At 41.2% G+C, this 141,670-nt stretch overlaps 11 protein-coding genes and 5 long non-coding RNA genes across 28 annotated transcripts in view; 12 read left to right on the plus strand and 4 right to left on the minus strand.

Annotated features, from left to right (window-relative positions):
- The first annotated feature begins 235 nt into the window (after positions 1–235).
- hoxa11b (homeobox A11b) lies at positions 236–3,544 on the plus strand. 2 transcript variants are annotated; one of them, XM_088600307.1, is made up of 3 exons: positions 239–484; positions 604–1,105; positions 2,052–3,544. In XM_088600307.1, the coding sequence occupies exons 2-3, from the start codon at positions 622–624 to the stop codon at positions 2,282–2,284; spliced, it is 717 nt and encodes a 238-aa protein (XP_088456433.1). In that variant the 5' UTR covers positions 239–484; positions 604–621; the 3' UTR covers positions 2,285–3,544. The 2 variants fall into 2 exon arrangements, with proteins under 2 accessions (XP_088456432.1, XP_088456433.1); XM_088600306.1 differs by having other exon boundaries at positions 236–1,105.
- Positions 3,545–7,905: 4,361 nt separating this feature from the next.
- hoxa10b (homeobox A10b) lies at positions 7,906–10,698 on the plus strand. Of its 2 annotated transcripts, none has more exons than XM_088600308.1 (2): positions 7,906–8,782; positions 9,687–10,698. In XM_088600308.1, exons 1-2 carry the CDS (start codon positions 8,011–8,013, stop codon positions 9,959–9,961), a joined length of 1,047 nt encoding a protein of 348 aa, XP_088456434.1. In that variant the 5' UTR covers positions 7,906–8,010; the 3' UTR covers positions 9,962–10,698. The 2 variants fall into 2 exon arrangements, with proteins under 2 accessions (XP_088456434.1, XP_088456435.1); XM_088600309.1 differs by having other exon boundaries at positions 9,690–10,698.
- A 195-nt stretch (positions 10,699–10,893) lies between these two features.
- On the plus strand, positions 10,894–17,516 carry hoxa9b (homeobox A9b). Its single transcript, XM_088600310.1, has 2 exons — positions 10,894–15,869; positions 16,469–17,516. The coding sequence occupies exons 1-2, from the start codon at positions 15,323–15,325 to the stop codon at positions 16,705–16,707; spliced, it is 786 nt and encodes a 261-aa protein (XP_088456436.1). The 5' UTR covers positions 10,894–15,322; the 3' UTR covers positions 16,708–17,516.
- Positions 17,517–21,742: 4,226 nt separating this feature from the next.
- On the plus strand, positions 21,743–24,641 carry LOC148650781 (homeobox protein Hox-A7-like). The gene is made up of 2 exons (XM_088600324.1): positions 21,743–22,270; positions 23,369–24,641. Exons 1-2 carry the CDS (start codon positions 21,889–21,891, stop codon positions 23,644–23,646), a joined length of 660 nt encoding a protein of 219 aa, XP_088456450.1. The 5' UTR covers positions 21,743–21,888; the 3' UTR covers positions 23,647–24,641.
- An 876-nt stretch (positions 24,642–25,517) lies between these two features.
- hoxa3a (homeobox A3a) lies at positions 25,518–62,032 on the plus strand. 7 transcript variants are annotated; one of them, XM_088600312.1, is made up of 5 exons: positions 25,518–25,852; positions 34,517–34,617; positions 53,466–53,543; positions 57,747–58,361; positions 60,443–62,032. In XM_088600312.1, exons 4-5 carry the CDS (start codon positions 57,863–57,865, stop codon positions 61,225–61,227), a joined length of 1,284 nt encoding a protein of 427 aa, XP_088456438.1. In that variant the 5' UTR covers positions 25,518–25,852; positions 34,517–34,617; positions 53,466–53,543; positions 57,747–57,862; the 3' UTR covers positions 61,228–62,032. The 7 variants fall into 7 exon arrangements, with proteins under 7 accessions (XP_088456438.1, XP_088456441.1, XP_088456440.1 ...); XM_088600315.1 differs by lacking the exon at positions 53,466–53,543; XM_088600314.1 differs by lacking the exons at positions 25,518–25,852; positions 34,517–34,617 and adding an exon at positions 50,202–51,154.
- On the minus strand, positions 26,701–28,321 carry LOC148650783 (uncharacterized). Its single transcript, XR_015925547.1, has 2 exons — positions 28,193–28,321; positions 26,701–27,448 (listed from the first exon to the last, which is right to left on the minus strand). It is a non-coding gene; the product is annotated as an uncharacterized LOC148650783 (long non-coding RNA).
- LOC148650784 (homeobox protein Hox-A6-like) lies at positions 28,698–29,926 on the plus strand. The gene is made up of 2 exons (XM_088600323.1): positions 28,698–29,139; positions 29,550–29,926. The coding sequence occupies exons 1-2, from the start codon at positions 28,707–28,709 to the stop codon at positions 29,816–29,818; spliced, it is 702 nt and encodes a 233-aa protein (XP_088456449.1). The 5' UTR covers positions 28,698–28,706; the 3' UTR covers positions 29,819–29,926.
- hoxa5a (homeobox A5a) lies at positions 29,853–33,780 on the plus strand. Its single transcript, XM_088600321.1, has 2 exons — positions 29,853–32,045; positions 32,778–33,780. Exons 1-2 carry the CDS (start codon positions 31,481–31,483, stop codon positions 33,026–33,028), a joined length of 816 nt encoding a protein of 271 aa, XP_088456447.1. The 5' UTR covers positions 29,853–31,480; the 3' UTR covers positions 33,029–33,780.
- hoxa4a (homeobox A4a) lies at positions 42,104–44,003 on the plus strand. Its single transcript, XM_088600322.1, has 2 exons — positions 42,104–42,776; positions 43,087–44,003. The coding sequence occupies exons 1-2, from the start codon at positions 42,371–42,373 to the stop codon at positions 43,413–43,415; spliced, it is 735 nt and encodes a 244-aa protein (XP_088456448.1). The 5' UTR covers positions 42,104–42,370; the 3' UTR covers positions 43,416–44,003.
- On the minus strand, positions 47,704–53,945 carry LOC148650787 (uncharacterized). The gene is made up of 2 exons (XR_015925545.1): positions 53,810–53,945; positions 47,704–50,207 (listed from the first exon to the last, which is right to left on the minus strand). It is a non-coding gene; the product is annotated as an uncharacterized LOC148650787 (long non-coding RNA).
- LOC148650788 (uncharacterized) lies at positions 62,029–63,945 on the minus strand. Its single transcript, XR_015925544.1, has 2 exons — positions 63,813–63,945; positions 62,029–63,671 (listed from the first exon to the last, which is right to left on the minus strand). It is a non-coding gene; the product is annotated as an uncharacterized LOC148650788 (long non-coding RNA).
- Positions 63,946–64,987: 1,042 nt separating this feature from the next.
- hoxa2b (homeobox A2b) lies at positions 64,988–67,910 on the plus strand. The gene is made up of 2 exons (XM_088600319.1): positions 64,988–66,275; positions 66,810–67,910. Exons 1-2 carry the CDS (start codon positions 65,912–65,914, stop codon positions 67,541–67,543), a joined length of 1,098 nt encoding a protein of 365 aa, XP_088456445.1. The 5' UTR covers positions 64,988–65,911; the 3' UTR covers positions 67,544–67,910.
- A 64-nt stretch (positions 67,911–67,974) lies between these two features.
- LOC148650790 (uncharacterized) lies at positions 67,975–77,879 on the minus strand. Its single transcript, XR_015925546.1, has 5 exons — positions 77,768–77,879; positions 77,573–77,657; positions 75,940–76,006; positions 71,431–71,456; positions 67,975–71,131 (listed from the first exon to the last, which is right to left on the minus strand). It is a non-coding gene; the product is annotated as an uncharacterized LOC148650790 (long non-coding RNA).
- Positions 71,620–74,271, plus strand: hoxa1a (homeobox A1a). The gene is made up of 2 exons (XM_088600320.1): positions 71,620–72,463; positions 72,798–74,271. Exons 1-2 carry the CDS (start codon positions 71,857–71,859, stop codon positions 73,154–73,156), a joined length of 966 nt encoding a protein of 321 aa, XP_088456446.1. The 5' UTR covers positions 71,620–71,856; the 3' UTR covers positions 73,157–74,271.
- On the plus strand, positions 77,072–93,016 carry LOC148650792 (uncharacterized). 4 transcript variants are annotated; one of them, XR_015925541.1, is made up of 5 exons: positions 77,072–77,659; positions 80,436–80,722; positions 88,682–91,368; positions 91,926–92,245; positions 92,559–93,016. It is a non-coding gene; the product is annotated as an uncharacterized LOC148650792 (long non-coding RNA). The 4 variants fall into 4 exon arrangements; XR_015925540.1 differs by having other exon boundaries at positions 77,073–77,659; positions 91,919–92,245; XR_015925542.1 differs by having other exon boundaries at positions 77,146–77,659; positions 91,264–91,368; positions 91,919–92,245.
- Positions 93,017–113,649: 20,633 nt separating this feature from the next.
- The window catches only part of skap2 (src kinase associated phosphoprotein 2), a 66,597-nt gene continuing 38,576 nt past the window's right edge, over positions 113,650–141,670 (plus strand). For both annotated transcript variants that reach the window (XM_088600328.1, XM_088600327.1), the window contains exons 1-4: positions 113,650–113,810; positions 114,611–114,716; positions 115,659–115,684; positions 119,510–119,602. In XM_088600328.1, the coding sequence (XP_088456454.1) occupies positions 113,771–113,810; positions 114,611–114,716; positions 115,659–115,684; positions 119,510–119,602 (265 nt within the window). In that variant the 5' untranslated portion in view covers positions 113,650–113,770. The remainder of the gene's footprint in view (positions 113,811–114,610; positions 114,717–115,658; positions 115,685–119,509; positions 119,603–141,670) is intronic.

Genomic DNA, 141,670 nt, shown 5'->3' on the forward strand with positions numbered 1-141,670 from the left:
CGCTATTTTTGTGTTGGCTACACGACGGAGCCATTTGCAGCTGTAGCTGGACTGCAAGACAAAAGGACGTGTCTGATTACACGGAAACGTTGAGTCTTTTAAACAGAAATCCCTTCATAAAACACCTATCGATGCGAAAGCTCGGGATCATTAAAACTACAGCCTTAGCCACAGCCCGAACAAAGAAGGAAACACTCCTGTTCAGCGCAGAAGAAGGAAATACCTCTAACACACACTCACGTGCACGCGCGTGTACTCACACACACACGCACACGCACACATGCAGGCACGCTCACACACGAGAAAAAAAAATCTGTCAATTTCTGCCTGCGATCACATGACCTGCACCTCCCTGTAATGGATGGAGATGGATCTCCACGTCAGCTTACGTCTCCAAATTTTTACTCCGCGGATCTGCTTCAAAGAGGCAGGAGCAGCAGCGAAGGAGAACCATGTTGAGAACGGCTATTGAGGAGAGCCCAAGGTAGAGTAATGATGGATTTTGATGAGCGGGTTTCTGTTGGTTCTAACATGTATTTACCCAGTTGCACGTACTACGTCTCGGGTGCTGATTTCTCCAGCCTCCCTTCTTTTTTACCCCAGACCCCGTCTTCTCGCCCCATGACGTACTCCTATTCCTCTAACCTGCCCCAGGTTCAGCCTGTGAGAGAAGTAACCTTCAGGGACTATGCCATTGATGCCTCCAGTAAGTGGCATCACAGAAGCAATCTCTCCCATTGCTATTCAGCTGAGGAGATCATGCACAGGGACTGCCTACCTGCCCCTACAACCATGGGGGAAATGTTCGCGAAAAACAGCTCCACTGTCTACCATTCAAGCTCCAACTCCGCGTCCAATTTCTACAGCGGTGTGGGAAGAAACGGTGTCTTGCCCCAAGCTTTTGATCAGTTTTTCGAGACGGCGTACGGAAACGCGGAACACCAGCCATCCGACTATCCTGGAGATAAAAATACCAGCAAATTACCTACTACTGCAATGCCCGGGTCTGACACATACGGGGAGACAGAGGCGAAAGAGCGGAGAGAAGAGAGCAGCAGCCCCGAGTCCTCTTCCGGCAACAATGAGGAAAAATCTAACAACACCAGTACGTATAAAGACAGCGCCCCAGTTATGAGAGAAACTTTGCAATCTAGCGCGCTGCTGTTAAAAATTTTATATGCTGTTTTATAAGCATATAAGGTTTATGGAGGGCCTGTAGATTTCCCCAACAAAACTTTGTTATAAACTGCATGATCACGTGCTTGGGATTGAAATTGGCCGTGAAATACCTCGGGCCAATTGCTGGATTTAGAAAAGTAGCCTATTGATTTCAGAACGTTTTGAAATATATTGTCTTAATAGTATAAGTGGCGCTTCTGGTAGGTGAGATTATTATTATCGTTATTATTATTTGGTCTCCTTTGTTGTTTCATGAGGTATTCGTAATCTGCATGTTTACACAGAATATGTAGAAGAGATTCATGCGGTTTTAATGTATCGTACAAGGGATTGTTAAAACACACGAAGGGCCGACTGAATGCCGATATCGTGCAGTGGTATATTTCTAAAGTGTTCTTCAGATTGCGAAATAATTGTGTTTTATACCTATAGATTTGAACAGAACGTTACTTTCTTTGTGTATTTATTTGTTTTAATGTACACCACCGCTTTATATGAGGAAAACTGGCTGTCAAATTTGCTATTAATAATAATAATAATAATAATAATAATAATAATAATAATAATAATAATAATAATAATAATACCGTGCATTTTACTTTTGAAATAGTTTGCATATTTGTGAATTTTTAATCATTCGGGATCGCGGTTCCTTGTTGCTTAAATAAGGAATTACAAACTTTTACGTGGTACTGTGAGACAGACAAAAATATTTCTGAAAATAAAATCTCATCTAAGAATTTTGCAATGTTATCAATTTAGGTTCAGCCGCCCTTCTTTTTTAGATGCTAAACTGCATTTTTAAAACGCACGTTTCGTGTCCCAGCTCTTCCAGCTAACTTAATGCTTGCTTTCTTTTCGCTTTTTTACAGGTGGTCAGCGCACTCGTAAAAAGAGATGTCCCTACACGAAGTACCAAATCAGAGAATTAGAAAGAGAATTCTTCTTCAGTGTTTATATTAACAAAGAAAAGCGTCTCCAGCTCTCAAGAATGCTCAACCTCACCGACCGCCAAGTAAAAATTTGGTTTCAGAATAGAAGAATGAAGGAAAAGAAATTGAACAGAGATCGATTACAGTACTATACCACCAATCCGCTGCTTTAAGACTGCGAGTTCCACTGACACACCTTCTCTCCTTCTGTTGTGATAAGACCGAGATGAAACGGTTAATTTCAAGTTCGAGGCTACAGATTCCTGTCTCCAAACTACGAAAAGACCATTTAAAAGTGGACTTTCTGACTTCATTTGTACATTTGGTGTAACAAATAACTGGAGCGCATTTCCCTTCTATTCTTTATGCCCTCGTTTACTTTACGACACTCCTGAATACAGAACCGATTTATTTCTGTATATTAAAATACATCTTTGACAGTCTTCGGCTACAAAGCTTATATTTGAGACCGCCAGTGGGCGTTTGTAAATCAGAGACCCGAGTCTGCATTACTTTTCCTTGTTGTTTTATCGGATAAGCTATGATAAATCGATGGCGGACAGAGACCCAACGTACATTTTAATACTGACACCATATTTCTGGCAACGGACCTTAGTGTAAACCACAAAAAGCAGTGGATATACTATTAATGTTTGATCACACAGATACATTATACTGTTCACCACTCTATTTTAAAATGTTTAATCTGTATATTTTTAACTTCCAATATTAAGTGACGTTTGTAGCACCAAAAGGGCGCTTTGATATACCATTGATTCCCGTAAATGCCCATGTGAGCTCTCCGTTTCCTGACTATTGTGGTGGGCCTACTTTATGCGGCTTTGATACCATACGAATTACAAATATACCCGCAGCAGAAAATCTAAATGTAAATATTAAAAACCTATTTTATCGCAAGTTTAAGTTTCGCGTTTGTGCAATGTACTGTACACAGAGACATAAATTTATCCAGTTAAATGTTTACTTTCAGAGCACGAAACAGGTATGTTACAAGCAGAAATGTCTTAACGTAGTAATGATTATGTTGCTTGAACAGAGTATGATATTTGCGTGTTTTCCTTTATCATAAACCGAAGAATACACATATGTGCGCCTGAGATTAGATTCAGTCTTTTTGTGCCAAAGGAAAACCGTTCCGTTACTATATACATGGAGATCGTTGCACAATCAGTGTAAATTCAAAATGTTTGTACATGTGCCTGCAGACACAGCAGTTAGATTTTAAATTCTGGATTGTAATGCTTCAGTCAGAATGTTCTGTCTGAAAGTATTTCTTTTTGTCTGAAGTATTCAGTTCTTTGAGATTTCCATTGCAATTTCTTTGTAAATACAGAACATTCTGTGTCATCACAATCTATTCTCTGCGCTTATTCACCCAGCGCAAGCAGTAACAATAAAAATGAATTGCGTAACATCCCTATTCTTATTTAACCCTTCCTTGATTTGTCCTAGATTTAAGCCCCAGATAAAAATAATATGCTTTGGCAAAACAAAATGTACTTCAATGATTAGGGAAAAACGATTAAATACATCATTGCGAGCGACTTGCTACCAGCAAAACAGGATTTGAGGTAATATCTGAGATCACAAAATGTTTACCCGCCCTCGGAAAAGCCATGTATATCGAACTAATTATCAAATATTTTGGACATTTACTGTTTCTTAATAATCTCTATTACACGGTAATTGAATAAGTATTGAAAGAAAGGGTCTCACAAAGAGAGGAGAGCATGGAGGCCTTTCATTTCATGACACGTTAACCATCTGGAGTGAACTGATGAAATATCACCAAAAGATAATAATGTTATGTGTATGAAGTCCCATAATTGTACAGTGTGGCAACTTACTGGTGACTCTGTAATTGAGAGAAACGTAAAATTTGTTAAACCTCTGTTTACAAAAATCTCAAATTCATTTCGTCTGATTCTGTTTGCCTTAAAGGAGGATTTGTCAGATTCATCAGACGGCGGATTTTGTTTTGCCCATTTGGGTACCATTACACGTGATCACTGTAAAACTCGTTAAAGATCACACGAATCCGCAATTTAATGTCTAATTTCATTGGCTTTGAACTTCTGTATCACTATGGACATCACCTTGGGGCAGAAGGCAACATGCAGAGTCCGACCCCCGCCCCCCTGACAGTGACGTAGGTGTCATTCTCTCAATTCTGTCTTAATGTGTGCTCGTGTATTAATAAAGATCCCCATATTTGCGGTTTAGAAACAGTGTTTTGAGTGTATTGCTAAAATAGGGATGGTGTACAACTCTAGCTGAGAAGAGCCTTTAATAAAGACGACCTGGAGTTTGTGGTTCACGCTGCCCGAGAAGGTCCGGCCTCCGAACACATCTTTCAAGGACCTGTGGAATCCGATCTCATTACAGCACATCCTCCCTGTTGCTGTAGCAACCCGGCCATAAACCCTGTCTGAGTCTGGAGCATTTGTAGAATTGGAGTGCAGTGCAATAAAATGTCTGAGACCAAGGTTATTAACTGTTACTAAGGAGTTAAAAACAAGGAATGGAACAGTAGAAACGCCATGCACTCGGCTCATTCGGCCTTCATTCGTGAATGCGCTTTCGGCGCCCTGCAGTGACAGGAATATTCAATGATTTTTACCTACGGACGTTTGGCCACACGGTGGCACCCTTTAGATCAATGTCACGGCCGTGGATTTGAAATGATGGCAGGATCCCCTACCCGTGTGCAAACTACCGGCGCCCGCAGTGCCTTACGATTGTAACGAAAACTCGCATTCAGGTAAAATGTTTCGAAAATCTAAAAAAGATACCTTCATTATAGAATTTTAGAAAGATGCATCTTAATATTGGAGTAGTGCTATTTACTTAAGAGGCATGGCTTCGTGTTCGGACTTCATCTTTTTTGTTCACCTCGTCTCGTATTCTCACAAAATAATCTGTCTATCCATCTGTCATCCGGAAGTAAATTAGGCTACTAAGAGGATTTTTCCTTCTGATTTATAACTGTTTCATAATAGTTTTCATCCGTCCGCTTTAAGTACGTTTCAGCCGGTGAGGAGCTGAAGCTCGCTTCAAAATCTCTCTATTAAACTGAAGAAGTGTTCTGTTTAGGAATATATTTTATTAAAATTAACCGTAGATGGGAGAAAAGCATAATTATATACGGCAAATTGGGAAAGAGACACATTGCGGAAAGAAGCATTCATTTTAAATAAAATGCTGAGAATAAATAAGTTGTTAAATATGACGGCTGAAGGTACTCAAGAATTCACTGCTTGAGTTGATCAATTTCCACCAAACACCCTTAGTGAAAATCAGCGAGTGTTATATAATCCTTTATAATTCAGTAAAGGCAGTTTAAATGGGATTTTGTATGATATACCATCTTCAATTAATAAGTGAATCTAAGTTACTGCTAATTATATTCAGAAAAAAAACTTTCGTAACAAAGTAGAACATTATAATGCAAAATATAAATGCATAAATATAGTAAAGTTTCCTCAAAACTGTGCATAGATAACAAATGTCTTGATTAAAGAAATGTAGGATACTTCACTAATTTTCAGCCGTTTTACTTTTACAAAAATGCGCAGTGCACCAATCTCTTAACATTATTGTTAAACGGGAATTTGCTGTAAGGTTTATTGTTTGTAATCAAAAGAGGAAAAATACGTAAAACCATGTGTTATTTTACAGACTTGTTAGTGTCTATTTCAGTTATAAAACCCACCTGACTGAGCTTGAGCGCGTGGGATTTTTTCTCCATTGTCTCTTGTGCAAAATTAAAGCTTCCGCTCCGTGCAATAAAACGCTACATTATAATACATAACGATGCTTTTGACCACGAAATGTGATACTCTTAGCAAAAGATGTCGATGTTTTAGCGAACCTATTAAAAAGAAATGGTTCATGTTATTAGTATTACATACCTGTATGTGTAATACTAATAAAAGTTATATAAAATGTGTGTGGCGCTTGTGATGTATTCGTATAAGACTCGTAAATACACTGTCGTTTACTTACATCTTCTTGACCAACATAAAACAATTATTTTTAATGCATACAGTTCTTTTTTGTGCATGCAAGTTTTTTTTTTTACAGAAAAAAGACACGTTTCTTAAACGTTAGCTAATTCACATCCAACACACTTGAATTTGAATATTACTTTCAGTTATATATTTATATATGCGTGTTCGTATATTCGTTGAAGGCAATGACAGTCCAGATTGGGGAATTACTGGCGATGGTGTTTCCAAAAGCGGCCCAGGAGCGCGAGGAATGCAAGCCGTTGTTCAGGCTGGATGCATTAAGTTCACGATCTAGGCTAAAAACAACCGGGGAGAAGGCGCCCCGTTCCGAGCGCTTTGTTTACTCGCTCCATGTAAGGCAAAATACCACACAATAACAACAGGCAACCCAGCGGTACATTAACACGATTCCAGACGGGTCAACCGCCCAGAATCAAATCAATTCAAAAGCATTATATATTATATTATATTCGAGCCAGCAGTTCAATAATTGTCATGCGAGTTTTAATTTTGTTTTGATGACGGCGGAGCATCATCGAGCACGAAATTCAGTCTGCATTTTGCCATAGGTGAAGTTTTTTTTTAAAAAATCGTATTTTTTACGCGGTGAAAAAAAAATCTAATTTGATTCCACAGATCAATACATTGGCAAAACTAGCCCCTTTCATAATCTTTAAGTTCGACCCTGTTGCAATTATCCCCCACATGGCATGAATTCCGCCGGCAATGACAGCAGTCTGACAGAGGTTCTGGCGAAGGTTTGTTCATAAACACATAAACACTCCGGGCCGTAATCCGCCGGGTGACACGCGCCTCCTTCTAAATCAGATCAGGAAAGCGCGGAGGCTTGTGAATTATTCTGACCAGTACCAAGAGACAGAAACATGTCGTATTAACACACATAAGTAAATTCCTTGGTAAAACACACTTCATTTATTTTTGGCATTCTTTACTGGGCTGCAAAGATTACAGATGGATAATCGCAAAGATAACTTCTGAAGTCTCCAAAACGGAACATACTTTAAAGGCAGGTAAAACACACGAATACATAAAATACAATTCCGTTCTATATGCACACGGTGATACAATCTTTTGATAATTGTTTTATCATAATAATACAAACATACACCTTTGCTTACTAATTTTTTTCGGCTTTCATCACCGATCGCTAGGTTTTTTATTTTTATTGCGTTTCAGTTGATTTTCGTGTCTGTCAATCACATTGCATGTGAAATGGTATTTTTAGTAATAATATAATAAATACAATTATGGCGACAATGTGGTGATCAGTTATATTGAGTGCCTTATTTTTGCGTAGGCCCCTGTGAAACTTTTTGCAAGAGATTTATACCACACATAGAATAAATAAACGAGCAATACCATCTCCACTAACCTGTATGTCCCGTTTTTTAAAATTGATTACGAATACGTCTGTATTTTTTGTATAGCCTGTAAATGTGTGTTTTAAAATGTTGTTTTTGCGGTTCACTTTAGTGCATTAGGAAAAGACATTCACAAACGTGCGCACGCGTCTCCAAGGTCTTGAATCCGCGTAGGTTTTCATTCATTTTAGTCCATGAAAGTTTACGCACGTGTGTAACCCTGTATGTCTTTAAAAGGAAACAACTCTTCCGTGTCTTATAAAGCTCGATATTTCGCGTGCAGTTTTGTGATTTCAAATCAGGCTGATGGGATATTAACTTTCTGAATTTTCTATTCTTACTGAAGGCATAGATACATATGACCTCTTGCCACAGCGGAGCTCCTAATGGGAGGAGTCGCCAGTGAATCCTAGCTTCTATTGGTCGTCTGCTTGTACCGTGCAGTGGGGGTATCTGTAATCATATTCAGCATGTTTTGCACAAGAAATGTCAGCCAGAAAGGGCTATCTTCTCCCTTCGCCAAATTATACCACAACAATGTCATGCTCAGACAGCCCGGCTGGAAACTCGTTTTTAGTAGATTCCTTGATTAGTGCCAGCCGAGCCGAAGGCGGAGGAGCCTACTATCAGGGTAGTGGCGTGTACTTGCCACCGGCGTCCGAGTTGCCTTACGGACTACCGAACTGTGGGTTTTTTCCAGGACTGAGCAAGCGGAACGAGGGGAATTCTCCGAATATGGTCCCCACGTCCAGCCCGTACATGCCGGCGATGGAGCTGTGGATGGATCCTCCGCGGTCGTGCCGTTTGGATCCGCCTGCGAGTCAGCAGGTAGCGCCTTGCTCCTTCTCCCCGAACATTAAAGAGGAGAGCGCGTATTGCCTTTACGAGTCAGAGAAGTGTCCAAAAGGATCAGCTGCAGAAGACCTCTCCTATTCGAGGTTGACACCTGGCTCCTGCGCTGTCAGTGACAGCGGCACGGTTCCTGTACCTGGTTACTTCCGCCTGTCTCAGACTTATACGACTTCCAAGGTCTATCAGGGTGTCCAGCCCAGCTCCGCTCAGTTTGTTGTGCAGCCGCCGGTGCGCTTCGACACGCCGCCGTCTTCTTCCGCCTCGGTGGAACCGGCTCGGAGAGGCGTTGGCGAAGCTTCCTCCGGTCCCCAAAGGCAAGAGGACACCCGAGTCTGCTCGTCGGCGGAAGAATCGTCCCCAGACCCCACAGAAAATGGCCAAACAAGTCCTGGCAAAGCCGCAAAAGGTAGGTGACCCGCCATCCCGGCAGCGCATTCAGCTACAGGTATGGGGAAAAGCGAGACTGAAGTGACCTTGTGAACTTTTTTATATTTGGGCGTGAACACCCTGTAAAAATGACCGTCGTCTTCAAAGTCTATAGCTGGATTCCATCGTTCTGAGTAAATGTAAATCAATTCAGTAAATATGTAGCTGGAATTGTTGACAATAATTTTAGTAAACCGCAAAACTGAAATGTGTTTTTATTGTTTTAATGCCCAAAGAACACGAAAGACGTTCAATAAATAAGTCTATAAAAGGTATAAAATCTTTTTATGATTCCGAACAATTTTGAACAGCGCAATCAATCCCTTTTTGCTTTAAACCATTTGCACAAATCAATCATTTTTTTTTCATTTCACAAAGCCTTCGTTTTCAATTTACAACAAGAAACAAAGCAGACAGTTCAGAGCGACACGTTTACATTGACGTCTGTATGAAACGCAAAGATCGATTTATATACATGGAGGGTTATACAGCATATGATGACATAATGCGCAGGGCAAAAGAGAGTATTTAAAAATGTCAGACTTCATTAGTCAGACAGACGTGTTGTTCCCTCTTATTTGGTCGAACGCATAACGTCTTATTTTTCAGGATAATTATTAATTTTGCTCAAAAACACGTCACACTTGGACTTGGAAACTGGAACGATTTTATTCATATGCCTACATAAATATATTTAATAAATACGTATGCATTTACATTATAAAACCGTAGTCAAGGCGGTTGTTATTTTTATTATGTCAATAATAATAATGTTTTTGTTATATAACAAAAGACTGAATGTAAATTGACTGTTAATAGATGGAACAAATTAAAAAAAATTGACAGGCCTACACGTACTAATATTCCTCTTCTTTTTTCATAAGGAGACTCGAAAAACGAAAACACGGCGAACTGGCTGACAGCGAAGAGCGGAAGGAAGAAGCGCTGCCCCTACACCAAGCACCAGACCCTGGAGCTGGAGAAGGAGTTCCTCTTCAACATGTACCTGACTCGAGAGCGGCGCCTAGAGATCAGCCGCAGTGTCCACCTGACGGACAGACAAGTCAAAATCTGGTTTCAAAACCGTCGAATGAAACTGAAGAAAATGAGCAGAGAAAACAGAATTCGCGAGCTCACAGCGAATTTTAGCTTTTCGTGATACACATGTGTCCATCCGATCTTCGGCTCCACGCATCTTCTTCGCTTCGATGAGGGGTCCATCCGGTTTCCATCTGCGTATTGGACCGCACGCTCTTTCGGTACATCTCGAGAAAAGACCTAAATAGACAACACCAGTTTTTATAGTTCGTTTACGTGTTTGCTTTATTTCAACGATCTTGGTGAAGAAAATAATATATAATAGAGGAAAGGAAGACAACGCGCTCACGAGTCAACGTGTGGATGTGAACTGAAACTTTTACGCCTAAAACTTTAAAATAATTAATTGGATTGACATCCTATCGCTGTGTACTGTATTGGTAGACTGAACTATGAGCTCCACTGAAGTAAAATGTGGCGCATGGACAGAATGCAATATACAAGTAAGCTATACGTTTGCCTGCACAAGAGCTGAGGGAGCACATACCATACTCATGGACTCGGTGGACTATTTACCTCTCTTTCAAGCGAAAATCTCGCTGTAGAAATGTATGTACATTTTGTTTTTGTGAGTGCTAGGTGGTTCGTACGGCCTCTAACCGTGTTCAAGCACTGCGCCGCGAGAAGGAAGCAGGAGGGAGATTCCTGGCAGGACTTTGCCAGACCTTTTCCAGCATTACTTTTCCTGGAGCGGGCGGGTGGGGGTGAAGTAATTATTATATTCGGTCTAAACTGTGAAAAAATAAAGTTTATTGTTGGTGTGGTGTAAATAAAGAAAACGATGGTGTTCTATTGAAAGCGTAAGTGTTCTGCTGGCGATATTAATAAATTATCGGCGCCTAGTACTGTTTCAAGTGTAAATATAATATATAATATACATACACAGTGTATACGTCCCTATTGCTCCTGCCATGCGGTTTTCTTCTTTTTGAATTTATTTGTTGAATGCTTCAGTTTTTCGGAGTTTGTTGCGTTACCTGCTTTGTAAGGTTAATTGTGAGGTTCAGCACAAGCAGCTTTGGCGTTTCGCCTCGCAATTAGTGTTGGGATCTATTTAAATATTACCTAGACGGTCGTAATTTGTCTGGGCCATAGAGCGGTAGTGCTGTAAGGTTTGTCGGCTTTGTTGAGTTTTATGACTTGCTAGTATATCTGGATTGTTGCTGTCTTGGACGAGTGGTTTCAGTTGAGCGAAAGCTGCGTAGACAGAGAGGAAGCAAATTTCCTTGCTTGAGTGTAGAAAACTGGCTTTCTTTTAAGCCACATGTTGCCGTGGCTTTTCCGAGAGCTGGAAGGGGAGCCGGTGATATCAGAGGCTGGGGCAGTTCAAGGTGAGCGCGGAGACCTCTTACTTACTCCTTCTTTACCGAAACCGTTCCGAGTTTCCCGTCGGGCTCGCCACTGCCATGGCCGTGAATGGCAATGAGACGAGATACAGATGTCTGCAGTTTTTGCTTATTAATTCACCTCTTATGTTTGAAAGGCAGTGAGAGGAAGGATTGTTCCTGGTCTAAGCTCATTTCATCTTTATCTGAGGCCCTAATTTGTTTTTATGTCACAAAAATGCCTCTGTGTTTTGACATGTGTTCCTTCCTTTGCTGTGGACATACTACGGACTACAAATAACAGAAATTTATTTAAAAGAGATTTGTATATCTGTGAAGCTCACGTGGAATATTAATATACTGTTTTCGCTAACCCAATGGAAGGCAAGCGCGCCGTGATGTTTCTGTATTAACGGCGCTAAGTGGACTGTCGAGTGGTTTAGGTAGTTTCATGTTGTTGGGCTCCAATTCGTGTTCCTGCAACACGAAGCTGCCTTAATCGCCCCAGTTAAAGTCGTCGCAGATCCGAGGGGAAACTGGGACTGCGGTAAAAATCCTAGATGTAATTTTAATTCCAAGAAGAGTGGCTGTTTTGTTTGTAATTTCGTGTGTTCGTTTGGAAACGATCAAGGTCACGTGTAATCTAAATTCATTACTCCTGAATTTGCTTAGGCTGTGTTTTCCTTCTTACCCTGGTTTCTTTCTTTTCGTTTCATTTTTAGTATTATTGCTGTTTTCTGGGAAGCTGGCTCTATTTCTTTATGCATTTTTAAATCTAATTCATACTGAAAGCCATTTTTCTTCAGTTTTAAAGACCGAAGGTGCGACGTGCATGTGAATCACAAAGTATATCACTTTTTGTGGGGGCTAAAGTGATCTTCAAGGCATGTTCAACAAGAGACAAAAAAGAAGCGTGCACTTCTTGGAAACGGGGCTACTTTTTAAACCCGCTGTAATCGATGCAGACTCACAAGGCCTCGGTTACGATCACAGGGACGGAGTCAGACTCCGAGCTGCCTCAGACACCAGAATGTACAACAGCGACCTCGCTGGACCGCCTGCAAAGCGCCGTGGGGTCTGGCTCTGCAGTCCAAGCCTACAGCTAACAGGCCCTCTGTTGCCGACGTTCAGATCAGGAGAGCTTCTTATCTTCGGGAAAATCACTAAAAAGTATTTAGCTGACGTTCAATGTAACTTGTCGACCACATTAAAAACGACATCTCCCTTTTGTACCGAAATCACAGTTTTGTATTTTCTTCCATCTGTGTTATGTTGAGGCTGCACGGATCCGCACTGCTCCTGTGTTCGTCGCTTTTCTTCTAATGTGTTGCTTTGGCAGTTTCGTGTGTGACATTGGGTTGCCTTGATCTTCCTTCAGATTGTAGATACTGCAGAAACACAGAGAATGAAGAAACTCGCAGCAGAAGAAACTAGTCTGACAGGCTATTTCCCGCCCCGCTTTAATTAAATGGCACCTCACAGATACTATTAACGTTTTATTAATATATTTACATGATCGTGTTTTTACGAAACTTTAATATTATCTGATCTCCATATCGCGTGCGTTGCTCTGCTTATTTTGGGTTATTTTTCCTTTGGCTTTATGATACGGCCATAAACAGAGCAGTAAAGTGTGCACTGCTGAGCAGCGTGTTCTTGCTGCTGGTAGGACAGACAAAGGGAACGATTCCTTCTGATTCCGTTTCTCTTCGGACCCACTTTTATTTTCGTTGCCTTTCTAGACTTTATTTTGTCTGTACAGTTGTGATCTACTGTCGTTTCTTATTGTAATTTTATTAATCCTTTTGTGGGTTTGCAACGGCAAATTGGACAGTTATGTCGCATTGTATTTTAACTTCCCGGTTACATATATTGTGTTTTTTTTTTTTTACCTGAAATATTTACCCTAGGTGGTTAATGTAATATTAATTCAAACTCTCAAACGTCCACGGCTACTGTGAATATTACTGATCAACAGGAACGTCTGAACGTACCCTGTAAATATTCATTTTGGCCAATGAAAAGAAATGCTGCCTTCCTCTTTTTGTTTTTTCATTTTAATTGAAAGTAATTACATAGTCTAGTGTCAAAACCGAGAGCAGGAAACGGGGATTATACGCGAAATACGTCCCCTTATTTGTCGATTGCAGTCAGCAGGCAATGTCCCTTGATAAGCACTAAACACGCGTACAGCTATTATTATTATTATTAATATACATGTAAAATGTTAGATTATTTTTATATAGTCTGAATAAAACATGCCATGTTTCTGCTTCATGAATGTTTTTTTTATATTTTCATAGTAGTACACATATGAAAAATATTGTTTCAGTAACCAGGAATTGGAATATTGAATAATATTTCGATTTAAGTAGGTTTTCCTTCTGTTCTTCCAGTGCACATTGTGTATTTTCCTTTTAAAGACGCCAGACCAGATTAGTCAGAGGGGCCGAATGACCTTTTTGCAATCGTTTGCAATTTTCTTTTATTGGAGAGTTGGTAGCTCTGCTCAGGCTGAAAACATACTTTGAAAAAACTTGAGCTCTTTTCCTTTTGTGAGTTTCGAGATTTTAGTTAATTAGTTCGCGTCAGGACAACAGAGTGAACAGCCGGCGAATTTATGCGGGACTCTGCTGTGCAGCTTTTCAAACCGGTGTTTTTAATTTTATTAAAATAATGGGATATCAAAAAGGTGACTTCCTTAGCTGATAATTCCGCGCTTAAAGGACAAGACGACCATTCGACTCGTTCACCGCAGCCTAAGCATTCATTCTCGAATGCAAACGGGCTTGATTTCAGCAGATTCAGAACATGACGAACTGTAAAACTACTGTTAATAACTTAAAAGGTGGCTCGTTCTAAGATTGAGCAGCAATGAGAAGAAAGAATAATGCGACTGAGATCTTAGGATTTCAAATATGTTGTGCTTTATTAGAACATTTTATTTCGTATTTACTTTTTCATTTCTATTACATGCTGGGCTGGTGTACCTTATAATGTAACTCTTCCAAAAGGAAATCGGCGGACTGTAAGTATAACCGATATTTGTTCGATACTGAGTGACCGACACGATAAAAAACTAAAAAGATTAAAATGTTTAAAAACAAACCTTATATTCTCACACATCCTTGTTTTCCTGACGAAATATACGTGAACTCCTTTCTATGTCCACACGAGTATATCTGCGAGCATAGACGCATATGCGCACATTTAATTATGTTTATAATTCAGTACTGGTAAGGTCAAGACTGAGGCAGCCTCATCTGAAGTCAGGCCTTGGAACACTACCTCGGTTTATGAAAGTGCCTCTTATAGCTTAAATTTTAAAACAGTCATTTCAATTAAATGTTCTCATACGGACAGATGTCATTACTGTTTCCATATCACCTAAGCATGTAAAATGAAACGTTTAAACCAAAAATGTGTTATTTCTGCGGGTGAAGCACTTCCGACTTACTTGAACTCAAGGGTCCAGATGTGAGCCTGACTTTTAGCTGGGCTCCGTCGTTCAGCAGTTACATTTTCGCGTAGAAAAATACACACGGAGAAGGGATTTAAATGCAGCTATGAAAAAAAAATGTTTTTAACGGCGACACGCTTTCAGCAGTAGTTTGTGTGGTATGGTATCATTCATTCTACAATTTAATGTGAAGGTTAACGATTATAAGTTATGCAGCAAAAAAGAAAAATCCTATGATGGATTGATTAATGTTGACATGAAATAGTCCCTTACAAGCCCCTCTGCAAATCAGAGATTTTAATTTCTTTTGGCTAAGATTAGAATCAACTTTACTGTGTATATGAAATAATATCCCATTGCATAAAAACATATGGCTTTCTATAAAAAATTATGACTGGAAAACAGTGACCCTTTAACAGGCAGCGGACTGATTTATTCTTTATTGTTCTGCCGTACAGTCACGTGGGCTTGCTGCCCAATGGAATGGCAGGAATCGTTCAACTTATTAGCTGACTGTAGTTCTTTGTGAGGCCAAGTTGCTACTTCAATTCTACAGTTTCTTATATTGTGAAGATATAACAGTCTATGTGTATGTGTGAGTGGGTGTGTAGGGTTGGATGCGTGTGTGTTTATTGCAATGTCGGCTTCAGGGACACTTAGTAATTATTATGTGGACTCGCTCATTTTTCACGAGAGTGAGGATCTTTTCCAGCCCAGGCACCCCTCTGGTTCAGGGGTTCAGCCAGCGAGGCAGCCGGCTTTGAGTGAGCACAGCGACCTAGCCCCGTGCAATTTCCAGCCGAAGCCCTCTGTGTTCGGCGCATCCTGGAGCCCCGTTCATGCTCAGCAGCCAAGCAACTTGCCCTCCGTTTACCACCCGTATGTGCATCACCAAGGTCCGCCGGGGGAGTCCGATGGAGGCTACTTGCGGTCTTGGCTGTTGGAGCCCCTGTCTGGATCTCTGCCTTTTCCCGGATTACCGTCAAACAGGCAGTACGGGATCAAACACGAGCCGCTGAGCCGGAGAGGTGACTGCACAGCGTTTGATAATCACGCTGCGGTCCTGTCCGAGTTCTCAAGCGGGTCTCCTCCTGCGGAGAAAGAGGAACATCCCACCGAAACGGCCTTTTCTGACACCAACGGCGAGGGCGCGTCGGCCGAGGAGAAAGCTGCAGCTGATACAAGTGAGTGCTGTCTGTTTGAATACATATATGCCACGGTGAAGGCAGAACAACACGAGTTCTCCCGAGGTATGAAGGGTTTATTTGCATGGAACCGCTGGGGTATGTGGATGGGCACATTTGAATCAATAATAGACAAATAATCTGTCTAGCATTATGTCATATTTGAATAAATGTAAAACTAACGGTAGATACAGTATAATATCACCCCACTTGTTCTAGATTAATGAACGTGGTGTTTTATTTATTTGTAGAGTTGACCATAAACTCTGGTAAACCATAAACTGACCATTTTTTCCCCCGTTTGCTTCTTTTACGTCGTAGGGTTCAATTAAATTAATAAATAGTTAATTGATTTGACGATTTGTTCAATAGCTAATCTAGGAAGAAAAACTGCCTTTTGCCAACTTTTTTTTTGGGGGGGGGGGGCGGAGAGGGGTGTGTGTAGTGGGCAATGACCTATGAATGGAGACAGAGAGACATTGAAAGACTAGACAATATATTTCATGTGATAGTGGACTCGGTTTGATTAATCAATTTAATTAGTGACCACCTGCGTATATTATCTGTTTTGTTTTACATTTCTAACCTTCTTTTTTCAGATAATCCCGCATCAAACTGGCTACATGCAAGGTCGACAAGAAAAAAGCGCTGCCCGTACACCAAGCACCAGACATTAGAGCTGGAGAAGGAGTTTCTCTTTAACATGTACCTCACCAGAGACCGCAGATACGAAGTGGCAAGACTCCTGAACCTAACTGAAAGACAAGTAAAGATCTGGTTTCAAAACAGGAGAATGAAGATGAAGAAAATCAATAAAGAACGACCCAAAGACGATTGATATTAAAGAACGCTGCAAAAAGAGTATATCATTAAAACATTTTGCTGTTTTTATTTTAAAGATGCATGCCCCAAATCATGCATCTTTTATTATTATTATCTCGATATACTCTTTTTTTATATTGAACTACCTTGCGCTGCACAGTTCCGCGGTTTGTACTCTTACTAAATTATTTTCTCTGCTGCAGACACGTTTGCTGCCATACTTGAAATCGTGACTTCTGTGTTGTAAGTGTTTGTAACTGGAAATTGTCGTTTTTGCTGTTTTGATTATAGATTCTCGATTTATCTCAGGTTGCAAATCGGAGCGTCGTTTAAGCTGTTGTTATTTTGAATATTAGAACTCATAGATGTACGTTAGCGAACAAAACACCAGTAGAGTTGTTATAATTAGTGAAATGTTAATAATGTTTTAGTTTTTTTATTGGGCGCATGTGTTTAAGTGGACTCTAATTCAAAATATATTTAATTACATTACAAATAGTGATATGCTCTGTGTCAAAATAAAAAGGAGAATGTCGTAGATATTATATAACAATATGAAATGTTTTTACTACCTATATGTCACGAAACTACCTATATTCGTGAAAAATAGTCTTCAAGATTTAACTTAATGTTATCGCATAGCGCTTTAAAAGATTTAACAAGTATTAGAATAAAAACTGGAATATACACAATTAAGGGGCAGTTATTTGTAAGAAATCACTGTATAGGCAACATTGTGGAATTATTACCTCATGACCCGATGACCAAACGTCTCTGTTTTCAAATGTAGTTCGTATTTTAATAATAAAAATGCATCTCAAAATGCTTTCGCGTATGTGCAAGTCTCATTTCTTAATTCGGGTATCTCTGCTGTGCATTTTCAACACACAGTTTTGAAGCAATTGCTTTCTTTCCCACTTTTAATTTGAGAAAATAAAAACTGGAGGAAATATTTTCAAAACTATAAATATGTTTTAACTGGCAATCCGACTTTCTTACTGGCTGTTCGAATTTTTGTTCAATAGTTTTATAACTACAAGATGCAAATACAAACACTTCATTCGTAATTATTCTTATTACTTTATTACACCAAAGATGGTCCGTGAGGCCAGTGGCGTTTAACCGCTTCAAGCGCATATCACAAATATTGCCAATTTAAACAGATTTCTTGTGGTACAATAGAAGGAATGTTTGGAATCGAACATATTCAGTAAAATTGGTAGTTATCTGTTCGTAATTTTTGTAATGTGTTCCAACATTGCCAGATATGCATTCTGGGTTTTATCTTTTGAAGTCTCTCTTATGCGTGTGAAACGGCTGTGTGCAGTAAAGGCCAGTGATCACTTCGATAAGGATCGCGGCTCTTAGAAGCCGGGCTGAATGAGTCTTGGTGCTGCAATCCACACAAACAGGCCAGGGCGGCTGACCGCGAGCCCTGGGAGAGGGTATTGTTAGCTACACACGGCAATAAAAGAAAATGACCGTTGTTACCGGTTATGGGGTGTAAAACGCCTCAACGCTGAAGGACACAGAACACAGTATGTTGAAAAGTCTTCAAAAAAATCTGTAAAACAATGTGGATATCATGTTAAGATAAAAGTTGTTGGGGTTTTTTTTTGTGTTGCATTTTTGTTTCGTAGTGAAGCGCCGAGGCCCCATTACCCCGGCCTCGCAGTATTTTTTTTAAGATGTTGTGACGCCCTCTGTTGCAGATGGAGCAGACATCAAAGGCTCGTACCGAGACTTGCGCAATAAAACCAAGGGTCTGGTATACTGTCTGGAATTTGACTTTTAATTAGTTTACAACTGTCCAGCTACAATTAGCCTGTTTCCAGAATAGACCATCCATTTGTTGTTTTCTACAGGTCTGCACAAAAGGCTGGCGGAAATAACTTTCTTTATTGATCTCTTTTCGACTGGGCCCCAGAGATACTTCGCAGTCTTTGTTATATCTGCACCTAGAAAAAGCGCACATTTTGCACGTTTATTCATTGTGGCATTTCCTCCTTTCCGCAAACATTAATCCAGCCTCGTGATCACTTACTTTCTTAAACAATTATCAATTAAACAAGTCATGAAAATACTCTTCACTACCACCAATTTTACACGGTTTCTTATACTCAATGTTAACATTTTAACGACCGTGAAATATTGGTTAGTATTTCATATATTTACATATGAATCCCTATTATTGAACAATTCGGAAAAGGGATCTGATATGAACTGTTTTTAAAACCTGTAAAATATGCGCTGGTAATCTCCTGCTATTACGACAAAAGAACGGTAGATGGCAGTATCATTCCATCAAACTACTGCTAGGCCCTACCACAAAAACATTCAGCTTTGAAATTGGCAGCAGAAGCTAATACTGAAATAACCTCCCGCTACGCTTTCGGGAGAAATTTTACTTAAACTGATTCTCTGAAAATTCTCTGAATAAACATTGAAGGGCATTGTCAGACGATTACACGTATTTTTCATTTTACATTTATTTTTTGGGGACATTACAGACGTGCAAGAATGCCTTCAATTAATCCTCATTTATCTTTATTTCTGTCTTCCATTGGTGAAACATAATGTCATGTAACCATATTAGTCACAAATTAATTTTAATACTTAATCTATATATTAATTGAATTCTTGTTTGGTAAAGGGATACTACATTTTCGTGACTTTTAAGCTCTTATCCTTTTTGTTAAAACAGAGAATGGATTAGTAGTTTTCACTTCTGCATTGTTTGTTCCAAAGCCCATAAAACAAGATGTAAGAAGCCGCTGACTTCTTATTTAATCTACAATAATTGATCAATCGACAATAATCAATTTCAGACTCAAATATTGCAATATAATGTTTGTAGTATTAAAGGAAACAGCGAAAGCTGCAGAAGTGCACGCGGGTAATTCACACAGACTGAAGTATCGTCAAGGCCGATTACAATAAAACACCCTTCGTCTGATATTTTGCAGAGACAGAAATTGTGTTACAAAACAGAAAAACGTTGAGATCCTTTCAGATGTTTTGAGAATAAAATAATTATTTTGAACAACTTCAAAATGAAAACGAGGGAATTTTAAATATCCGATTAATTAAGTAACGAGAAGGTACTGAGACGTGTAAATTAGAAGTAATTTTGTAATTTGAATAATTTTGTTAATGCTGTTTTTAGATTGAAATAATTTAAGGTAGTGCTCACGTCCTAAACTCATCCCGTATCTGTAATGAAATGGGAATATTACACAAAACTGCACTCAGACTCAGTACAAACACACGAAGAGAGCGTATACACTCACAGCAAACACAGCAAAACGTTGATTTAAATTATTCTTTTCAGATCAATACACAAAAACTCATAAAGAACACTCGGTTGTGAGAACAGAGCTGCGCTGATGTTTGTGCTGTGTCTTGGAAGAGGTAAATGCCACACAAATGGAATCACATTAACGCAAAACAACCTGGGCTGTCATCGATTTGATTTTACAGTAAATTCGGATGTATATTTGAACGCAAAGGTTTACAACATTAGTTCACTTCAGACTGAGTTTCTTTTTTTTTTTTTCAAAAAACAAAAACAATATGTTATTACTGGTATTGTTTTGGCATAAAACAAAACAGCTGTGATCTGTGAATGGGTGAGGAGCATTACATTATTATAATTATTATGAAGAGCGGTCGATTATCGATCGATCTTTAGTTGATTAAATGGAAATATATATTAAATATAATTTAAACATTGACTATAGGATATCTACCAATTCAGAAATGTCCATCGCACTTTCCCCTTACATATTAAAGGAAACAAACGGTGAATTAAATGCATCGCCCTGCAGTCTCGAAGTGGTTGAACGCGTTCTTCACGTACTACAGAAAGGGACTCCTGAATCTGAATAAATGAATGAATGAGATAACAAGGTTTGTTGTTCATAAGTATCGTGTTGACGGCGAATAAGAGAAAGCATTTGTGAGCAACAGATGAGGCATTCTTTAGAAATACGTCTTTGTCTGGGTTCACCACAGGAATGTATTTGGTGTCACTGGTGTTTATGGTGCGCCATATAGTTGGTGGGGAGCAGGCTTGGACTCCATACTCGAGCGAGCCCAGACCGCTGGACAAGCTTCAGGCGCTGAATGGTTGAGTCTGTCCTGGAATTGACGCTGCTTTAAAGGCTGGTGGAAGAATAAACGAATTCTCGCCTTGGTAGAGTACCAATCATGAAAACAAAGGTAAGTTTTTTTTTTTAAAAAAAAGGAATTATATATCTTCCTGGTTTCTTATCATTTTAAATTTACATTAAACATATTAATATATCTTGAAAACGTTAGTTAAAACCAAATATTCCCAATACGCACCCATTATATTTCGTGCTGCAGCACGTTACGTTTCTGCCGGTTTTACCGGAGAAGAAACGAAACCCGATGACAGAGCAGGCCATCTTAAAATTCAAAATGCAGAAAACACAACCCCGTAACAATGCTCTCACAGCAGTTTGTGGAAATCATAAAAGCGACGTGCGATACTGTGCATTGACTTTTAAGATGGAAGATTTTCTGAAAATGCGTAAAAGGATCGCATGAAGTAGTCCGGAATCTCGGGGCCGTCCTGAGTTATCGGTCTCCCCTCCCGTTCAGGAGCGCAGCGCAATGCTGTTCTGACAAAGGCGCACGACAGCCGGAGTAACTTCACCACGAAGAGTGGAATAACTATACAAACATTGAACACCTTACGTCATTCTAATGCAGCCCACCTAAAATATTTTGAAATGGCAGATGGCATAGGAATTACTTATTTTCATATTTTTTAGACATGTTTTGCGTGATTAAATGTAATTTACCTTTGGCCTGTTTTACCTTCCCAGATTTCAGCTCTATGCTCTGTAAATAGGTAGCCCCACAGAGTAAGGCTAAATTATCGAAGGATTAATGGCACATGTTCAATTTAACATAATTTATTATTTTTAATCTTTTTTTTTTGCTGTTGTCCACCCAAATGTTCAAATAGTCAGTTTCTGCGGTGTCTTTCGCTCTAGATTCAGCAGCCATTGGCTGCTCCGGTCACAAGGGTGGGTCACGTGAATAAACTCGCTCGGATCCGAGGAAGATGGGGTTTGGTGTAAATCTGGGGTGTAATGCTGTCATTTATCACGCTACCTCGTAAAAACGACACTGAAGCGTCTTGGCCAACAAATCACCGTCCAAAATTATGAGTTCTTCCTATTATGTGAATAGTATTTTCAGCAAATATGCGGCGGGGACTTCCCTTTTTCAAAATGTTGACCAATCTTCCTGCTCTTTCGCACCCAGCGTTCAGAGATCTGCATATGGACCGGGAACATCAGCTTTCTCCTCGGCTTTGCCCGGGCTCTACACGGTGAATAATGCCATGTACCAGAACCCGTCCGTACTCACCTCCGGGTATAACCTAGGCTCGGAAGGTTACAACCTGCATTGCAACTCATTTGATCAGAGTCTGCCCGTCCTCTGCAATGACCTGGCCAAAGGCGGCAGTGATAAGACGGGTCCAGCTGACCTCAGCTCGCACTCTGAGAGCAGTTTCCGGATGTACCCCTGGATGAGAACTTCAGGTAGGGCTAAAGTGAAGCGGAAACCCCCGAGTGCAACTGTAAAAGAGCGTTTACAGTCGCTGTCAGAGAAGGCTTTATGGTTTTAATTACTGACGGCTTGCCTCTGCCCGGAGAGCCCGTGGCATTGTATGTAAATGAGAAATCATAAAACTTTTATTACGCAAGTAATGAGTTCCGACCTCGTTAATCCGTTTCACTTCCGTTCCTGTAAAGCTCTGTCTAAAGGTAAATGTCTTGTTTTGCCTTTTCGTATAATTTTCAGTAGTTTGCAGTTGTTTATTCTCCCCGATTTTGGAGAAAAGAGAAAATGAAAAGGTTTATTATTATTAACCCAGTATAAGGCCACCACGTCCACGGATCCCACTGTAAGGAAATTGCAGGGCATCTTGCCTGCAGATAAGGGCTAAAATCCCTTCGACAGAAGAACTAGTCAGGAGAGCGCAAAGCACCTTGTAGCCTGTTTGATGTTTGAAACGCTGGTTGGCTACACATTTTCTTGAGTCTTATTTTCTTGGTCTCTTTTTATTTTAATTAGTTCTTCTTCTTCGTTTTATAATATATTTTATTTATTTTTTATTTTATGCTGTGTTTATTGCTGGATATAATACGTCTGTGATTATTCTGTAACCTCCGTTCCTCTCTTTCTGCCTTTCTGATTCTGAAATATATATTGCAGATATATTATTAATCTTTTTAGAGTCCGTATAAATGCTTTTATGCATCTAGGCATTTATTTATATGTATAGATACATGTATAGGGTTGCCTTTGGGGGGCCTTGTACTACTGTCAATATCAGTGGTAAAATGTCAACACATTAAAAATCTTTGAGTGTCAAAGGTTTCAGGTAAAGATTCCGTGTCCGTGTAATGTGTCTTTTGCGTGGATTTTGGAATGCGATATAAAAACACATAATACGTTAGTGCGATAGCTCTATATATACAGGAATACGTGCATCTCCACTTCTTCAGATTTCCGAATTGTTTCCTGTAGATATTGAATTTTAGATTAACATTACATAATAGCTTGTGAGGTTTTACGCGTTTTTGTCTGCGATAGAAATACATATAAAGAAATTGAGCGTTGTGTTTGTGTTGCAGGTGCGGACAGAAAGCGAGGAAGACAAACATATACCCGGTACCAGACTCTGGAGCTGGAGAAAGAGTTTCACTTTAACCGCTATCTGACGCGCAGGCGACGCATAGAGATCGCTCACACCCTGTGTCTCACCGAGAGGCAGATCAAGATCTGGTTCCAGAATCGGCGAATGAAGTGGAAGAAAGAGCACAAGGAGGACACCTCGATTTCCACCGCCGCCACCGAAACCACAGCTGAGGAAAAGGAAGACGACGACGACGAGGAAGAGAAAAGCCCATAGGAAATGAAAGACATCCGTGGAAAATAAGACTGGCTTATTGAACTGATATTTAGCAAAACATTAAAAAAATCTATTGCGTTGTATTGTGACATTAGTAACAAGAGAGATATTTAAAAATACAGCACAACAACATTTTGTGCTTAAGTGATTTACATCAAACATCAATGCGTTCCACGGGGGAACTGCGGAATAGTGGACTTTTAATTAAATGAATCCAATTTAAAAGCTTCATTCTCTGTGATTGTTTTAGTAACAACAGAGAAAGGGAGATTAATGAAACATTAATGTAGGTCTAACCTTTATAAGCACTAACTAAACTACCTATTACACTTTCAGGTTATAGTTTACGGGCACGTGCATTAAAAGCAAAACCTACCTATTGATGAAGTTTGTCAATGTGTTTAGAAATATAAACTTATCTGAGCTTCTGTATTATAGTATTCGATCAACATTCCGGAACTACCTTAGCAAAAACAGTAGCTACTTTTTTTAATTGTGTAATACGGTATGCATGTGAAATGTCTATTGTAAATAAAAGCTTTTAAACTACACGGCAGCGCTACAATGCACAGGCAACTGTTGTAACCTTACTTCTTCACGCTAAACGTAATAATATGTAATAATAGTGTTTCTGATGAAGTGTGTACAATCTGAATAAATTACTTGTAACTCCACGTTTTGTTTTCTGAGTAGGCCTATATGTATAACCACTTTTCTCAATAATAATAATAGTATTGTTTAAGGAAACGCACAGGACTATAACTTTATTTATCGTTGTAGAAAGGAAAGTTTCGTGTCATTCGGCTCTGGGTGATGTTGTGAAATGTATTGTATGTAGCATGTGTATTGCAGATATAGTAGATACATTGTATTTAGGAATCTGTTCTGGGACGCTTATGCCTGTTTTTATCAATATTTGTTTGACGGGGGGAACACAGCACGTGAGTGTTTGTAGGCATTGAAATTTTGATAAATAAAACATGAATTCACATGAACGCTAAACCGTTGTCAAATTAATGCATAAAGTTATGAAGACATGCGATCACGGCTGTTTTAACTCGGGCAACTGAGTATTGTACAGCGACTATACATACACACGTTACCTCGCTAACAACCTTGTTTTTAACTGAATCCCATCATTAATTGCACTATAAAGAAAAAAAACGATAAAAGATCAATCGTGACCTTTTCGACCTCTAAATGTTACAAAATACCACCAGCTGAATACTGTTTACGTTTTTATACACTTCATCTGAACGCAAAGGACAACTACATACTGCGACAGGGCTCTTGGAGTCTGGATTTTAAAGTACTGTTTCAGTTTTGTTTTTCAAATTTCGATTATATAGATGCAGCATTTACGGCTTTTAATTAAAATAATCGAATACCAATACGGACGACAACAACATCAATAATAAAGGAATAATACTCAATGATAAACAACAAATATTATATTTAAGTTTGTACCCATTTCCCATGTAGTTAACATGACCTCATAATGAAGAAAAAAGGTGAAAAAAAATACAAAAACGAAGGTAAAATCGTATTAATGCAAGTTAATCCCCCCTGAGCCTCAACCTTAGCGATAATTCATTATTCACAATTTCATTTTACGGATATAATTGATAATCAAATAAAACTATAAATGTTCTCTTTATTTTAAAGTCTGTCGTTGTCCTTTTGGTAAGATGGCGCCTATCTGTGACCTGCCCCCTCACGGAGAAGGAAAAAGCCATAAATCCGTTGTTGTTTATGAAAATTTACAACTTTGCAATACAACTTTACGAGTTGCTCAGTATTTCCATTGGCCGCTGACGGTCATGTGGATTGTAGCCGTGAACATGAACTTTTTTATAATTTCCCTTTCGAGAATAGAGCTGCATTCTTCTGCTTAGCTCCGTTCTGCTTCGGATCGCTTCTGAGCTCGCTTGTCTTTTGTTCTTTGTTTTATCACTTGAACAATGTGGACCGAGAGTCGGCTTGTACGGAGCCTCAGAGACGATTCCTTGGTTGGGAATTTTAGATTCCTGCACTGGAAGGAGTGGCATAACGGATTGAAAGCAACAACATATTCCAAGCTACAGCCGGGCTGATTTCCTGATCCTTTTGGCACGGTGAGATAGGAAGGGTCGTGTCTACCTGTCAAACTGGCTACTGTAAAACACCAACAAGAGTTATTAATTCGTTCAAGCCATCTTGATGAGAGGTAAGAGAATGGTCTACTTAATTACGTAATGAACAGCACAGTCGGCAGAAGCATAATTTCTTATAGGATATATCTAAATTATGTTTGAAAGTCACCCAACGTGTGTTGTCAATTTTACTTGTAATAGTTGTTGCTGGTGAGTGTTTGCGGCTTCTAAAGTATTTCTGGCCAGAAAAAAAAAACTGAAACTGAGACCATCAATCCTGTTGGAATGAAATATTCATTGGCAAAGTACATGCACTGTACGTATATTTTATCGTTTTTTCTGGCATGTAACAGATTTGAATCAACTTCAGTTGTTCTTAGATTAATGTATTTCTTATTTAACACGCAGCAACAATATGTGACATCAAAACATATAATTTTATTTTTTTACTCAATGTCATTAACAGGTTTTAGAAATTGAAGAAAACATATTCGTTAATGGGTTACACTTAAGACCCATAATATTCACCGGTAAATTTGTTTTGCAAATGTCATTTTGCATTTTCGGTACCTGGTTAGACAGATGAGTTACCATTTAGTATCAAAATCTGTATCTTTTTCTTTACTCTGACGTTGTAATGTTTTGAGGTCTCCCAAGGCTTGCTTTACCTTTCAATGTGCAGTCAAGCTAATGATAACGTTTTTAATAATATAGTAATTAGATAAATATTTATTTGCTTTCGTTTGATATTCCTTCATGATCTGAGTGCCTTATTGTACGCAGCCACTGAGAAAGGTAGAAACAGCTTGTTGCTCGAGGTCGCCATCTTGTGGTAAGAATGAACACTGTATCACGACGGAACCTGGGCTCTGTTAAATAAGTGTTTTGAAAGAGCTTAAGAAAGACATCGGTGCGCGTTGAATAAGTGTGTTAAAATATTTATTATTGTCAAGTGATAGCATTTATATTTTCTATTTAATATCTGAGATAATATTTTGCCAATGTCCATTGTACGAACATGGAATACTATTACTTTTACATTTAGCGTTGCAAAAATACATGTAGAAAAATAATTATACATATTAACACAGTTCGAAAAGCATATAAAATCTTGATTGCAGACCTTATCGAATTTTAACAAAACTACTGGTCAGATAAAAAAAGATTTTCCTCAATACGATACAAAAGTAGACAGCCATGTTGAGGATAAAAAGGTCTATCAAGTTTATTTGTTACTAAAAGCATAATACAAGTAATGCATACTCTCGTATTGCTGTTCTTCTTAAGATTTTCCTTATTTTGTATGACCTTATTGCTTTAATTAGTTTTTAATCTTTATTTAATTACCTTCGCACCCGTGGTGCCACGGTTATAACATTCGTACTCACTGGTATCACTGTGTACGTGTTTTCACTTTGATCGAATGATATCTAATCAATTCTAAATCAATTCAAATCAATGGCTTTCCGTAATTTTTGGATACAATAATTGTTAATAATTTGTGACCTAGACAAAAAATTATCATATTTAACTGTCAATAAACTCCAAAGAGCAGTCAAAATATACCGCTTCGAGACATGGCCTGCTTTTGCGTCTTGATCATCTGGAGTTTCGGCTTCGGGTTCCTTGGTGTTGATTATCTTCGGAGTTCGGTGAATAATTAAACAAATCTGTTGAAAAAAAATAATTCAAGTGATAAAGACGGCAGGTGGAGAAGAAACCGACACACTTGAATGTGATTATATTCAGTCAAAACACTGTATTTGTTTTGGAAACCGGACAGCACTTTGGTTTTGTTCAAATTAACAGATAATATAACGCCTCAGGTTAGAAAACGTTATTTTAGCACCGCTTGGCAATTCAGCACAAAATTGAGTATTTTTAGATATTTGCAGCGTATGTATACATGAGGTAATGATCGCTGTGGACACAATACGTAATGCAATTATGCAGTAAACCATCAACCGCCAAATATCACAAGATCCTGTGTTAGAGTTACAGCAATCCAGAGCGCTCCGAGCCTTCTAACAGTACGTGCTTATTTAAGCTTCTTTACGCCTGTGAGGAAATTAGAGGCCTGCGACTATCCAGCTGTCACCCAGAGTCATCTCTTAAATACATAACACAGGGTACATTAAGCATTTTCAATGATGACTAGCAAGCAATGTATTTACGTGTATAACGGCAACAATAATCATTATCTACATAATTATTATAGTCCGTCAATGATGCTAATACCAATAACATGCTCAAGCCTTACAATCAGAGCTGACAAATGTTCTATGTAAGATTTAGAATTCTACTGCAAAAATAATTGGTAATTGTATAGAAAATTCTTCTCATCTAAGCTTATCAACAGCAGATTTCACAATCGTTCGTGTATAAATTCGTATTTCATATATGAAAATACATACCTCTAAATTTCGCACATCTAAAATACTCCGATGGTTTTTTTTTTTGGACACGTTCATTTAAACTTGTGTGCATCTTCCGAACACTCACGTGTACATATGTGTCGTTTGGTTCAAAATACGAGCTTTGAAAAACAGTATTTTTATTTACAGAAGAAAGCAGTAAGGTACACACAAAGTGTAGGTGAGGCTGTTTTCGTTTTCGACATCATTGCACTCTGTTCTTTCTCGGTTACAAAAACAGTCCGGTGGAATGTCTTATTGAACTCTAATTGGCCGGCTCCCGGTTCTGGACTGATGAGGCTGTTTGTAAGTTTACTGGTTGTACGGCGAGTACCCTGGGGAGTGATGGCTCTGTGGAGCGGTTTCTATTGGCCAGCGGACAATCAGCTGGTTATATTCGCTGCTGTCGCTTTTGGCGCTTAGCCACCTAGAAACAAACCTTGGGCGACCACTAATAGTTATAGCCAGATGTACAAACACACAACAAATCACAATAGTTCGGTTTGTGGCGCAAATGAGTTCGTTTTTTGTGAACCCAGCTTTCCCTGCCTCCCTTCCCGCTGGGCAGGATTCTTTCCTCGGACAAATCCCGCTGTACACATCTGGCTATGATGCACTCAGGCACTTCCCAGCTCCTCATGGACCCTCTGCGATTCCAGACAAGACTTTTCCACCCCCTTGTTTCTATCAGCAACACAACACTGTGTTTAACACCAGAGCGCCTTATGAGTATGGGCCGTCCTGTTATCACTCAGACAAGGATCCAGTGAGCGTTTACCCCGCGGGCAGCGACAAGCAGGGGGCAGGCGACAGTTGCCTGCAGTTCTGTGGTGACCAGCACTGTAAACCGGACTGTACACAAAGCAAAATCTTCGGCAATGAGCCCCCCGACCGGAAGTACCCTGCATCAGCTCACCCGTGGATGCAAAGGATGAACTCTTGCAATGGTGAGTACAGAGCTCAACTCGCCATCATTCCTGCAACTTTGCAAAGTTATGCGAGAAGCTGAAATAATTTCTACTGTTGCACCTCTGAGTTTCTGTAGACGAAACGTGAAACTCTTTTGATAAAATTTTGCTCTGTCAACTTTGTAGCGTGAATCTCAGGGCTATGCTTCTTCACAAAACTTAAAAGAGTTTAGATTTCTAAAAATAGAAAGTGTTGTGTCCAAGATTAACTACACCGTTTGCAAACGTACAGCTGAATGTAGTTTGAGTGGCAGTTTCTGACATGCTCATGTACTACGGTGATAACTGTCCTTTCCAGGATTGCCACTAAATGTATATTTAATCTAAAATGAGATGTGGACTGCATTGGATGTAAAAAATAGTCTGGTCAATTTTTTCCTTCTCTCCAGCTTCAATATATGGATCGCACGGGAGACGTGGGCGCCAGACCTACTCCAGATACCAAACTCTAGAGCTGGAAAAGGAATTTCATTTTAACAGATATCTAACTAGACGCCGTCGTATTGAAATCGCTAACGCTCTCTGTCTAACAGAACGACAGATTAAAATATGGTTTCAAAATCGACGCATGAAGTGGAAAAAAGAGAACAAAATTCTGAGCTCAGCAGAGGAGAACAGCGAGGAAGTCAAAGAGAAAACAGGGGAGTGCTCTGTGTAGCCCGCTTGTGCTTGTAGGCCTTTCCTGCGATGTGGAAATTCAGAACAATATTCTACTAGTTAATTTACGTATATATTTATTTATTGCTGTGATACAAAAAATGAAAAATATTTTATGTAATCCAATTAGAGCGTCACATATCTTAATTTAAAAGTAACCGTAAGCAATATTTAAATGTTACTGAAATAAGAAATTCAGATCTATAGATTAGGAACATGTCCAATAATTGTTGTTAGATTCATTTTTTTTATTTGATGTAGTTTTAGAAAAATAATAATTCCGATACTTTTCCGTTAAGAATACGGACGTTGTTCCGAAAATGTCTTCTTTATTGCTCTAGTGATTTATTTAAAAAAATAGCTATGAAATTTGTTTTTCCAGAAACCAAGTGTGAAGGTGTTTCGCCGTCTGAAGGCAAGGAATGTGGCGAATTTACATAACCGCAGATACAACGCGTACACTGTGCGAAATGTTATTATTATGAACGGATTCGAGTGTCGGTACTGTGATTTAATATAAATCATATATTTTAAAAATACACCGTAATTATGTTTCAGCATGAATGGGCGCAAAATTATAACTGTTCCCGTTTTTGACCAAATTAAATATACCGGACCCTACACTATTCAATTATTTCAAATCCAACCAGGGGACGTTTTAATAAAAAATATACTTAACATTATTTTTTCTTCATCTTAATGCATTATAAAGAATATACGTAATGTTTATCACATAGCACTTAACTTATATTCCGGAATATTCCTCGCCTTCAGATAGCGATTTAGCTTTAGGCAAAACACTGCCTACATTCACCCAGCGAGTATAACATTCATTCCTGTTATAAACCTAAACGCGGTAAGAAAGGAACTATGAGATAAAACAAAAGCGCGCACAAGGAATATCCGTGTTGTGGATTAAAAAAATCGCAGGCTTTATGTTGTTACGCATTTACAGTAATTAAAGAAAGATGTGATATCCTCAAAAGGAACAGAACAAAATAACCGAAGCCTTAAGGATCAAATAACTCTCCAGCGGAATTACATTGCTTACTACAGTTAATTTAATTACAATTCCATCCGCGGCTGCGGTTCAATCCAAACAGTGTGAAGAAGTAATCGCCGGGAAATATCAAATTGTCAAAGGAGCGAATATTATATTTGTTTTTGCGGCGAAAAAGCGCAATAAAAAGTCGTAGCGTTCAGGTTGCATTAATCATATCATGAATAAAACGCGAGTAATACTGCAGCAATGCCTGTTAACCTTTATTCGACCCCTGCCCGCACTCCCCTGATCGAAACGGGCAGTTCGGCCGAGTCTCCAGAGGGTGGCGCAAGACGACAACTGAAGCAGGAGCCGGAGCGCGGCGCCCTTCCCCGTGCGCGCTCCCAGGCGCCGGCATCCACCCAGCTCTCCTGTTTGTGCACGAGTTTACCTCTGGAGGTCATCAGGCAGGATTTACGACTGGACAACAAAAGCACGTGACTCAAAGTCGTACCCCATATTTGGGTGCCTACGTAGGAGGGAATCAAGTACATGTCCCAGTCATTTCCATAATTCATCATAAATTGTGCAGGGGTGCTATAGACGCACAAAACGACCAAGACCACAAATCAAGCACACACATATCTTTTTTTTTCTAAAAAAATAGAACAATATCAACAAATGAGCTCTTATTTTGTAAACTCATTCTGCGGTCGCTATCCTAATAGCCCGGACTACCAGTTACATAATTATGGAGATCACAGCTCTGTGAACGAGCAATACAGAGATTCTGCGACCATGCATTCCAGCAGGTACGGCTACGGTTACAATGGGATGGATCTTAGTGTCGGGCGCTCGACCTCCGGTCACTTTGGTTCTAGTGAAAGGGCTCCCAGCTACACATCTAGTGCAACAGCCGCATCCGCAGAGCCCAGGTACAATCAGCCTGCCTCCGCGACTCACTCGCCACCTCCTGACCCTCTACCCTGCTCCTCCGTTGCCAGCTCGCCTCTCGGCGAAACTCACCGCGCTGTTAAAAACTCCATAGCCAGCCCTAATACCTCCTCCTCTAGTTCGAGCAGCAGCAGCGCTCTCTTAACCAGGGACGGTGCAGGCAAGCCGCCTGCTCCCCAGGATGACAACTCGGCGGGCAGCGTCCAGACAAATTCACAGAACGGCCAAAACGCGAGCGAAACATCACAGCCCCAGATATATCCCTGGATGAGAAAGCTGCACATAAGCCACGGTAAAACTGCTTCTCTTTTCTTTTATTCATTTCAGTGTGTTGTTACTGTTATTCCGACTTGTTTTTCCTTGGACACTGAAATGCAGCATGGTGGGATTAAATGATACCGCATGTTTTAACCGAGTGTGCGTGGTTGCCCGAGACGGACCACAGCATGAAGTTGAGGATGGTGTGGTGTTTCATGCACATTCTGTGTCCATTATGGAAAAAGCAAACAAAATGTTTGCAGAATGCTGACTATCGGGGCGGATTCACAACGGCATCCCCCAAAGCACGGCTCACAATCTGCTCGAATTTTAACCTTGAAGAGAGGTCTTCATGTGTTTGTTCTTGCAAATGATGGTTGGGATTCAGAAGTTTTTAATATATTTGACAGACGCCTCTCTGTCGCATATTGGCAATGAACGTTCATTTCAAAAATAGAAAATTCAGATGCTGGCTAAAATAATATACATCAGTGATTTTTCTTCACTACTTTTCTGACCAATGATGACCAGTGGAGCCTAGGTAGTACCAGGCAACCAGTGACTATATTCTTATTGTAATTGAACGCCATTGTTGTTGTGCTTAGTGAATTCGAGGGATTTAGGATATGTCTGATTAAGAGTAAACAGTGTAAGTGATTTTTCCCACTTCCAATTATTATTATTATTATTATTATTATTATTATTGTTGTTCTTGTTGTTATTATTATTATTCTAGTGATGTAAGTGATGTGGTTCTGTGTCACAGACAACCTCGCAGGACCCGAAGGGAAGAGAGCTCGAACAGCCTACACACGCTACCAGACGCTGGAGCTAGAGAAAGAATTCCACTTCAATAGGTATCTGACCCGGAGGAGGAGGATTGAGATAGCTCATGCTCTGTGCCTCTCGGAGAGACAGATTAAGATCTGGTTCCAGAACAGGAGAATGAAATGGAAAAAAGATAATAAACTGAAAAGCATGAGCATGGCAGCAGCCGGAGCCGCGTACCGTCCTTAATTTCTAAGCACTTGAAGAAGTACTGGCAATAAACCGACGGACTGTTCCAGTCAGAGCGACAGACTTTCCAGAACTCCTGAGCGCTGGGTCAAACACATCCTTCAGCTCCAGCCTTTTAATCCTTAATCCGTTCAACTGGTCTTGCTTGTATGATTACAGCTGCTTTCTGTAAAACTTTGTCTTTTATCGGCTTAGTGTTGACAAAAAAATGGGGTAAACGTTTTAACTTATTTACTGTACTAAGGAGCAAAATAAGCTTGTGTTACTTAAAGTAACAGTAAAATCCGTTTAGTACAATTGTTATGTGTTGCACTCTAATTAAAAAAAATAACGAAAATAATAATATGTGTTGCTAATATGTGTTATGTATTTGTATGCTGAATGTCTAAATAGCTCCAAGCTGTCAAGGAAATACTGGTTTCTTAAAATCGACGTTTTCTTTGTAACCAATGCTATCGTTAATTTAAAATACTGAAATACTACCTACCTTGTATATCTGTAACTGTAGTGCGTTGTGAATACGTGAGGGAACAATGATTCCACAACTTTATGTCCTTGCTGTGCCTTTGTATGACTCTTTGCACGAACTTCAGTAAGTTGCTCTTGAAAGCGCAGCGACAGTGATGTGTGTTTTTGTGAAAAGGTATTCAGCATAGTCATGGCTTGGCTGTCTGAACAGATCGTGATCGCTTTTGTATTTGTTTTTAAGAATGACTGGAAGTAACAATAAAAATAATAAACTTTCTACAGTTTTTCATGTATTGTGTGTTGCATTTCGGCACTTTGTGCTCAAAACAAATTTGGGAAAATGCGGCCTTCACGAGTGTACTAGACTGTCCTACTTGATGCAGCTACTTGCGCGGAAACGTTTAAAATTAATCCAGCTTTAGTTTTATCATACAGCCGTTATCCTTGACGCAGTGAAAACGAAACAAAACGAATAGCGTGAACCCAATTAGCAAAATGAAAGATAAAACATAAAAATTGATTCATTGCCGCAGAGTTTTTCTAGATTTATGTTTAAAATTGTTGACTTATCAGACTCTAACGCGACTTTTCTGTTTGTCGTCTCTAACGTACTTAAGTTTCTTCTCACTAGAAATTCAACAGGTCGAAAAACAGATTTAACTGTACTCACCCATAATTACGCGCCTGAGACTAAATGCTCCTTACCACTACACAGAAGGATGGTCTGTGGTTCTCTATCCTAAATGGCAACATTCTGAATCCTTCTTTAAGTTTAAAGCCGTAAACTTTATTATCCCAGCTCCGGCTATATATGACATTTGGGTGCCAAATGAATGGGGTTTTGTCTATGAATTAGATCGTAAAATCATCCATAGCACAGACAGATAGGCTCACTGGCTATAAAAAGTCACGTGGTGCCATTAAAGTAAGTTTTATGGTTTTGGGGAGTTGACATCCAACAGTATATTGCACATAACATATAATCACACTGACGCAGGGCTCCGTTTGACTCTTTTGCAGGCTGTTAGTGTTCCCTGACCATAACACCAACTCTTCTTTCAGAGAGCGAACGATGCAGAAAGCACAGCCAAAGCACGTGAAACGATGGCTACCGTCTCAAGGTAAGCTGTTTAAAACCAGCCCGTGTTTGTTGCTCCTTTGGTGTGTTTCTGTTAACTCCTCCCCAGCGTGCTGGGTTTGTGAATGGGCTTTGTGTCTTTGTTTCTGGTTACTTCACTCTAATTTGACAATTGGGGTGGTTGGAGTATAACACTTGGCAGATGTTGAGATGGAGGCCTAATGTTAACTAAGTGGTCTGTCCGCAGTAATTTACTTGATTCCTTTGCTATGTATCTTGATTTGTCTTCCATATCTTCTTAAAGTGTATTACCTTCTCCGCAGAGTGTTTCTTGATATTCTAGTGTTATTACATTGTACATCCCCCTTTTGGAATTAACTGTTAACTAACTTTGCAAACTTTTTTCGTGGCTGTGTAGACCATCGCTGGTTAGAAAATCTTAGATCTCTTGGGAGTTTATAAAGGAGCGTGCTCATGTTGTGGCGTGTAAGTTCTTTGAAACTGTTTGAAGATGGGTATGTTTGTTGCAAGGAAAAGTTCGTTAAAATTGAAGTACAGTAATCCTTTAAAGAACCAATAATACATTCACCCTTAAAGTGAGAGGTCAGGGCAGTGAAAGCAGAAAAGACACGCCTTCTGTGAACAAGCGGCTGTTTCCACAAAATGTCTCCTCGCAACATTCCAGTGCAATTAACCGAGTTTTATGATACGCAATAAAAACTGGGGTGTAAACAAAGGGAGAAGTCTTGTGTCTTTGAAGGACGGTTCCGGCTGTGGCTAGGATGTAGCTTTTATCTGGGAAACTTGATTTGTTTTCGGTTGTTAAATTGGGAGGACACCTGAAATTTGTCATTGACGTGAAAAATTCTTCCCATGCTTTGAATACAAAAAAATGGACAGTTTTATGAAATGTGTTGTTAAATACATTTACATATGCATGCACACGCATTTCAAGGCTGCATATTATCCTTTGGCTTTTTACAAGAAACACGGAATGTTATACACAGATTGCTCTAGTGCGAGGCGTTAAAGTTTTTGCAGCATTGTCCTGACACTAATACAGCCAAAACGACAGAAATTAAACTTGACAAAGGAGGGAAAGATTAAACATCCCATACTAATTTGAAATAAAATCGGGTCGTGACTAGAATTTTTGTTTCTAATTTTGTGAAAAGATAATTGAAAAAAATATATGAAACACCATTCTACTGAATGTGAAATAATTTCTTTCGGTTTGTAGGAGGACACCAATTCTGTTTAACTATATTATATCGTTTCCCGTTTTTTTTTCTTTTGGGGGAAAGTTGAATATGAAATGTCAGAATAGGTTATTCTCCTATACATGGAAATTTAGATTTTGTGGATTCAGGAGGTCAGATTCTAAAAAACGTTTCCCCTTTGAAGGAATAATAATAATTTGCTTAAATTTATGTAGGCCTGCTGATTTCGTGTGTTTCTTTTTTTTTGCAAAGCATTCAGACATTCGGAAGTTCTGAAGTTATACAACTGATACAACCGCATGCAGCCTGTTGGATTGTGTCTTTGTTTGCCTTCTGGTTTCTTGGATGACCGAAACGTTCTGCACGGGAGCTCGAGGCCTGTAGCCCTATAGGTCTGATAGTGTCGCTCAACAGGAACTGAAGCGAATGATTCGGAAAATCTAATATTATTTTCAAAATAAAACGGATGACCATCCAAATAAAAGAAAACACTGCTGTGGTGCGCGAACTTTTTCAGTTCTAATAGTTCTTGGTGCTGTCATATGTCTGAATCTTGGTTTATTGAGCAGGTACAACAGATCTAAAAACGGATTATGCAGAAACTTGTCACAAACGAAACCATGAAAGTGTCTCCACCACCGTCACACTCACACGTGCTTTCCCTCGTTATGATTTGCAAAGCCTGAGCTGCATTCCCTTGATCGACAGATACACATGGGTACAGCTTCTTAGATTTGTGCCTGGGGTCCCCAGTAGAAGGATATTTTTGTATCATAAAAATAAAAACGCACACGACACGGGCATACAAGCAAAACGTCGTGTTGATTTCAGAAGTTTGTTGTTTTGTTTTGAATTTTTTTGGAGAGTTGTTAAGGAATTTCATTTTCTGTAAGAGCAAGACATTCGGAGCCAATGCGCCTGTTTCAAACTGAGAATATTTTCATTTGAAAGCAGAGTTACATTTTCATAAGAAACTAACGAGTTATTTGTAAAATAGGTTCAGTGATGTTTTATGTTAAAATCTGTTCTATGTTATACTTAAAACAGCTCAAATTGGACAGCCAAGTTGAATCTATTTAAAATAAAGTGTCAGCACCAACGAGTTTCGTTTGTTCTGTCGTGATAAGGTCGTGTTATTTCCAAATCATCGAGTATCTACTGTTTTTAACTTTTTACAGAACTATTTTTCTTTGCAAACCATGAAAGCTAAGTCGGAGAAAACACTCTCATTCAAATGAATTCGTTTCACAATTATCCTTCAACTGGGCTGTTTAAGGAGGCTCTTCATGACATGAAGTAGGGTTATTTTACATTAAAAAACAAGACAAACCAATATTGCTGCATTAAAACGACAAGGAAATTGTTTAGTGATATAATGAAATCCAACGAGAATTCTTGTCTACGCTTTAGTAGTGCTGAAAATCGGTACACTGAGCTGTGGACCGTGTCACGGCATGAAAAATAGCTCTCCGAGCAGTTCACCGCGAGGTCAAATAAGGCAAGACAGATGAATCTGCACACCCCTGGAGTCACCAGCAGAGCTCGCTTTAGGCCAAGTTCATCGTCAATGCGCCATCCTGCACAGCATCGTGTGCGCCCAGGCATTGTTCCAGACTCTCCCACAAATGTGCACATTTATTCAGCGCCAGGCAATTATTCAAAACGAATTTAACCGCTGAGTCTTAATACACAACTTTTACATACGGTGTTCACCAACACAGACCTAAACCCCTCATCATGATGCTTTATTTATGTCTTTATGCATTGGATTGACACAATTATAGGCGATTTTTAAAATACATTTGCTTGAGGTTTTTTTTCCCTGCATTCATAAGCATTCCCGATGACCGCTGTGCAGGGCAACGTTGACATATTGGTTTGTATCTGTCTTTCTGGGTGAAACCGGCCCAACAAGAAGAGGGAGAGAAATCACACCACATATGACGAACATATTCCGTTTGAATGAGGCTGCCTTTACTGTTAGTGCCCCTTAGCGAAGGAACCTCTCCTTTTCGCATTGATAATAATAATCATAATAATCTGTCCCCAAAAGAGAGACACGTTCTGCTCCTGCCTCACGCGAGACGCTGCAGCACACTGAGGGGCAGACACATCGCGAGTCGGGGCGGAGGAGAGAAGGAAAAATGAGGGTCAAAAGTTTACGGTCTGCTCAACCCTTCGTCATCCGCACAGACAGAGTTTGATGTCAGTGTTATAACAGCGATCTTGACTATCAACACAAAAGATAAAATAGCTTTGAATTACACATGTATCACTCTGGACTCCAGGTGAACTCAGGCTCTGGGGCGACCTCAATTATGTACCACGGGAAACGGGGACTTCTTTTCACGTTTAAAATGTGCTGGATTTCAACCAGAATTTGCATCACGACTAATGGTTCACATTTTCTTACATGGAACGTTTTGTCTCTAGATACACCGTTTAAAAACACTTTTAGTTTTGCAAGCTTATTGTTTTTAAACTGTTCAACTGTATATGCAATAAAACAATTATATGCAATGCACATTTTACTGAAAGAATTTGCAATTATTCATGCTGCTGCTTCACGAATCAGTGTTAATGAAAAGAAAAGACAGAAAAACCTCACGCGAGCACTCAAGAATAGTTTCCTTATTTAACTTCAGCCTTATCGCTTTGAATGTATTAGACACGAAACAGAACCCGGCAAGTGATAAAATCCTGTTTTTGTTAACTGCATTTTTCATCTAAAGATCACACTCGCGTCACACGAGTTTCTATAATATGTTAATATCTCCAAGTACCCACAGCAATCTGGTGCCTTGCAGCGAGGTCCCCCTTAGAGCTCTCATGTTGCTATTGAAATTGCACTGGGTCAAAACCGCAAGTTGGATGTGTTTCAACGGTTCGGTACGCCAAATAAAATCCCAGTGTAGATATTTTCTGGCTTGACGACTATGCCACCGGATTTAAAAAGAAAATGTAGAACACATTCTTTTATATGAACAGACAACATTTTAAAATTTGTGATCATGCAGATAAAGACGCCCATCACTCTATCTTTAAGATTGCTGATCGGTTTTATTCCTGCTGGAATCCAATAACATTATACAATAAATATTTTAACTAGCCAACTAACTCCTCAGTACAGTATATTACAAAAGGGTATATATACTCCGGTTAAAGGGGCACAGGGAGGAAAATAGAAACTGATTACGAACTACGAAATATGCTTGTCATGAAGAAATTCTAGTAGCTATGAGAAGAGTTCTGTTTTGTAAACATTTGATCAACATCAATAATGCTACTGAATTCTAAATACGGATTTACAACAGTAATGACAATAAATTATGAATGTTTTGCAAAGCTCTGGAAGTTTACTTAGGTCAAGCAAGGAATGATTTTGATCTGCACTCTTTCGTGGTCACTGGCAGCGAATCCGGCATCTTCAAGACAACTTGTTTTTCGTTTGGCTAAAGTAAAAATATCTGTTCCATACAGGTTTCAACCGACCATGAGGCAAATACACAATGAAAAAAAATTTGAAATAGATCTTGAACAATCGACACAGTTTCTCGTCTTTGGTTGATCTCCCTTTCGGCCCGATAAGGACAGCAAGCTGACCAAAATATGTTGTCAACAGCAACAACAAAAACTTAAAATCTCTTTCCTGTCAAACAGTGTCTGTTTTTTTTTTCAGGCGAAAATAATTCATTAGAACGTTTATAAATTCTGAATTTAAATTTTACTTTTTACATTCGCCGTCTTTTAAGGAGAAGGGAGTATTCAAAAGCAGCGTGGGAACTTGAGCACTTTCCTCTTTCTGTCGCCCTTCGCTTTCACAGATAAACCCTCTCGCCTGCTGTATTGTGCTGTAAATATTTGTGTGTGTGCGTTCCGACACGTATGACACGAGTGCGGAGGATTCAGGGAGATAACAAGCGAAAACAAAACAGACCGGTCTTGGGCTATAATTCTCATTTTTACATTTCGGAAAAAATAATAATAGACAAATAATAATCATGCTAGATTGGTTAGATTTCTAATTTATTTTTACGTAAAATAAAGAAGTCAAGAAAAGAATCTCAATTTTTTGAGTGGCTATCAACTTCTTTACTTTGTTGTGCATATGCTAAGAAGCGTCAAAGAAGGAGTGCATTTCTGGCCTCACGACTGAATTGGTTCACGCTTTGTAATGGCAGTTCTTAGCTGTTTTGTCTCTTTGGTGCTACGGGGAGTTGACCTGGGCAAAGCAGTTAGTTATCTCCCTCGAACTGCATGCAGTTTCCAAAAGGCTAAGTCCAAGGGTGAGGTGAACTTCAGGTCACTGAGTCTAACAAATATGAAAATCTTGCCTCTTGAAGGACGCGCCTTGTTATTTAACAAAGAGGTGTCAGTGTCCAAGATTAATAAGAAACAAAATGCCGACGGTGCCACTTTTGGGTCACTTGTAGGTTCGCATACAAGAGTGAGGTTTGAACTCATCCGAAATGTACGCAAAAAAGACTCTCGACACAGACACAGACTCCGCAGTAGGAAAGGGACATGGTGGATACCGACGGATGTTTTGCGCAACGGGGTTTGCTCCATTTGTGACGGCAAGAAGACAAATACACCACGTCTCCGAACCATTCCGGTACCGGGTGAGCAGAGGGCGAGGAGACAGTGGACAGGGGGGCGTGCTTGGCACGTGAAGACTGTCCAGAGGACGGTGCCTCGTGCAGGTGAAGGCGGCGGTACTGCTGTTGGCCAGAGAGCCCAGTGCCTCCTGCCTGGTGCCAGTTCTGTTCTGTCTCCAAGTGCAGCCTTTCATGGTTCAGCGCCGAGTCGAATGAATTATTCTTACAGCGTTTTGAGGTTGAAAACAATCTTACGTGGAGAAAATTCATTGTTTCACAGGCATATCGATAACAGTGCAGATGTTCTACCATCTCAGTAACAAATAGCACAACAATATTCGATTAGGTTGTAATCTACTCACCTAAAGGCTATTTTCATCGGTATCTGCTAAATTTGTAAAACACGTTAGAATAGGGCATTAAAATAACTATATTTTTTTTTATGCAGCAGCGTCAGATAAATCGTCTTTTCGCTTTTCTTTTAAATATTTCTCCTTTTCAATATCGTAGAGAGCAGTTGAGGTTTTGGGGGTTACCGGAGCGAAGCACTGTGACCCAGGAGTGTGAACTCCTGCAGTACCCTGGGTTGTGAAAGAATGCTCCGGCAGTCCAGTACCGGATGCAGACAGGGAAATAATATATATTACATTTCCTCTGACATCCACAATACAGAGTAATTGAAATCCAATACAGTATATTTCTTGTTTCATCCGTTTTCATGCAGTTTGTCTCTCTGTTTTTTAAAATAATGTGCATAACGCAGAGGAGAATCCATCGAAACAACGAGACTGTCCTTCACAAACCCCGCTGTTACAAATACAGCAGCAACTCGCCATGTGTGGGAACCGGCAGCTGTGTAAGCGATCAGCTTCTGCTGTTATCGATTTCATTTTACAGCGATGCGCGTATTTTGTTCCTTTATTTCCATTAATTCTCAGACGCAAGAATGAAGTAATTCCGTGACATTTCTGAAGATTGCGTTTTCCTGTTTTGTGGTGTTTCGCATGGGCCTTAATAGTTAACTTTATAAAACAATAATTTCATGGATTAAAAAAGAATACAATATAATCATTAGAAGAAAGGCATTTATATTTTTTTATCTTAATCGTTGTCATAATTTAACAATCAAAGATGTTAAAATAAAGAAGAATAATGTATGAACAGATACGTAGAATAGTCATAACACACATACTCAGAACGTTTAAACATCTAAAAGTAAAGCAATAGATCTTATCTCAGAGAGTCACAAATCTTGACTATGCTCCACCCCAGTTAGAGGACGGGTTTCTGCAAGGGAAGGGTGAATTCTCATTAAATATGGGCGAGAGCGGGATCGCCGTAGTTGTTATTTTTACTTACACTAAATTAAAACTTTCTTATGTATTTCTCTCGTTTAATCATAACGAATATAATCTACGCAGATGTGCCATGTCAGTTGAATTATACTCTTTGAGAAATTGGTTTTGTAACGTCGCTTTAGTAACCATTAACCTTGTTCTATAGATCCGAAAAATCTCTTTCCAAGGAGAAATGTTGTCGTTTGCAAATATTTTTTCATGCACTTTGGCTTCCACAGTTAGAAGCTATAATAATAATAATAATAATAATAATAATAATAATAATAATAATAATAATAATAATAATAATAATAATAATGAAGAGGAGGAGGAGAAAATGAGAAATAATTATCTCCAAAAAAGCAGTGTTTTGGTAAACGTGTTCAATATATTTGTGTTTTGCCGTTCAGCTGTAATGTCATTAGGCAGCAGAACTGTTGACGGCGTGACCGGTGTCGCTGTGCCCATGTCTGACCTGCCATTGGCGTCTGCGTGCGCGGTGCCCACCAGAGACTCTGCCATTGGTCCTTCCCTTCACGTGATCACGCAACTTTGTACATTTGACAGGGAGTAGGAGGGTTCTGTGGAGATCAGAAAAACGACAACGCGAGAAAAATAGTATTTTTTCCCTGCTCAAATTAATGACCATGAGCTCGTATTTGATAAACTCCAACTATATCGAGCCTGCTTTCCCTTCCTGCGAAGAATTCTCTCAAAACAGCTATATGCCCACCCCCTCTCCCGAGTATTATGAGCGGCCGAGAGATCCTGGATTCCCTCGTCACGAGGCTCTCTACCAGCGGTCCAACTACAGGGAGCAGAGCTACGGCTACAACAGTATCCATACCAATGGACCGGAAGACGCCCCCCAGCAAAGTCGCGCTCAGCCCCAGCCAGCCCTTCGGAACCAGGCTCCGAGCCGTAACCAGGGCTGTGAGAGACCAGCCCTCGCCACAGCCTGCCGCGGGAACGAGAGAGCGGCGGCCGTGCAGAAGGAAGCCGAGCCGGTGGTGTACCCCTGGATGAGGAAAGTGCATGTTAACACCGGTAAGTTATGCCACAGCCTTAAAACGAGACCACTCTCAGTCAGTCACCTCCTCGAAAGTGTAAAACCCCTTTGAAACCGCGGCCCCTTTCAGGAAATTTACGAGCGCCAAACTGCTAGGTCAGTAATTAAAGCCCCTCATAAATTCTATTGCCATGTACCGTCCCTGAACCATGTGTCTTTGCCTGCCTTCTAACCCAGACTCTCACTTTCTGCTGGACTTCAGCCAATGCACTATATTCCTGCTGTGTTGCCTCTTGCATTACCGTTTTCCCTTGAATTTGACGATAACGCTGCTTTCCTTGTATTTAGTAACGAGCAGTTTTAATGGAGGAGAGGGGAAGAGGTCTCGGACTGCCTACACCCGACAACAGGTCCTGGAGCTGGAGAAGGAGTTTCATTTCAATCGCTACCTAACCAGGCGTCGACGAGTCGAGATAGCACACACGCTGTGCCTGTCTGAACGCCAGGTCAAGATATGGTTTCAGAACAGGAGGATGAAGTGGAAGAAAGATCACAAACTGCCCAACACTAAAACGCGCGCTACCAACCCGTCACCTGCAAGCCAGCAATCAAGGACGCCCAGCCAGACCCAGGAGCCACTGAGCTCGGTGCCCACGGCCTCGGGTCTGGGTCTATAGACACAAAAAATACTCTGCGACCTCGTTGAACTTGTGGACCAAAACTCGAGAAAACCAAAGTCATTCTTCAGTGACGGACCATTCCTCTCACTCCAGCCTCTCCTCCTCTTCTCACAGACGGGCTGTTAACGGACGTGTATCTTGTTTCGATTCACACAGTCAGTGTCTGTATCACCTTTTTGTCACAAGGACTTTGCTAAGGTCGTGTTCTGCAGCTGTAAAGATTATTAGATGCTGTTATTGAAGGTTAATCCTGGGCTCTGTGCTCTGGGCACGAATCCACTGTGCACTGCCACACATACAAGAGTTAATATGCTTTAGCCTCTGAGCTCTGTACATGAAGTTGCAACATATCCCCAAATATCTGTGTAATAGAAGTCGTGTTTGATCCCCTTTTCTGAACCGTTGGGTGTGTGTAGTGTGTAAGCCAGGCCGTGTGTGCTTGTGGAAATCTGGTGTTAGCTGTGGATATCTGTCTGTAGTGTAGTCTAAAACGGAATGGCATTAAATGTCGTATTGATATTGAAAGGGACTATTTCAGACGAAACTTCAAATAAAACCTCATGTCGATGATTATTTATTACCTGCGATGGCTTGTAACTGTTTGCTTTCACAACACGTGAAACATTTAGTTCACAGTGACGGTTATTTAACATAGATTTACTCTCGATTTTCTGTACCTGTCTCACGAATCTACACACAAAACCATGTAAATCGTCAGAAACAAACATAACCATGCAGCTTCCGAAGAGGGGGTAATTCCTGATGTGAAGTTACATGACTTTGGTGTGGAATTTAATCCGTGTGATTGCATCACGAACAAACGTCTTTCTTCAGGAGAGCAGGAATAAAGTCGTTAAAAACTTATAAATTTGACACCTAGTCACTTTCAAAATGCGGAAAAACACAGCGTTTAACAGTGTTGTCCTGAATAACTAAAATACATGTTTAACTACCGTTTTCTATAAGTACGGATAATTATTCTGAAAGTTATTTTACCAACATTTAAGACACATTATATAACGTTATAAACTTACGTGTTGGGATTCGTTTTACACATCACTCGATTTTACTTAAATTATTTTCCTGTATTAGATTGTGCTGCAACGATAGAGCACTACAGGGATGTTGACTTTACTAACACCGGATTCTTCTTCGATATTCAATAATTTACAACCATGCAGACAAGACAAAAAATAATATCATTCCAAAGCACAAAACATTTTACTATAGAGCCCTACACATTTTGCACGAAATTCGGCGAAAGTAACCAACGAAATTAAAACGATTTAGATTTAGCTTTTTCAAGAAATAAAATAGTCAAAATTCAGATTAATTATTTAAATCAGAGTGAAAAATGCTTAGTATGTTGTGAAATGGTAAAAAAACAATTAAGGTTCGCTAAACATAAAAGACATCATTACTTATTTTATTTTATATTAATTTACTAATGGCAGTCAATGAAGCATTCCTGGAGAAAAGGCTCTCAGTCACTTAGTAAAATGGTGTTTTTTTTATTTTCTGGTGGCACCAGCTTGAATAATTTACTAAAGAGTCAGTGCAGATGTAAATTTAACGATAGAACTGTTAAGAGTTTTCTGCAGGGATAGAATCAAACATGTGAGATGTAGGTTTTAATCCGAGTTAATGCAAAACACAAACGGCATTGCCAGTTAATTGTATAGAATATAGTTACAGATAGATTTTAGTTCCGTTACTTTTAATTTACTAAAAACGATGAAGTCCTTAAAGATTCCAATATATTTTAACCAAGAACCATTAATCAAGTTATTCAGTTAGGACTTCTTTTGTGTTTCTGCGGGAGCACTGAAAAGCGTTCGTGTGAACGGAATTCAAGAAACAAATCTCAGGAAGATAGCTTTGGTCAGCAGGCTAGCAGAGTGTTTTCTGTACAAAACCATATTTCGTTAGGTTTAGTACATATTAAAAAGTCAGATGAAATTTGGGCCTTTGTTTTGAAATTCCTTCGAATCGTGTAAAGTGATTTTAGATCTGACCATTGCATCGGTTGACATTTTTATACAATATTTGATAACTAACGCTATTATTGTCTGGGTACATGGTTCAATTCAGATCTACCTGTAAACTTACGGAGCTAAGAGTGTATAAAATTCCGGACTGATATACAGTCGCCTCAGTTCAGAGCGCTGGCTTTGTTGGCCAAAACTGAACAATCAACGGGTTCACCAAAAGGACGCATATTCTACCCAATTATCTACTTCCAACTCTGTGGACTGAACCCTGACCTCTGTGTGTGTGTGTCCGACACACTAGCACAACGGCAACTATCCATTCCTCCCAAACTATATTAAATACAACTCAATCATGATAGATCATTTTAACAATCATAAGATTTCATTTAGAATTGCTTCTTGACGTTGTAAATGTGAAATAGTATACTCCTCCCTTAAAGCAAGGCAAGACAGCTGAGGCATTATCAATGCTAATTGTTCTTTCTAGATCCAAGGCTCTTTATTGCGCTGATTAAAATGTTAACGGGCTCGACGGTGGAAACTACTGCGCTACAACTCCGGTACCGCGGTGCCATTCCTTTTGTAATTGAGAAAGGGGTTTAGTTTCTTTGCCATGTGGGAAGTTGGCATTTGTTGTGCGCCATTCAACTTGTGATAAATCTAACAACCTGGAGTTCACACAAGGACGTCACAATTTCGTAGTGCCATAAATTGGAAATGAAATAATAGCATGACAATCTAATAATCGAGTTTACTATCAGCGTGTATTATTATAATATCATCAACATCATTAACATCATCATCTTCATCATCACATTAGACAGTTGTCACATGTTGCTGTCTCTTTCTTAGCTGCAGATAAGCGGATACTCTTTATGTATTATGTATTGTAGATCAATTCTTCGATTTTCTGGCGACTTCGAAAGCAATAATCGAATAAATGGTAACGGAGTGATGTCATATTAGAAAATCTTCCTGGAGACGTGTTTTTTAGACATGCATGTTTAAGGACCGCAGTGGAACAGCAGTCAAATAGAGACAAAAGATTTGGAAACGACTCAGGGTCAGGGCAGTAATTTTTATAAAACCAGCAGTTTAATCCGTGAATTAACTGAACTCATAATGTCAGATTTGAAAAGAAGGGAAGAAAACTGCACCGAGCCATAGGCAAGGGTCAGCAGTAGCCCCCTTGTGTAGGTGTTGAAATTTTAATCTTTCTTGTTCACGTGACTCATTAAATAATTAATGCAGCTGGTCAGAAATAGATATGAAGTCGCCAGTATTCGCACTTGATGTGGTCCTCTGTGAAGTGAATATCAACTTTCTCATTCTCAAAACAAGAAACTATTTAGGTTTTTTTTTTTATCTCACCATCCGGAGACGAATTTGGGACTAGTATGTCGTAGTGTGAGTATGCATCATTTTTTAAAAAATAAAATTAAATCAGGCTGTGTTTTATTATTTATTTCCTTACCTGTCATTCCCCTGATGAATAACGCCTGCTAATAGAATGAGATTTAAATCACTGGCATGCCGATGTGTTTTGTCAATCTTTCGTGTGTCAGCGATATTCCTAGATTTTTATGATTGATTACAACAAATACAAACACAGATGATGGCGTTCTAGTTCACAGTGTGCATGCCTGGGTACCGTGCAGGAGAGGTACCGCTTTGTTCCGTTTCTTCAGGTTCATAAATCATTCGCTTTCCCGGGCGCCGAACCAACACTGAGGCAATGCAGTTACAGCACTTCGAATTGAGAAAACAGACCTGCCTTTTAAGACACGGGTACAGGTTACGTAAGTGGGTCCAGAACAAAGTCAGTTTGTACCATGACATTCTAATGGGCACAAATGTTTTTAGGATATAAAAAAGGATTTGTTAAATATAGTTGTTACTTTTCATAGTCTTCTGTACAACAGCAATAGAGGAAAGCACTTGGACGGGGAAGTAATTCTGATTGTTTTATAAGGCATTTTTAAAGTTTTGACGTTATGAATGTTATCGATGCTGTTCTTCTCTGACTTCTGAAAGAAAGTCAGAATTTTAATTGTACAGGGCTCCAGAATATATATGTCCCACAAAGTCACAGCTAATGTATAAACAGTATTTACCGTTTATTTTATCGAAGGTGTGATCTATGAAAGCAGTTCAGAATTGAGCCTTACATGGAAATCTTACAGTTAGTCCATCTCACAGTACTAATCGGGAAATGAAATTTGCAAACAACGATGAGAAGCAAAAGATATAGTCAAATTAATGACTAAAACAAACACGGACAAGTGGAGAATATGTAATTTTTGTGGCATTCCCTTTAATGAACAGAAACACAAATACACACGGAATGTTCAGTAAAATGGCTAAGAAAAAGCTACTTTGATTTCCGCCTTGTAAATGACCAAAACTGTAAAACTGTAATGTCTTCTTCTTAAAACAAGCCAATGACAATCCGTTTAGATAGAATGGAAATATTGAAAAACAAAACATTATATTCAAATAAAGAAGTCAGTTTATCGACGAAACGATTCTTTTTCTTCCAAAGAACTTCTGATTAGAGCGGTTAGTACCCAATGACACCTGACTGGTGCTCAGTCGAAAGTATATCGAGGCATTTCTGTACGGCTTAACACTCAAATATGTAAACAGCTACGCGATCCCTATGAAAAAGAACGACGCGTTTTATATTAACGTAAAACTAAAAATAATGCACGTTGTTAACTTAAAAGTATCCCATTGTTTAAGAAGCCATATTGCGTTAAAAAATAAAACATCGTGTTTTTGTTTCTGATTTTAAGACTTATCTCTTATCTCTTTTGAACAAAAACTATTTTACAATACATTTTTAAATTCACGTTGCTTCCTTCAGAAGTGTGTTTTGCTCGTTGATACTCTTTAAATGTCTTTTTATTACACGCGTGTGACAAAATGAGATAAAATATAACGAACAATTTCTGACTGACGCTTAAACGAGTCAAATGTGGACTCATGCAATTTCTCGAATTTCCAATTGATTTGTGAAGGCTCACAGAAGAGAGTCTCCATGCCTCTGGGACTTAAAGCACTGAATAAGAAAGGGGACACTTCTTCCATGTGTTAAAGATTTACAGTTTTCGGCTAAGGTCATTGTTCATCTTTGTGGTTTTCTGTAAATAAACTACTTTAGATTTTACTGAAACTGAACTGACTTGGTTTCACTTATCATAAAGCCGAGGAAACGCGGACGGGAAAATTGTACTAATCGGACGCACTGAAAGTGCTCTGATTTACACTGCTCTTGTCTTTGTGTATGAGAATATGAAGAAAGGCCTCAGACGGGCTTCCTCGTGTTTCCTGTCTTTAATGGATCTTGAGCAAGCTATCGCCTATGGGGATGTGTTGTGTTCCAGAGTTTGTTTTTAATTTGCCGCATTTCCATTTTGCTTTAAAAACTATTCGTTTCAGGATATTATAAACACAACGGAAGTTTTCATGATTTAATCTTAATCAATGTACCAATCAGAATAATTAGGAAGTGGTGTTTTGCAACGGGCGAAAAGCAGTCTGCCTTTAGATGAGTAAGATTTACGTGTAAAATAATGGCATTTCGTTTTTCAAAGTTCAATAATCGTGTTTTGGTGCCGAAGGCATCCGCACATTGAAAATGCAGTTGTTGGAGATGAGGTTCTTGTAGTCTAAACCATTAGAATTGTGAGTTCGAGTGTTATAAGGAACTGGTTGACAGTGTGAGCAATCGCAAGAAGTCAGTTTCTGATATTCAATGTTTGAACCCGCTAATTATAGTTTCTAATAGCAGGATGGCAGCCGTGATCTCCTGTTATTCTCTTGCTTGTAGACTTGTAACCACATTGGTACGAAATCATTCCAACACCCCTATACCTTTCTTGTCATCTGTCCTTATGCTCCTCTGAATTTTCATTCATTCTTTAAATTGTGTTTTACGCTTCAAAGACTATGATGTGATTGATACTGAGTTCGCGCCGATCCTCCACTAAAAAAAATGTCTTTTAAAAATAAAATCCACTCAGGTCTGGCTTTCAAACCGGCAGCTCACCGGTAAAATAAAATAAAAAAACGAAAGTTAATTCCCTTCTGAACCCTTGACGTTAACGCATCTGAAACAGCCTTGTTAGAAACTGAGTGAATCCGGTAACCTTAGCTTTTATGTTATAGCAATACATGTCAGCATTGTGTGGAGATATGTATTACCATTTGGCAAAGATCCACAGATGGTACAATATAGGCACTTAGTGTTGTACACCACCCACACGTCTGGAGGAGCACCATTGAAAATAGCAGCGATTCGAGTCACGGGGGACAGAGACAAAACAGCAGATCACAACACAACAAAGAAATATATATATATATTCTTCCCCCACAATTCTCTATTTCCTATCGGCTCCTTTTTTCACTCTGCTATCGCCTCTTTCCTAACAGACCCAAGCTCAAACCGCCTCTTATTCAGGGACCAGTGAAATCCTCAGGCTCAGAAAAAACTTTCACCCCAGTGGGAGCACATGTCTGCTATCCGTCCACGATTGTTGTGACTGTTGAAGGTTCAAGACATTCTCCAGATCCTCCTCACAGCTCCAGTGCCTTCCATATCTTCACACAGCAGCATCAGAAATAAGAACGAATCCTTCTGAGTAGCCGAGAGACATAGAAAACATTCAGGAAATCACCAAATATTCCAAAGGATTCTGAGAGCGAACGCCTGGCTGATCCGGACAGGAGATGATCTTGGGCGCCAGAGTCTTCGCTGTGCGGAGGTGTTGATCTTCCATGAGTTTAAAGACCAGCCCTTGTTAAAAATGAATTATGTACATGTTAGTATACAGTCTAAAAAAACTCTGCTTCACTTTCCGGAGATTGGGCGCCGAGACAGTGAGCTGAAAAATCAAATCAAATGACTAAAACGGGCTCGATAAGACAAAAAGTTTGGACTTGTGTAACTTCTTCTACTTCGACAGGACAATGGCTGTTGAACATGAGGGTGTCGGTATGAAGGGGCCGGTGTCCTGCGCTGATGATTTATTGTCTTAGTAAACCCTGTTCGCCCGCTCTGTGTGCCGGGAACTAACACCACTCAAAGCCCCCTACACCATGATGACTGAACAGAGCTGCAAACTTGTAAAGGGAAGGATTAGCACTGCAAGCTGACTGTCCTTTTAAAGAGACTGCACAATCTGTACACTGATTCATTGGAGCTGAAACCGACATGTTACTAGACTCACACTGGAGCCTTGCGTGACTGCAATGTACTTTTTATACACCAACACTACTACCACTGCAACTACTCCTACTAAAATAATAATAAGAAGAATAAGAATACAACTGATTTAAAGCAAGCGATACAACTTGGAATAGTTATATTTCAGAAATTAATATTTTATTTTTTGTGGATACGTCCACCAGAGACGTCTTTTAGTTCACAAAACAATCTTTTTTTTAAAAAAATAATCGTAATGTCCTATTTTGAACTTCGTCAAAATGTCCCTCCGTTCTGCGGTTGTCCCTGTAGCCTCTTCCACGCGCTGGAGCTGAGCCTTCTCATTAGAAACCTATAATTTCCAGCATCACTCAGCTGATGGTAGGAAATGCGTAAGAGCAGGTTGAGCAGGAGGGTCCCTACAGACAGAGGGGAAAAGTCCTCTGATTTACTACATTTAAGGCAACCCCATTCTTCACACTATGTTACAACGACAAAAATCAGCTAGCCATTGAGGAGCCCATTTTGCGTTTTGTCAGGTAATTATAAGTCATTTTATTTTATTTGACTGCCTTGGTGTCTGTGTGGGTGTTGAGCACGCCTAGCACAATAGCCCTACAAAGAGGCGACTATAGTGCTGAGTGATAATCAAGCTACCTACCCATTAGGGGTTTCCTACAGCAATGTCCACACATTCAAATACAGAGGATAAAAAATAAACATCGCTGGTGTGCGATATGCAGAGAGAGGTACCTTATTCCCGTCCATACGTTTCACAAAACAGTCGGTCAAAAAGCGGCTAGCGTAGTGCAGATTCGCAGGCTGTTTCTCATTTAACTTACCTTAGCACGGGTTATTTAAGTTAGGAAAGCAATCAGACGAAACATGCAGGCTCATCTCTTGTTTTCTATTAATTTCAATGCAATGCTGTGGTTTAACTTTTTAAAGTAAAAGATTAAGCGGCAAAGAATAGTTCCTTTAATGATTCACAAATTCAAATAAAAGGATTTAAGTTGACGTAGCACCACGTGAGTGCATAATACAGCGCATTATTGTGGCATTTTCCGCGGAGACCCGGGCTGGATTCGACTGTGATAATCGTCCCCCACTTTCTGTAAAGAGTCAGAGCTTTATATACTTTTCACCAAAAGGGCTCTTTTATGGACTTCGTTTTCTGCTCTCGCGGATGGATGTTTTTTTTCGGAGCGGAGAGAGAAGGAGCCCTGCTTTAGGAGGATGGATTTTATTTTGAGGTATTTCCGTTGATTGTTCATTACTGTGGTGAGTTATTGCTGCTCAAGGCAAAGGTCAGTTGGAAAGGCTTAGGGGTTCAGTAAAAAAATGGCAGAAACAGCCTTAGCCACAGTTTATGTATATGTAATCAGCGCAATTGTGTGAGGATGCTTATATATGTCTGATATACACGAATGATTTGAAGCAAAACGCTGAGGATTTTATTTCAGCTGTTTACAGTGGGGTTTGTACACAGTTGCAGCTGCGATACGGTGTAGTTTGAGGCAGTACTCTGACCTTATGGGAACTGCATTGTTCCGGTCGAATAAAAATAATAGATTGTTATTTCTTTATCACACCATAAATCCAATGCGGTCGGCCAATCGAGTTCTTCCTCTTAGAAAATTTGCGGAAGATTTTGTAAAATAAAAATAAATTCGTTATTTAACCTGAAAGGAAAAAACGCACCATTGTGGATTAGGTTTTAAAATATTTTTTGAATGATTTTCTTACCCCACCTCAATTGTATAAACGGGTAAACCAAAATGCTGCTGTCTCGGTTGTACTCCTTCGGCAATGACTTGTTTTTCAAAAGTGAGCTATTTTGAAAGGTTCACTTTAAAAGATTTTCAGGGGATAGTTTTTGATCTTAGTCTTAAAGCTACATTGGATTTGTGACCTCTGGTAATGATAATAATAATAGAGTACTGCCTTCAATAATAATGCAGTAATGCCTTTAGCTTGCATTGAACTGCTTGCCTATATATATACTCCTTATGTTTTGCTTTAAAAATCTTTCCATGGTGTTGAGAATATGACTGCTGTCTAAAATCGTATCCAGGGCTGTGTTCAGTTCTACAAAGGTCAGGGTGCCGAGACGTGATTTATGTCTCTTAAGGTCCGGGACAGCCGCTTCTGGGCAAGCTGCCTTAACGACAGTTTCACTGCTTCTCCATCCAAATTAAATGTTACTGCATAAACTTTCAGAGCCGCTGCTGTTTTTATTATTGCCGTTGTTGGTATACAATAGAATAATTTCGGTTTGCCGTTAATGTGGTTGACGATGTTCCTTAAAGCTTTTCTTGTGAATCCAGCCAGCCAAGAGGACGAACGGTGGGCTCGGCTGTTCTTTTGTTTGGCTGCTGGTTATTTTTTTATCTGTAGCGCATGTGAACTATCTAGCTCTGTGGAACTGAAACACATTTCAAACCAAAAAAATCTTTGAGCAATGAAATTGTTCTGTGGTTTTAAGTGTTTCAGCCGAGAACTAATTCATATAATGAAAGAAAAACGCATAGAAATTGCTTGACAATACCAAATAATCGTTCGCGGGAGATTATATATTTATTTCTTCTCTTTATCATAATAAATGAAATTTCCAAGTTAAAGAAATTACGTCTTTACTTTAAATCAACATTAATACAATACATTTTTAATTGTTAATTTCCACATATAATATATGTAGCTTACAAAAATTCGTTTACAGGCAATAATATATCATATCAGTTATCCCAAATCAAGATAAACTGATGTTTGAAATATTTATTTTCCGTTTTTATTGTTTAGCACGCAGACTGAACAATATTAATCTCACTGATTTATCCTGCTACTTTGCAGATTTACGTTTGTGTACAGGTTCCACACGAAATAGACCCTGCGACCCACGGCCCCACAGAGAGACTGAATCACAATTCGGTAAGCGATCACATCGCGTCTATTGTTTAACATTACACAAATGCACTTGAATAATACTGTACATATAATTAATAATATTTAGTTATATTTAGTTCACAATAATCCTAATGGAATTTGACAAGATTGTATTATTTTTCCACGCAGTAGGATATAAACAATATTGTGATCATTTGGTGGTCTTTCTAGTTTTTTCTTTGTGGTGGAGTTTGCCGCTACAAAGCATACGGAGAGAAATCACACTTCGAAAAGAAACACCCGCACATCACCTTTGGAGAAAGCCGCAGTCACTTCAGTGCCGCTTCCATTTTTTTAAATGAACAACCGGTGCCTGAAAGAACAAGGTCTGCGTCCAGCCCGGCACCGCTTTGTGCAGACTTGCCAATAAGATCTTTAGCGCCTCACGGTCGGGCTGTTGCTTCTCGCGTCTTTGATCAGATCCTCTTCGGCCTCTCGCTTTTAACTGAAATAAAGACGGCTCCTCCGAAAAGCCCATCTGCATCTGCCCAGGTTTCGTTTTGTGACATTTAACCCGGTATTTAACACGGGCTAAAAAAGAAATCCGAATCAGCACTTTGAAAGGCAAGGCAGTTAATTATTGTCCAGGAGGTCTCTCTTCAAAAGCTACATTCATCGGGTTGCTAAATTGCACACGGAAGAATTTTTGTCAGCTTCTCCACACCTACGCCGTCCGTCTTTCTCCACTTTTTTTGTGGCGATAAATGTGTAAGGAGCAAGGCGCTGCGAGTTCCTGTTCTACACTTGTTTACTGCCTTGATGCATGAAGTCATAAATCTTACGTAGCCACAAATGACAAAAAAGCATTGGTATGCAGAAGAGACCCGCTCATATCCTTTTCTGTATCTCTTCTTCTGTTTTCGTTTGGAGGTGTAACTTCTCCCTCGTCAGAGTTCGCACCTCCGTCGTGGGAACACTGGGCTGTTTTTTGTATTTCTGTTCTATGCAGGCATTTTCAAATATATTTTCTAAACGAAGTGTTACAAAATCTTTCTTATTCTCCCTAATTTATATTTCACAAACATCTTCTCCTAAGGGTCAGAAACAACGGAGCATTCATTTACATTAAATACAGTTGCGCGTAAAACATAACTTTTTTTTTTTGGTCTGGGTTGTGGGGTTTCGTTTTGAGTGAAAGTTGTTGGCAAACGTCATAATACGATCAAGAAAAATAATATCGGAATGATTTTAAGGCATTTCCTCACTTGTGGGCAAGGTAACTTCTTCATCTTTTATAGGCAGGAGTGGGTTCCGACACTTCAGCGTCTTGTGTCTAAAGTATGGTTCATTTGCATAATTTTTCTTGTCTACAGTGACGCTGTGTTTCGGGGGAGTTCACATAGTGTCTGCACGATACTTCTGGAGTGAGCCAGACTTTAAAACAGCCGCTGCTACATTTAATATTCACACGAAACAGCCTTTTCTCTAGCGTTTGATGAGTGCAGCCGTGTGGGCTGATAGCGCTTATCTTCATGACCAGGGTGCGCTGCCACAGTCCCGGGCTTGCCGATCCAGATCGAGAAAGGGATTGGTTTCGTGCCTTTAGCAGAGCTCCTGCTACCATCTTGTCTTCCTCTTTTGTCCATGACTCCCGCAAGTGCACGCGCTATCTGTTGCTGCCCTTCGCCAAACTTTTCCTGGACTCCCATTCTATCGATTTTGTCGCTGAATGAGAAAATATTATGTTGTGTTCTGCATTTGTCGTCAGAGGCTAAGGTAAGCAGGCCAGAAATAGGCTATCAGTTGTAAATGGCGGAGTTTATGTCCTAGTGATTTATGACCGTACGACTTAAATCTCGGTTCAAGAAGAGTTCACCATCTCGAGCTTCCTTTCAAGCGGAGACGCCGATACGCGCTGGGCTTGAGCCGCAGTGCTTTGCTATTTCTGAGCTGTTTCTGTGTTTCATTAAAACGGAGGCGAAGATTCTCGCGTTATTGTGTTGTTTTGAAATTGGGCACGGCTCCTTTTAATACTGTGGTTGTCGGGGCTGTTCCCGTGTACATTCCCATGATATTCGTTGGCTACATAATAATAATAATAATAATAATAATAATAATAATAATAATAATAATAATAATAATAATAATAATCGAGCATTGCATGGTGAATTTTATTGCGATTTAAAAAAACTGAAAAGAAAGCAGAAACAAATTGTATTTGCCTCCTTATCTCAATGTGTTTTATTGCTCAAGGGGTAATGTGTCGTTATGCTTTTTAAAAAAGTTATTAGACTCATTGTCGGAAAGTAGTTTCTTCTCCTCAACAGCATCACCACTATTTTTATTATTATTATTGTTGTTTGTTGTTATTGTTGAATTTTTTCACATTGTTTCTAAATGCATTTAAAGACTGGAATGCTAGTGCTGAATTTTATTTTATTTCACCTTCCACTCATTTAACAGTAGGGTTAAATATTGTACATTTACAACCGACAATGTAAAGAGTCCTAACAGGGTGTCCACGTTTTTGAGGTTAAAAAAGAGCATGCTGTAAACTATTTATTGCTAATAATCTGTACTGACATCCTGCAATGAACGGATTAGATGCTTCTTCTACTCTAGTGATACAGCTAGAAAAGTGTTGTAGGAAAGTGTTTAAGGTGTCTCGAACAATGTCTAGTGCTAATTTACATTTTTATTTTAGTCTCTATTGCTTCAGTGACAGTTAAACGATTTATGGCTATTCACGTCGAAAGTGGAAACAGTGTTAAAAGTTGATCAGTTAGTATGTGTAATCGATGTCATCTGACCTATGTGAGTTTTCATAGCTGCGAATAAAATTAATTTCAGAGAATAGCTTTGGGATAAAGTTTTTATGATCTTCTGTGATGTCATTTAAAAGGTTATTATCATGACTTTTATGGTGACCGCTATTGTCCCTCAATATTGATTTCGTTTCTAGTCTTTAATGTGAAACACGCTATTTAATCTCACAATAAACACGAGATATGTAAGATTTGTTGGAGCAAAACAACGAAAGGTATACCATAAATATTTATCAACTTTTTTTTTTAGTCTCCGACACTAAACACAACATTGACATTTTAAAAGTCAGTATTTTATGGGCCGATTTAACGTACAAGCCTGCTAAGAGAAGCGCAGGTTTAAATAAACGGCTTGCTCGCGGGTTTGCTCAGTAAACACCGTGAGTTAACAAGGCCCATTCCTTCTAACAGCGGAGCTCCTGGAGCCGCGCTCTGCCTCTCCCAGTGCCGGCCACTGACCCCCATACATCAAGTCACAGCAGCCCTGCAGACAGAAGCCATTATTGCTAGGCTGGGAGAAAAGTTCAAGACGTGGTCATGGAGATGAACGGGTCCTTTAGGTGTTCAATCCATCTTCGTTCTACACGTGCACAGATGTAGAATCTGATTGTTATTTTCATGTATGCGGCACTGGACGCCTCTTCCGTAGGAGTGACTCGAGTCCTCGGCGCTACGCTATCACCTCTAGCTCTCACGCATTATAAAATAGATACGCCATGCATTATGAAGACAGCGCGATTATTTAATAGACCCGAGCCATTCAAACTCAATTCATTTAGAGAGTCTTTTCCCAGATGCTGCTCTCAGAGTGATATTAATGTTATTTTGGAATATACTGTATATTGCAGCATGTTTTCCAGAACCTTGCATGAAATAATTGTCTTCATATTATTATTATTATTATTATTATTATTATTATTATTATTAATATTATTATTAATATTATTATTAGTGGTGGTGGTGGTGGTGGCAATAGTAACAGTAGTGGTTTTGTGAATCAATGTGAGATTGAGAATCACAGGGACCCGTGAAATGACATGACCCCGATTTTGATGTTACTTATTATCTACAATATTTAATCTCAAACATCTTCTCGAGCAGTTTACAATTGCAAAGTCTACTTGTATCGGTGAGTGAGGGCGAGATAGGCACAGGGATGTATATCTTTGCAAGCCCAGCAGATTGTTTTTGTCTTAATATTTTTTTTCCATGGTATCACTGTTACAGTATAGAAATCTGGGTGTAATGATTGTAGATTAAATGCATCTCATTATAGTTGTGCAGTGTCTTTGGCTTTAGGTGAGTGTGATAGCTGGTGAAACGCTGCCCATATTTCCCTTTATAGCTTCTCATGTCAGGCAGCTATTGAAAGTAAGATGGATCTGCCCCATTCCTTCATCACACGTGCTTCTTGTCCCCCTAGGTCTACCCAGAGAGGCCATTGGCAGAGAGGAGTCACGTGACCGCGGGGGCCAATGTTATTCTACAAGGGTGTCAAGACCCTGTCAGTTTCTGAAATAAATATTGGGAAACAACGAGATGCAAAAGGCGACCTACTACGACAGCTCTGCAATATACAGTGGCTACCCATATCAAGGAGCAAATGGTTTCGGTTATAATGCCAATCAGCAGCAATATCCCCCCTCCTCTCATGTGGAAAGTGACTACCATCGACCCGCTTGCTCCCTGCAGTCTCCGAGCTCCTCCGTCCCCCTCCAGAAGCCCCCTGAGATTGGGAAAAGCTGCATGCGGAGCAGCGCCGCCCAGGCCAGCCAGACCCCCGGTCTTCCCGACAGCCACCCACAGCCGCCTCCCCAGGCGCAGGCCGCTGCCCCCACGCCAGCCCCGGCCCCCCCACCGCCGCCCTCCCCGCCCCAGAACCCCAGCAGCAGCTCCGGATCGGGCTCCGGCCCGCCCAGCGCCGGCAAGAACCCAGCACACCCCTCCCCGCCGGCCGCCGGCAGCAAGCAGATCTTCCCCTGGATGAAGGAGTCGCGCCAGACCTCCAAGCAGAAAAACAGCAGCAACGCCAGCTCAGGTACGGCTCCTGTCAGAGCAGGGTCCCTCACAGGACCCCAGAAGGATCGCCCATGTGTGCAGCTGCCTTCGGGGGGCTTCCAGTCTGCTAGGAAGTGGAATCAGCTAGAGCAGAGGGGACTCGAAAGCCGTCAGCCTTCAGCTGTCCGATTGGCACAAGTGGTGCTGTAGCTGGCAGTGACCCTTCTCTGTGAGCACATTCCTTAACACCAGTTCCTACGGAAATATAAAACTGACAGAGCTGGGCATCATGTAGTTTATTCCCCAGTTTTTACCTGGAGCATGTTTTCTGTAGAAGAAACAAGCGTAAGACGTAGAGATTGCAGATGAAATATTCTGTGTTGTTGCCCACTGTGTCCTTCTGAGCCCCGGCCGCCTGCGCTGGCTGGCCTGTTGGTGAAGCACGTGCCTGGGCTATGGCACTCAGTGAGCAGTAATGACCTGTGTGGCGAGGTATACAATGAAGCCTTTGCAGGAATTGCAACAGTGCCCAGGGGAGTTTCATAAACCCTCCTCTATATCTGCACCATTTTAAAAGACTACATAGAATTATCTATTCAGGGCTAAGGAGGCTTTGCACAGAGCTGTTTTTCATTTAATATGGCCCAGACCTTTCACTGACATATTTCTAACCTTTGAATACTTTTATGTAAAGCTCTTCACATTACACATGAAGAGCACTTACTTCATTAAGTCATACAGTTGTATCCTGCATTTATACTTTCAGTGATGATGATGATGATGATGATGATGATGATTATTATTAATCCGGATAATAATAATAACAAAGAACTAAGGTAAAAAGAGACACCCGGATTAGTCTTTTTTGGAACACTGGCACATATCCAAATTACATTTTTCTTATACAGCTGATAACATGATTTATAAGCATCAGTACTCAACATGCCTTACAATGTAGAGGTTTCTCTTCTGTCTGTGTGTGTACATACTGTTCTCTGTGGTTTACTTCAGATGGTCAGCCTCCTTGAAAGCAAATCAGTGGTATCCTTGGTGCTTTAAACTTTGTCAGGTATCTCACAATATCTCGATAGGGTACCTTCCGTTAAAACAAAATCCCCCACAAACCTTAACATTGAACTGCTTTGCAAAGATAATGTTTACTTCTTTTAAGAAAAAGAATTATTTTCTTATGCCATGAGTGAGGGTCAAACAACTCCCTCCTTATAGTGTAACACTGGTGAGCCTTCAACCAGTGAATAATGCTTACACTTAACGATACTGAAGTCCACGATCTTAACGAATGTACATCAATAAATTTCTATGGAAAAAAAATAATTTCAAACAAACTAATAATCGAATAACACAAGAAGGTGATATTCAGAATATAATTTCTGTAAAAAACTACGGCTAATGAAAATCCTAAAAATATCTGTGTAGACAGGTCTGTATAATAGGTGAAGAAGACTTGAAAGTACCCAGGCAGCTATGAACGTTATCAAAGTGGGGGAGAGTAAGTGCTGGAGCGACAAGACAAATAGAGACATTTTTGGAGCCACCATGAACGTGAATATCCAATAACAGTAAAATGGAAAATCACTAAACTTCAAGCAGTGCGGTAAGAAAACGGCGCAGGAGCAGTGAAACCTATTTAGTGCTTTCTAAATGTCTCCGTGGTGTACAAATAAGAACTGATGCCACAGGAGGCACATTGGCATAAATAAAAATGAGGACGGGCGTATTTTTTAAAATGAAACCCTCATTAACAAATGGCTTAAACGATTTAATGTTATGGTATGTTTTCTTACTAGCGGAAAGAAATACAGAGATCTTTTCCCTGGACCATATAGTGCCTTAGAACCAAATCAAAAGATTAAGGTGTATCCTTTTTGTGGGTTATTTAATAGAATACAAGATATGCTTTGTGGTAAACACGGAAAGGCATTGTTGATGTTCTCGGTGTTTTGACTGTGATTGTGTCTTTGACACGGGGGTAGTTCTCAGTCGCGCTCCCGGTTTGCCGCTGTACTCCGTGCTGGCGGACGCGCACCGCAGCATCACTGTGCTCTATCTGCCCCTTGGTGATACTGATCTTGTCCTCTTGTCCTCCCCTCTTCCGCGCAGTGGAGAGCTGTCCCGAAGATAAGAGCCCGCCGGGATCGGCAGCGTCCAAGCGCGCCCGGACCGCCTACACCAGCGCGCAGCTCGTGGAGCTGGAGAAGGAGTTTCACTTCAACCGCTACCTCTGCCGACCGCGGAGGGTGGAAATGGCCAATTTGCTGAACCTCACGGAAAGGCAGATTAAAATCTGGTTTCAGAACCGCAGGATGAAGTACAAAAAGGATCAGAAGGGAAAGGGAATGATGCCCTCCCCGGGAGGCCAGTCTCCACGAAGTCCTGTCCCCCCTTCGTCGGTAGGGGGATACCTTAATTCTATGCACTCACTAGTAAACAGTGTACCATATGAACCCCAGTCGCCCACGGCTTACAATAAACCTCATCAAAATTCATATAGTCTGTCGACGTCATATCCGGCGCCTCTAAACAGCACTCTGAGTAGCTGCCCGCCCCCCCAAAAGAGATACGCTGGGACTGCCGCGGTTACGCCTGAATATGATGCGCACCCCCTTCAAGGCAACGGCAGCTACGGGACTTCTCATCTGCAGGGGAGCCCAGTGTATGTTGGAGGCAGCTACATTGATCCCATGACGAATTCCGGGCCCTCCATTTTTGGCTTAACGCATCTCCCTCACCCTGCGTCAGGCAGCATGGACTACAATGGCGGTAGCACTATGGCCAGCAACCATCACCATGGACCGTGCGACTCACATCCTACATACACAGATCTCACTCCTCATCACCCGTCTCAGGGAAGAATTCAGGAAGCGCCCAAACTGACGCATCTCTAACGGACCAGTTAGCTGTGGCGGAATATCCTCTGACCTCTTTGTCATTGTGTTACCTCCGACCCCATCCCTGCCTTTTCTTCAGTAGCCGACCCACATTTATAGTTTCAATTGTGATGTAGTAGCAATACCTGTTGCTTGGATTTCTCTAGAGCTTCGTTAGTGTTATCGGCTTTCATGAACTTTGTGTGGGGGCGCGCGTGGTCCCCAGACATCGTCTTTAATTTCCCGCTCTTTACTTTCCATTTTTTTTTAAATCAAAACAGGGTATACGAACAAATTCCCTAAGTTGCATCTGTGTGAATTTGTTCTCTTTTATTTATCCCAGTTGAAGAATTGTGTTTGTATTCTGTTGCACTTCTCGGGGCCGTAAGAACCAAAAGCGCTTGAAAAGAGGTTTCTCATCAAGAGCTCCGGGCCTCCGCTGTTTGTATTCTGATGGACATTCAAAATTATTTATTTGTTCTTGCAAAATATAGTATTCTAATTGTCTGAAGTATTATTTATCCCCCTGCTAATATTTATAGAATAATCATGGTACAAATAATAGTTTTTTTTTGTTCTTTCTGGCCTAGTTAAAAACACGTGATCAATATTTGACACAATCGCCCAAGTCAGTTCCTCGCAGATTGATTTTTAATGATGACAAAAATGTATCATGCAATAAGACAATAAGATCCGAAAACCAACCATTGATTTAGATACAGTTTGTACTTGTTAATTGCTTGATATGGAAAGTACTTTTCTGTTTTATTGGCGTGCATTCCATGCTGCTCCGGTTCTGAGAAATAAATAAACATCTAAAATATTTAATGCATCTTTATTAATATTCACCATGCAGTTCATTTTACAATAATAATAACAGCTATAATTATAATAATAGTGACAATAGTAATCGCTCGAATGCAGTACGCGTTTAGGCTGCGAAATGATTCCAATGTCAGAAACCCAGGGCGCCGATTAGGAAAACAGGTTTTATTTTTAAGCCCAATTTTTAGGTGCAACACAGAGCCCGCCTTCCACAAGCAGAAGTATGTTGTATATCTACATCGCTGTGATGCAAATAGTCAATAATAAAGATAAGCATTTTTAACGCCGAGTAAGATCATGTATCTGTTAAGGCCTGTAAGGTATACCAACGTACTGCAAATATATTATAATTATACTTTTATATTATGCATCTACAAAACATAGCCATGTAGGTACAGAGCGAAGGGCTGCCGAATATATTTTGCATGATCTGTGCTGTTCTAGAACACGCGGTTCGGTGTCGCCTTCAGCTCCTTCTCTTCCGTCTCTGCGAAGGCCGATCTGGCGCTGAAATGTTTACAGCTCCCGTGGCTCCTCTGCAAATAATTTTACACAAAAACAAAAACACATGTTCTTCTACCGTTCAAGATGTTGCCAAAAAGACCGTCAAGTATTAAGTAAATTCGCTGTAAACGGCCGGACCTGAGACGACCATAAATCAGAATTTATTTAATACCTAGAAATAATAGGTTAACATATTGAGTTGTTTCTTCGTGGTTGTAATTCGTAACACAAGATTCCTTTTGCGATAACATTAACAACAGTTTAAAAACAGTCCTCTAAAATTAGTACACAGCAGCATGTGGAATAAATCCAGTCGAAGCGTTTGATATATATATATTTAAACAAATCATCCGATAAAGAAATCCTTTCGGGAATTATATATTAAAAAATCTTCAAAAAGCTAATTTTCAGCAAATTACTCATTTTCGATTTAAATAATCAATAGATTTATTGGGATTAGTGTTATTTCTATTATTTCTTGGTAGTGTTTAGGTGTGCAGTTCTTGTGTTACTGCCACAGTAATAATAATAAAAAAGTAATAATAATAATAATATTAACAACAATAATATAATAATATTAACAATAATAATAATAATAATAATAATAATAATAATAATAATAATAATAATAATAATAATAATAATAATGTTAATTTATTTGACAATTAATGCGAACTGGAGAATTATTATAGATATTAAATATAATAATCATAATCACCCCATCGTGATTTTAAATACTACATGTAGACTTAGGATATATTTGGATAGTATTTTTGGGAGCGTTTACAATGTTTAATCCTGCCTGTGTGCACTCGGAACTGTTAGGGATTATTCTGAAAACTGTAACTACTCGCGCTCCTGACCGGACGCCATTTTGCCGAAAGTAATTTCTGTCTGTTAAAAGTATATAAAAATATTATCGTGATTTTTTCTATAGGTTTTGTTGGCTTTAAAGCATGTCACTCGCAAAACATTATCAATGCAATGTATTTTGAATATAAGCTTCTCACTTTTGACAATAGAAAATAAAAGGCTCAGCAAGCTGTTTTATAATGTACATCATACCATTGTCTTTATACGTTTGCCCACCGAACAATAACACCTACCTCGCTACCCGACATCAATGTGTGGACCTTTTTCAAATGGGTTTAAACAGAGAGAGTAGAAATTGAGTCAACACAATGCAAAAATATAAATGTTTTTTTTTTGTATCAGATTTATTTCCAATATCTTGTACGATATCTTACAATATCCAATGTAAGAAATATACTTACAATCTCTTCTTTATTGAATTCTCTGAAATGCTGTTCAATGCATGTGAGGAACAAGGTTTCTGCCTCCCGTGACATATGGTTAGCAGGAAATTCGAAGAACAACTGGTCCTTATGTGTTTCTTTTGTCCCTTCGTTTACTTGTATATGAAAACAAATTTACTTCGAAAAAAATGATAATTTTCTTTTACAATTTCATTTGGAAAAGTAGTGAACATGAGGCGGTTTGTGTGCTCTGAGCAGCCCGCTGGCACTGGGAGTTATTGGGGCACAATTTCAGTCCAAGCCTTTGAGTGTGTAGGACTGAATCGGATTGTGCAGAATGCCAACACCCACTCTCTATCCGCGCACAAAGCTCGATGTAATTGAAGAATCATTCGTCTCTTTCTCAACAAATGCATCTATCCTACACAGCTGCCTGCATTTAAAAAAACATCGGCCCTTTTCAAAGGGAAACGCCGACGTATAAAAAAAGAAAAGAAATTAGAAAAGGTTGTTTTTTGTTTTACTCACCGAATGCACAGCCGACTTCACAGAATTATTGCGCATATATTGGCTAGATGTGTGTTTCGTTTTAAATAAGCTCCTGGTTTCTGAAAGGCCAGCAATATTTTGCTTTTTCTCGAATAAGTGCTCAGTGTTCTTCCTCTCTCCCTGGCTACATTTGATCTCAGAGAGAGTTAGAAGGTTTAAATGTGTTCTCAGGGCAAGAAGCTGTCAGACCTTTTGGCGAGTAAGATTGATAACGCGCTGGCTTCCAAGCTTCTTTGTTTAGAATATAAGCAATAAACTGTGAGAGGCCTACCACTGTTCGCCGTTCGAGAATAAAAAATATCTAAACTATAAACCCAAAAAACGAAAAACGAGATCCTTCTTTTTATTTTTTCCCTTTTCATACAAATTAGACCTTCTGCTCCCAGATCATTGTTCAATATGTGTGAGCAACGAGATAAAACCAATATAAAAACGATGTATTTATTTCCTGTTTTAGCGAGCGCTCTAATGAGCACTTTAAAGGCATTTTACATGCTTTATTTTTGAAAAGCCTTGTCGTGTATACCACATTGTAAAGGAAGAGAAAGGTTTTTCGTAGAGCCCCCAGTCTTAATGTCTGGAATTATGTCAGAATATTTATGGAGTCTACTTTATCTGTTTAAGAACGAAATAAAACACCACCCTTAGTTGTGTTATTACGGAACAGAGACAAACAGGAAATGTCACATATCAATATTTTTAAAACTTAAAGAGCGAAATAGTATTTAAAGCCAAACGAGTGTATGATAAGGGACAGGGCTATTTCAAACAAACGAAAAAAAAGGGATTTTCATTTCATTATTAAGTTCGATTGGCTGTCTTTTGTATTTGCTGATAGGAACAATTCGCTAGTATATATACATGTACAACCATGAATACGTTTGTTGCATTTTATTTCTTACGTAACGCACTGAGACACCGCATTACAGATGAAACAGCAAAACACTTTGCAAGGAGGCAATTTTTAAAAGAAACCAAGCAGGTTCCTAAATGAATGCTACGTGTCCTCGTGAGACGTTTAGGTGGCGAGGTTGTTGGGGTCCGGTGTCAAAACTTTCAAGATTAATGGATTACTTTGTTAATGACTTGAGGCGTCAAATGTGGGTGCCTGGATGATTTGTGAGGTATAGGGCGTTTTTCTGACAGTCAGAAACAATACACAGAGTGAGCAGGACGCAGAGAGGAAGACAAGCTGTCTGTGACACCCGCGATTAAAATACATTTTTATGGTGTAGTGCAGTAATGAACAAACCTACTAAAACGTGTAAATAAAAACAGTGCTACCCCAGAACGAGGCGTTCCTTACAGACTTTTTTGGATCAATCACGCAGACAGTGGCTTCTTTTGATTAAACCCCAAATTGTCATTGGGCAGAAGTAATCATGTGACAACCAATTCGGTCCAATTTCAACCTTGTCTCCATGAATTCAATAGTTTAATAGTAGCGCGGTCCCCATACGGCTGTAATCAGTGAATTAGAAAAAACACTAGCAGCGATTTTTATGATTTTTGTCTGGGCCACAAAATACAAATAAGAGCTAACTTTCTAAAGCTCTGAGGGAAGGGAAATGAATTACGAATTCGAGCGAGAGACTGGTTTTATCAATAGTCAGCCGTCGCTTGCTGAGTGTCTGACATCTTTTCCCCCTGTCGGTGATACATTTCAAAGTTCATCAATCAAGAACTCGACGCTTTCACACTCGACACTGATTCCTCCTCCTTTTGAGCACACCATTCCTAGCCTAAACCCAGGCAGCCATCCTCGCCACAGCCGGCCCAAACAGAGTCCGAATGGCAGCAGCCCCTTGCCGGCCGCCTCTCTGCCCCCGGAATATCCCTGGATGAAAGACAAAAAAGCCTCCAAGAAGAATCACCTGCCGGCGTCTTCGTCCACAGCCGCTGCAACCGGACCGGCCTGCTTTCCCCCGAAAGGTAAGACGCACGAAGTGGACTGGGGGAAGAAGAAATTCGGTGTATTTTCCCCTTGTGTCTCTCGATGCATTTTGTCTATTAAAGTTGCATTCATTGAGACGATTTTGCACTGCTTCATTTAAGTGCTTCCTAAAATTGTTCAAACTTTCACTAACTTATGTAGTAATGTAAAATGATTTATTTGATTTACTGACTGACCTTCCATGCCTTTCAGTGCCAGAGTTGTGATATTTGACAGTAATGAAGAGTGATAGATTACTGTTGCACAGCTAAGCAGCTGGCGCATTCATTAAAATGTGGCAAGCATGGTGGAGGCTTATAATGCGTTATTCGTATTTTTACTGTTTGGTTCGTGTGTTGTTTAAGTCGTGTGGTGGGATTTTATACTCATTTTACACACACGCCTTGGGAAGCAACAATAGATTTTACTGCATTCAGGCGGCCATTTTGTTGCAGTGTATTTTTTAATCCAGTATATTCTCAAGTGGTTCGTGAGTGCAGTCTTTACAATCCTGTGCTTTTGTGCTGTTTTAGACTCGCCCGAGGTTCCTGACAACGCTGGCGGGGGATCTCGCAGGCTGAGAACCGCGTACACCAACACCCAACTCCTGGAGCTGGAGAAGGAATTTCATTTCAACAAGTATCTGTGCCGACCGAGAAGGGTGGAGATAGCGGCTTTGCTAGATCTGACTGAGAGGCAAGTCAAAGTGTGGTTTCAGAACAGGCGAATGAAGCACAAAAGGCAAACCCAGTGCAAAGAGAATCACAACGGCGAGGGGAAGCTCAGGAACCCGGAGGACGGCGGGCAGAGCGAGGAGGAGAAGTCGCTTTTCGAGCAAGCCCTCAACAATGTCTCAGGAGCCCTCTTGGAAAGGGAGGGCTACGCTTTTCAACAAAATTCTCTGACTCCACAACAGGCTCCGAACGTGCACAATGGAGATTCCCAAAGTTTTACTGTGTCGCCTTTAAGCAGCAATGACAAAAATCTGAAACATTTTCAGAGCCCGTCACCCACTGTTCAGAACTGCCTGTCAACAATGGCCCATGACTGCACAGCTGGCCTCCACAATGACAGCCCCGAGGCCCTGGACGTGTCCTCTTTACAGGATTTTAACGTTTTCTCTTCAGATTCCTGCCTGCACCTTTCAGATGCCGTTTCCCCTAGTTTGCCAGAGTCTCTCGACAGCCCTGTAGACATTTCTGCCGACAGTTTTGATTTTTTCTCGGACACTCTCACAACAATCGACTTACAGCATCTCAGCTATTAAATGGGGGGGGAAAATCCGGTCTAGCGACTCTTCATTGCAAAAAGAAAAAAAAACTATGCCTTCTCCTTTATTATAAGTTGATTTGTTTATTTCTTTCTTTGATATGGTCAGTACATTTTGTTTATTAATGAATGAATTAGTTAATTCAGTACAGAAGATAAAAGTCCACGCTCTAATTTTTGTAAAAGTTTAGTCTGGCAATAATTACAATTAACCATTTAAACATTAATTCTCCAAAAGCAATACATTGGTTCTGTAAAAAAATAGAATTTAGTCTCTGTTCTTTTATTTTTGTATCGCTTTCGGGTACATTGTCATGAATATTTTGTTAGAATAAATTTTACTTGCTACAGGTAGCTTTCAATAATTGTGTCACTGCATTATTTCCAGGTCCAAATGAAAATTAAAATGTATTTTTATATTACCCGCCTCTCAAACAACACGAGATTGAACAAAATGGAAGGTCAGAATATTTTATTATTCCACAGCAAATCAAAAATGAACATAAAGAAAGGTACAATGTTAAACGTATTTTAGAAAAATAACAGTAAAGTATACATTTAAATGTATCAGCAATTAACTTTTTAAAATTAAATTTATGAGTCAAATTTTCAAATTCGTTTTCAAAAATATAATTTGTATAATCTGTACAGGATAATATTTGGGTGTAATTCCTAAAACTACTTATTATTACCATCACCAATAATAATAATAATAATAATAATAATAATAATAATAATAATAATAATAATAATAATAATAATAATAATAATAATAATAATAATAATAATAATAAAATGTTTTCCATTGTGTCTCTCTCTTGAAACCCAAAAATATTCTTCGTTCCCGAACCTAAAATAAGATAAAAAGTATTTACTAAAACAAACAGCAATTTCAAAGTTTTACAGGCATGTTCTTTTTCTTTCAAAACAACAAAAACTTTAAAAGCGTAGTTAGTGCAAAAGACCGTTTCACCGAGTTTCAATCTCGCAGGACGTGGTGGACTGGGATTCTGCCGGGTGAGCTCAGGCAGTAGCTGAACACGAACAACTAGAAAGAGCTTCCAGCGGGGAAATGTCTAAATGAATTAAATATAGTTTCATATAGGAATCTTTCGGGATGCTGCATTCGGTGCATAGTCGGAAATAGAAAACTCTTGGACAGGCATAGGTAATTTTGCACTTTAAAATAAAACATTGAATAATCTTAATATTGTTTAAGTTAAAACGCACTGTATCGTAGCCTTCTGTAGTTTACAGCCTTCGTCCTTTTAAAAGACAGGCACAGAGTTATTGTTACGGCTTACACTTGGTATCTGTGGAAATCAAACTTCATATTGCTGGAGTTTGTGCAAAAAGCGGCTTTATGCAGACTAGAGCCCGGCTTCTCAGAAAGCGCCCTGGCTTAGTTTGTATTACTCTGCAAAACGTGATGGAATTGCGTAAGAAGTGGCTGGAAGGCCTGGATGAAATTCTTCCCAAACTCATAAATCAAACTCTCTTTTATGAATGAGAATGTCATCAAAGAGATCAATTGCAGGAGCACATGCACAAATAAAAACCTCTTACGTATTTGGAGGGACTGGGGATTCCCAGCCAAAAGCATTAACTTTGTAGGCGTTCGGCAGTAATTCATTTTTATTGCCATTTAAACCAGCAGAGCGGCCTGAGAACGGCCGCCGATGCACCGAGATGCTCTCTGCTCAACTCAGAGCGGGTGTTACAATCTCTTTAAGTGCACTTTTAAAATATATATATATATTCTTCGATTTGTTTAGTTAAAAGTTTATGTTCACATTTAACAATGGACTTCAAATCGACATAAACGTAGTTTGTCTTATGCACCAAAATATATGTATATTTAAGATTATTTTTATATAGTTTTTCCTAAAAGGGTGTCTATAGTGAGCCTTTCTATTTAGTCAATAAAATTATTCTTCTTTATTATCCACATTCTATGCCTCATCCAGAGATTGTAATTTGTTATTACGATGATATTTTCCTCTAATTTGGAATCGATCGAACATTATTAAATCTATTAAACTGTAAACCACATAGGCAATAACGTGACATTTTGCCAATTATATGTTGCCATAAAGCAAATTTTCTCTGGACACAAACATCTAGAAACCTTTAAAGAATGAAGACTTTTTCGGGACTATCTCCCACGCTGGCGAATCGACGGTTTTGAAAGGAATTGTATCAGAGTGCCCCTGAAACAATACCTCCTTTCTTTCGCAACTCCGGCTGTCAACAATTCGCATTTTAAAGACGTGGGCGATGTGGAAACTTCACAGAGCTGGACAGGCCTGTTAATGTATTTCTAGGGTTTTTTTATTGTGATGGTAAGTTTACATGCCTTTCCATTTTGTGCGTTCTATCTTATAAGGTATACTATTTTTTTGTATGTGAAAAAAAAACACAAAACAGTGCAGATTGTGCACACGTACTAAACGACATACGTTCATCTGGCAATATTTGAAAGCTTAAATGTGTAGTTACTGCAGACAGAGCTGGGCGTTGTGAAAGAGCCACCTTTCCTGAATCCCTGGATTCAAGCGAGAGCGCCATCTTATTGCACAGCGCTGACCACGGAGTCTCGCCTTGTGTAAGGTCGCAGTGGAAACAGGGCCGGTGGACAAAACACCACGTAATCGGAAAAGCCTAAATATACATATTGGGTATATGATAACAGCAATAGAATAAATGTGCATTGTAGGATAACTAAATTAACGCCGGGTAATTTCGTTATCGATTAATCGATGGATACGTTTAATCATGCTGACGCACAAACAAGTTTAGGGGTGAATGGCTAAAATATTCCATTCTGGAACCACTACTCTATTATAGGAAACCTTCTGTGGGGTGGCATGTTTCGATATTACTCTTCTTCAGCTGTTGCTCGTGCCATTTAGACATTTGTATGCCAGTTTAGATGGTTTTGTCTGACCGACATAGCCCCTTTACAACTTTTTATCGAATTAAGAGAAATTACGTCCTAAAAAGCATTACGTACTGTATTTAGAGGAACGGTTTCGGAAGCTGTGCTAAAAAAAACGAATGAGGAGAGTCACATCAGCTATATTGTGAGGGAAACCGCACACCAGGCGGGATAAAGTCTTATTTGTAGAGTTGAATGGTTGGTCTCTAAAAGTTGGCTCGTCTCTACGGACCCAGCGGACATGAGCAGATGAAACGCGTCACAGCTCCCCTCTCAGGCTCCGCCCATTTCAGGGGTTTCCCAGGCCGGTCCTGAAGGGGCGCGATCCTGAAGGTTTTCTAGGTCTCCTGAGATCAGAGGCACCTCCAGACTTGAGAAAATCTGCTCAACTCTTCCATCGAAGCCAATAAGTAGCTAAATTAGACCATTGACGGCTGTGCTGCGATGAAAGCCAGCAGGACTGCGAGCCTCCGGGGCGAGGCTTGGGAAACCAAGACCTATATCGTAGAATGAAAGACGTGTCGGTTTAGACTGTAGTCCAGCCTGTGTTCGCCTCCAGCCGCCGGAGAAGGTGATGCGCGGAGCTCAGAGCGCTCTGATAGCATCGCTGATTTTGGTTACAGAAGGCTCTCATCTCCATGCCGACAGCTGTGAACACACACAGACACCTGATAGGATGCGACCTGTCTGCCGGCTCTCGAATGCTGACGAGCAGCAACTTCAGTCCAAGCATCGACCCCCAGCTAAATGTTGAATCGAGCTCACCTTGTCTTTTCACACTACAACACTCAGAAGGCAAACGTGAAATACATGCTAAATTCCAAATCCCACTTTATAAATGTGCCCCAAAGACATATTTAATCTTAGACTTGTTGTTGACTACAATATAGGTAATACGTTCAGTTAAACAGAAAACATTTCACAACCAGAGATGGCGCTTTTCTTACCTTGTGCTTAAGTGATGCTGAAACAGCTGTGCTTTCGGGATGGAAAAGCGAGAAAAGAAGAAACGTTATCCATCAGGAAAATGGGCTGTTTATTGTCTCGAGAAGTGTCCTGAACGATTTCCGCTGCACTCTGTCTCGCCCATTGTTTGAACTAGCAATACATTACGGGCTGGTGTGCGTCACCTTGATAGAGGAGCGTGGAGAATTTAAATGTCTGTAAACCGGTGATCTATCACCGCCAGCAGAAGGCTATCTCAGCACCGCTGTGCAGCCACTGGCGGACACGAGTCACGTGACCCCCGCTCCTCATTCATATCGGTCTGTGCTGGCCCGATGGACGAACTGGGCAAGTTGGCACGGTCACCCGGGCTGGAGCACGGTCATCGCTTCAGACCTGACCAGTCGTGACAGGTAGACAATGCTACAATGAGCTCCTTCTTAGATTACCCTGTGATCAGCGGAGAAACCGCGTCCTGCTCCTCCAGGGCTTTTCACCCAGACCATGGGATTACAACTTTCCCGTCCTGCTCTGTCACAACTAATACCTGCGGCGCTGACGATCGCTTTGGCGTGGGCAGGGGCTCGCCAGGGGGCATTCCTCACCACCCTCACCAGCCGGCCGCCTACCAGCCTCACAGCAGCCTGAGCCTCACCTACCCCAGTCACCCCAGCTGTGGCGCGGGGTATGCCACACAGGGCTTCTGTGCGAGTTACAATCATTACTCACTGAACCAAGACGTGGAGTCTAGCGCGGGGTACCCTCAGTGCGCCCCAGCAGTTTACTCGGGGAACATTTCGGCTTCCATGGTGCAGCACAACCAGGGCTACACCGGAGCGTCGGTGGGGGTACTTCCGTACACGCACGGCGCTTACGGCCACGAGCAGGCGAACCTGCCCCTTCCCGGCTACACGAACCCCCTGTCTCCTCTCCACGCCTCTCACCACGACCCCTGCTGCTCTCCTCTGGCCGAGACATCGCCCCAAGCACAGACCTTTGACTGGATGAAAGTCAAAAGAAATCCGCCCAAGACCGGTGAGTGTCACGCTGTTGCGCACCTTTCTGACCGTTGATGTGTCTTTCTGCGACGCTTAAGGAAAACTGAATTCAACAGTTTATTTCTGTATCGTTTAGTTGTGTTGTACTGCTGTCATGCAAAAAGCACATGTGACGAGATTCTGTAACCCTTGTGCGTTTCCTCAAGGAGCACCTATTCTATACGATTGCTACCCAGCCTGTGGAAGTCGACCTCAAAGTGTTTTCCACCTGTTCGCCCGGTTTTGTCATTAAGCGCACATCCTCTCTGATGTTCTCTCACACGAATGACGATGGTCAGGCTGACATCCTCTGCACTTTTTTTGGTTTCCAGGGAAAGTTGGAGAATACGGTTTCGCCGGCCAGCCCAACACGGTGAGAACGAACTTCACAACCAAGCAGCTGACGGAGCTGGAGAAGGAGTTTCATTTCAACAAGTACCTCACGCGAGCCAGGCGGGTGGAGATCGCAGCAGCTCTGCAGCTCAACGAGACTCAGGTGAAAATCTGGTTCCAGAACCGGAGGATGAAGCAAAAGAAACGCGAGAAAGAAGGTCTGTTGCCGAGTTCTCCGTCGGCAGCAGCAGAAAGCGAAGAAAGAGAAGACGCGTCGGAAAGATCTCTTTCCGCCCCTTCGACACCTTCTCCAGCCTCATCCTCAGCGTCCACCGCGGAGACGTGTCCCTCCAGCTGAAGCTCCTGAGCAGCGCGCTGACAGACCAGCCTGTCATGCGGCTGCACCTCTGAGCTCCAGTCATAGTCATCGGAGGAATGTGGCAGATTGCATTGTCCGCATTTTATCATGTTTTTTTTAGTGATATAGAGCAAGTAAGTGCTGGGATTTAGATGATCGGAATTTCAATGACAACAATATGTATTAAAACACAAGACAGATGACACAGTACATACTGCAGTCAGCAAGCTGTTTTCTACCACATGTGTAACTTCCCCATAATTTCAGGTGATGATGACAAATCTAGAGAAATGCACTAAATGCAGAGAGTTTGCAGTCGGGTGATCTTGCCTAAACTCTTCAGCTTATGATTTGCAATTATGTAATTACTTTGATGCAGTTATAATATGTGTATTTAATCCATTTTTTAGAATCTCTTTTTACATAACGACGGTAAGATGTTAAGGGTATAGAAAGACACAACTTAGGAGCGATCTTACATTTTTTTTATTTTATACAGGAAAAAACGATAATGAAAAACAGATACCTCATAAAGAAGACAAGCTCACTTTATTGTAAATTGTGTTTATTTGTGTGAAATAAAACGAAATTGCACTGAAACGTTTAACTATTGAAATGTTCAAAGTGGGTTCATCCCGAGCCTGTGAAGTCGCACACTTTAAATACCTCGGAATACCAAGTTGTATTTGACACCTGTGTTCGTGACGACGTCTGCATGATGCACAGCGCTTTGATGTACCTCCCTTAACACTGAGTTTTATCAGTTGTAAAAGTATATTTCTGTACAAGCGAAGAAACTATAACAACACATGTAATGTATTTGAATCGAGTAAAGTTTACGGGTCTATGTATGATATGTATTAAAACTATCCTGCTTCTAAACAAACCAGAAATGACTTTTTTTTCCCACAACAGGGTTAGGAGTTAATCTGGGATCTGCACTTAGTTCGTTTTAATATAAAGGTAGTATAGTGTACCTGCACATACCTGCGCATTTTTATTGCTAAACAGTTTTCTCCTCATTAGCCTCTCATTAGCCTCAAAATGACGAATATTTTTCAGCTTCCCTTTGGAGTTTGTATGGCAGAGAGAAAGAATTCCAGTCGAATTCCAGTCTCCGGGCCCTTTCATCTGACGTCGCAGAAGCAATTGACATGAAAGTCAACACCGCAGTCTCCAGAACGAGCCCTTTCATGGAGTTTGCCTGCAGTGCTACACCGAAGGGGCCATAATGTTTAACTTTAAAGGCCGGAGAAAACAAAACCGAGAAAAATACTTATTTTCTTTTTGACCGGATCCTAAGAAGCCTTTTTTTTTGCACGCTACAGCATGGCAGCATGTGTAGTCTGTTTGCACTAGATTTTTACAGACCGTGCGCGAATACTATAGAGGAGTATTTTCTTAATTATAATCTTAGTCATTCTACAATTCCATTAAACTATTGGAACTATTGGAAACTAAAGGATGGTTTTGGATAAAATAAAAAAGACTAAGGCAAAAGAAATGTGTGATATTTAAATATGGACAGCGGCGTTGTAAATGATTCGGGACTGATCATTAATAATATCTTCTATTTTTTCGATTTAAGAACACGTGTATGCAGAAATATCAAGCCAGATACACAGTGCTAAAAGCATGAATTTCATATCTACTTACATGTTTGTGTGACACCAGTTTGAAATCTGCATGTAACATTTACAGGAGATCCCATTGCGTAATGTTTAAATTGTGGTTTATTTAATTGGTTATGTTTTTAACGAATTGTTTATCAATCAATTGTGTCGATTTAATATTTGAGATGTATAAATATTTCATCAGACATTTCATACTAAAGGCACGAGTCATATTACAACATTGATATTGTCGCGAATCCTTAATAAATTGAAATCTGTGATGTTCTGGAAATGTAAAATGTGTAACTGACAAAGTGAGAGAGGGATTTATGTATTTTAAAATAATGACGAAACAATCTTTGTGTGTCTCAAGCTATATTTAATCTTCAGAGTTTTTCAGTATTGCCCAGAAGTGGAACTAGTACTTTTCTAAACCGATTGACAAACGTGTAAGTTTAGTATTAATTAACGTGAAGTCGTTTCATTCTGCTCAATTAATGGACTGAGATTGGTTAAATATTTTAAAACAACGCGGTATAAAATATTGTGTTCAAACTGGAATATGATATTGCAGTAACATTAACCCCACAAATCAGTTTTTGTTTCTAACGAAGTTTTTCGCAGACTTCTTGGTAGTCTTCTGAGTGTGCAAACATCTTCTGTTGAAGCCTCCGCCTGTGCGTGGACTCCCATTGGGGAAGTCAGGCTGATACAGATCAATATTTACTCAGAGAGCATGAATCCACAGACAACAGGAAGCTCGCTGGGCCGCTGTTTGCCGTGAGGTCACTTGGGGGTCAGTCCAACATTAGTGATGGTAGAGGCTAATCGGACATTATGGGTTGTGATTTCTCCTTCAAATGGAATAACCGAAATGGTATCTTAACATTTCCACATTTGAAGGTTTGAGAGATCAGCATCACCGGGGCGTGTTGGTGGCTGTCTTACCTTAGTCCGACGAGCATTACTGACTGCTGTTACAGTAAAGATAACTAATGCATTAACGCAAACCGCCCTCACAAACGCGCTCAGTGAATTTCAAAACGCAGACAATGTCATGTTTTTTCCCCCTATGCAGGTCAAAGTTCGGAGACACACTGCATAAATGAATATCTAAAAAGAAATGATTGTGGTTTTCTCGATACAGATCATTCAAATCGACAACCTCACCAAAATGGGGGCTTCAGTCACCTTCAAAAAGGTATCCATCATCGGACTCGTGATTGAAGGAATCAATCTGGAATGAAAGAGGGTGGGCTTAACGAAGGGTTCATATTACAGAGGCTACGTACCCTACATTCAATTAATTTAAAACCTTTAACTTCCCGTGGTATTCTGGTGGCCTTCAGTACACAAACTGTTCAAGCCTATTAGAGGTATGACTCTCTGTGGAATTATGCACTAGTAGGCTGACGCGTGCACAGGTGTGCAGTGCAGCGCGCGGCGCCAGGCCCTGGTGCGCGCGACGGGCTCGCCCTGCGGCTTTCCTCCGCCGCGCGCGGACGGCTCGGGCTCAGTGCCGAGCAGCTGGGCTCGGCGGTCCAGGTGACCGTATTCAGCCTGATAGGTTCTGAAATCATAAAGAAAGCCGAATACCGACTCTTTACAGCTCTTAAGCTTCCGTGACGTCAAAGGGGCAATAAAGCCTGCTGCTAGGACGGGAATTTCTGACGTCTCGTAAAAGCCACAAATTGAGCAGCTGCGGGTATTCAGATCATCCTGGTCTGTGCCACGGCGCCGTCTGAGGGCACAGGGGCACAACTCCAGTGTCCTGCTCAGCCAGGCGGCCCAGCCAGCTCCGCAAGCGTCTCGTCCCTGTTTCTGAGGAAAACTGCAGGGCGATCTCGCTCCCTTCCTGCCCCGAGCCCAGTGAAAAACGGGTTTATCGGTCAGGAGATACTTCCTCGGTACCCAAGGGCTTGTGGGGGGAGGGATGAAGTCGAGCAGCTTTGACCTTCCTTGGAGAAATATGGTTGATCCCCTTTTTGAGATTCATTTCTGACCGATCAGCCCAGAATTAGTCCAGAGGGAAAATAATGTAGGACAAGTAAATAAAATGTTGTAAGTGGGACCAGACGCGATAGCACCTATGTGTTCTTGAATTTTTGTTTCTGGTGAATATTGTGATATTGAGACAGTATGGATACTGTCTGGCGCATTGGAGCCCACAGTTGGATATCAGGCGTGAGCTGTCTCACTCCAACCCTTCACAGTACATTTGTGGAAACATTGTGCGCCGACAGCAATACTGACTTGAGTTTACGGGCACAGACTACTGAAACAGGACGAGGCCGAAACCGTGTCGAAAATCTTAATGAAATATCTTGATTTTATCATCTTTTCTAATAATTAGCTAGACGAAGGCCAGCGATTCGAGGCCTGTTCAGAAAGCAGTGAAAAGGTATAATGTAGCAGATATCCAGTGTTGAGTGTTAACGGCGATGAAATCCACGGGATTATCTTTTAAATTGACAATGCGGCTCAACAGACATGTACTGTATATGATGGATCTTGATACTTAAGGAAAAATAGTGCTTATTCCGCTCTTCTCTGTGCATTCTAGTAATAGCACATTCGTGTACTACTACTTATAATAATAATAATAATAATAATAATAATAATAATAATAATAATAATTACCACTATCATCATCAAAAGGAAAATGGATGCCGCCATTTTCATGAAGAATCACCTGGCCTGAAGTTTCTCTGACGTACTTCGTGGTAAATTACCTTAGAATGAGTAGCTCTGCTGAGGAAAGCTCGAACTGGCGTGAAGAGTAAAGATTGGCATTCACCTTTACCTTGAATGTGTCTGCGGGTGCTGTCACTAAGCAGCCATTTCGGAAGGTCTGTGGCTTCAGGAGATAAGACCTGGGTGCAGGAAACCTGTGAGTATTTTGTAAATACTTTCATATAACGTACAATCGGTGAAGAAGCTAGCTGTAAAAAGCTCGGTGTATCAGGGCGGCCTGTTGAACACGAGGAGAGAAACGCACCTTATTGAAAGATTGTGGCGACATCAGTGCTGTAACTCGATTGTAAAATGTTCAGCGATTCCTGTTTTTCGTTCATGACGCGCGGATAAGAAAATGTGTATTCATGACGAGGGTAGCCTAGGTGATCGAACACCCTTTGGAAGCTTGATCTCAAACAGGATTTTAAAAACTTCTCGTAACTCATAGATTTAGTTTTTGCTCCGCGTCAGTTGCGGCGGAATAAAAACCTAGACATTCACCATCTATTCATTTTGTGGACTGGCTTAATTACGGCCCAGCGTTAGCGTTCAGTTTTCCATTTGTCTTCAAGCGACGCACTTTATACAAAATGATATACATATATATATGAAGCTTTTCACATAGAATAATCGTAATTTAAAATCATACTTGCTAAATTATATTAATTAACTTTTAAGGATAATGTAAAAGAGAAAAAAATGCCGAACTTCGTGTTCCCGACTGAACGTACCAATTACCAACTGAATACCAATTTTCTTTATGGGTGTCCCATACAGACAACAGATACCGATTATTGACAAGTGCCTGCTGCTATGCCAAGCAGGATGGTGTGATTGGTAGTAAAAACTGAGGTTTACAAAACAAAGAATAGGTGGATATTTTCCCGTAGTTTTAATGCTGAAAAAGTCGGAACAAAGAGCTAAATTGTATGTCTTGTTTCTATGTTAATTGCAGTTTTCTAATACAGTGTGAGTGAGAGACCGTGAATTTGCTGGATAGCATGTATTTTGGTTTATTGTTTTTATACGAACATATATAATCTTTTGAAATGACTCCCTTGCATAAGGAACTTTCCAATAAAATATATTTCTCCTAACGTGTTTTCAGTTTACACTAGTTATACATGTAAAGTCTGAATTCACATCTCAGAACTGCTAAGTTTTCATCTGCTTTTCTAACAGATCTATTTCTGTGTGGTGCTCTGTCGCTCCGTGGTTCACGAAGTCCAGCGAACGGATTCGTGAACAGCTGTGGCGGCACGAGATAGGCAGAACGTTTCAGTTGATTTAATATTTGGTTTTATTTCCTGCTTTTAAAATTAAGTGTCTCCTTGGAATAGAAAAACAAAGACAAATAAATTATTTACCAACGAACGAGAACAAGAAATTGAATAAGAATGATCTACATAATAACTTCATGCAGGACACCATTTGTCTATATTTGTATAAAAGAAAAAAGAAACCAGTCATACTTTCTGGTTGTTGAATTTCATAATTTTACCCAAATGTTTTCTCATGAAGCCATTTTTATGAATCAGTATTCTTTCTAAATGGTACTTTATGTACTTTGTTTTATTATTCGATTAGCGTTCAGGCGCCGGGGCTTTCAAGACAGTCTTGTAAAGAGACCTGTCGTGTCGCTATACGATTGATATAATTATTGTTCGGAAACATCATCGAGTTTGTCAATTTACTCCCCTATATTTGAGTTTCTATTTTTATATTTTATATAATTGTTTTAGTTTCGCTGATAAATTGTTTTTGAACTTCAGTACTCCTCTTTTCCAAACACACTGCTTCTCACATATTGCACACATTTTCTCAATCTGAAATTATTTTTATGATACATTATTCATAAGAGAATCGGTTTTTTGTAAACTTTTTTTTCATGTCAGACTTTTAGATTGGTAGGGACATTCTGTTTAAATGGATACTGCCCGAATGGATGTTGTTTGCTTCTGTAAAGAGCAAAAAATTGCAATATCGAGAGTATTTAGCATGTTGTTCATAAGTGTCAGGCAATTACTGATCTGGCATAATGAAGCATAAAAACAAAACGGGTAGAACATCAATCGTACTATCGTTTTTTTTTTTTTAATTCAAGCGATTATTACAGAAGACTTTGTCCACCTGACTATTGCGCCCGGTAAGTCAGCTGTTTAATTGTATTACTATTTGCAACTGCAAGAACAGTGAACACGACGATGAAACGTCATAACACCTGCGCATTCGATGAGAATCAGATGGTATAAAAATCAGGTGAAACGCATTTCTGCGTATCCACAGTTTGACCACGGAAAACACAGGCTGCATGGGCGTCATGGCCAAAATCTATCAATGTTTTTTATTGTAGAACGCATCACCACAATTAAGTGTAGTTTTCCCCCCTGATTTGGTACATTTTGGTACAATTCACGGTTAGGTTAGGTTAGTCTGTCGAAATAAAAAGGCTGTTATACCCGAGAGCTCTGGTAGTCGGGTAAGCGACAGGTAGGAGTTTGGTCGCTCTGTAAGGGTTACGCGCCCAAGCGATGCATGTTCCGGCTAATTCTAAATTCTCTATAAATCTCATAGGTAGTGGAATAGAAAAAATAATTATAGCAATTAGATATAATAGGGGGCTACAACCTTCAGATGTACTTTTTTTCCTGCGCGCTTAGGTAGATTGTCACTCAGACGTTTAAAACACTAATCCCTTCCTTAATCGTAAAATGGTTTCAGAATGGATCGATAAATTAATCCATAGATGCATGTATTTCCTTGTTTTAGTTTTGCTTGGCAAGACTAATCGGGAATTGAAGATGGTTTGTAATACGGGGATGACAAAGCATTTGAAATATCGAGTTTAAAGTCGTGTGAGAGCTGGTTGTTTACTCTCTTGGCTTTAGTTTGCTTGTGTCACTGAACACCCGACTCTCCTTCCTCAACAGAGGGTCACAGCTCGGTCACTGCAGCCCCGATGGACGTCCGGCGGCTGCAGGGGGAAGGGCACGTGGCCGGGCAGCCCCGCGGGATCGCCTCTGCAGGTCGCCGGGGATCGTGACGTCACAACCCCGCCTCCCCGACTCGCGCTTCCACACCTCTCCCTGCAGGGGGCGCCAGGGCAGGCGGGCGATTTCTTCGGTGCGTCGAAAAGGCTTTCTCATTCCAAACGGGTCGCCACGGCCACGGGGCTGGGCAGGGCTGGTGTCTCCATCCCCATCCGAAAGAGCTGCTGGTAGGCGACTGCTGGTTTAACCCTTGTGACCTTTGTGACACGTTTTGAATCTGATGCGCTGGAATTTCTAAAAAAAAAAACAACGAAGGTGTGAAGTTGTTTTGATCTGCTTTTAAATGGAGGTGTTTAGGAAGTGCAGCGCGGGAAAGAAAATGTATTTTGCTTGACCTGGTTGTCAAAAAATAAGCAAACGAATAACGCCATATAAGCTTTTTTTTAAGTTTCTTAACTGGTGTCAGTATTTGTTGGAGCTCGCGGTGCTCTCTTTCCAAACTCGGAAACGCGGTCGGTAGGTGTCTCTTTCATCGCGTGTTTCCATATTGACTAATAAAAACGAATTAGCGAGAACATTACGCTCGGCCTCTTCTTTCTGTGTCTGAGCACACGGTGGGGACGTTCTTGACTTGCAGCAGGCTGTTTTGGTGTGGGTGGTGTCACGACAGAACGTTTCCAGCAAGATGACCCAGCACTGACCTCGGGCCCAGCTGGTCAGCTGGTCTGGGATATTCAGGTCTGTTTCCAATCCCGGTGTCTCCTGCTCTATCCTGCCTGGCGTCACATAAGAGCACCTGCTGAGTTTCAGGACTTTCCACCGAAAAATGGTCACATTTAAAACATGTCTGGAAAAACGTCAACTACAGCCGCTCCATTTTAATTTAAGGAAACATTTCTAATGAAAGCTTAAAGAAAGGAGATGTAGTGGTGCAAAAGTCAAGGGTCTAAGCAGCAGAGCCAGTTCAGATGCTGTGCTTGCAGAGGAATTTCTGCACAGTTTGAGTCTGGAGCATTTGAAGACAGATTCCTTTCCTTCTTTGACAAGCCCTACTGTGTACATTGTAGCTCAGAAATTGTTTTCATTTTGACCCATAAACAATTTGATCTTTCATATATATTAGAACCCCAAATGCTTTTACAGAGCGGCAGTGCAGACAGATTCACAGTATAACAGAAGTGGTGGGGTTACAGAAGCCAAGGGGACTGTCTATTGGCTCCAGTCCAGCACTTTCACCTGCCTGTGTGGAGTTTTCATGCAGAAGCCCACCCTGTGCTCAGGAAGAGCTCCGCCAGTAACTCTGGTTTCCCCCCTAAAAGACATGAGCGTCTGATTGGCTGTTGAATGTCCCCCCACCCCCCCATTAAGAAGGGAGGTAGGAATCCCAGTTTATTATTTTGTCCTGACAAGAGTCTCCGATTTCTCCCAGCCCTGTATTTAGGTATGGGCTAAATAGAATGTTTCCCATATATTGATTTTTTTCTAAAATAATAAAAAAATGTCAAATTAATAAATTCTCTCTGCAGCCAGTGAAATAAACATTTATTTTTTCCCAGAATGCAAGCTAAGACCTATGGAGCATCTTTGCTCTGTTTAAGGAACAGAGTCACCTCCTCCTCTGGAGTTTGGTCCTGATGGTGCTTGTCAGTTTTACTTACTGATGAGTTACTTCAGGTTTGACTGAACAATATGAAATAGTCTTTAAAAGTGCTTAAACCTTCTTTTGGTAAGCCCTGTGTTGTTCTCTGGAGGTGCAATAACTGAGACAAGAGGGACTGCGATTCCCAGCTGCTGTTCTGATCAGTTAGAAGTTTTCAGAAAACAAGACTGTTTGCAAACGAGAGGAGGACACTGAGCTCGTTGGGTTTTAGACGATATGCGATCCTCAGATCTCATCGGCTTTTCTAACTACCCAGCTGCAGCAACACGGCGCAGTTGCTTGTTCCAGACTCCCGAAGCTCTTTGCATGGAAAAGCCCGCTGTCCTCAGTTTCAAATGCCCTGCCCCTTTGACGCCTGTCGTATCCTCTGGTTCATGTTTCATGATCCCGAAGTTCCCTGGGTTGTGCATGTGATTCCATGTTCCTCCACACTGTCTTCCATTTTGCTGCTTCTCCACAGTGCCATGGAGACGGGAATGAGGTCAACATAAACACCTCAATCACTGTCATGCGTAGCTTCTTCAGACCCAGAGTTTATAGCTTTTTATCTGCTGCAGGTTCTTATAGAAATGGTGCAGATGAATCTGAATTTAATTCTGCATCTGTCTAGGAATCTGACAGGTCACCTGGTGCTGATTTAGATGCCCTTGCAGGCTGTTACCTCTGAGGCTGGACCAGCTGCTGTAACAGCACCATGCCCATTACTGCACAGTGTGTCTCAGTCAGCAATACAACATGAAAAGCATGGCCTGCATTTGGGGCATTGTTAATTACAATTTAAAGAAACAAGCACAAGTTGTAACATGTCTTCTTGGCATCAGTGTGTCTTTAGAGACTTTTCTATTACATTATGTTCAATTGTACTCCAGCAGACTGCAGTCCTGGTTGTAGGAGTCCAGTGTGAACACAAGGCAGTGTTACATAGCACTTTGGGACTTTCTTACAATGCTACAGAGCCCATATTCCTTTACACTGACTCAGGTTTGTACTGTATGTTTTCTTTTATAGTGTTATATGTATGTATAAGTTAGGAGTGAGTAATGACCAAGTCAACATTGTGCTTTTTATAAAAATAATATAGTTAAATCAATACAATTCTTTCATTCGTATAGTTAATGGCAACCTCCATTATTTAACAGCCCAATAATATTCAAGCTGAGTAACTCATTTTTTTTGGAAAGTTGGTGAAATCCAGTTGCTTCTCAAACCAGCCCAGCCACAGGCAGAGGCAGGAAAGATGAGGATGGTGCACACATGTCCTGTAGCCAGTGAATCATCAGGCCATGTGTTTCACCTCTCACTGTGAGCCAAGGACAGACACCGGACCAAGATTCTCAAAGCCTCACTCAGCCACAGAGGAGCTGATACTCAGCTAATGACAAGACCAGGCTCTGAACCGGCCAGGCGCCAGCACCCACACAGCCCCACTCATACTTCACTTGGGGGAGGGGGGATTTTAAATGTATCCTTTTCACACACAGGAATGTCGTTCCAAGATTAAATCCAAGTCCACAGCTGCAATTAAGAAGTAACATATTTCTAGTGATTAATGCTGATGATTAATAAAGATAAAGGTAGAGTCATCCAGCTGTTTGCCATTTAAATCACCTTTTTTATAATTTAATTCCCAACATAATGTAGCACCTTAACCTAAAACACAGATCTGAGCACTATAACTACGGTACTTTGTGAAACAGTGCAGATCCATATTTGCTTAAGAGCCTCTGAGGATGCTTTGGGAATGGCTTATGGACATCAGTTTTCAAATCTTCATGCAGATTCTCAGAAGTGTTCGAGTCAGGACTTTGAGCCATTCAAGGATATTCACGTCTTTATTCATTGTAGCTTTGACTTTGTATTTTGAGTCATTTTCCTGGGTTTAGGTCTTTCACAGAATAGCAGGTTATCTTCTAAGATTTGCCTGTATTTTGGACCATCTATTTTTCCCTCAACCTTGTCAATTCGCTACTGATGAGCAGCAGCACATTACCATACCGCTGCCACACATGCCTGACAGTAGGGATGCAGGTATGGTGCTGACGGTTAATGCACTGCACTGACTGTGCACCAGATATAACACTTTCTGTTTAGATCAAAAAGTTCAGATTGTCTCCCACCTGACACCAAAAACGTTTGCCATATGTTAGCAAAATATCATTTAAATGCTTTCTGGCAAACTCCGTGCAGGATTTGAGATGGATTTGTCTTTTTGCCACAGAGTTACACTCTGTAACTCCCTCACAGGCGCTGTTGGCCTCATGGCTGTGTCTGCTCAGTTTGGAGAGACAGCTTGATGTAGGCAGTGTCTGGGAAGTATGATTCACCTTCTTCTTCTTGATTGAGTTGACTGTGTTCACTTATATTAAGAGACTTCAATATTTTCCGTACCGTTCTGTACCTGATCTGTGCCTTTCACTTTATCACCTTATCCGTGACCGGCCTTGAAAGCTCCTTAAACTTAATGGTTGAGTCTTTGCTTGACATTCACTACCTGACCAAGGAACCTCACAGACAGATGTATTTATTTTGTTTGTATAACAGCACACAGACAGAGCCCAATCAACTAATTGTGTGGCTCTGTAAGATAATTTTGTGCACCTGATTTAATTTAGGTTTGCCACAGCAAAGGGTTGGAATACTAACGCAGCTGTTAGCTCTCCTTTCATATTAATTATATGTAAAAATGTCTTCCTTGTTTTGATTTGTATGTGTGGAGTAGGTTGTGTATAACAAAATGTTAAAACCATCCAAGTGTCTGAATCTGATATTATTATTTAAATGTATAAGTATAGAATACTTGATTGTGCTTCAAGATGTGTTCTAATGGTGATTAATTAAAATATTGGTTTAAATTACATCTGCTGTACATCTGTACAGTAATTATACTGTTACTTGTTTGTTGGGAAAGCAGACAAGCATCACTCTCCTTCGTGTTTTCGTGATTATTAAGAATTTTAATTTCTCACTCTATAACTAATTAGATTCTTTGTCCATGTACAAAGTGTGTGTTTATCTGGTCACATTTCAGGCCAATTGATTTTCTGTGCGAAGCCTGACCAATGTGCACTGTGATTCCTGCGTGTCTTTACCACTTCAGTTCAATCTCTGATGTACTGCATAACCCTCACTTCAAAAAGGAGTGACAGAAAGAGCTCAAGTGAAAGCTGTTAATTTGTCCCGCCTCACAACAGAGCGATGTCTCTCCTCTGCGGTCAAGGCGTTTACCACTTCAGAGCGATTGAAGGAACGTTTGATCAGCCAGAATATGAGCGAGGTGCCTTCCAGCGCCAGAGCAACACAAACATCTGGTGTCACAGATTCATATCTCTACCACAGCTCCCCTTTGTTCTCCTGAACAACAGCCTTTGGCCTGAAACGTATCAAGTTTTATAACACCTGTCTATTGAAAAAAGCACAGATCTGATTTAAACTGGAATATGGATTTCAGAAGTAACAGCATTGGTATTAGCTGGGATACAGACCCCAGAAACAGTACCTCTGGTATAAAGTGGGTATGAATATGTGCTTCTCTAAAGAAAGTGACGGTTAACCCTGCCTCATTTTCTCAGAACAAGTTCCTTAGCCTCTGTAATGCAAATAGTGCTCTTTATGAGCTATATTTAACCCAATGATATCCAGTCAAAAAAGGAAAACCATTATTTGCAAAGTGTTTAAGCTTTCATCTGAGTTATGTAACAAGGTATAATTCCCTAACTGAAAGGGAAAATTCCAGTAGTGGTCTTATCCTTTGTAAGATCCAGCAGGTCTGTAGGATGCTTGCATTCTTATAGTTGTTCCTTAAACCCTGGGTGGAATAATGCAACTTTCATAGCTACATATGTAGTTGCAGGTTGCCTGATGCTATTAATCAGCTGTGCTGTTCGGTGCTCTGGTTGCACAGTGACTTGCTGTTCTCTCTCATGGCTGCTCGGTGCTGCTTCAGCAGTTGAGAAATGTGCGAGCTGTTCGTCTCAGACTCAGGGCCCCTTTGGTAGCTCACCTATCCTTAAACCCACAGAGGGGAGAATAAGTCCAAATCTGTTTTTGTGCAACTTACAAGATGAAAGAAAACAAAACAACATGAATTCATGTTGCTACCATGCTCCAGTCCTGAGCAGGGTGTCCCATATTCCTATGGTATTCTTTTCTCAGGCAGTACAGTTCAATTGTTCTTTTGTGCACTGATGATTATGGGATGGTGCTGAAATAATCTTCACTCAGGGTGGCACCTTGACAATACCCTTTATTTAGCACTAAGTTTATGAGAACAGAAGAACATCTACAAACAAGAGGAGGCCATTTGGCCCAACCAGCAGTCATTGTTTCCAGGATCTCATCCAGACGTTTCTGGAAGGAAGCCAGAGTATCGTTTTCAATCACATGGCTGGGCAGCTTGTTACACGCTCCCACCACCCTTTGGGTATAGAGGTGAATCCTGTTCTCTGTTTTAATTGCACTTCTGTGTGGGTTCCACTTGTGTCCTCAAGTTAGTGATTTACTGCTTAATATGAATTTAAAATTAAAACACCATTACCTCTTGACAAAGAATATCCATCTGTTTTGGAATTGCTAGAAATACAATGCTATTTTGGGAATGGATAAGAATCAATTGCTTATCTGCTCCCTAGTGAAGATGTCTCTTTTGAAGCAGTTTTGATATATTATTTGTCTCACATGTACCCCTTAACTCTTTTCTATTTCTTAAATACAGCTCATAACAGGCTATTAGCAATCGTGTTAAAGCTTAAGTTAACCTGATTGGAAGTATGACCATTTCATAGTTGTCAAAATTTCTCTCCATTTGTACTGTATTTGCTGTAAAAGCCTAAATATGAATGGGGTGACCGAACAATGTTGACTGCAGCTTTTCTAACATAATTCCGAGTTATTTGCTTTTGTTGGAATGCGTTCTGAGTCTGTACTGTATATTAAATGTATTACTTGGTAGGATTTGTATTACTGAAGCCCCACAAAGCTCATGGAAGGCTGGTCACACCAGATCCCCAAGGGTTTTATTTCTGGCAGACGTTCCTCTGATGGTAACTCTACAGTACAGAGTCACAACTGGCTCTTGTGCTTCTTGGTAACAGTGTTTGAGGCTTCCAGTCCGGGATGTCATCAGCAATCTTACAGAAACTAGGAAATTTTGATAACTGCAGCCACTGACATGAAAACCTTCATGGTCAAGCAGATCTAATGGAGTGTTTCAGGTTTGGCTTCTGGAGATCTCCAATACTCATCACCCCTAAAGATGGAAAGACTGGGAGCTCCTGTCTGGGTGGGATTGAATAACATGTCCGGGTTCTGGGAAGCTTTATTTGAGGAGGAAGCACGCTGTGTGTGTGAAGCTGCCAAGGCCTCAGTTCCGCCAGAGACTTTATTGTTTTCGTGCTCAGAAACCAGCAGTCGATCGCTGCTTCCGACCTGAATACATCTGTGTCCTCTCTGCTCCTGCTGCAGTCATTGTGGGTGAAGGAAATCGTCAACACCATTGGATACGTCCTTAGGAGGTTTTTAAGTAGATTTTGCAAAATGATCAAAATAGTCACTTATACGATATAAGGCATTTGGAAATGCACAGATAAGTCTTTATAAGCAGTACAAGTGGTAGGAAATGAAGATAAAAGAAGGCAATTAAATTGAATTTATACCCAAGGAGGAGAAGTAAATTCAAGCAGGACTGATCTAATGTTCCAGAGAAGCAAGCAAACATATGGACTCATCCTCAAGGGACTGGAAGAACACACACCAGCTAACTCCTGGGGGGTTATCCACACTGTGTTTATTTACATTGGTATCAGGGAGATCTCCCTGCTTTCATTTACTCTGCTGACAGGGTAGTTGCTGGAGGGACAAAGACACACGAGCTCATCTACAGTACGTACAATCCACACCTTGTACTGCGTTCTGTGGCTCTTATGCTACTTGAATAATCATCCTTTTTTTTTCATTAGTAAGCTTACTTACTATCTTATTTACTCTTGTTTGTAATGTTTGTCAGAACATCACTTGTCATTCAGGTGCAAAGGCTTTCCTGGCAGAGCAGTGCTGCTGCAATTTGTACAGAGAGTCTGCTGTGATGAGAGAAATCTAATTCCTTTAACTACTCCAACTTCTGAGTACATCAGTCAAACATAGTTGGGTTTCAGGCGATGGTATGTCTCTCTAAAGTATGTGCTTACAGCAACTAATAAAGGCTTAACAAGCGCTGTCAGTGGCCATATGTGATTCAGCTGCTCGTTTTGCTGAAGGCAGATAATTTATGCTGCACCCAATGGCTCTGCACCAGTCCTGCAGACAGCAAGCATGCCGACGAAGAGCAGAGCCAGATCCAAGCACACTCGTTTTACAGATTTACGATCCGGTGAATGCAATTCACTCAGCCCTGTGAGGAAACGAAATGGCACTATTTATTTATTTCAGTCCTATCAGTCACAGTCCTAGAAGAGTTATGTGGTGGCCCTGTCATGGGGGATGTCCTGCACATTAATGCATGGATTTCTGATCCTGTCTCCTTTGCTTCCAGACGACCGGCTGACCCAGATCAGTGTCGCCCTGTGAGGTCCAGTCGTTTCCTTTTCTTCCTGAGCCTCATTTTCATCAAATCTGTTGGAGATGTTTTATCAACAGGACAGGAAGTGGCATCAGGAACAATGGAGCATGTGTACTGTAGCCTGCCTGGACTGCTAAACACTGCAGGCATGTATACGAAGCTGCCTGTGGCATCAGGTAGGCAGAAAGGATAGATATGGCACCTGAAAGGTGTGTCAGAGGGAGGAGATGCTCTTCCTGGCCACCGTTCCTCTCCATATTGTGGATTACAACAGTTACACAGTTGTTCTGCTGGAAACCCCATCCCTGACAGCAACTGGGACCACTGCTCTAGTATAGCAATAAGATCTTTAAAATCCATGTGAAAGCACTGACTCTGTTCTCAGTACTGGCGTTTTCTTCCATGTAGAAATATTCTTTTCTGGTTTGGGTCATTGATGGAGCCACTTCTGGAAAACACACTACAGCATAGGGAACGGATGACAAAGTCACTCAGATCTGAGGAAACATGGGAGGGTGAGAGAAAGGGAAGGATTTGTTCAAGTTATAATGGCAACAGAACTATCTCACTTCGCTATGTGTCTCAACCTGTCTCATTAGATGTCTGTGGCGAAAACAAAGAATTATAGAATTTCTTGACAAGCTGGCGAACGATTGCTCTTTCTGAAATGAGGGCTGTGTAAGATGTCTGTGACTTGTCTTAAAGACGACACAACTTTCACACACCTGAGTTACCTCTGTGTACAGATTGACAGCTAATGTGTAAGATGCCCCAAGGTGATTTCTGTTAATAAGCAAATTATACTGCCTGACATTGAGCCCTATGATAAAAGAAAGCTTTTTGTCTGCAGGTGAAGGTATGTCAGCACCCTGTGACTAATCCCATTACATGTCATCGTTAGAACTCTATAGGAGTTCGGCAAAAGTTACTTGCTACCCTTGACAAGACAGCAGTGTTCTGATCTGTCATTTTATCAGGTCTAGGAATGGTTAGATTATGTATGTGTCAGTGAAGAGGGAAATGCAATATTTCAGTATTATGGCTAATTTGTCTGTAAAATGACAACTTTGACTTGATGGTTTGGTTTTAGAGTTGTAAAAGTTAAATTTAATTCTTTATCACTAAAAGTGGTTACCTCATTAAGCTTATACTTTGGATTAGATGTGTTTCTGGTAAATATAGAGTATGCTCAGTGTTCAAGACATATTGATGTGTGAAGAGGGTTGTGGTGTCTGAGTTCCACAGGTCCACCCTGTTTGCAATGGGATTGGAGTCTGAGGATTGTCCTGCTCAGGTAAAGCTCAATATTTGAACTTTAACCTTTTTTGGTTAGAATTTCAAATAAATAAAGTTATTTAAAGGCTTTCATTTGCATGTTTTATACATTTTACTAGAAGAAAATATGCAGTTGCTACATAACCTCTTCAACACAGATGCTGCTGTGTTCAAGTGTGTGAGAGGAGAAATGGACAAAATTTGATCTGCATTCTGCTATAGGCGAATGTAACCAGCTGCTTGGTTAAATTCAGCCTACTCCAACTGGGATTCATTAATTATTTTCTTCTTGCTCTTTAGGAACCTGCTGGTAGGATATGTAGGTAGGATATTTCTGCTATGAATACCAACAATCACAAGCTTTGCAATAGCACTGTTTCTTAGGGAACCTTGAGGTACATTTCTGACAGCTCCTCTAGGAGCTGGAGAGCAGCAGAGTCCTTCTGTTCCTCATGCTGTTCTAGTACCAGGCTGGGAGATTAACAGTCCCACAGGGTCTCTGTGAAAAGGAGCTTCTTTCCCACCTACCCTGTACTGTACGTCTCCAGGCCAGCACCTCACCTCAGGGGTCACCCCTATGTGCTCCAGCTTCTTCTGGGATTGCACTGCAACATCTGAATATTTTCGCAAGTGACAAACAAAACATTCTCTTATGCGGTGGGAATCTAAAGACGTTCCTGTTGTAATCTCAGGAATCTTAGGATCTAAGATCCTGTCATGGCATTCTGAGCTCTGAAGCATGTGTGCAAAGACAGAGCAGAGGTTCAGGTACGTCTCTGTTTTTCAGTACAATAACTCAGCTGTCCTTGATAACTCGGATCCAGTGAGGAAGAGCCTCTAACAAGCAGCCTTCACCTCTCTTTTCCCCAGGCTTCTGCCAGAGTTATTATTGCTCTTGGCCTTTCAAGCACCGCTCATCCTGTCCCCTCACAGGCTCGTTCTGGGAGACCTGGGAAACCAGTCTGGTCGGCTGGACGTGTTTGTCCACCCATTGAGACAGCAGAGCTGGGAGGAAACCTGCACATTGATTAAGTCGCTGTCAGTCCAGTGATGAAACAGCTTTGAAATGAGTCGATTAGATCATATAGCCTGAAATGAAGTGTATCTGAAATGTCAGTCAGCGTAACACCAAAGTCATTACGAAAATATTTTTTCTGTGGCCATGTATTTGAAGTGCCTTAAGTCTTTTTTCATAAGAAGAACATAATGTTCAGATTGTTAACTGAAGAAGATGCCAATATGCCTAAAAGTCTTATTTCTCTGGACCTGACTGATTACAGTTTCAGGTGAAAGTCATGGTGAACAGACAGTGAGGCAGTGTCTCCCGACAGTCTGCAGAACACCACCCTTTCTTCCTGGCTTACAGAAAACATGCCAACAGACAGGTAAGTGCAGAAAGATCGTCCCTTCGGTAAAGACCAAGACCCCTCTGAAAGCGGTCTCTCCTAATGTTCACGACCAGTGGCAGGAAGGGAAGTTAAAGAGAAATCTATTTCCGTGGGGAATATTTAATGGTCAGAATTGGGTGTAGACTCTTCCAGACGTTGCTGCTTGAGCAGGACAGAGGAAACACATATGTCCAATAAACTGCAACAGAGCAGAGTAATAATAGTTTGTAAATCCTAAGTTACATTTTACAAAAGCAACTTCCCAAGTCTGGTTTTCTGTTATTTCTTGGTAGTGTTTAAAAGTGTTGTTCTTCAGTAACTATAACTACCACTTATTATTATATTACTGTAGCAGTAGTAATAATATTAGCAATAATAATAATGCAGATGACGAATTTCAATTGCGCTACCAAGAACATGCAATTGAAAGTAGCTACTCAGCTGATTTTGCTCATTTGGTACAGGAGTAGCTTAATGAGACCAAAGGATCCCCAACTCAAAGACCCATATTAATCAATCATCTTGTGTTGTTTCTTTCATTTCCTAGATCTCAGAATCACATGGTTCTACTTATGGAGTCTATAGGAACAGCCCTGCTGAGCCTCCTGGTATTGAAAAGGCTGAGATTTTTTAAATGCCTCATCTGGAAACACCTGGTTCTGAGCTTACCTGGCTGTCAGACACCTCAGCACAGGATCAGATGTGATTAAACAGCAGTACAGAAAGCAGCTGTGAACTGGTCCTCTTCACCAGACACACCTGCTGCATAAAGTGACGTACTGAACCTGCACAGTCCTGAGCTGAATGCCAGGCAGCGATGTGAAACAGATCACACTGTGGAGAATGCAGCTTCAGGTTGTCCAACTGCACTTAGGTACTATGTTTTCTTATGAATTTCAAAATACTTCAAGTTCAGTCTTTTCTGAATCATGGAGACTTAAACTTTTGTCTTCATTTGACTCTGTTTCTAAAATAAATGCATTTAAATATTTGTAAAAATACAAAAATGCTATTTTGCACATAGAAGCCTTTCATGGCACTTTAAGGCCTTGCCTTTATGAAAGACAAGCTTTGAAATGTTAATTGAACCAGGACCCTCTTTCTTCTGACTGAGGAGAGGACGATGTTTTTCTCCGTGGCTAAATCATTATTTAAAGAACTGGACTTCATTTCTCTCGCCTTTACAGCTTCATCAGCACCTGCCATTATTCCTCAGTAGGGGAGAGAAGCCTTGGGCTGTCATTGAGCACAGCAGGTCCCTGATGAGAAACCCTGAAGAGCTCCAATCTGTAGGGCCAGACTGCAGCTGGGCCATCTGGAAAAGTGGAAAACCAGGTCATGTGACGCGGTCATGTGACAGGCTTGGTGTGAGGCCACCTACAATGTGGCTCCTGTGCGCCGTTCTGGGGCTCTGCGAACATTCTGCAGCACAGGGCTGCAGGAGATCCTGAAGGAAGAGTGAACAGGGTGCAAGCTGAGAGGACAAAGTAGGAGAAAAACGTGTGAGGAATCTTCACAACACCAGACACAAATGCATTCTTAAATTTTTACTACTGTATGTCTAATCAGTTGTGCTAAGCATTGTCCTGATGTAACTACAATATAATGTACTACAATTAAGAGTTTTAATACATTTTCAAGTAAATATTTGATGCATTTATTTTCCTTGTAGAATACATCTACGAGTGACAATGTGTAGAAATCGCTGTGAGCTCCGAGATGTGGAGTGATAAGCTTATACATTTTTTAAATGACCTTCTTCTGCTACAAACATGGATAAAATTTTATTACTGTATCTTCACTGTCACCGGGTTTTAGTTTGTTTCTTAAAAGTCTTGAACACTTTCTAATCATCCCTTAGTGGATGATCCAAAATGACAGTCCAATGGAAAAGACAGCCCACAACCTGTGATGTGCAGCGAGATCAGCATATTGTTTTGATTTATGTGTTGATTTTGCTGACACTTTTATTCAGTATTATAAGAATCTCAACATGTACGTCTGGTAAATAAACTCTCTCACCCTCAGCAACACACATTTCTGCACCTTAAACAAGCAGGGGCAGCTCCTCTGGAGAAGCCTAAGAGACGCATCTTGCTCAAGGGTACAGGATCAGTGTCTCTGCTGGGATCTGAACCCACACCCTGACCCATCTAGTTCCCAGCACAGACATCCTCCGCCTCTTACTTGCTGGTGCAGGGGCTTCTGGTGAAGACAGGGCAGACAGAACTGACAGCACCACTGTGGAGGCTAAAACTGGGGCTCAGGGCCAATGACTGTGTTTAGAAAACAGGACCTGTTGTATACACAAATCTTCAACACTGGATAACATAAACACATGGGGTAGGCAATGGGCATTTCAAGCAGGATATTGCTGCTTAGTAAAATCGGGAAGTGCATTTTTTTAATGTTTTGTAAAGTGTGCTGGGAATAGCATGAAAAATGTGGGCATCAAACCATGCATTTCTGCACACAAGTCATTCTAGACTGCCTGATGTTAGTGACCCTCTTGGAACATCTGTTGCTTGTGTTGAGACTAAAATGTATATGCAAAATAAGTGCTTTGGTTCATTATAAAATTTCTACCTGTACAAATCCATGCTCATATGTTCAACACTATATTAATGGGCTTCCCCACAGCACTAGAAGCCTAGAACAGACTTGAGGTACCGGTAGCCCAGTCACTCGCACTGGTCCCAGTGACACACATCAGTCACAGAGAGTCCCACAGCCTCTTCCATCAAGCAGCAAAGTTGGATTTCTGATCCAACATTTTATTATCAGTGGAAAGTAGCACCAGATGACTTAAATTTAAAGTAAATAATATTTTAACTAATGAAAATGAGGTCTACATCTCCTGATCCTGCACAAATCTTCATGGAAATGGAGTTGAGTTTCAGCTGTGTTTCAAAGCTCAGGAACAGATAACAGTCTACAAAGAACTGCAAATGGTCTGACTGACAACTTTCATTAGCTTGAAGGGGAAGACAGCACCATTATATCTCAATGAAAGCTATAAACGTTAAAAGACCTATTAATAGTTTCTTGTGAGCAAGCTTGTGCCTGGAGTACAGGAGATCCCTATCAGCCACGCTCCCCCAGCCCCTCTCCTGTCGCCTGCTCCTGCGAGCTGACAGAAGGAAGAGAGCAGCACAGACACACATGGCTGGCCTGCTGTGAGTGCAGCCCCCTGAACACGTAGCAGCAGCCAGTGCCTCAGAAACAGTTTCAATAAGGTCTCAGCAGGCCCAGCGACTTAGAGCAGCGAGTCTTTAAGTAATTGTTTCATGACATGTGAAGGATTTGAAGTAGATTGTAAACTTACTCTAATCCCTTTAAAAACACCACCTGAGTACTTTAATCCCTAAAAGCCTAGAAGGTAATGCCCTGCTTGCCTCTGCCACAAAACACAAAGATTAATATATAAAGAAGAAAGCAAAGAGAAACGTAGTTTCCAACAGGTCAAAAGCAATTTAATCTGAATCCTTTCCTTGAGCTTGTTCCTTTGTTGGCGTGAACGTGCAATCTTTACATCTGTACGAGATTCTCGATGATCGACGTTTCTTTTGTCTGTACAGTGGAAATGACACCCCTGAAGGTCTGGTAGTTAGAAAAATGACAAACAAACATTGGGTTATATTTAGTTCCTATTCTCTAAGTGTAGATGTAAGCGATCGCTGGAGTTTGCATGGCTTTTCTATGGTTGCTTTTTAGGGGCTTTGCACAAGATAGCTCCACGTGTAAATCATGTTTGGTCTAAACAAATTCTCATTGTCCTCCTGTTTCATATACATTTACTGTTTCTCTTTCATATATCCATATACTGTAGAAAGAGTATGACTGTTTTTCCTTTACATTTCTATCTGCCAGGTGTGTGCCAGTGGACTGCATTTGCCTTGTAATGCAAGAGTGTGGATGAGTGTGCAGTTCGAGCGCCGCGTGAGACTGCCCAGGTCACAGCTGGGGTGTGTGCTCCTGGCCACATGTAAACCATATGGAACCTCACATTTACAGCATAGAAACTCTAGAACTCTAAGGCTTTAGAGCACCTCCCTGATTTCCATTTATTTAGCATGACCATTTGAATGTAGAAAACTGAAATTTGGTGGCTTCATGAGCATGTTACAGACTTAATGACATTTAGAACCCGAATAAGAAAACATTTCTTAGTAGATTCCATGTGCTCACTGGCTTCTCAAAAACCGCCCAAAAAAGTTTCTGCAGATATTCTGCTTTCCGAAAGAGGACAGTGTACGGGGAATAATATTCCAAAAGCTAGATTATACATTTAAGAAACATTTTGTTTAATTCCGGTCATTTTGCATGCTGTCTCATAAACTTTTAAGCAGCTTTCTGAGCTTGGCAGACCAGTTCATTATTTCTCCAGAATCTAGAACTGTGCATGTATCTACTGTACATCCTGAGCTCCATCCTCTTCATCCACAGGTGTTTAATAGACTCAGCTTCATCACTGTGGGCATAGGCTGCAGAGACAAGGCTGTTTCCTCTTGTGTGTGGTCTCTGACAGTGCAAATGCAGGCCAGCGATCACAGTGCGCATAGAATATGTGTGCAAATTGTACATGAGAAAATTGCCCTGGCGTTTTCACGTGAGATAGTAGGTAAAGGTTCAAATGACGCATATAAAGAAATGAGCTAAACCTCGTTGACAATAAGGCGACGGGTTTTAGCATTTGCACTAGACTGAAGAGGAAAGGCACTTCCCCCACCTGGTCCAGCAGAGCCCGTGTGAGCCGAGTCGCCACTGACCCCAGCTTGCATGAATTCCAACCAAAAGGCGGGGAGCTTTCGATCTCTTGCCTCTGTTGTAATTTGTGCAGCAGGAACGATGGCTAAAGTCAGTAGGGACTCCTTAATGACAGTGCTGTCTATAATAGTATCATCAGGCAGGACATTGGCATAAATCACTTGGCACTTTGCTAAGTGTCACTTCTGTCTGCTTCATGATGATGTGATCTTTAGTCTTTCAAATCTATAGACTGGCATTTGGATCAGCTCAGCATCTTGTGCTGCGCCTTGCATTTTAAACTGTTCCAGCCAATATTTAGTTGCTGAATAAATGTCTCTGTCTAAATTTGTACATTACCAGACATACCTGAAATTTCCATTCCAATTGTCAGCTTTTATTTGGAAGAACAAATAAAATTTGAGATTTTGGTGATGTGCAGAAAAACACTGTCACACTTGTAAATGATACAACAAACTCGAGCAGCGAAAGACTGAATGACTGAATTGCATTGAATTTGTGTTGACTCAATTATGCTATTTTACATCTTTTTGGATAACATCTGTTAAGCAAATCGTAATACTGTTGACGTTGCGTGATGACTGAAGATTTATAGGAACTGTTGAGATTTCTTCCTTAATTCCAGTCTGGAGATTGGTTGGAATTTATTATGGATTTTCAGACAGATGTGAGTAATTGGACTATCCTGAATACATAACTATACTTGTGAATATAAAATAGCTGAACAGCCCATGGGTTAAACCATGAAGATGTCAAAGCTGATTATCCTAACAAGAAGTGTTATCTGAAAGATGTGATCATATGATCAGGTATTACTAAAAGTTACTTGAATTGTCTTGGACATTTTAACAAGAGGACAATCTTTTCTGCAGGGTGGCGTAGCTCAATTTTTAATGACGATGTATAGACAGAGATTGATCACTGTGAACTGGCTGAAATCACATAACGTATACCGCAGGGACAATAATGTCTTTATACTTGATGCATTTTCTTTTCCACAGTCCTTAAATTTCTGAATTATCTTGCGAAGCATCACAGTAGTGAATAAAAGTATAAGATGTCACGCAGTGAGAGCAGGTCCGTGTGTTTCAGGTGCCTGTTATTCCTCCTTCAGGAGCTCACCGGTGGGATTAGCCCCAGCGCTGTGCCCTGCCCAGGGTAAAGGGCTGGTTGGCGTCCTCAGAGAAGCGATTAGCCCACGTGGGTACAGTATGCGCAGGAGCCAGCAGCCTGCAACCCCAGAGCGCCAGCTCACAGCAGACTGCAGCTCAATAAGAGATGCCAGGCTATGTGTCGGGATAAAGGGCTACTTAAAGAGATTAGTATAATGTTTTTTCAGCACTGTAAACAGGGGATTTACGTTGCTCCCTTGGTAATTGAGGCAAATAACCCCATTGGCCCTGATCCTCCTGGAGGAGCCTCCGAGCAACACCGCTGAGCAGCCCGCCGGCCCAGAGCTCTGCGCCCTGGGTAATGTGCTCACAGCCCACGCAGAGAGCTGAGGCTGCAGAATTAATGCAGAACGTGAGACAATTCGTGTTACTTGAAGCTAAAACCATGCACTAAAACGGTAAAACATACAGTAGATTGCAGATCAAAAAGGTTTTTACTGCTAAGTTATGAAATCAGATATGCATTTTGATCCCAACTAGCATGAATCTTAAATTAAAATGACCACATTGTATTAAGAAAATAGTTCTAGAGCTGCACTTTTCTTTCTAACAGTTGTTAGTAGGTATGCGTTAAGAATCTCTTTTCTGAATCTCACACTGTTACTGGTTTTAGCATATGATCGCATGTGATATCCCTCTCCCTCTACAACTAATCCCTCCTGCTCTGAGTAAAGTGTGTGGGCCCGTAGCCGAGCTCTGGAGCAGAACCGGAGTCCGCTGAAGACAGCAGCCTCACCCGTTTGCTTTCTAAAGGTCATTTTGTAGGTGAAGCCTCTTCTTTGCCCTTCTCAGCATGAGCCGGAGTCATGACCTGGTCACCAGAGGTTCAAGTGTCATTGATTGGCCACCGACTGACAAGCAGGAGTTCTCGCCAAAATGAAAAGCTTCTTAGTGCTTCAGTCAACACGTACGATTCCTCCGGCAGTTCACTGGGGTGCCTCCTGGCCTGCGACCGCTGACACTGACGGTCTCCTTCAGCCCCAGCCTTTCAGTCTCAGTGGAATCTGCTCTGCAGTGTTTATTTCCAAACAGCTGATGCGGCAGAGAGTTAAGAGGCACTGCCTGTCTGCCTGGAGGGTTTGAGTCTTTACAGGTGGTCTGGGCCAGGTTACAGATGGGTGTGTTTGTGTGGGGGGGGTTCTTTTTAAAAGAAAAGAAATCTATGCTGTCTTCACCATGAATCGTGCCTGACCCAATCCCATTGATGAGACCTTGAGCGGATGGCTCCTTCCAGATCCATTGATGAGGACTCACAAGGAGGGCCAGATAAACAGGGCCGCTGTGTCCACCAATGAAAGATTCAGGTCTGGATTTCTGAGCAGCTGGGGAAGAGTCACTCCCTAAGGGGCCCCATAAAGAGAAAAATATTTACACTGTTGTCTCCTCTGTCAGTGCTTGGGGTGCTCTTTCAACATCTTGTAACAGTGCGAAGAGGAAACAAGAAAACCTGTTTTAGACTTAAATCAAATGTACGTTAGCACTGGCCAACTTCAAGTTTTCATCAAATATTAGTACTGAATCTGCAGTGACATGATCGGTTGTCTGATTGCTGGGTGGTGTTGGCTGGTGCTCTTCTGTGTGTGAGTTGGTGTGATGTGGTAGGAGAGCTGTAGGTGTTTCACAAATGACACAAATCACAACACTCCCACCCCTGCGGTCACTCTGTAACATTCACTGTGCAGTCTTATTCTCCCCACCATTACTCAGGAAACCAAACCTTTCCCAAACCTCGCAAGGCAGCGCACTGTCACAGGTGTGTGAGCTGCCGGTTGGGTCCAACAGACCCAGAGTGTTAAAAGGCAAAGGGACGCAGGGGAGGCCCACAGCCAGCCCTGCCTGAGCCCTGCCTGAGCCCTGCCTGAGCCCTGCCTGAGCCCTGCCTGAGCCCTGCCTGGTGGGAGAATGGGAGAACCAGATGTGTGCAGTGTGCAGGAGACACGTCCACCCATCCCGCTGTTTATCGGACAGCCTGAGATAAAGGAAAGGAATCCTGGCGGGAGATGAAAGGCACCTCCTTCCCAAACAGGGCGCCCCTCGATTCCAGAAGGTGTTTGAAGAGCTGCAGGCTGCGCCCCACTGGGAAAGCTGGAGAGGTGGAGGCCTGTGTCGGGGGAGAGGGGGGTGAAAGGTTAGGCTGCCTCTTTGCTGATGCTAGCAGGCTGTTTCTGAGACCAGCCAGTGAGTAAAACTGAAACCCCCCTTCCTCTGGCACCAGCAGCCCCTGAAGCTACCCTTCCAATCTGAGCTCCTGCATTTAACACTAAAGTAGCTCCTTACCTTTGGTTTGGGTTGTGTTTTCAAATTTATTCCCCTTGAAAGCTCAGAAGTTTCTGCAATCATGTTTTTTATTGAGGTTCACCACCTCAATAACAAAGAAGAATCAAGTGCACACCCCACCCCTGCACATCAAGGTACCAGGATGGATTTGGTTATGAAACATTGATTATGTAATGATTATTACATGTTCAAAAACTGAGGGAGCAAAACAAGAACAAGCAGTGTAAAAGAGGGATCTGCCCACATCCCCAGCCCCACTGATGTCACCTCTGCCAGTTCCCAACCCAAGACACCTAAGCAAGACTCAGCTGTGACCCAAGCAGTAAAGAGTTAATCAGGCCTGTAAATGGTTTCAGGGCAGGATGCCGGGGAGGGACTGAGGAGGCTGGGACATTTTTTCAAGGGTAGATCACCTTTGAAATTTCTCCACAGTGAATCGAAACTTCATTTCCTTGCATTTCAGCAAATACTAGTTTGGGCACTAATTCAACAGTGAATTCAGGTCCTAAATCAGAAATTTTATTTTCGTTTGAATCACAAAATAGTGCCATGGAGCTTTCATACTTTCAGCAATATTTTGAGGAATTTAATGGTTTATGATCACATAGAAGCATCCAACCCAAATACTATAAATCTCTGATGAATTCATCTCACTTATAACCCATATTAAAAGCACAATGTAGCAATAAAAACTGCTAGGAAATTAGCATTAGGAAGTTTAATTATTTTGAAAACCAAGCATCTGAGCAGAAAATTGTAGATTAATTGCAATATTTGAAATTACACAGGGCATCTGGGAGGAGTGTTAAGTGGGGACTATTAATTCTGCATCAGCAGGCTGTTTGACAAGTTGCACTGCATGAGACGGGAAACTACTTTCACTGCTCATATGCAGATCATATTATCACTTTAGTCAGGAACCTATATATTAGACCTCTCTTTTGGAATCTGGTTTGAAAGTGTTTTTTCAGAAGCTTTGAATAAAATGACTTTTATTGTCATTGAAGTTCCATATTATCCAGAACAATTGTGGTATTCATTTTTAGCAAAACAAATATTTAGCTGTTTTATTTTATTTAACTGTTCTTATGTTAGTTAGTTTTCTGTCATGAATAGATGAGCATGAGCAGCACGTTTGCGAATGAAATCAAGAGAAAGGATGGTGTACAGCCGTCTGTTCCATTTGTGTCAGTGATTTTTAATGCATCTGTCCTCCTTCCACATCACATCTTCCTAACAAAGCAGATTTATTTCTGAGCAGCCCAATTCACCCTTAGCTTACTGCAGACCAGTTTTTGATGCACCCAGTGTAGGAGATCATGGTGGTTCACAAGTGTCCTTCTGATTAAAATGGTGGTATTTAAATGAAGGTTCCTATAATTAAACTCAGTTCAATAAGGTCAGCTGGTCAGCTTATGATCCCAGCCACAGCTCAGAGGCTTGTTACTGTCCTACAGCTGCAGCAGGTCAATGGAAAAAATGTTCTTTAAACAGCACGAGTGTCTGATGGTGCAATAACGAAATCAAGCCCTATTGATTATTCATGGGCTGATGTGCCGCTCAAAGCTGGGGAAGTAATTAGGGCTTTTTTGTGTGGATTATCCACTGAGAAAAGGTCAAATAACTACAAATAGTGGCAGAGCATGAGAGCCACCAAGGACTTCTGCATGTGTGATCAGTTAAGAAATGCTAAGGCAGGCCCGATAATGATGTGCTTATGCCAGGTTCTCCAGTGTTTGATCGCTCTGTCATAGGAATCCGATGAGGCATGAGTGATGGCCTCTTCCTCCCGCACTGTGCAGCAGGCCCCTGAAGCCTGTCAGAGAAAGGCGTTTGTCCTGGAACTCAGAATGACAGGAATGTAAGAGCCAATTTCTGGGACAAGAGGAATATACCAGTAGAGATATTAGGTGATTGGTGTCAGAACTCCGGATTGAACTTCAGAATGTGAAGATGGGGTTTTGCAAACAAGAATTTGCTGCTTCTACCCAAGAATCATCCACTCAGCCCCCTTTTCGAAAGGTGCTTTGAAAGCTGTCAGGACCAGTATTAGTTGCAACATGTTGTAGGCTACATTGTTTAAATAGGTTGTCATAAAAGCGATGTTTGGCACGTGCTGCACATACTTTAAACGGAGAGTGATTATAATGAGAGCAATAATGTATTAACACACTGTCATCATAAAATAATAGTTGTAATCTAATTTCTTATGGGGTGGTAAAATATCATTAGCAGTTCAACATGCTGCATTTAAAGGTTATTTACATTTTAAAAATTTGTAAATTTGCTTTTTAAAGATCATTCATCAACATGCAAATAAAGCCGGTCTGAAACTCTGAGGGCATTGTGAGGACAATGATGCTCATCAGAATCAAGTGCTGTACCAGCAGACTCAGTGTAAAACTTGGTAGACAGAATCCATCCATTCTCTGAGGAAGCCAGATTCCAACCTGTTAAACACATGAACAGCTGCAGAACACAAGCATTTCACTGGGTTTCACTGACAATCATGGGGGCATGAGCAGTTAACTCATTTCTGATCTGGTGGTAAAATATCATTTGCATAATCTCATTATCATTGATATCATTCATATCATTATTATTACATTGATATAATTGAACATTGATGTAATTAGCAATATCAATATCATTATCATGGTGTGTGTCTGTGTGAATGTGTGTTTTTGAATGTGTGAGTGTCTGTGTGTGTATCAATGTGTCTGTTTGAGTGTGTCTGTGTGTGAATGTATGGGTGTGTGTGAATGTAAGTTTTTTGGGTGAGTGTGTGTGTGTGCGTGTCTGTGTGAGTGTCTGTGTGTGTGATTTAAGGTCACCACAACCCATCACAGAAAGAAGCAGCTTTCTGATACTAGATGAACACAAAGTGTTTTGTTAGAAAAAGTTTAATAACATCATTTGATGTTATTGGGTTCATAGACTAATGAAAACTAAATTATTCTTGAACTATTGTGAAGATGGGGCACTTTTAATGACTTTAATGCCTGATTGAAATATGCCCCTAGCTTTGGCATCAATTTGTTCATTGCCACTTCATGGCTGTGTCACAGACATCAGTGCCCGAGAGGAACATGAGGCACCTTCTCTGCTAACGACTTACAGCTATTGGTATTGTTTATCAAAATAAATAGATTAAAACATGAATGTTTAGACAATCTGTCTCATTTTCCATCTTCTTCCTAGTTTGAAAAAGTTGATTTTGAAAGATTTGTCTCGTCCCTGCCAAGGAGAAGATATGTGACAGATCTCGAGCTCCGCTTGCAAGGCAGAGACTGCTCCTTTACAACGTGGCTCGTTTACTGGGGGGCGGAGTGTGAGTCCTCCAGGAGCCGGAGGTTCTGCTCGGGCTGCAGTCTCCTCTGCTCGCGGCATGACAGGACATGTTCTCTGCTGTGTGTTCTTGCTCTTCCGCAGTTTCAGCGGGAACAGGCCGAGGAGGAGAGGGTGGGGGGGTGGAGGCTCCCTGTCTGATTAATGATTCTCTGTGCAGGAAACCGTCCTCGTGATTCGACCTGACTCCGTTCACCTAAACTCACTGCACACTTGAAAAATGGCAGAGGCAGGACAGCCCCATGCAGCTAATTACAGGGATAAAGTACTTGGTGCAGTTGTACTCTAACCTTGGCGAAGAGGCCGGGGATCCAGGCCATGCATTCCTTGTCTTGTGTCTAAGCGTAGATCTGTGCTATAAACAACACTGTTACTGCAGCCCTGGTCTAATGCTAGTCTAATTGACTGAAGCTATTTCTCTCTTTGCTGGAGCAAAGTGGTCAAACTCAAGTCCCATTATTTTTTCACTTTTTCTCAAAGATGTGCTAAACCTAACCTCTTGAATTGAGGGCAAGATAGCTTCTGGTTCCTTGTTTTTTCCCAGTATTTAAGATTGGATCACATTTAATAATTTGATTTTTTTTCAGTTTTCTTTTCTATGTTCAACTTAAAAAGTGAAACCTTCTGCTCAGATACGTAGCAGATTCTCCAAGCCAAACCTTCTCCATTTACTGTGATGTCTTGGACTGCCTCTTATTCTGAAGACAAGGAGCTCTACTGCACTAATCACAGTGCTCCCTATTCTACACAATGTACAGCCCCAGACACCGGGTTCTTATCACCAAACCTGGTTCTGTGAACTATCTGTTCTCACTCATTCAAATTAGGGGCAGTTTGTTTAGGGACAGTGTGTTTAGGGGCAGTGTGTTTAGGAGGCAGTGTGTTTAGGGGTCAGTGTGCTTCCAGACAGCAGCCTCCTGTGAAACGTCAGTAAAGTGGTCAGTTATGTGATATACAATGACAAAGACCAATATACAGTGTTGTATGTTTTGTATGCCTATTTTTCCACATATATATAGAAAGTGAAATGCAGAACCCACAAAAAACAAGAAATTCTGTAGTGGTTTTGGCAGTGTCTGACTGTGTTAGTCAATCCTAATCACGTATTCCTGAGCAGATTTCTTACAGCCAATTGATCTCTTTACCCCTCTGAAGGTTATGCCACTCCTGGGCATTTGGCATATCTGACAATTAAAGGGACAACAAGTGTGAGCAGAAGAGTAATGCTACAAATAAATTGTTCATTATTGATTGATTCTTAAAGGGGTTATGTAATTTCTTTTCTTTGTCTGCTTTCCTGAAACAGCTCTTGTCAAGATCTTTTAATGGCTTTTGATTCTGCAGTGGAATCTACATTATCTATATTAGTTCTGTTTGGCCTTGTTGGAGTCTTCCGGTTCTGTAAGTCAGAATATTCTTCTTGCTTTGCTGAAAAGTATGTGTTCTGTTTTTGCCATTATATTTTACTTCTGATCTGGAGTCAGTGAGAGGAAGCAGTTTTCTTCTTTGGAAGGGGTCAGATCTGCTGCGGGGACAGTTTTGTGCCAAGGGTGCCTCATGGCTGTTTTGTGGCTTTTATATATGTTTCCTCTTTGTCAAAATTCAGATGTTGTAACTTGAACATCACAATTTAAACTTGAAACTGATGTAGTGGTCTCAGTGCCATTGGATAATACAGACTTTGTTTACAGTTAAACTTCTACAAGACCAAGATTATGTAACTCGTTTCTCCACACCTAATCCAGAAAAATCAAACAATTTGAGGTGTGTATTTTGCTCTATAATGAAACATTTTGAGGTTATTTTGCACCTTAGCTTAAGTTTTGAACTGACAGGAGAGCTACAACCTTATAGTCTGAGCCCATTAGGTTTCAGAAGTTTAGGAAGGCTGGACCAGGACAGTACTGGGATGGCAGGTTTGTATCTCCAGGACTGGGGCACTGGTCTTGCAGTCCATAGGTCATGAGTTTAGTATGTACATTAACACAATAGTACAGTAGCTGTGGCATTTTCTCTCTTGCAGATTGTCTCTGAAGGACCAGAGAATCAAAGGATTGTGGGGGTGTGGAACACGCTGCTCAGCCACCTTGTTGAAACCAATAGCCTGACCTGTTTCAAGATGATGAGACCCTTGGAGCAATTAACTGCTACCTGCCAAATGGGCTAGATTGGCCAAAAGACTTCCTTTTGCTTGTAACTCTTCTTACGTTCCAGGGAAAACCAGCTTCCTTTGATAAGTAGCGTTGGGCACTAGCAGGTGGCACTCCAATCTATTGCCCCAGTATTTTGGTAGGAGGTACTTGGGATGAAATTTTAAACTGAAGCCCTAACTACTTGCTCATTAAAGATGATAAAGATGCTGTTCATAACAGCAGGGGTGTGAAACCCAGGTCTTGCTCAATCTGCCCTCCCTACGTTTCCCCCTTAGTGAAATTGGTGAGGCGGCTTCCCCCTCTCTCCCCTGACCTGCTGCACAGTGGGGCTGTCTGTCACCAGGTGGGGGCTGCAGGGATGAACACCACCTCCTCTATGTCCTGGAATGAACAGCATAGGGCCGTCTGGCCAAATTTCACTAAACACCCCGTGCACTGCGATCTCATTCGAGTTCCATATTGATTTTAAAATCTCTCTTCTGGCCCTCAAGGCCTAGAAAAGCCTGGGTGAGGAAGATGAAGTGGCTGTCATGAATATTTTCATCTGCAGTCATGCACACGTGAATATTTATGCCTTTTTAGCTTTCTGATGTGAAGGAAATGAGAGCAAAAGGACATAAGGAAGGTTGCAAACGAGAGGCCATTCAGTCCACTAGCTTGTTGGGTTGTTGGTAGCCAATTGACCTGAGGATCTCATCCATTTCTTGAAAGAAGCCAGGGTTTCAGTTTCAACAACATGGCTGGCAGCTTGTTCCACACTCCCACACGCCTTTATGTAAAAACAGACACAGGTCTGACCAATCGGTATTTTTAATTGACTAAAAAAATGTTCTGAGTTATATATTTATTATATATATATATATGTCATTTTGTATTGCTAGCCTGTTAGATGAAACAAGACTCTGATAGATTATAAGAAGAAAGATCCAAAAACACCGGCATCATGTCCAGGGAATATCCTGCCCTGTGCCTGTTGCTTGCTGGGATAAGGCCCTGCCCCCCCACCATCCTGAACTGGATCGAATATTTCAAAAAGTGGATGGATAGAAAGTCCAAATTTTTTAAATGATTCTAAACATTGGTGGAAATTCTAAATCTTCTTAATCTCAATATGATTTTTTACCGGTTTGCACCTCAGTCGTTCCAGGGAAAGTAAAACGGACATTTACTTTCTAGTGGTCTGTTTCTATAGATAACAAAGCAGTCGAGACAGCAGTACAGTCATTTGATGAAGCAGGCTTATGCAGGATAAACAAGCTGTGAGGCCTACAGCAGCGCAGTCTTCTCTGGGACACGCAGAGTATTTCAGAGCTTTTCATGCACAGCAGTGCCCCTAGTGCCCAAAGAGTGAGGTACATCTTGCCTGTCAGGATGTGCAGTGCAGTCCTTCACCTATTAAATTAAGCACAAAAGATTAACTGTGGGAAGACTTCTTAAAATTGATATCAATTAGTCAGAATTTTCCATTAAATTATGTTTTTTATTTATAACTGTTCTATTGTGTTGAAAACCCTTCCTTTGCAATATGCGATTTTGTAAACACAACCTATACATTTTTTTAAATTATTTGAATAATGACATTTTCACTTTGCATCTATAGAACACACCACCTTAAAATGTTTCAAACGGTCATCTTATAAAAGGGTTTAATAAGCACACAGTACCAGACAATTCCAGAAAAATACCCACAGTCTAGCAGTAACAGTAACAAATCAATAAGCGGTTCAATCAATCAATGTATACTTTCTATCAGCTCCTCCCTGCTTGGATCTTATTCTTATATCAAGATGTTTTCATAAAATCCATCCACTCCTTTCCTGACCACTTCTTCCAATTCAGGGTCACAGGGAAGCCAGAGTCTATCCCAGCAAGCACTGGGCACAAGGCAGTGTACACCCTGGACGGGACACCAGTCCATCACAGAGCACACACAGACACAAACACATTCACACCAGGGGCAATTTTCCCAGACGTCAATTAACCTACCAGTATGTCTTTGAACTGTGTAAGGAACCTGGAGCACCCAAAGGAAACCCACACAAACAAAGGGAGAACATGCAGACTCCACACAGACAGAACCCCAGGTCTGGAAATGAACCCAGGTCCCAGCACTGCAAGGCTTCAATGCTGACCACTGCAATATGTGCAGACCTTTTCATAAAATCACTATTACTTACTTCAAATACATTAAATATTTCTCCTTAATCAGAATAAGAACCATGTGAGCACTCATCCACTCATCCATTCTTGAGGGATTCTAGAGTACTGGTATGCAACATGTCTGTATAGCTTGTTCTGAATTATAATTTGAAAAATGTTTTTTTTATAATTATTGAATATAACTTTCTTTTCCATCAGCCTTTACTCTGACCCACTGCCCTTTGTGTAAAGGACTGTATCCTGATCAGAGTTCTAAATGAACTTCCACACTTCTGTCTATTTCACTGCTGAATATAAGCAGCCTGCTGGGTTGGTTTTGTCTGTAAGGATTTTAATGCTTAAATCAAATCTCCACCTAGTCTTTCCAGCTGAAGAATGAAGGGATTCATTTTCATTGACCTGTCACTATAGCACATTTTTATCAGCCCAGGAATTGCCTGGTATCTCTTTTTGAATCTCATGTTAGAGCATCTCAATGTGTTCTTTTAAAAGCACAGTGAAGACTCAGAGTGTAGGTCTGTGTTAAAGAAGTGCTTGTATTTCAGGATTCATTCAGCACATCTGTTGCGCTGTGGAATCATTCAGATTGTTACAAATACTGGACACTTTGGAAATCCTTCAGACATGTCAAGAAGCTCAGGCATCAGTGACTCCTTTATAAAGACAGTATTCTAATTTACAGTCTCCCAGAAGACCATCTCAGGCTATGGGCTGTAAATACACTCTTTACAGGTTTCCAATTTTAGTTGGACGGCCTGACTAGGTGGTTGACTATTTGTGAAACACAGACTTCAGCGCCTTCATGTTTGACTAAGCTAACCGCATAATCCCTGTGTTTCTATTTCATAAATTTAACACAGGATGCTACAAGGTGCTAAGGGATTTACAGATCGCTAAAGATAGTTTGCATATTTAAACAGCTTGCTTTGGCAGAGTTCAGCAAAAAACGTTTCAAAACATTAGTTTTCAGTACCATTCTAAACTGCACATGGCTGTTATTTTTCTACCTTAGTCATTGCATTAATATCACCCTGCTTTGTATGAGCTTTTGTGTGCATTTATGTAGCTGTTCTGCATTAATTTATTTATCCGCATGCTTAGCAAAATGCTCACTTGCTTATTCATGGCCACTTGCAATAGAGAAAATCTACATTCCGCGTTTGTACAAGGAACCATCTTGCCACTACAGTATCAATAAAATGACAATGAGGCAGCAAGAACTGGAAGAGCAGTTTGCAAATGCTGTGCAAACAAAACGAAACAGTAAGAACAAAAGAAGACAAGACAGGTCACAGACATGAGGAGACATCCAGCCATTTCTTGAAGGAACCCAGGATACCTGCTTCAACAGCATAGCTGGGCAGCTTGTTCCACACCCTCACCACCCTTTGTGTAAAGACGTGCCTCCTGCTCTGTTTTAAATGCATTTCCATATAACAGCTACAAAAATACACCACAGTCATGTGAACACTCTATAGGAATGCCAGCATTTTACTCACAGTAAGTAAGTGTAATTCCCAATGTGATACTGCACAAGTGTCACAGCAGATCAAAGCTGCTTTTATGAAGAGATGAGTCCTGCTCAGGACTCAAAAGGTGGTAAGGGACTAAATAGTCTTGATCCACTGGATCACAGGACAAAGCGGTGGTGTCAGTGAGTGATCCACTGGATCACAGGACACAACCGCGGCACCAGAGAGTCTCTCAGGGGTACCTCAGTTCAGATGCCAATGAAACACAACTCAAGTAGGGGAAATCTAAAGTAATCATTTATCTGCATTTACTTCCAGAAAACATACCAGCAGAAAGCACACAAACACAACAATTGCCCATTTTTATGCTCTTTAGTGCTACCAAACTTACATCAAAACATTATTACCCTACCAATCTTAGTAAAAATATTTCAGAAAATGACCTTGTTGTAATGCCAGTGATAAGGTCAGCGCATCTCAGGAGTTTGAGCGCCTAGAATTGCTCAGGTTTAAACACCTCAGCCCAGCTCCTCTCAGTCTGATTGAAAATTACTCAACGACTCACCGATGAACAAAGCCAGGATAGTGGAAATTGACTATATTGATAGGATTTCTGAGTAAGATCATTTGAAATCTATTATGTATTTCCTTAAAAAATACTCAGAATTATGATTTTTCTTATCATACCGGTAAATCCTGATGGACTAAGTTCTGACTTTAATTCTGAGCTCTGTTGCCCTGCTCGTTAGTGATTCCCTTGCCAGTGTGCTGATGGTTTACTGCTGGTTTCTCGTCCCAGTGACCAGTCTGCGCCTGATGCTCACTCTTTCTGCTTTCTGCAGCTGGGGTGCTGGCAGATCTTCTTTTAGTTTTATGTGGGATTCATAGCTTGGTGACTGTGTATCAACACACAGGAGATAACGCACTCATGCCATCTTGTTTTTTAACAGGTTTCTTTATTTGTCATCTTTTACAATGGAGTTTCATGTCAGAAAGATGTTGTAACCTTGTGAAAATCTTAAAGTTTGCAAGAGGCCAGCCAGGCTGTTCCTTGACATTTGAAAACATGGCACATTTTTCTTCTTCTCCTAACTCATCTCAGTCAAAGCCTACATCATTAAATATGTTTAGACTTGTTTCCCTGGACTGAGGAAAACCAGGACTGTGTTTTCAAGCTGTGTCTTGCCAAACCATGAATGTTGCACCATGTCGGTAAGAGTTTTACATTTAAAAACAGTAAATATATCTCTGCCAAGAATTATGTTCCCATTTGTAGCTATCTTTGCTCAGTTTAATTACATAACTTGTTTATATGTTTTCTGACTAAGAATGTAACTTTTTTTAAAGTATGAAAATAAAGGCAATTTACCCAAATTACCTGCCAAGATTACATTCAGAACATCTGCCTTTTGTTTTGGTTTGTTATTTTCTTGCCAATAAGATTTATTTGTTTCAGCAAAATCCCTTTTCTTCCCTGCATTGTTTACAGCTGCTTTTATTAAAGGACTTTCAACACATAGACTAAAGAGAGCACATCAGCATCAGAGGAAAAGAATACAGGGAAAATGCAAAATATAAGACTCATCCATTATTTGAATAATTTGAATTTTATTATTGGGAATAACATCATCTGGCAGCAATAGGTGCTCTTTTATTTTATGTGCATACACACAAATAGCAAAGGGAAACACTAAACCTGTCCACAGCGGCTTCGGGGTCACAGTGTGGCCCCTGGACAGGCTAGCTTGAAGTTTCTTGGAAGAGCTGAGGAAAAACCCCACAGTGACAGTACCTCATGGCCTTTAACTCTTCCAGCTCCGTGTTTACATTAGCCTGTGATTTTAACTCCAGCCTGTCTGGTGCTGAAGGGCGCAGCTGGGAGCACACATTGAAACGGGTTTGCGGGGCGCTTCGTGTTTCCCAGCTCGGCCGCTGACAGATGGAAGCCCCGGTGGAGCCACTGTACCGCAGCCCCCTCTCCGGGATCATCCGCAGGGCAGGGGGCTTTCTCTCCTTGTTACTGTCGGTCACTGAATGCATTATCGCCGGGACCCCGCGCCACAAAGGGCCGGGCCGGGCCGGGCCGAGCCGAGCCGCGCTGCACGGCAGCTCAGCCGCGGAGACCAGTCCTGTGCTCCGGCAGGACGGGGATATTTCCACCCAGTTTACACGTTAATTTACACATTGGCCAAGAAAATACAGTGGGATCCTGGCACACGCGATTAATCATCGTCTAATGCATGAAGTGAATATTCGCATTCCTACAGAAACACGGTCCCGATGTTTTTTGAGTCGCAGTAACAACCTCTATTTTTAGTATTTGTCAAATAACTTTCTGAGCAGGAGCTGTAATCTCAACCACGCAATTTAAACATCGACATTCATTTCTTAATTTCCTCTCAGGATTTTGCCTACTTCCTTAGCTGAAAAGGATATGTAGCCACCCAGAAACTCAGCCCCTTAAGCATTCCTCCATAACTACAGTTTCCTCAGTTTATCCATGATGTTTTATCTCATTAAACATCCTGCATTTTGATTTACAAGCAGAAAGCTGAAGCAAATCTTTTTTTTTTACACCAGGGGGAGGAGTCTCTGTTTGGCACTTTTCTGTTGTCAAAACACATGTAGAAATAGGGTGTGGAAACATTCTTTAAGCTTCTGAACTGTGAAAATTCAGTTCTGTAAATGAGGTGTTGATGTATTTCAGAACCTGGGCGGAGAACATCTGAAGTACCCTGGATAGGCGTGTGAAATTATGAAAATGACAATTCTGCTATTTTTTTGTTTAGCATTTTTCTCACTGACCTAAAGCCCTTTGTGTCCTACAGGCTGGAAAGATACAAGCTCGCACGCTGACCTGCTAGTGACCTTAATGCTGACCTGCCAGCTCTGTCGTGGGATTGGTGGAGTGCTGTGTCAGTCTCCACACAGATCCCTCCTGTTCCAGTCTGCCGGACATTATTCCAGGATTTGTGTGCGAGGAAAGTTCCTGACTCCTGAAAACATTAGATCCGCTTTTTAAGATGTAGAGCAAAACAATATACCGTCTTAAACTTTACTCTGGTGAGAGTGGTGTGAAATTTTTGTGTTTCAGCCTTTCATTTCTTACATCCCCAATTAACTGTTTTTTCTATATATACAAGAAAACAAATTGTTACACATTTTACAGTATATAGATAACACAAATCATTTATTTAAAAAAACCAGACAGAAACTTGTTCAGGTCTCAAGCTATAGCTCAAACACATTAATTCCTTCCTCACGGCACCACCTTGTTAATAAAGGTTTCTGAAACCAAGGACGCGTGTATTGTACAGAACATACTTTCAAATCATTTCATGCAGACTACGAGCATATAAAGTAACACCCCCGTTTGTCTCTCCTCCAAACATCCTCTGCTCCCTCGCCGCTGACCCGAGAACAGACCGTTAAAATGTTTGAGAGCCGGGTTAATATTTGTGGACAGCAGATGACGACCGTGCGGTGTTAATCAAGCGGTCAGCGCCAGGTCGTCCGTCAGCCGCTCCGGCCGCAGGCTCGGCTCTGGGGCTGCTGGCCAGGTCCTGTTGGGGCTGTGTGTACCAGCAGCGTTTCCTCTGTCTCTGTGTAGGAATTACAGTGAGCAGCAAGGAGGGGCTGGTGCCATGAATTACTTGCACATTCAAGGCGAAATTTAAGACCTTACAAGTCCTTAGTGTATAATAAAAATCTGCTTAAATTTTAACTTAAAGCGCTTTAGACAGATTTAAAGTTACCAGTAGGGCGTACAATATTTTAACTCCACAGCGTGCCACCAATTTGCTGTGTATATTAGCTCAGGCTCCCTGCCAGACATCTAGATGGACTATTTTATCCTGCAGCCTAGTGGGCCGGGGCAGGTATTTCACGGCGCCGTTCAAAATTAAAGAATACTATTTCATGGGAAATTGCATGAGATGTACAGAGCGAACGATCAAGCTAAGAGAGATCAGCACGCTGCGCAGTGCCTTTATGTGAGGGGAGAGCCATCTGTTTCCCTGCCGGCCCGTATTGATGGGAACAATGGCCGAGAGGAGATGCTGAAAACCACCATTAAAATGCTCCGCGAAGGACGATGATTTAATGTTGGCGGATTGCGGTTAAGTGGTTATTGTTCCTAATGTGGAGAAATGTGGTGAGCGGGGAGCTAGGGCAGCAGAGTCCTCGCACTCACTTGGTGATTACTGACCCCTGCAGCTCACAGGAGGTAACCGCACGACTCCTGGGCAGCCAGGGGGAGCAGCACAGTCAGGCAGAGTCGCCGGTTTTAACCCACCTGAGCCTTGCGGGGATGCCTTGCAGCTGACCTCTGACCTACAGCGCATCGCCCTAGCTGAGTTGGGACAGTCCCTGTGTGGACATTCGCCCACAATGTCCCGTTTTCTGACTGGTACTGAGAGGATTTACTTAATTACATGTGATGGCTGCGTCCCCCGTTGAGTCTGTATAGCCGGGATAATAATATTGCCTCTGCAGTCTTGTTTGTAATTGCGTAATACCACTAGGAAAACAGACACGTCGTTGTAGCTAAAGGACGTACTCTAAGCTGGTGTTAATCTTTTTGCATTGTGCATTGAAGGGCAGTGGGATTTTACTTAAAATTTATTTTGCGCTGGCGTTTTATAGGGATTTTCATTTGCGAAAAAGGCGCACTCCTTGCTACGCTACGTAGGCGTTATTATTTTTTTCGTCGCCGGTTTCAGTTCTTACAGATCGCTGCTTCTGCACTGTCAACAAACACAAGACACCACGCTGCCCCTGCCTTCGCGGGTCTGAGGCTTGAAGCTCCAGCGCCATGGAAACCGCGGCGCCTGTCCAATGAGAAGAGAGGACCGGGAGGCCTGTCCAATCAGAGCCCGGTCCCCGTCCCCTGATGGAGAATGAGGAAGTGGGCTCGGCGCTGGGGGTCCGCATGTACGGCAGGCAGCCGGTAGGCTGTGCGAGAGAAATGCTTTCTTCACTTCCTCATTACTTACTAGCTACAGAACTTCCTTGTTAATAACTTCTGTCAGGAACAAAGACAGAAACGACTATGCAGCCCATACCAGAAGATTTAAAGACACTTATTTCAGGTTATATATTTGTTTGTTTTTAATATTGCGTTATTTTTTTCTGTGTATGTTGATTTTTTTTTTCGCTTTCGTGTTTTTTTTTGTCACGTTTGGCTATTTGGTTTCTTTTAAAAAGATCAAAAGAGAGGAAGTAACATGAGCGACGACCGAGGAAAAAAAGAGCGAAAGCTGTTTTCGTATGCGTGTGACCTCAGGTGTTATGTTTTCCTACAGTACCAGGCTGAAGCTCTCAATCCGTGTGCGCTCCTGTACCTTGGTCTCAAAGCGGTGTGAAAGATGCAGGTGTGAGTGGTGTCTGGAATTGACAGCTGGGGCCTAAAACGATTGAGGAACTCACTCTTGTTGTCGTATTTGAGGTCCGCTTAACTGGCAATTAAACACAAATTAGTTTGGTCATATATTCTCTGCAAGAAAAACCTTAGGCTGTATCTGCGGTTTGTGTAATTCGTTTACATACGCTTCTTTAAAAAGAATAATAAACGAATTTACTGGAGTGTAATGTTAACTCTGGTTATCAGTTTCTCTCCTCTGCGCTTGTGTTTGCCTTCAGACGAGGACTCTAGACTCGTGTGTGATCTGACATCTGATATAATTCACAGCCAGTGTGCAGAGTTTCCAGTTTCCTTCGGAATACAGTAGTTCATGTTGAAGAATTCTGCTCGTTAAAAGGAAAATACAATTTTGCTTTGTTTGATGTGTTTTCAGGTCAGAATATGGCTCTTATCAAACACAACGTTCTTCAAAGAGGTAAAAAGACTAGGCTTGTTCGTTTGGCTAACAAATATCCTGTTGTCTGCTAGACTTGGAGACCTTTCTCTCTGACGTGCTCAAGGGGGAGAATTTAAGTAAGAAGGCAAAAGAGAAGAAGGATGCATTCATCAAGAGAATTAAAGAGGTGAAATCAAGGTAAAATAAAACTTTCTCCTTCACCCTTGTTTAAATGCCCTGTGCTACCTCTGATGTACCCTCTGATACTGCTGTATCGTTTACCTTCATCACCTGGAGGGCGTAATGTAGTCTTAGTTGCTTAATGACACTCGCCCTAATTGGTTCAGTTTAAAATGATCATCAACACTGGTCATGGGTGCTACGTTTTAGAATGATTAAGCCAGGAAGAGCTTCTTCTCTTCCAGATTAACCACTCACTCTTAAATGAGGATAAAGGCTTGTTGGTGAGAGCTGAAACAGCAGGGTCAGTTACAAGCGAGAGGAGGAGCCCTTCAGCCATGTGTTCTAGCTGATTGATGCAGGGTCTCAGCCAGCTGGTTCTTGAAAGAAGTCAGGGTATTGGCTTCAACACCCTGACCTGGTAGCTTGTTCCCCAATTCCACAACCCTGAAAAGAAAAGTTTATTTAAAGCCTGGAGGAACTTCAGAAATGCTGTACCACAAACTAATATACTATATATACTTACATGTGTAATCTGTGTGCTGACTGACGAAAACGCCAGCTTTTAAACAACAGTTTTGACACCTTCATGAAAATATTAATTTTTGCCGAACTATCTAATTCACCAACATATCTGTGTGAGCTATTTGGTCTGGATTTGTAAATACAGTAAATCCCATTGAAATGTATTTGATCTAATACTGCAAAATGAGCTTTGAATTAATTTGCATTTAAAGATAAGGAAAGAGTAACACCAGCTGTGTATGAATTCTGTGTGAAAAACACCACAATGAGGTGAGGTGTGATTTCGTTTTGTTTAAGCTATAATTGGTTTCCTCCACCAGGAATGTCTTGGTAAGATATTTGATGACCTGCCTGAAAAGACGTAAAATGCTACCATGAAGGCAAAAAATCTTTTGCATTTATTTTGTGCTAATTGTGTTTTATTGTTTTCTGCAGTTATCCTCAAGATTTTCAAGAAAAACGTAAGTACAGCCTGTTTAATGATGGCACAGTGCGGTAGCTCACCCATCCCCCACTGCGCAGAGCCTCAGACCTGGTGGTGTTGTCGCCCTCTAGTGGAGGAACGGGGAGCCAGCAGGAGCCGCGGCCTGTTATTTATTGGGTTTGGCAGTGGGCGCACTTTGGGGTTTATTCCGGAAGAGATGAAAGTCTGTTTACTAATATATCCGTGACCAACTCTGCAGAAGGATTTATCTGCATGACCCACATATTTTATACTGATTAGTAATTTACCATTTATTTAAAAAAATGTAAAAAACAAACGCCGAATTGCATAAGAAACATAAATACAGTAAGCATTTACTTTATTAGTTTGTTTGCAAACAATAATAAATGAAATCAGTCCATAATTCTTGCACCACATGAAAATAATTCAGTGTATTTCTGGACTGTTCTGGGATGCTTTGTTAAAAGTCGTATGAAACAAATTCAATACTTTTCGCTGTTTTTTTCTTGGTATATGTATAGAGTACATTGCAGGATTTTATTATAGAGTTTTGCAGTGGGCGGTCACAATATACCTGCATTATGTTAATAATGGTATTTTTTATTTAAGTGCAGAAGAAGATTCAGTATTCTGAACTATCATTTCTGTTGCTCTAGGATCGGCGAAATCATGTAAATAAAAGTGCGATGTCTGGTTCATGACCGCAGTCTGGGGCTGTGGGTTCGAGGGTCGCGGCCCGGGGTCAGCGCAGGCCTGTGTGCGAGGCAGCGGCGCAGGGGTCGAGCTGTGCAGGCTGCAGCCCGCATCACAGCCAGCAGGCGCCCTGAGAGGCTCCTGGCAGCATGAGCAGTCGGAGGCAACAGTTGTCATGCAGGCATGTCCAAGCGGAGGAAGAAAATCGGGACAGGCGTTATTTATCATGTGACGAGGGCTCCAGCGAGAACAGGGTGGTGTACAGAGAGCAGGAAACCGCAGCCCCCAGCCCTGCGGAAGCTGCACAGTGACTCTGCTGCGCTAAAGTTAATTACAGAAGGGTCCTGTGTAGTTGAATGTCCAATTACTTGCCTGCATTAAATAGAAAAATACCGCTGGAAGATAAGTACTGGCTGTTCGTCAGTAGAAGGTGGCCTTAGTATCCTCACCCGCCACTTGCAAGACTTTCCATATAAGTCCCCAATTTTCCCTTGCAGTCAGATATTTAAAACCTCAATCATTGTGTGCTAGATGTGTAGAGAGGGTCCTGGGAGCAAGACAAGGTTCCGGCTGTGACCTCGGTTATTCGGCTTTTCTCGCACACTGACGCTGAGTGAGTATGGCCAGCATCAGGCCCCGGCTCTTCCAACTCTCCCCGAGTTTTCTTTCCAGTTAAAAGACTCCTGAGGCTCATGGATTACTGTCGATTCTGACAGCAGTTCTTTAAGTTGCGCGAATGTTGTTGTTATTCGAAGAGAGATGCAGAGAGACGCAGAGAGCCCTGCTGCCAGTGAAAGCTGGAGAAAACATTCAGACATTCTGTCTGGGCTGATCACTCAGGTCTTCCCTCCCGGTTTCCCCTCATGTCCTGCAGCCTGATCTGTCTCTCTCTCCCTGGACTGTTACACAAGCACCAGGTCTCCATTTGTTAGACACAGTGAGACACATTTCACAGGAGTGAAAAGCTGAGCCTGCGTTCCCAGCTCCCACACAAGGGTTTTGCACATTATTCTTTTATTTTCCTGCCTTTTACACGATCGCACACACGCTCTTCCCTTCCTCCCAAGCCCTTCCATTCCCACGCAGTAGCTGGGCTGGGTCTGTGGATTAAATAAAGATTATTTTCATGTGACTGAATGTTTCACTGGCCTATTGTTATGCAGAACAACCAATTTTCCTTCAATATATAAAACATTTAATCATTTTTTTTCCTCTTCCTGAAATAAAACACTAGTATTTATTTCTTCTTGGGTTATTTTTAGACTAAAGTTTTAATACCAGAAGCAGTTTTTTTCCCACTTTTGTAACTTGCTACAGAGTGCAATTGAAATAAGCTGTGTTGTTCAAATGAACTTTCCCGCACTCCAGAAAAGTGTGCAAATTTTAATTCCCTTAAAAAGGCTTTGTTTCTGCTGTGTTTGGCATGTTGGTTTTCCTTAGTAAAAAAAACAACAATATTTTCCTGCTAATTACATAAATTAAATACATTTTAATTGTGAAATTATAAAATCTTGTTCCTGGAATGCATGAGCATACCAATATTTTTATTAACTGTTAATAATTTTCTGTGGTTGTCTTTTGAAATACTAAATAATCTGATTTGAAAGTTGTAACTGTTAGTACCTTGTGAATACCTATAGCTAAAATGTTCACTTCAGAGTTTTGTAGCTGTTTCAGCAAATTCTCAGTATTGAGATATTTTAGTGCTTAAATCTGACTCATATCCTGACAAGCATTTTTCATACAGTTTTTAACTCTAAATTTGACAGTCATAATTAAGAAACAAAGGGCTCTCTGTTGTGCTGAACAGAGCTGCGAAAGAAATTCAAAAATAATTATTTCCGTTACTTTGAAAAATGTATCTCCTTTGCCTTTAAGGTTTATTCACAATTTATATTCCTATTCAGTAGTGTACTTATATCAAAGTGGTTAAAAGATGATTCCTACCCAGCTATAGTGCTATTACTGTTTTTAATAGGGCTCGTTTATGTTTCATTAAGGTTATTTATTTTTACTTAGAGGAAAGCGAGGCTCATCTTAATTATTTAACAGGCTCATAATGGGTTGTATCTACTCTGTCACCCACACCTCATCTTTCTTGATGCATTTAACACTGCTTGGTAGATGACTGTTTTAAACTTTTCAATAAAGGCTTAATCTTCACTTCATCTCAATATATCACAACATGTTCGAATAGAGTTTGATGTACTGGTATGACACTTGAACTATTAAGTGTATAAAGTAATGACATTGTAATCCATTTTCAACACTAACAAGTCTGTACATTTTTTGAGCAATAACATTTTTCAAGTGCTCGAGTAGAATACAAAAGTATTTTTTTCTCATCTTCTGGTCTTAGAATATCACATTTTTATATTAATAACAATAATTCTTTATCTTTAATAAAGCAACCTATAATTGCTAGTGAAATAGCTACTCTTCATTAGGACATACCCCTGGTCATTACTTTTAGTCTCATTTATTATTAATTTTTCAGGTCCTTTTGTTTGATGGACATTAATTGCCTAATTAATTGATAATGTTAGTCTTTATGAAATGAACTCTCATCCATCCAAAAAATTGGATTGGGACTGGCAAAACTAATTTATTTTGACTGTGCACGGCCTGGCTTAAAATAACTTTTACTCAATACTGACATTGACTTGGTCTCACAATATTGACCCTACCTTCTGTTGAAACAGCAAGCTAACAGACGAGCTTAGTTTGCCTCCTTTTGATTTGTTTAAACCAAATCCATCAATCTGTGTGCCTCCCTACATGTGTTGGCATTTACTTTTCCAGTGTTTAATGCGGACGTTGCATAGTCAAAACAGCAGGGCTGTAGGAAGCCATTTAAGCCTCAAAGCAGACAGGTTATATCTGTCAGAATGCAGTTACTCTGGGTGAATCCTCAAAATCATCAGATTATTTTGACAATGAGCAACATTTCTGCACGAAACAGAGATTCATTTATTACCAAATCCGAATCAAGCCTTTAATGTTTTAATTTTTACTGCAGGATTATTTAAGTGTATTTTAGGTAGTTTTACTTTTTAAGTAATCCCCTCTGTGTTTTGAAAAACCAGGCCTTAAGTAGATCATGAAAGCTGTAATGCAGAGAAGACTTACAGTTTTTTGTTTAACACAGGTGATGCAGAGGACTCTGATAATTATGAAGAACCCGATGGCAGCGACAGTATCTCTGAGAGAGCTGACAAAGACGAGGAATCCTGCTACGATGGTAGGTGCTGGTTACAGGATCCCTGGTGGATCCTGGCTCTGAGTTCATACGGGCTTGTTTTATTTTTTCTTTTCAGCCCAAAGGCGCTAACCTGTTTCAGTTTGCGCACTCAGAGAAGTGACCGCTGGAGATAAGCGCACGTTATGGGACCTTTGTGGTCTCGCCTTCACTGGCCTGTACCACCTCAGTCTGCTGCACGTTACCCCGCAGCTCCGCAGTGAGCGTTCCTGACGAGTAGGAGCAGGAGCATCGTGGCGAACGGTTGAAAGCCTCCGACCGAGGCCATGTGGCCTGGACTAACTGAAGAGCGCTCTCTAGTGGTGCTCACTGAGAACAGCGCTGCTGTGTTCTTTGTCCTGCTCTGTAGCCCATCCGTTCCTCGTGGAGATCCTGGGAATGAAAGGCACTCTTTTTGTGCTTCTGTTTCGGGGCCTTTGCTTAGGTTACACGGTGTTTGTTTTGTGATGCCATTATGGAGAGTGAATATACAGGTAAAAGGCTTGATCACGTACCGAACAAGGCGGGCACTTTTCTTTTTCTGAATCATGGGCAGTCCAGACAGTTTACGATCCATTTGTGATTTTGAGAAGTACAGAGCGTCGCGTCTGTAATCTTCTTTCCTGCTTGTGTCCTACACCGCCTGGTGGTCGCAGTAGCAGCAGTCCTGCTGCTGAGTACACAGGCTGTAGCACAGCTGCACGACCCAGTGTGGAGCTGTTCGGCACGGTGCTCTGTCCCCCCATTTGTGCCTCCATGCTGGGAGACAAGCACGCCCGCGGGCTGTTGGACCGTGTGAGCCCGCTACTCCGACAGCAGCGCTCAGGCACCAGTCGGAGGACAGGGCTCAGGTCTTGCTGAGAGCACAGCGTGCAGTCCCCAGGGTCGCCACAGGGGGAGCTGCTGGGAGGCATGGGAAAGACACTGGCTGAACTGAGCCAAACCGCTTCACAGCAGCTCAGCCGGGCCAGGTGAGGCCCCACAGAAAACTGGGATGTGGTTGGTTTACGACATAACCCAGATTCAAGCACCAGTGGGGTTCAGCCTGACTCAGGAGCCTCTTAAATTCTGTTTAATTAATTGCAGTTTGAACCTAATGAAACAGCAGAATTATTTTTTGTTTAGCACAGTGTTAACAGCAGCTCTGCCTTTCCTGTTTTCTAGCAGTTTATCTAAATGATCAGCATGTTTGCATAGCATGGCTCCATCCCTCCGGAAACATCAATTCTTCCTATTAAGGGGAGAGTGATAATTATGACCGAAGAGGGATCGATTGTGTTCTCGCTGTGTATTGCTAATAAATAAACTCACAACATGAAGCATTCTTGCTTGAATTTACAGTAATAAACTTGGTCTGAAAATGTCTTTATTATGACTGGTAATCCCTAGATGAAGAACATAAACCACAGGTATTTTAGTGAGTCCTTAGTACAGTCATTTTATATGCTTTGGATATGTTTCTTTGGAAGGGCTTTGTTTTAAACACATTGTGTAGCTTGGCAGTTAATTTAATAGCTGTTCTAACAGCAGCGGTAGAAACTTTCATTATTTTTGCATGACAAAATGCCCATCAACCTAAATTATTAACAATATTTCAACATCGTTTTGAATTACAGATTTGTTTCAATTTCGAAAAAGTAAAATGATTTTTATTCATTACAAAACCGATTTCGATCCGTACTCTTCTCTGTTGTGTTGTGATAGAAGCGCAGTAATCTTGAGTCTCTATTTTTAGGTATTTCTGTTTTCATGTCAGTGTAATGTTTCGGGCCCGGGGATATCGAACCCCACATCTATCTGGTTCTGTGCTTGGTTGACGCGACTCATATGTCCTTGTCTTCGTGAATCTGGTTCAAAAGTTCACACAATTCCCCAAAGCCCACCTAATTTTCTAGTTATTCCCTTAAGCCATATGTGTTTGGCTTTTTATGGTTTATTAGGTACAGTAGGAAAGAAACATTACTTATATCCCCTAATGAAATTCAAGAACTATTTGGTGATGCGTCCACTTGATCGCTGGCAGCAATCAGCGGAGGACAAGCTGGGGTGAAACGGGTGCTCACCCGGGTTCGAGCGCCTGCCGGCCCTGACTGGCCGGGCGCCGTGTGCCCCGATACACACCCCGCGCCCTGCCTGTGGCACGCGGCTGACGGATGGAGAGACGGGAGGCGGGTGAGCGCTAATAGGCAGAGTTCACACTCGGGTTACTGTGAGCTGATAACGAACCTGCCGAGGTTTTGATTTTCCCTCTGAATGCGGATGCCCCAGATTAATGGAATCTCATTGAGTGAGCAGGGGCGCTTGCAGCCGCCGCTAAGGGAAACGGATGGATATCCTATAATCGTGTCAGCCCGCTAATGCCTACTGCCTGAAACGATGAGTTGCTCCCTGTTCAGGGGCCTTAAGAGGGCATCGATTTCAAATGTGTTTGGTTTTTTTTTCTAACCTGTATCAGTTTGCACAGACACTTCGGAGAAGTGACCGCTGGAGATAAGGCCATTTTACGGGGCCTTTGTGGTGTCCCCTTCACTGGCCTGTGCTGGATACGGCAGAGATGAAAGCGGAGGTTATCTTCAGACACAGGTCTGGTATCTCGTAATTGACACCCAGCGCTCTGGAGGTGCTCCTGCCTGAGCCCTCCCTGTGTCCGGGCCTCTGTCCGCGCAGCAGAAGGGGAGGGGGCATGGTGTGTTCGAAAGGTGATCATAATGGGACAGGACAGCGTCCCTTTGGCACTTTCTCTGCTTTTACCAGCTATTTGTGCGGTGTGTTTGATTCGTAGTTATGGCAGAATAATAAAATCTGTCTCGTGACCAATCTCACTCTTCTAGAGGGCCTGGATGTTTGCTAGGTATGTAGGGATGATTTCAAGTGTAGGTTTTTTTTACAGTGGAAGCGTCTTCATTGCTGTGCTCCTTTTGTCACTTGTGACGTTTCTCGTGTCGAAGCCTTTGTTGTGCTGCTGGACCTCTTTTTTTAGGAAATACTTCCTAACAAGTAAAATAAACATTTATACTTAGAAAATTGTGATTATTAAGTCATGGATTAAATTTGGAAATGTGCACCTCAGAAGGCTAATAATTTGCTTGAGTCTACCTAATTTAAATACCGTATTTATCATAGCAATGCATTTTGTTTCAGTATCAAAGACTTAACACTCATTCTTCATTTTGTATTTCAGTTGTATCCTAATTGTTTTACAGAAAAAAGTTATAATCTGCAGTAACAAAATATGGCTCTTAATTGTCCTTTTTATGAGAGATCTGAAAGGTGAGTGGAAAAAATACACCCCTCAATATTATGTATGAAATGGCCTTTGTAATTATCAGGAAAAAGAAATTGAGCTTTCATCTCTTTATTAAGGCCACGTAAGAAACAATCTGAGGTGTGTTTTGCAGGACATCTCCTGCAGAACAAGAATACGGCTGTGGTGCTTGATATTTCGAAGCGCTCTGCATCAGTTCACTACACAAGTGAAGAAACTGGTGCTGTATGTGAAAATTAAGGCATTCGAATATTTTTCAAATTAAAGTATTTTCCTGTGAGCCAGAACCGAGACAAATGTATAGTACCAATATTCTGTTTTATAAATCATTTTTAGTCTACTTCCCTCTGGAAAAAATGATTACATAGTTGGTACTAATATGCAGTAAATTACGGATGCGTACCGTAGGAATGCAGTTCTCACTGTGGCTTGAACTGTGTTTTATCAGTGTTGGGGCTGTTCTGGGATTTATTGGAAAACATCACCAGAGATCGTGCTCGGCTGCTCCAGTGCTTTTGTCTCACTTGTTTTCTGGGATCTGTCCCTCGGCAGTGGGTGGGAAAGACGGCGCACGGTTGCAGTGTTTCACTCGCTGTTCCCTGTCGCGTTGTCAGCAAAGCGTCGAGTTCCAGGCTTCCGCTCTTGATTCTCCACAACCGAGACGAAGAAGTACCAGTTCAGCTTCTAAGAGATACTGAACCAGTTCTGTTTTTTTTTTCCTCAAGAGTAAAAGCTTGAGCAGTTGCTCGTTTGTGCGGTGCAGCAGTTAAACTGATGCTAAACGTTGGCTGTTGTCTAACAGATGGAAGAGAGCAGTGAAGGAGCTGAGCTATAAATCACAGACACAAGGCAACTGGAATGTTCCATGAGGCGGCCTAGTGTGTTCAGAGTCTTCCTGCTCTTTGTTTCCTTCCATCTTCCATGGTAGATGCTGACCTTGGAGAAAATGTATAAACCTTTGGTATATATTTTTTTAAAAGCAGACACGTCTCGCCCGCTTTCGACCGTAATTAGATGGTGGCACACATCTAGCGCACCCGCCGCAGAGCGAAGCTGGTTTTTAGGGTGCTTAATGGAGCACCGGGCCAGAGCTCTGGAACAGCAGACGAGCAGCGTGTTAAAGCAATGGCTGCTACTTAGGCAATGAATTACTCCGACTTCCATAAAGAGAGTTCGGTTTCAGTTTTCCTAACCTTTGGAGAGGTTCATTTAGAAGAATGTACACAGATGTCATAGGGAAAATGATTCAATTGCATCCATTAAGTGATGAATTTGCAGACTGTATTGTTTACTTTAGCTGAGGTCCAGTACACATTCATCACATGAGCCGACGGAAGGCCTGGGACCGCGGAGCTATTATCAACTTTCACTTCATATCGTGTGACAAACTGAATGGGCTTGTTTAGAAACGGCCATCGCCTTGCGGCGTGCTATCAGCTGTTTATATTAACCTTGTTTAAGTCTGATAATCAACACTTGGAACTGCAGATCGTCTTGTAAGACTCAATAGCACTTCAAATGGAGAGCCCCCTGCCCCGAAAAATAAAAGCCTACTTTGGCTGAAAGGGAGATTTAATGTTGAAGTTCTGCTTCATCTCATCCAGGGGTGTGACGTCAGGGGGGTCGTCTGAAACGGACAGTCGCAGCAGCGAGTCGCCGTGCAGGAAGCTTGTGTGCGCAGAGAACACTTCAGGTTCTGTAAGGATTCGGCTTTAATGGCCCGAGCTCGGTTGGCAGATTGTGTGCCGTTAATGTAAGCATCGTGTTTTCTTTTACTGCTTCCACGTTTGTTTAGGCGAGGAGGGTTTTTCTCAAAAACAAACTACCTGACCTGTCATCCACCCTCAGCCTAGAGCCCAGGAAGCACAGATCACTGTGGGGGGCTGACAGCTTCTCCGTGGGTGGGACACCAACCTCCCCAGAATATTGTACCAAGCCCACCCGCTTCTCTGAGGAAGGTGGGAGGAGGCTGGAGCCCCCAGCACAAACCCCCCAGTAACAGGCTGTGTGCGCCACCCTGCCCCCCACAAACCCCCTTTTATCCTAAAAATTACCGCTTCCCCTCCTGATGGTAAAGCTGAGCCGGAGCCTCTGTTCCAGGCAGTCGTAGGGCTCGATTCTGGTTTCCACAAGAAAGAATAATGCTATGTACTCTTTTGCTTTTGGGGATAACGGGAGTTCTTTGACCCTCCTGTTATAAATGGTGTGAAAGGAAAATATTTATATTCATTTAAAATATCCGTGGAGGAGAAACAGCCTCATTACCGCGGCTGATCAATCCGCAGCAGCCTGCGCCGCGGCGTGCCGCTGGAGCCGGGGCCTGGTGGAATGTGCTCCGCAGAGCCTCGCGGTGACGGGCTCATCAGCGCCGGGTTCAGCCAGCGGTCAGCAACAAATAATTCAAGATTGTTTCTAAGTTTGCAGCTGGTGGAATTCGCTTCTCGCCCCGAGCCGGCGGAGCTGCACGGTTTCGCTATTTGATTAGAAAAAAAAAAAGAGGCATATTTGCTTCTTAGCAACTGCATTTACGCAGCCTGCTGCATTTGTACAGCCTGTGAAGGTTGCTCTTTTGTGATGGCAGGAGGATATTTTATTGCCGGCTCGTAGACAAAAGAGAGCTTTGGCCTGCAGAGCAGCCAGTTCCTTTTAAAGAGTTAAGGTTATGTCAACATTTTAATATTAGAGCCTGCTCACATGAGCAAGACCATCATCCCGGACACCTCATTTCAATACTTTTGTTTTCTGGTATGTTTTTTTTTTTCGATTTTACTGCCTGATACGGCATGTTTTATGCTCATTTTCTTGAACAGGATGCTGTTTTGAATTGGCACAAGTTTTTCTTTTTGTTGTGACCTAGAACTAAGAACAAGCACATCATGAAATGAAATTCGAGCTGCTGACACTCAGGGTTTCACAGACCTTTCAGAGAATGGGTGGTTAATGGCACTCCTCCTGGCTGCCAGAGATTTGTTTTTAGAAGGCTGACTATAGTTTATTAAAGTTGTCTTGCAAACAGTACACTGATAATAGTGATGTTTTTTCTGCATTCCTGGTTTCAGACTATTAATACAGCCACATTTTTCAGTTGTGTTCCTTATAATGCCGTAAAACGTCCCACCATGAAACTGCTGAAAACCAAACTACAGTACATAACACACCCCATGCCCTAATAAGCTTCAGTCCTGTGTTGCCGTTAATGCTGGAGATGATTGTCTCCCATGAGGGTCAGTGATGTCCTGTGTACAGCAAGCCCACTGGCCCACCATGCTGACACGCCTGAGCTCTGAGTGGCTGTCCAGTCCTCTCCTGGTGGCCTGGTAGGAGGCCCTGGTAATGTGGTCTGTGTCCGATGACTTCATGCAATCTTATTTTTCCACCTTTTTTGAAAAACAAGTCCTGCATGTTAAGTACGAACAACATGCTTGAGCGAGCGAAGCTGATCTGAGTGCTGGATTGTTATCTTCAGAGCTGCCCCTGTGGCTCCACGATGTCTGTGCTCCAGGGCCGGTGCTCCTGACCCCCGTAACAGTGGTGCACCAGTCCCCTCACAGATACTCTGAGACACATTCAGCCCTTTTAGAAAAGAAAGAATCTGTAGACCACTCACCAAGCTCAGAAGCCTCCCGTGCTCTATTTACTGTTTGAAATTATGAATTATCTTAGCTGCTCACCATTGCATTTTTCACTGCGAATAAAAAAGTACACAAGCTTACAATAGAAGCCACATATAGTACTATGCCATGCACTGAAATTACTCCATGGCCGTCCTGTGTTAGTAGAGCAGTTGCCACCCAAGCGATATGCACATGTGGTAAGATTCATTCCTGTAGGCTTCAGGGTCATCCTGCGTTTCAGATATATTAATGCAGTGGAGGAACAGTACTTGAATTCAATTTGTATGAAAATGAACACACTCATCTTTGCTCCTTTTCCCTTGTTTTGTTTATTCAATAGTTGCCTCCGGCTCAGTGCACCAGTGGCCCCTGGGGATGGGTTCACCATGTACTGAGCAGATCGGAGTGGAGCCACAGTATGAAAATCAATAGCCACGTGGCTCCTCCTTCAGCCCCAGTTCAATTATTCATGTAGATTCGCGCTTGCTGCAGCACGAACATCATGCCCCCATGCACATTTCCATGCTTGTCCTCTCTGAAATTTGCTTTTGCATACTCATTTCAAAATGACAAGAGCGTAATTACAGACAGTAGTATGCCTGGAAAGACATTGGTAGAGCCCCTGCCAATAGGAAGGAGAATATCCAACTCACCTAAAATAAAAGATTCTGCTGATTTAATTAATTGAACAACCTGGTTCAACATCTTCCTGTTTTTCCCGCCAACATAATGGAGCTTCAGGATTTGCAGGTCTGAATTGTTTATTTGGCTCAGCAGTAATAATGTAGACAAAGAAACAGTTTGTTCCATGATGTGTCCAGCTGCCTCCTGCCTCAGCTCGGGAGTCTGTTCCACAGCTCAGTGGCTCCAGGCTGGTCCTTCTCCTGCCGCCCCGCCTCTGTCTGCCTGCTTCGCTCCAGTGGGCTGCAGGAAGCTCGCAGGCCATGTTTTAGGATAAAAAGGGCTCAATCCGTGCACTGTCTGTCCAAGGGTCCAAGACTCATTTCAAGGTAATTTACAATTAGACAAAAGAGACACAAATGAATGAATGACATTTTACAGACTTAAATTCTAGGGTATGCCAGAGAGGTTTATGGCAGGAATTGAGAATGCTAGCAGATCTAAAAAGGGCAGAGAGATCAGTCCACATTCTTGGAGCAGCAGAACAGTGTCCTGGGGTCTCCCGGGGTCTCCCTATGTCTGGCAGGCTCTCCTGGGGTCTCCCATGTTTGCTTTGGTAACAAAGAGAGACCAGAATCTGAGTAGCACACACAATGTGAGGTGTACAGCCTATGGAGTTAACTGATATAGGCAGGAGCCAAACTGTTAATGCCCATAAAGATGAGCAGCAGTATTCATATTCAGGCGATCCATGTGGGCTTGGGGGCTTAATTGTCACACTGGGTCCCCCAGAGCAAAGTTCAGCTTTCTGAAGCAGAAAGGCAAAATCTGTTTTTTCTTATGGTCTAACTTAATTTTACTGCATGACAAGAAGATAGGACTGCTGTATCGGTGGCTCAGCCTTAAATTAATGACAGGGAGAGTTTATGAATATAGCATTATTACTATTAAATATAATAGTTAGATGTTTATTATTGTACATTGCATTGCACCTGGGTGAGGCGCCTCAGGCCCAGTGCACCAGGACAGGGCAGGAAGAGGAGTGAGAATCAGCTTCACTAGCTGAGTGGAGAGGGAACGTTATGGACACCAGATTGTGTAACATCCTGGTTATGCAGTTGGATTTCTGTGATTTAACAGAGTTTAGTGCACATGTGTTCCCCAAGAAATTGTAAAGAAGGTGTTAACGATCCAGGAAGCAGAAAGGTTATATAAACATATGCATATGTTTGTATCGGTGTGTGTCTTTCTAGGAAGTGTCGTGTAGCCAAGACATGTGAAATCCCCTCAGATCTCACAGAACATAATTCAACGTGAAAAATTCTCAGTGCAGTATCGTCACTTTGCTGTCAGACAGACCTTGAACTAGAGGGCACAGGTGGAAACTACGTGGAAGAGCTTTTAAAACCTAAAGCAGGAGGCTCGTCTTTACTCCAAGGGCTGTGGGGGTGTGGAACAAGCTGCCCAGCTGTGGTGTTAAAGCTGAATCCCCTGACTTCCCCCAGGAAGCAGCTGGATCAGTTAGTTACTAACAGCCAAATGGGCTAGATGGGCCAAAAGGTCTCCTTTTGTATCTGTCCTTTCTTCAGTTTTTATCAGAGGTGACATTTTTTACCATTTCTTTTGGAGCCCAAGTATCCGTATTTTGTCCTTGGGACATTTAAAAATGAGAGCTCCCAGGATTCCCATATCATTTATTTCTAATATAAACTATAGTTCTTCTCAGCCGGCTTAAAAACTCATTCTGCAACATTTATGATGGACCCATTTTGTCATTATTTCTCTGAGGAGCAGTTGAGCATTAAGATCTGCTGTGTACACAAAGGCCAGAATTGCCCCTTAAAATAGCCATGGGCTGGTGTGTTGAGTCATATCAGTCCACATTCTGTGCAGCATTAAATGCTCTGTAGAGCATCTTATCTCAATTCTGTGGAGTGTTAAAGGGATGTGTGGAGGTTTTATGTCCTGCCGTTTACTCACGGTGTCCAAACCAGCATGTTCCCAGCTACTGGGAGCTGTGCTGTGTCTCGGAAGTTCATTTTGTGCTCTGGTCATTGCAGGGTAATGGAACAGTTCAGGAAGTTAGGTGCTGAGATATTCCTAGTGACATGTTCTTGGAAATCTGTGCCATAATGTGGACACAAAACTTTATTTTGAACTACAGTAATTTAATATTCATGAAAGGCACTTTGCTTCAGCTGGTTCTTTTAATGGCCTCATCCAATAGCATATTTTGGACTTGTTTTTTTATTAATGTCTGCAGCAGCAAATAAAAATAAGGAGAAAAAGGGTGGGCCAAAGTATGTGGGGGTCACTGTGCAAAATGTATCTCGAAGGTACTATTTTTATTTAATCTAATTTTACTGAAGCACTTATGAGATAAAAGCTTTCATCATGAAAAGTTATTGACATAATTGTTTTTAACCAATCCAGCTTCGGCCCAGCTCAAGTGATCTGAAGAGACACCGAGATCAGTCTTTCTCCATCCAATTAGCTGTTGGCTTGGAGTTCACAGCTGGGTCAGCTAGTTTTTTTTTTTCCTGAGAGAGAAGGAGAGGTCCCACAGATCTTAAACATGCAAGAAATGGAACAAAACCAAAAAAAGTACATATTGCATCCAGGTAAGAACAAGAGAGATTCAGACAGAGAGAGGAGATGAGTTCTTAGCTTTTAGACCTGAGTAATTAGGGTGTGTGAATCCTTAGACGATTCAGTCAATAAAGGTGTTTAATGATAGTCTGAACACTTAGAGGTGATGATTAATTGGCCCGGGCACTTTGGGCTAGCTATTGTGTGTGCTGTAGAACATACTGGCCATCAGCTGGCAGGCATGCAGTCTTGTAAAGGGCTTTCTGCTCTGACATTGGTCATATATCATTGCAGCTGTGCCCTTTGATTACTGGGAGGGCTTGCAGAGTGATTAATAGCCAGGATCAATGTTTCTGCCCAACACATGACATTTGGTCACAAAGCAACCATATACTTATTCCCCTTTGGCACAACGCTTAGGAGAAATGAAGGATGAGACCTGCCAATTTGTAGCTGAAGAGCTTCCACTTTATAAAATGAGTCAACTTTGACTGTACAAAATTATTCCCCATTGAAATAATTAGTGCTGCATTAAACACAATTAGAAGTAAAACTGTAGGAGTGTGCTCACTGAATCTAAGCCAGATGACAGATGGTGTAAGGCCTGATATTTGGCTGCAGATAACATCTCAGATTTTTGTTTTGCTGAAGAGATAAAAAAATTAATAATCCTGCATTTCATTACTGTGAGGAAAATGTACAGGTAGCCTCAGGACACAATAATGGGCTGTATGCAATATCTGGAAATCCAGCATTTATGGAGTTGTGAAATAAATAATCTGGTAGCAATAACAGTAATTTGGTCATGATGAGACTCCCAGCATGCTTCTTGTTTGTTGCTGCTCTAGGCCTGTAAGGGGAAGGAGGTTAAGTGCTCTGAAGTGCTAGTTAACTTCCTGTTATAAAGGCCTTTTCAGTTCTGCTCAGACTCTCTTCCCAGGTTTTGTTTTAATGACCTTCAGAAATTCACACAGAGGGATGTGTGAGGCAGGTTTTCAGTTCACTGCAGAAGGAACAGGAGGATTAAATGGGAGCTCCCTGCCACAGAAGATGCAGTGCCTTGGATTCTTTAATTGCACTGCAATGTGTGGAGTTACTACTACACTAACATGACTTGATCCCAAGAGCAACTACAGATTAGGCACATGAAGACGGTACTGTCCTAGTAGCAGGTTTCAGATTCATGCTGTTCTGCTTCAACAGGAGATCATTAATGAAATAAAATGAGGCTTCGTGAACAACCCAGCTGATAAACATGATTGTTTCGGTGCCTCAACTGCCAGTGGATCTGCTTAAACATTATAAGACATATCTGAAAACAGCACCATAGTAAAGATTTTAATGAAGAATGTTTTTGCGAGTCTCTCTCAAGCAGCAGTCCCACATGTCATCATGCTAATGACATGTGAGAGAGAGCTGTGTGATGTAGCTCTTGGCTACGTGCTGATTTCAAACACCTGAACTTTTACCTCTTAGCCTCCTGCTCATTGCTGGGAGTGTTTCATGTCCTCGGGATACACTTGTCTAAAATTTCCTTTCCGTGTTTATTTTTTTAAGAAGTGCTCAGTTACAACTACATTCCACAATGTTTTTTTTTAGTTGATTGTGTAATACGGTGTAACTTAAACAGTTCCTTATTTGGGAATTTTAGTGGAGTCACTTTACTTCTGTTTCTATTTGTGTTAGTGCTGGGAAGTCCTTTTTTAATGTTTGACAAAACCCAGCCAATGTGCTCAGCTGCTGGGCTTTTAGAAATGACCTTTCTGTACTTTCTGCTTTGTCTAGGAAAACAGGCGCTAAAAACACTTTTGCTCTAATAAACCTAAGACAGTGTTTTATAATGCCTGTGCCAAACTAAACTAGCTCCCTGACAACAGCTAATGCCATCGATCGGTCTCAGGATGGTGCCTCACTCAGTGAAATTACAGAACAGTTACTGGTGACACACAGTCCCTTGCTTTGCATGTTAAATCTGTAATTGGGTTTTTTTTTCTGGTTTTGGTTGTTTTTTCAAGTTTCAATTTCTTGACATGTTTTTTATGTAATGCTGCATAATATTTTCTGCTAGGAAACAACTGTTCCTATAACAGATGTGATCAAATTCACACTGTGGTGTGTTTGCTGGGACGGGTGGACTAACGTGAGAAGCAGGCCAGGTCACTCTCCCCCTGGAGGGGTGCTGCAGGAGAAGCTGCGCTCCGCTGCATGGCTCTCCGCCTCTGCTGCGCAGACATCTGAACAGGGCCGCCTGCTGAGCCAGAGGTGGCGTGTTTGGATGTGGTGAGTCCAGCAGGCACAGAAGTGCCTTGAGCTGGGCAGGATGCAGGGGATCATCTGCTGACCCTACACTAACAAAGGGCGTTTTCATGCACCGTCGGCTGTTAATGCCGTTTGAGCAAGTGGAGTTACCTCTTCGCAGCTCCACCAGGATAGGCATGGGAGACCTCCAAGGAAAAAACAGGCTGCTGCTGTAAGTGGTGCTGGTGGACCAGTAGGTGACGCTCTTTCCCCTGGACTAGGATTTCCAAACCAGTGCCCCAGTATGGTGACCAGTGCCCCTGTACTGTAGGAGATACTGTTCTGATGAGACACCCTGACTACTAGTTAAAGATGCCATGGCACTTTTTGATTCGGCAGCAGTGTTAACCCCATTGTTATGTCTAAATCCCATACTGTACAATCGTGCCTATTTAATCGTCTCCTTAATTCACTTGGTGAAGCAGTTTTTCTTCTCTACCTGATCACTGTGCAGTGAGGCTGCTGGTGCAGAATGGCCACTGTGTGTCTCCCAGGTGGGGCTGCTGGTGTAGAATGGCCACTGTGTGTCTCCCAGGTGGGGCTGCACTTCAGTGGTAGATGAGGTGGGCCTCCTCCTATATGCAAATCTTTTCAGGATCCTTTGGGGTGACAAAGTGTTATATAAACACACACATGCCATTGTCTCATATCTGTGATAGCTCAGGAATGTCCCCTGTGATTCTCTGCTGCAGTCAGTCCTAGAAGAATTCTGCTGTGCAAAGGTCTTTGTGCTCCATTCGATCATCACTGCCTGATCCTGATACCATGGGACTTGCAGGTGGTATGTGTAGACAAAGGCTCTGGAGCTTTATGCTTTGTCTTCAGGGGGAAACTGAAGTGCAGAAGAAATGCAATGAAGGCTTGCAGCTGGGTGCCACCATCTTTTGGGAGTGGTTTCGAGTGACCATATGGCCCAATTCTTTATTTTGAGGTGGTTAAGCAGAGCTTAAAAATAAGTGTGCAGGAGCTGCTGGATCATGAGAGAACTTGGCATTAACTAAAATAAATTTTAGGTCAGGATTTCTTGAAATATTTTCCAGTTATAATTTGCTCCACATTAAGGAATGAGTTGATGGCACTGGGTTCTAGACTGTAGAATGAACAGAGACCTTGGGATGTGCCAGAGGCTTAGCAGTGTTGTGAGTATTGGCAAGAGCAGCATCCGGTCCTATTCTGTGATGCTGTTAGATGTCAGGGGGAATCCAAATGTTTAAATGTGCAGGATCCCATCACAGATCAGGGTTATTAAAATGGAACAAACACACCAACACAGCCCTGCACACAGAGGTCTGTAAAAACATCCTTAATCTGCTGTAATATTACTGGGACACACAAACGGAACACAAACAGGAATGCTACTGGTCCCTAAAAATACAACACTTTCTCATAAGAGATAGGAGCTTCTGTGCCATCTGATATTTCCCTGTGGTTAATTTATTATGTGCCTTAGTATTTGTAATAATGAATTTATAATATCTCACCAGGGTGAGAGACAGCCAGGCAAAACAGACCCTGACTAAGTGGTGGTCACAGCTTGGTCAGAGAAACTGGGCCACACAGGCAGGCCTGGCTGCCCAGAGAGGGCAGTCTGTGCTCCCACTGCCAGCGGGGAGAAGCAGAGCTAGAGATGCTCTTTCTGCTGCACTGTAAGAAACACTCAGGGATCAGACAAACATTCTTCTGGAAAGAACAAATCTAATCCCAGAATTCCCACAGCTGCTAAATCACAACAGCTACCACTCCCAGTAGGGGAGGGAAACCAATCGAGCTACAGCCCGGTATGTGAGCTCCTTTCACAGTCTGAGGAAGAGAGAGCGAGCCTCTCAAATAATATTATTTTTTGCAGATGTCTTGCCAACTGTTACTGCTTTTGCAAAAAAAGTCATGCTTCGGTCATGCCAATGAAGCTCGGTGAATTTGAATTTTATCCAGGTGGCCAAACAATTAAACTATTTTTTTTTACTAGGACTAAACCACTTGCAGTTAAATCATTAATTCAGCCTTAATGGTGGGTGAGACACAGACGAGCAGACTCCAAGACAGGATAGAAGGGCACACAGGCACAAGGATTGATCGTGGTAGAGAAGAAAGTGAAGCAAGAAGAGAAGCAATTAGTTCCATGAGAGTGTTTCCTCCTTCATAGACCGGGACTACAGAACTACGGATATGAGAACTAAAGATACCCGCATGGTAATAAAGTAATAACCAGCAGCAAAAATATAAACGACAAATATAAAGTTACAAACTACACACTCTTCAGTACTATTTTGTACAGATACTTACACTTCTGTGAGCATCAGAGTGCTGTTCTGGAAGAATGATATGTGCTTTGTTACGATTGGTCTTCTCTGAGTATAGGGGTGTATCTTTGTTAACATATAAATTTACTTGTGTCTCAAGCTGGTGTCATGACCCAATTTAATTGATTTTTTTATTTATAGTTGTTCTGTTATCAGAGTGGGATCCCTATTTTATTCCAATATATTATCCAGTGTTTTTAGATGAATGTCTCCATGAGAGTAAATAGATTAACATGCTGTTGAGTTAAGCAAATTCAGTAAATAAGGCAGGAAATGATTCTTTTTTCAATTGGTCTAATTGTTTAGCGAGGAAATGGCTTAGGAGTTCAAAGACATTTGTGCAAAGCCTTTAGTGACTAGGTTCTATTTTATTTTACAGATGCGGAAATGCAATACAAAACTCAGGTCTAATGTGTTTAATTAAATATTTTAAACATAGATCACAGACCATATCACAGAAAATGTGAATAAAACTACTGATCAAAGAATTATACATTTTCTTTTGACTTTGCTTGACGGGTTGTCCACCCATTGTTGTCTTGTGTTGTGCAGAGTTAATGACAGTGTTGTGTAGCCCCATTCAGCTGAAGCACAACCACAATATGAGCCGGCCTAATGTTTGTTTCTGTTTTTATCTTCTGCGGCTCATGTAATTATTAAAAAAATCTTTTTGCTGAGCGAGCAAGCGAGTGTGGCTGGGCAGTGCTGCTCCAGGCCGCGGAGGAGAGATTCACTCTTCTTTCGCACTGTAGACCCGGCTTCACCTCCGTTCCTCCACTAATGCCATCCTGCACTCCATTCTTCCTTCATCCCCCATCTGCTCTGTTCCTCCTCTCCTCCTTCATCCCTCTTCTGCTCCGTTCCTCCCCTCCTCCTATTGTAAGCTGTGTCTACAATAACTAAAATCACATGTGAAATAATATTCAAGAAAAAGTAGTACTACTCCTTTCTAAGTACAATTCTAATACAGAATTAGAAATATTAATATACAGTAGAACTAGACATATAAATATGTTATAACTGACACACAACAACTCAACAGAATGTTATCATGATGTGATTTTATCAACTAGATACATTTTGAATTCAAATCACTCACATAGGTAGTAGGAAGTTCAGCATGCAAAGCAAATGATAAAACTAGCTTTACTGAAGAAGGCACAGCCATTTCGCTTGGCCTTGGGACATCAAATACAATATAAATACTGAGTTATGTTGGTCCTGTTTTGTACCAAAATAAGCTGGCCTCATTAAAGAAGTACCAGCAACAGTTAACTAAGCAAATTCAATTCAGACTTGCCACAGGGCCTGATCCTAATGGTGAGCAAAGTAGATTTGTTGAGATGATGTTGCCAGTGTTCAATTCAACTGAATTAAGGAAAGGTTCTAGCCCATTGATGGGATTTCTGCATCTTTAAGCTAACCGGACAGGTGAGAGGAAGAAATAGGTGTGACCTCTCTTGTGCCCTGTCCTTCAGCGCAGTAATGAATGTAGCCCCTGGTCCTCTTTGGATCGTTGGACCTCTGTGGTCCTCCCTTGCTGTGTATCCTCAGGTACATCACAACAAGCTTTCTACTGTACACCACATGTATTGACTGTTCTTTGTGCTGTATATAGTCTCTGAGAGATGAGGGAAGAACACAGGAAGGTGTCTCTCCCAGCAGTTTCCTCATTTTCTAGACACATGGACGATGGAATCACAAAAGCTGTTTATTATCAGCCATGGCTCTGGTCCAAGGGGTCTGTTTTGGTCAAACTGCAGTCCTCTTACAATATTTACTTTCAGCATCGTCTGCATTGATGCTTCTTTTAAAAGGTGACCATTTCCCAAGCTTCACACATCTGCAGAAGTCAGACTGGACTTTATTTAATCAATTTCTTTTTTCTGAATCGCACAGTTCAGTGCAAAGAACCACAGTTTCAGCTCAAAGTGTGTTGAGGGGCCTTTTATAAACTCAAAGTTCTTTTTGACATGGTGGTGACAGGTATGTCAAACATTTTCCTCTGAAGAAATGCTTTAGGTTTTTAATATGTCCTTGAGGTCAGCCAGCTCTTCTGGGAATTTTTTTTTACGTTGCCCACATGTGAAACATCTTTGGCTGTACTGTTTCAGTCCAAGGCTGTTGCCATTTTGTAGAGTCTCATGCTCGAACGGTTGGGGGCTACCGTTTCACATTGGTTTTCTCTCTGGAGCAACCTGAGCTTTCACTTGATCAGCCACCCTGGCAGAGTTCAGATGTAGCCAAAAACATGTTAAAAAACAAGAGGTTCGAGATGCAATGTAGCAACACTCAGGGCACTCGGCCGTTTGGCATGGCTGCAAGGAGCTGTAGTGTGTGTGGTCATGGATGATGCTTATTGATGTTGTTTTGTGATGCAGATGGAAAACATGAAGGCGTAGCTCCTACTAAAAGACCCAGTTAGAGCGGACAAGGGAAGCTCGTTTCTAGTTTGTACGTCTGACATACTGTATGACATCTCTTCTTCTCTTCGTATCTCTTGTGTGTGGTTATACGAGTAAAAATAATCAGTAGTGCAGCATCCTTACGTACACACTAATGAAACGATTGCTCTATAAATACAGTAGCGCACACACGACAAGTAACTCTCCATGGTGTGAAGTGAAAGTTTTAGAACACTTGTCAACACATCATACGCAGGATAAAAAAGGCCTGAGTGGGATCTGTGTTTGCTGTGGGACTTTGCAGAAAGGGCTGTGGTATCATTTGAAGCAGAAGAGTCTTTCCCATTTGCCTTTTAGTGTGTATTGCATGCATAAAAGGAGTTTGTCAACTAAGTCCTGACATTTTGTATTTCTCGTTTGAAGATCATTTGATCAATTTCTTGTTATTTCTGAATTTTATTTACACCTTGATTCAAGAAGAACAAGCATTGGGCTGCTTTTTTAACCTACAGTAATTACTTTTCGGGATGACCAATACGTTCTCCAGGTGATTTAAGACATCTAAGATACAGTGGCTGTTTTGTGTCAATCGTGATTTGCACTGTATTGATCTGCTTTCTAATCGAACCAAATGTAACGCACAAACTGTTCACCACAGGTAAAACATCTCCCCTGGGTGGGGAAGAGGGGGAACAGTGTTTTATTTTCTTGTGAAAGAATGGATCAGGTTTGTCCACCTCGTTGTTAACCTGTGGTCACCTGTGTATCCGGCATCATTTTTTACTTCCCGTCTGTGGTTTGGGACTCCTGTGTGTGTCTGAATATGCATGAGGATGGCACAGCTGTTTTGTGCATATATTTCTGTAGTTATTAGTATTCCATCGGGAGCTGTGCTTCTATGGTACAGTGCTACCATGTGGAAGAACAGCAGAATACACTTAATAAACTGGTCTGTGGCATATTGCCTGGAGACTCAAAATCACATTAACTCCTATTCTTTAACCCTGTCAGAGAGCAACCAGCAGACGCTGCAGATCTTTCTTCTGTGTTATTCCAGTATAAATCAGTGGAAGGGACTGAGATGGTGTAGCAGAAAGAAAAGTATTTTCTGGTAGTGTATTTAAAAGACTAAATTAATATTCTAAGAATCTGCAATGCCTACTTAGCACTCCTCCAAGGGGCAATCATGCATTTTTAAATCACTTAATGGACCTAAATAACTCCCATTAAGATCATTTATCCCCTTTGACAAAGCAAAGTAAATACAGCATCCTGTGGGATGGAATGAAAAGCTCAATATATATACAGGGAAATATTATAAGGTGTTGTGTTAAATCCATTCAGTGTTATTCTCACATCTGTATAGTGCAAATCTAAAGCACAAATCAGGCATTCCTGTATTTGTGCTTTAGGTGTGTGGGAATTGCTTTAGGCTTCAGAACAGAATAGATCAAAAGATTCTGAGATTTTGCTTGTTGGCCCAGAAGTTCCTCTTGAGTAGGAATGCTATGTAAAAGGCCTATCTCCTTGTACACAGCATTCCTCAAATATCACAATGTATCTGAGTTCGCTTTAGGACACAGATACGATCTCTGTCTCAGGAGAGATGATGCAATGAGGCCAGTTATGCCACATACAGTACGTGCAGTTCAGCAAGCTGACCCCTGAGGAAACCTGCAGCTACTGCAGTGTCAGCAGCTCTGAAGAGGCAACAGCAGTAAGAGCTGCAGCCTGAGCAAAGACCGCTGAGAGGGTCAGAGCAGAGAAGCCTTGATCACGTGCACCAGACCAGCCCGAGAAAGAGCCTCAGGCCTGGGAGCTACAGTAACTCTTTCACTTGTTTATATTGCTTCCATTCACAGCAACACAGCCTGTTCTTTAATTTTGTATTTTGCTGTGTATTTTCCAAAGCAGATTTTTTCTGAAGCACTCTTTGCTGTGATTTCTAACCAAATATTTCCTTTCACTAGTAGATATTCAGTTTTTGAAAATTTTCAGCTTGCAGTCGGAAGGAAATCGCTGTTTTTTTTTTACTGTTACGACATATTTGACCATTTAAAATGTAATTTTTATCTGCTTGTATAAGTGCAACAAATAATTAATGTGTAAAACTCTGTAAACACTGTACAGGTATGTTGTCCCAGCTCAGTAAATAATAATAATAATAATTTCAAAAACATCTTCTACAAACAAAATGTACATGATTTTAGTTTTGTAACCTGTTGCAAATTGCCTACAGAACAAGGATAGCCAAGCAGCCTGCTGCACCAGCTGAGAGAGAGCTCAGCTGTGGAATGCATAACTAAGAGCTCTGATAATATTGCCTGTGCCCTGGCAGACCCTGCACCTCTGCGTGTTCAGCGGGACTTAGGACACGTGGACAATCAGCCTCCGCTGTCTGCTGTTCCACATTAGGGACTGCGGGTCACCGAGAGTGCGCAGCTGCACACTGAAATACTTTGCTCAGCAGGTATGAGCAGGATGCAAAACTTCAAGGGGTGATAATTTTATGTATATTCCCTACTTGTCCATATTTCTTGAGTGGTGGAGAAACCTTGTATTCAACCATTTAGAATTGCAAAGAAAAATGAGAGAGAAGGTCTCTGTGTGGTATTAACACATTGAGGTGTGCTCAGCGCAGCGTGAGACTCACGAAAACACACACAGCACTCAGACTGCGCTGTTAGTCAGGCGCCCGGGCAGCTTCAGGGAGGACAGCACAGGACGGGATGCCCTGCTGCCTGCTGGCCGGGCCAGGCTGGAGTCGTGAGCTCTGGGCCCAGCAGCCCCAGTGACCCCTGCTGCTCCGCTCTCTCAGGAGAAAGAAACATCAAAATTCAAAACCTTCTGGCGGCTGAACTGCAGGCATGCACCCCATCACTTAGAAATGGATATTTTTTGCTTCTGTAGAGACATGGTCCTTAGTTGCCTTATAGAAGATGAACTTATCATGCAGCAATAAACCCCTTTTGTCTAGACAGTTCCTGACTCTGTGGAGTCATAGCAGTGTGCCTTATAAAAGGTTATAGCACCACTTTTTATTAACACCTGTCCTAGGGTCATCATTGCGAACGGACCACACGCAGGAGTAGCACGTCCATGTAGAGGGGGCCTGAGCTGTTGTCCAGTCAGCTCTGTCGCCAGCCTGCATGGTAGGTCACCCCCTGATACCCTAGTAATATATACCCTACCCTAGAGCAGAGCAGACTGGTCAGCTATCACCAGCCCCGAGTGGAGGAGACGGATTACCCACTAGCAGGGAACTTCTGAAAGCTTGTGGTTTCCTGATGAACTGCACAAGTTACTGTATAGTGACCCATGTGACACAGGGTGGTAAATACCTCAACGTGCTGAATTGTATTTTTTTAACCATATATCTTACAGTGCGACTGCCAGAGCGGCTCAGGGGTTAGCATCATCCTGTGTGGCTTCCTCTGCTTTTGAAGTGAGCAAGCTGTAACACCGACAATAGGATGTAATGATAATTATACTACGGAGTGCCTCCACCAAAGGCCACAAAGTGCAGCTCTGCTGTAATTTCCTTCTATATTTTTGACAGGTCAGACAATAGGTGAGGGAGACCTTTACATCCTTAAGCATTGCAACAGTTGTTGATTTTTCTCTTCTGTACCTCTGTGGATTAAAGGTCTGTTATGTTGTAGGTTGATGCCAAGTTCTTGTCACACAATTCAGAAAGAAAAAATACTGTCCAGGCTCAGAAATTTCCATTACTGTCAGATCTGTAGGGCATCATCTAAATAAAGGATATTTACTGCATAACCGGAACAATTAAGGCACTGCTGTGAACTGGCACCGTTTTGAAACAGAGTAGACGGCACCAGCAGTTTAAACAGTCAGCACTGTAAATTTCAGACCCATCTAAAAAACACAGCAATTAGCATCTGTGGGCTAGTTTTCACAGTGGGACTGGTGCTTCTGGTGTCTGGGTTGGTTTTCACAGTGGGACTGGTGCTGCTGGTGTATGTGGTCAGTTCACTATAGAGTTCCAGTAATGTGAGAAAGTCTTTCAGAATAATGTGAAATTTGTTTGTTATAAGTAAATTAAGAATTGAAATAAATTACAGTATATTTCCCACATTTATTTTTTGAGGAATTGCCCTTTTGTATAGCAGTATAATAAAAAGTATAATTTTTAAAAGTGTTGTAAGGTGGACTATAGAAAATCTTACAGGAAGACAGAACAGTTCAGAAGAAGTAATGACAATTTGTGAGGATTTGATTTCTTTGTTAAATCCATGTTTTATAGTGTAAAATAAATTACAGCGTTGCTTTCAACTTATACTGCATGCAAAGTGACGTGAAAGTTTGTTCTTGGCAGTGTAATGAGCCAGTGAAGTCAAATCAGTGAATACGCATCAGGCAGTATGCAGGCCAAGTACAGACTATTTTAATCACAGCAGACTCAGTTCTAGGGCAGACCTAACTTTGAGACAGCGGTGAGCTGAAATACTTCAGGAACAGTGCTTCCTAGTTTTTCACAAAAGTAACTTAACTTTGTTGGGTCTATGTTTTTCATCTCCAATCTGGTCAGGCTTTAGAAAGCTATGTGAAGAACATCATTAAGAGTCAAGGACTTCGACCTTTGTAAAGATACAATTTTTGTGTCTGTTCAATATAGTCTTGTGGTCATACAATTTTATTAAAATATATGGTGCAGTTAAGTTGATTCACAGAGATATAAGACATGCAAGTTGTTCTGCTTTATTTAAATCACTATTCTAGGCACCTTCAGAAAGCAGTCTGAAAACCTGGCATGTTCATGTTAAGGTGTGTGTGAAACCTACTCAGATTGCATTGCAGAGAGGTGACGTTTCTGTATTCCTGTTTATGAGCAATTCAAATGGAGGTACTCCATTCCTCATGAGGTTTTTTTAGCATTCTATTAGCACCCAGCACAACAAACTGCAATAAAAGTCCTACTAGCAAAGAGTCAAGGGAAGAAATAAGGAAGCGAAAGA

Source organism: Lepisosteus platostomus, chromosome 12 (genome assembly GCF_059453375.1).
Source record: "Lepisosteus platostomus isolate fLepPlt1 chromosome 12, fLepPlt1.hap1, whole genome shotgun sequence".
NCBI lineage: Eukaryota > Metazoa > Chordata > Actinopteri > Semionotiformes > Lepisosteidae > Lepisosteus > Lepisosteus platostomus.

What these genes read in the sequence shown, in the direction of transcription:
- hoxa2b (XM_088600319.1), top strand. Translation starts at nt 65,912, where the DNA reads ATGAATTACGAATTCGAGCGAGAGACTGGTTTTATCAATAGTCAGCCG. An exon ending in GGCCTGCTTTCCCCCGAAAG is followed by an intron (nt 66,276 to 66,809) that starts GTAAGACGCACG and finishes GTGCTGTTTTAG; the next exon opens with ACTCGCCCGAGGTTCCTGAC.
- hoxa5a (XM_088600321.1), top strand. Translation starts at nt 31,481, where the DNA reads ATGAGCTCTTATTTTGTAAACTCATTCTGCGGTCGCTATCCTAATAGC. An exon ending in AAAGCTGCACATAAGCCACG is followed by an intron (nt 32,046 to 32,777) that starts GTAAAACTGCTT and finishes TCTGTGTCACAG; the next exon opens with ACAACCTCGCAGGACCCGAA.
- hoxa1a (XM_088600320.1), top strand. Translation starts at nt 71,857, where the DNA reads ATGAGCTCCTTCTTAGATTACCCTGTGATCAGCGGAGAAACCGCGTCC. An exon ending in AAGAAATCCGCCCAAGACCG is followed by an intron (nt 72,464 to 72,797) that starts GTGAGTGTCACG and finishes TTTGGTTTCCAG; the next exon opens with GGAAAGTTGGAGAATACGGT.
- LOC148650784 (XM_088600323.1), top strand. Translation starts at nt 28,707, where the DNA reads ATGAGTTCGTTTTTTGTGAACCCAGCTTTCCCTGCCTCCCTTCCCGCT. An exon ending in AAGGATGAACTCTTGCAATG is followed by an intron (nt 29,140 to 29,549) that starts GTGAGTACAGAG and finishes CCTTCTCTCCAG; the next exon opens with CTTCAATATATGGATCGCAC.
- hoxa9b (XM_088600310.1), top strand. Translation starts at nt 15,323, where the DNA reads ATGTCGGCTTCAGGGACACTTAGTAATTATTATGTGGACTCGCTCATT. An exon ending in GAAAGCTGCAGCTGATACAA is followed by an intron (nt 15,870 to 16,468) that starts GTGAGTGCTGTC and finishes TTCTTTTTTCAG; the next exon opens with ATAATCCCGCATCAAACTGG.
- hoxa11b (XM_088600306.1), top strand. Translation starts at nt 493, where the DNA reads ATGATGGATTTTGATGAGCGGGTTTCTGTTGGTTCTAACATGTATTTA. An exon ending in GGAAAAATCTAACAACACCA is followed by an intron (nt 1,106 to 2,051) that starts GTACGTATAAAG and finishes GCTTTTTTACAG; the next exon opens with GTGGTCAGCGCACTCGTAAA.
- hoxa4a (XM_088600322.1), top strand. Translation starts at nt 42,371, where the DNA reads ATGACCATGAGCTCGTATTTGATAAACTCCAACTATATCGAGCCTGCT. An exon ending in GAAAGTGCATGTTAACACCG is followed by an intron (nt 42,777 to 43,086) that starts GTAAGTTATGCC and finishes CCTTGTATTTAG; the next exon opens with TAACGAGCAGTTTTAATGGA.
- LOC148650781 (XM_088600324.1), top strand. Translation starts at nt 21,889, where the DNA reads ATGAGTTCTTCCTATTATGTGAATAGTATTTTCAGCAAATATGCGGCG. An exon ending in CCCCTGGATGAGAACTTCAG is followed by an intron (nt 22,271 to 23,368) that starts GTAGGGCTAAAG and finishes TTTGTGTTGCAG; the next exon opens with GTGCGGACAGAAAGCGAGGA.
- hoxa10b (XM_088600308.1), top strand. Translation starts at nt 8,011, where the DNA reads ATGTCAGCCAGAAAGGGCTATCTTCTCCCTTCGCCAAATTATACCACA. An exon ending in TCCTGGCAAAGCCGCAAAAG is followed by an intron (nt 8,783 to 9,686) that starts GTAGGTGACCCG and finishes TTTTTTCATAAG; the next exon opens with GAGACTCGAAAAACGAAAAC.
- hoxa3a (XM_088600312.1), top strand. Translation starts at nt 57,863, where the DNA reads ATGCAAAAGGCGACCTACTACGACAGCTCTGCAATATACAGTGGCTAC. An exon ending in CAGCAGCAACGCCAGCTCAG is followed by an intron (nt 58,362 to 60,442) that starts GTACGGCTCCTG and finishes TCTTCCGCGCAG; the next exon opens with TGGAGAGCTGTCCCGAAGAT.